General features: G+C 43.0%; 9 protein-coding genes across 10 annotated transcripts in view; 4 read left to right on the top strand and 5 right to left on the bottom strand.

Annotated features, from left to right (window-relative positions):
• The window catches only part of brsk2a (BR serine/threonine kinase 2a), a 168,780-nt gene extending 151,949 nt beyond the window's left edge, over positions 1-16,831 (bottom strand). Inside the window, exon 1 of the mRNA XM_070830140.1 lies at positions 16,738-16,831. Coding sequence (XP_070686241.1) covers positions 16,738-16,831 — 94 coding nt within the window. The remainder of the gene's footprint in view (positions 1-16,737) is intronic.
• Positions 16,832-37,308: 20,477 nt separating this feature from the next.
• ldha (lactate dehydrogenase A4) lies at positions 37,309-44,387 on the top strand. The gene is made up of 8 exons (XM_070830084.1): positions 37,309-37,415; positions 39,436-39,561; positions 40,435-40,552; positions 40,688-40,861; positions 41,071-41,244; positions 41,418-41,535; positions 42,852-42,975; positions 43,129-44,387. Exons 2-8 carry the CDS (start codon positions 39,436-39,438, stop codon positions 43,291-43,293), a joined length of 999 nt encoding a protein of 332 aa, XP_070686185.1. The 5' UTR covers positions 37,309-37,415; the 3' UTR covers positions 43,294-44,387.
• Positions 44,388-44,808: 421 nt separating this feature from the next.
• Positions 44,809-52,111, bottom strand: tsg101a (tumor susceptibility 101a). Its single transcript, XM_070831137.1, has 10 exons — positions 51,755-52,111; positions 50,691-50,778; positions 50,499-50,564; positions 49,861-50,024; positions 49,419-49,545; positions 48,990-49,047; positions 48,647-48,741; positions 47,014-47,216; positions 46,674-46,913; positions 44,809-46,289 (listed from the first exon to the last, which is right to left on the bottom strand). The coding sequence occupies exons 1-10, from the start codon at positions 51,794-51,796 to the stop codon at positions 46,200-46,202; spliced, it is 1,173 nt and encodes a 390-aa protein (XP_070687238.1). The 5' UTR covers positions 51,797-52,111; the 3' UTR covers positions 44,809-46,199.
• A 1,687-nt stretch (positions 52,112-53,798) lies between these two features.
• Positions 53,799-55,201, bottom strand: LOC139201738 (tumor susceptibility gene 101 protein). Its single transcript, XM_070831138.1, has 6 exons — positions 55,066-55,201; positions 54,874-54,958; positions 54,697-54,762; positions 54,390-54,553; positions 54,172-54,274; positions 53,799-53,919 (listed from the first exon to the last, which is right to left on the bottom strand). The coding sequence occupies exons 1-6, from the start codon at positions 55,105-55,107 to the stop codon at positions 53,801-53,803; spliced, it is 579 nt and encodes a 192-aa protein (XP_070687239.1). The 5' UTR covers positions 55,108-55,201; the 3' UTR covers positions 53,799-53,800.
• A 929-nt stretch (positions 55,202-56,130) lies between these two features.
• LOC139200989 (GTPase HRas) lies at positions 56,131-63,032 on the bottom strand. The gene is made up of 5 exons (XM_070830186.1): positions 62,908-63,032; positions 61,823-62,001; positions 60,113-60,272; positions 59,329-59,453; positions 56,131-59,100 (listed from the first exon to the last, which is right to left on the bottom strand). Exons 1-4 carry the CDS (start codon positions 63,016-63,018, stop codon positions 59,334-59,336), a joined length of 570 nt encoding a protein of 189 aa, XP_070686287.1. The 5' UTR covers positions 63,019-63,032; the 3' UTR covers positions 56,131-59,100; positions 59,329-59,333.
• A 9,253-nt stretch (positions 63,033-72,285) lies between these two features.
• On the top strand, positions 72,286-81,083 carry lrrc56 (leucine rich repeat containing 56). The gene is made up of 12 exons (XM_070831470.1): positions 72,286-72,450; positions 72,974-73,061; positions 73,586-73,646; positions 74,883-74,979; positions 75,422-75,619; positions 78,068-78,245; positions 78,339-78,551; positions 78,860-78,927; positions 79,487-79,629; positions 79,789-79,970; positions 80,159-80,468; positions 80,829-81,083. The coding sequence occupies exons 1-12, from the start codon at positions 72,286-72,288 to the stop codon at positions 81,004-81,006; spliced, it is 1,881 nt and encodes a 626-aa protein (XP_070687571.1). The 3' UTR covers positions 81,007-81,083.
• A 16,426-nt stretch (positions 81,084-97,509) lies between these two features.
• Positions 97,510-118,585, top strand: rassf7a (Ras association domain family member 7a). Its single transcript, XM_070831104.1, has 6 exons — positions 97,510-97,850; positions 112,179-112,378; positions 113,176-114,104; positions 116,342-116,516; positions 116,623-116,730; positions 118,274-118,585. Exons 2-6 carry the CDS (start codon positions 112,276-112,278, stop codon positions 118,303-118,305), a joined length of 1,347 nt encoding a protein of 448 aa, XP_070687205.1. The 5' UTR covers positions 97,510-97,850; positions 112,179-112,275; the 3' UTR covers positions 118,306-118,585.
• A 4,905-nt stretch (positions 118,586-123,490) lies between these two features.
• phrf1 (PHD and ring finger domains 1) lies at positions 123,491-136,098 on the top strand. The gene is made up of 20 exons (XM_070830139.1): positions 123,491-123,564; positions 124,124-124,230; positions 124,404-124,537; positions 124,701-124,841; positions 125,193-125,395; positions 125,534-125,617; positions 125,729-125,862; positions 125,969-126,060; positions 126,424-126,602; positions 127,514-127,646; positions 127,813-127,937; positions 128,064-128,251; positions 128,625-128,747; positions 129,169-129,323; positions 129,686-131,558; positions 131,728-132,983; positions 133,121-133,197; positions 133,574-133,723; positions 133,873-134,001; positions 134,126-136,098. The coding sequence occupies exons 3-20, from the start codon at positions 124,450-124,452 to the stop codon at positions 134,288-134,290; spliced, it is 5,295 nt and encodes a 1,764-aa protein (XP_070686240.1). The 5' UTR covers positions 123,491-123,564; positions 124,124-124,230; positions 124,404-124,449; the 3' UTR covers positions 134,291-136,098.
• A 447-nt stretch (positions 136,099-136,545) lies between these two features.
• On the bottom strand, positions 136,546-140,555 carry irf7 (interferon regulatory factor 7). Of its 2 annotated transcripts, XM_070830211.1 has the most exons (10): positions 140,518-140,555; positions 139,900-140,053; positions 138,985-139,156; positions 138,790-138,887; positions 138,616-138,667; positions 138,380-138,496; positions 138,068-138,270; positions 137,666-137,867; positions 137,436-137,551; positions 136,546-137,316 (listed from the first exon to the last, which is right to left on the bottom strand). In XM_070830211.1, the coding sequence occupies exons 1-10, from the start codon at positions 140,523-140,525 to the stop codon at positions 137,131-137,133; spliced, it is 1,308 nt and encodes a 435-aa protein (XP_070686312.1). In that variant the 5' UTR covers positions 140,526-140,555; the 3' UTR covers positions 136,546-137,130. The 2 variants fall into 2 exon arrangements, with proteins under 2 accessions (XP_070686312.1, XP_070686311.1); XM_070830210.1 differs by lacking the exon at positions 140,518-140,555 and having other exon boundaries at positions 139,900-140,067.
• Between the last annotated feature and the right edge of the window lie 2,387 nt (positions 140,556-142,942).

Below are 142,942 nucleotides of genomic sequence, written 5' to 3'. Positions count from 1 at the left end.
GAACCCTGCAGCCATTATTGGTATGAAATGAGAAATGCAGGATGGGAATATCAACAACATTTAGAGACAGAGAAAATCTTTTGAGTAGAAAGATTGTTAGCAAGCTTCTATTCAATTACCAGTGGAGTCATCTGCCCTTACAGATATTCAGTATGTTAGTTACCATGGTGACCATACATGGCTATAATGGTGTCCACCAATGAGGGCAACAAGGTACTGAAGCAAGCAGGTGCAGTAATACACACACAGGGTATATAAATAACTGACACTCCCACTCTCCTACCAGTATGTGCGAATCAAGAAGAGCATCTTCTTGTACTTAAGTATGATTCGAATATACTTTATGATAATGTGCATGCGTGTGTTTGAGTGTGGCGCGTTGCATGGACGGGTGGGGTTACGGGGGAGTGACTGAATACAAGCAGAGGGGGGTCTGACTTCAGCATCACTGTCTAGATTGGAACCACTCGCTGTGAGATGCTGACATGCTGTCTGAACTCACCGGGTGTGCCACCACGTGGTGTGCTTGCATGTGCTTGGTGTGTGTGCATGTGTGTGTGTGAAAGTGACTATATTAAGCATCAGTAAAGTGGCTTTGTGACAGATCATTTCTACAGAGCAAAGATGTATTTCCCCCTTATTGACTAACCTATGAGCCAGGCTACAGGCAGCATTTGTGCATTACAGTGAGAGACCAGCCAGACAGTGCAAACTCACACACACACACACACACACACACGCACAATGACAGCATCATACAAAGCCCACCAACAAAGCCATCTGTGTGGGCAACATCAGGTGTGACATTTCTGACAGGTAAAGAGGTTTGAGACGATAAGTGCTGGTGCATACGCAACAAACACCAACACACACACACACACACACACCTCCTCTCACTCTGTACATTGCAACCTATACAAAAAGACTTTAGGCCACTGATAAAAGCCTAGTATTGCATGTGAGAGAAAAGAAAGCATTAAAAGAAGGCCGGGGGAGTAGGCAGTCAGGTGGCGTTTGTGCTTACTGAGCACACAACATTATGTGCACCCAGGCCTTTCCACTTCAGTATTAGGTAAGGCTGCAGAACACAGAGATAACAATACCGGTGAAAGGGAAGAATTACATTTACAGCTTTATTGATTGCATGCAAAGAATAGGATTGAGAATCAAAGACATGAGAGAGGGGAGTACGATAATCTTGCAAACAGCCATTTGAGGTGTGAAGAACAAAAAAAAATGTCAGCTGGGAGGAACAACAAGGACATGAAAACAAAGATATCTAGAAAGAGAGGGGGTTTGGATGAAGATACTGTAGGTAAGGAAGAGATGGAAGGACGGGGTCATTCTTGTGCTCCATTTCATTAACTGCACAGCGATAAGTGAGGATATCATGGAGAGCAAAGAAAGGGAGAGATGTTCACCGGGGATCCCATTAGGCAGAGAAAGGGTAATACAGAGAGATGGGGGAGGAGAAAAATAGCAGGGTGACGCTGAAAGGCACAGAGAGAGTGGTGAGGGAGGTTGAGGACAGGAGGGAAGAGTTGGACAGGCAGAAAGAAAAAAAAAAAAGGAGAATGAAAATTGGGGAGGGGTGAGGAGAGCGAGGAAGAAGCTGATGGAAAAAGGAAAGTGAGTGGAGCAGAAAAAAGCACCTTTGAAAAAGAATGAGGTTGGTAAAAGCCATTAAAAAGACCTCAGCTCTTAGTTCGGTCTCGTTCCTGCGCTGGACGGAGGATGTGGATTTAACTCATACCACCACAGGCTTGGGGAATTTGGGGAACCCCAATTACAGCAAGGCGACTAGTGTTTTTAATATGATGGGGATCATTTGCAATTTTTGATTAGAAATATGTAAGCAGTCAGGCATTTAAAAGCTATTACACATCCAAATAAAATAATATCTCGTAGGCTAATGTGGCTTGGCTTAATTAACTTGTTTTTACTAACTGGCTGAACTAATATAAACGCAGACCATTATTTGTATTATTATAATTGGGCTAATCATTCATCCAAATGATTAACATTTAAGGAGCTTTGGAAGTTAAATATTGATTTTGTCAAATAATGCTAACACATGACTTTCCTTTCCTATCACGGATGAGTCGTCCATTGTCCTGTGTCTCTAGAGACTATTTTAGTAATTTAATAACAGCCTTGCAAAATGATAAAGGCTTATATATCATAAGAGAAAGATATAAAAGCAAACATGGCTGTTTGAAATGATATGGTGAATAGCCAACAGAGGCTTTAAGGCACATTTAAATTTGCCCTGCAACGCACTGCAGATAAATTAGGCGATCCATCACCTAATGCTTTTGCTAATAGCCGCATATTTGACTGTTTAAATAACTAGCTGTGCAGGTTTAAAATGAGTAAGAGCTGTCCTTTGGGAGAGCGCTACTGTATTATAGAATACACTCCAAGACTCACTAAAAACCTGCAAAACCTCTATTTTAAGACAGAGCATGGTTCTGTGGTCCTGTGAAAGACAATGAAATCAAGGATACTCAGATCCGATGAAGCCATTAAGCTGGAGAAAGAGATTCCCGGACAGAGAAGAGGGGAAGAAAGGCGGTTCCTTCTCTATCTCCAGTTATTATGGCATCCATCTCAGATGGAACATGTCTGCTGGGTTCTTCTCGGCAGTGCTCTGCTCATCTCCTCATCACTGACAAAGTTTCTGGCGTCCTCAGTGGGACAGCATGTTGAGGAGGAGGAGAACCTGATGAAGGTTAAGCCCAATAAAAAAAAACCCTTTCGTAATCACTGTCATTAGCTCCACAGGCACTTCTGAGTCCATCACCTCTGGCCCTCAGAGATTAAATCACACACAAACTAATATGTACACACGTGCATATATGCACTTGCAAATATGTAAAAAAAATATATATTAATTATATTATATTCACATAGGATATACTCTCTCTGCTCCACTCAAGTCATTATGGAGTGTTCTGCATGTTTGGCTGATGGTGATTAGGAAACAGCATTACAGCCAAAGCAGCTTCATCCAGTTTATCAGATCCCTAGCACTGAATAATCTGGCCCTAATTAACCCTTGTTGGGAACATCTGCATGCATGTGCACATGTGCGCAAGTGGGGATATATGAATGCTTGTGCTGTAAGTTAAGTGTGAATTTTCAATGGGCTGCAAAGCAACTAAAGTAACTAACAACCCCTGTGTTTGAGGTTGGAACGAACGGCCACTATACACACACTGAGGGCCACGAAACTGCACACACACACTCACATCCAATCAAGTAGAAAGCCCTCCTTTTCAATGGTTGAAATACTTTAAAAACAAATTCAAATAACACTAAAAACACGAGCTGCCTAGAAGCTGTTTTTTGAAATGAGTACCATTCGCTTGCTTTAGCCATTAAGCTGTAAAAGCGCCCGAAGGGAGATCGGAATCACTTTACGGAGGACTACTTATGTACAGCCAATAGATAAAAAAGACCCAATGACCGACCCTCTCCACCAACCTCTCTTTGTCCCTCTGTAGGTAATCAGAGACCACGGTGTGTGAGGTGCATCTAAAGGCAAGGGCCACGTCAGGCAGAGAGCCTGCGTGTGAAGCAGAGGGGGCCTGAGCTGAGCCCTGGGACCCGCTTAATGAATCACTCCGTAGTCTGGACACACATCCTCAGCCCCAGGAGACGGCCTCTGTGAGCTTTCAGTACTCATCTCTCATCTCTACATGGGACTTCTCATACGCGACATAGAAACAGCTACAGTATAATTCACAGGGAACAAGAGCACTTCATTAAAGAGCTCTTCAAAGGGGACAGGGGCAGGAGGGAGGGTCTCTTCCTAAAGTCAAACAAGATGAGGGCGGTATATTAACTACCTCTCCTGGACAAGTGGGAGAATTAAGGACACAAGCTATCACCTGGGGTTTTTTTTTTTTTTCAAAGTTTAGCTCTCCTTTCATTGCGCTAGTTTGATATACGGTCTGCAGTATATGTTTCAGAAAAAAAGACAGGTGCTGTGTATGCATTTTGGTTCGTGTCCACTGGCGCTCAGCCTATAGTGCGTTTAGGGCAGAGAGAATGTGTCTTTTAATTAAAAGGTCTGCTTGATTTAGAGTTGCGCTCGGGGAGAGGCGAACATAGAAAGAAAGAGGGAGAGCAGGGATGAAATAAGAAGAGAGGAGGCCCCGAGCAAGGCTTTTACACACACACACACACACACACACACAGACAACAAGTGCATCTCCCTCTGGCTTAATGAGCCTCATCTAGCCTGGACTCTTCATCAGCTGGGATGGAAAATTCTGAAATAACAAATCATTATGTCGGCTCAAATCACGTCTGTCTGCAGGTGTGTGTAAATGTATTCCTCTGCGTGTCTGTGTCTTGTCTGGCTGTATTTGTCAGTGCTAAGAGAGAGATCAAAAACTGCTGATACACAATCGAGGATATGCAAGAATATAGAGCTGGGCGCACACACACACAAACACACACACACACACACACACGGGAAGACAAACACGCACACTGAGCTCCTCCAGGTAAAGGTTTGAATATTTCATAAAGTCTCATTAAGGAGTGAATATAAGAGGTTGAAGTATAATGACACTGGCAAAGACAGAGTAATAAATTCAGGTCCCATGCAAGCCTAATCAGCCCAAGTCGTACAGACACAATCACAAGCTTAAGGGCATTAGAAACAACATAAAATGTTCCCCACGTCCACCTCCGAACACAAGGCTTCTCCTCAGCCTGACTAAATTTTTAAAGTGTTGTTTTTTCTCTTGTAAAACACAAGCATGTCTCTACATTGCCCATTAGGAGGAATGGCGTAGTGGGCTGTACTTATCTATTCAATTTATTTCTGTGTACCTTATTTCAGACCAAGGAATATAGAGGGAAAAACATTTGGTACTAGTCTTTGTATCATATCATTGTAACCTGAATATCTTTGTGTTTTGAGCTCTTAGTCACACAAAACAATATATTCAAAGACAGCACACCTTGGTCTCTATGAAAATGATTAGCATTTTTCACATTTTCTTACTTAGCAGTTAATCTAAAAACTAATACATTAAATAATCATCAATTGCAGCACTAGTAGACATACAGACAGAGAGACAGACACATTGACACATATATACACACTTACATATTCTACAATAAAACTCATTACTCATTTTTGACATATCCTTCCGTACCAACGTCTGTATATCCCATTTTCCAAGGGATCGATTATGTTATTCTCTCCCAGATCTGCAGACATTTATATAATCTTAAAAACAACAAAAACAATTTGATGGAGTTCTTCAGTACTGAATTATGCTAACAAACAAACAAACAAGCTACAAGCCTTGTGTTATAAGTCTTAAAAAAGTATAATGGAAAAAAGTGAAAAGCGCATGAAAATGACATACTTGTATCAATGCCCAGTCACGATTGCCATCTTATCCCCTGTGGTTTGGCTACGTGAAGTATAATGATAACACTGTCAAGTCTTCAGCTTCAGCCCATAAACACATGATACGCTTCTTCCATTAGACATACACTTTAGCCCATTTACACACACAGTTTGTGTGTGTGATTTGCTATTTTTAATGCAACAAAAATGTTTTCTATGGCTCATTATCACTATTGTATTTAAACAAAAAGCCATAGCCATTATATGTGACATGTCATGTGTGTATGAAGGTAATGCTTCGTGAATGTGTTTTCTTTTTACATTGATATTTGTTCGTGTATGTGTGTGAAACTGAATGAATATACGTGCATACTGTATGTGTCATGACCTTGCGTGTCCACAGATTGGCAGGTATATAATGCAAGGGAGTGTATATATATATATATATAAAGATTTAAATGAATTCCTTCTGCTGTTGTGCCGGCCAACAACGGACTGGCTTACCCAGCCCGATTTGCTGCCTGTGAGATATAATCATCCTGCATGAAATGAGCCCTACCTTAGCAGAATAGTAGTACGAGGCCTGGAGGCTGCAGGGGAATACCTCCATTAGGTATGAGACGAGGAAACTTGGGAGCAGGAGGAAGAGGGGTCAAGAAGGAAGGGGGTGGCAAGACAAGTAGGAATAGAGGGTGCTAATGGATACAGAAATAGAAAAGAAGGAGTGGGCTGAGCTCCATCTATTACAGTAACCACAATAAACAACCTCTGAGATTGGATGTATAGAAAGGAAAGCAGTTTGGCTGATATTTTTTTACACGAGGAATAATCGCCAACATATTATATGTTATTTTCAGTCATTCTGACAGGGCAAACAGCAACATTTTCTACTGACATGTTCTGTACTGAATTTAAATAAATAAATAAATTTAAAGGCAGGATGTCAGTTTCATCAAATATTTAATGAGTGAGGTAAAGTGCTATCCTAAACTCATAAGCCTAAAACAATGTCAATACTATTTGTTTGAGTGACATGGTCTACATGCTGTGATGTAAATGTCTGCCAGAGGCACCATGACGATGTTCTCTGTACTCTCTGCTGTGATGTACTGAAACAAAGCAAAAACAAAAAAAAGATGCAGTGAGCAGATACAAAATAAACCCAGAGGAAGCTGCTGCTGCAGGTCCAACAAAGCAAACAGGTGGAGAGTGCACTACACAGAAGAGAGAAGTAACTGTCATAATGATTACAATAATACGCTCGCATGAGTCATGAGGTGCCACACGCTGGGCTGCATATGTCGTCAGTTTTTCTAAAACCCACATAGGCTTGTTGTCGCAGAGACACTGACACAGACAAATGGACATGGACATTGTTGGCTCACATTCATGCTCTCATTATACAAAGCATAATACATCAAAAAAGCACTGAGGACAGCTGCTGACCAGCCAAAATAACTTCCACTAACAGAGCCACACTCTGCCCTCAGCATGTGAAATGGCACATGAAAATGTGTTGGAGTGTTGCTATGGCTACTGACTCTTCATATCAAAGCAGTGAGACCGCCAGTCTATAAAAACATGTATAAGAGAGCAAGTCACTACATCAGCTACATCAATACGGTTGTGTGGATACTGACTGCATGAAATAGTTTGCAAAGTGCCTGCACTGACAAGTAAACTCTTGAGAGGTTAAACAGAGGACGGGATTGAAGAGTAGAGGAACAAGCTTCCTAAATGTCCTAAAGGCATGTGGATGTGTATATGTGTGCATCCTCAGGCACAGTACTGTGAGCAGTTCTTCCTTCTGTGGATGCATTTCCTCCAGTGATGACGTCAGAGCTCTGCTGCAGTCAGAGGGAGAGCTGGGATTCCTGCAGAAACTAAAAAAAACATTCACTCTACTGCTGCACATTCCCGTGTCTATGTGTGTATGTGTGCTTTTGCATCATGTGAGGGTGCGACTGTGGTTGTGTGAGCTGGATTTGAATGATAATAGAGGCACTGACCCTGAGAGATGCTTTACCGCTGTGACTCTTTTTCTCACTCAGAAACCATCTCCTTTCGCGAGCCTGCCCCCGCCCCCCTTCTCTCTGTCTCTCTCATGTTCATCCGTGTCCCATGAGTTACATCTCTCAGACACTGTTATGTATCGGCAGAGAGCCCGTAAAACAGGCGCGCACTGTGCACACTAAAACACTAGCATTCAGTCAAGTACACACACACACACACGCACACACACACAAACACACTCACACCCAACATCAGCAGCCACCTCAGAAATAAGCAGCTTTTAGCGATGAATAAAAAAAAAAAAAAGTCAACCATCTGGGATAAAGAGATGAAACCTTCGCCTACTTCATCGCTCTTTCCCTTAATCACTCCATCAACTGTTCCATTAGTCAGGAAAGAGCGCAAAAAAGGGAGAAGGACATAAGAAAAGGTACCAAGACAGAAAAAAACTAGGTTAAAAAAAAAAAAAGAGCAAAATGAAGACTGAAAAAGAGAAGGAAAAAAAGAGATCAAATACGTTTTTGACACCTGAAAAGACATTTGTTTTGCAGTAAGTGCAGAGTGCACTCACTGGGTTGTAAAAGGCCAAAAGGTCATTTAACTGATGGATTATCCTTCTGCGCAAAGGCCTTCATTACAGCTCCTGACCTCACAGGAGTGTGGATTTGGATTTACTGACTCAGGTGTTTAGCGCACTGAATGGAAAAGCACACTTATCATTATTCATTACAAAACAAGTATGAGTTTTGGATTGTCTGGCCTGTTTCTATAAACCTGCCAATGACAGAGGAATGGATGAAGATGTAATATAGAACTTGCAAAGTGTGAATAGTTCAATGATGCGTGAAAGATTATGAACACAACACCTGATCTCTATACAGAGTGATTCTGCATACACTGCAGCCTCCCATTCAAAGACGTTACATCACAATACAGAGCTGAAAGCTTGTTGGTGAGCTGCCAGCCAATAGAAATAGGGCAACATCCAAATGGGAGAGCGTGCTGGCCGTATTAAAAGATTTATGCTGAAATACTTTCACAAACCAGTACAGCACTACAAGGCCAGAGATTTGGAGGAAAGTAGCACAGGCTGAACCAACAATTCAGGCCAGATGGGTAAAACCACAAGTATGATATCTCCCTGTGATCTCATTTCATCCTTATACATAGTCATGATAGAAAATTTGACCTGGCAGCAGACTCAAAGCACTGACCCATTCTCTGATGAAGTGGCAACGCAGGAAAAGCAAACAGAAGAAACAGTTTGTCTTGGCCGGACCACTGATGCAGTAACACCTGTGATCCAGGTGGTTTTCCTGTAAACTGGCAACAACACTTCCAACCGTCATCAGAACAGCAAACTGAACCTGCCCTCCTTTCTCTCTTCATGAATAAAAGACTCCTTGATGTTCCCAGATGAAATAAAATAAGTCGAGCTGGCAATCATATTGCTGATTCTCTTTAGCATGGCCAAGTGTCAGAAGTCGGTGCCACAAACACAAGCAGCCAGCGCAGGTTACTGGTTTGTGACCAGTCATGCTCATCTAACCTAATCTCACTGAGGGCTGTCTGCTTCACTTCACATGCCAAGCCACATCTCAGGTGTTTCAGGCACGGGCGACACAGCTTGCTTCATAGCCTAAAGTGCTGACAACAGAGCGAGTGGCAGTGAAAACTCTGAATGCATCACAGTTACCCTGCCCCTGCCATCTGGGATGCGCTGCACACAGTAAATGAGCGCACATTTTCATTCATGTACTTTTCCTTGGAAAACAGTCCAAGGGGAGTTGCCAGCAGGTCTGCTGAAGCAAAGGCAGCGTTTCATGTAATTTAAAAGTCATTCATTCACTGTATTCACACTGGAGAGGCAACAATACTTCAGTAAGTAAAACTGATATTTCCTTAATAGCAAGGCATCCCAAGTGAAACGGCCAATTTAGCCAAATATGTAAATTTAAGTAAGTTCTGTACTTCAGTAGAAAATTGCTTCTGTGTGCATTTTCTTAACATGTTCAATCTCTATTAGTGAATGAATATTCAATTTTAAAAAATGTAAACAATGAACAAATATATCCATTAAAGGTTGAAGCATGAACATCTTAGAATGCAATCCATTACCAAGAAAAAGTGTTAAATAAACCATATTAGGCAGATTTTACAGGAAATATTAGCCAACATGACAGAAAATCTATTATATATAGAGATAACTTAATTGTTTAAATCTATATCCTGTAACGCAGGCCTGTGACAAAAACAGCTGTCTGAACAGCATAAGTGGGCTGCAGCAGTCAGAAAACTGTACCAAAGTCAAGGTCACTGGCCCACCCATCTATTTGATAATGGATAAGGTACAGCAGGGCAGACAGCAATGGGGGGATGAGCACAGAGCTTCCCCCCTGATCTGAGGACAGCCTGCCAAGGCTAGCTGAGCTGACAGCAACTAAAGCCGAGGCTCCCCACATGTGCTAATCTCCCAGATTTAAATGGGAACATAGCACACAGCGCAGAGCACAGAGCAGGGCAAGCCTGTCTGATCCATGACCGTATGTCTGAGCACACGCACACGCACACAGCAGGCGCACACATACACATGCAGAGCACATGTGAAAACACAGTTATACATTCATTCACATACTCATTACCACAGTCACATGTACACAGAAATAAGTCAGATAAAGACCAACTCGCACCGACAGAGGATGATGTTCACTTCAGATTGCAACGACTTAAAGAGCGAGAGGGAGAGAAATTAAAGCACCAGAGGGAGAGAGAGAACAATCATCAGTGTAAACAAGAGAAGAGAAGAGAAGAGAGTATTCCCTTTCTCTCTTCATGAAGGCAGACTGGGAACCAGCAAGAAGCAGGGAAACCATGACAACCAGACAACCAACCTTGGCAACCAACCCAGCGTTCTCACAGTCAGAGCCAGACAGGCGGCTCAGTAAGGGTTAATCTGAGCTGGGTGAGCGAGGGGAGAGAGAGAGAGAAACAGGCTGATTAAGCCTACTGCTGTGTGCGCAGACGTTTAATATACCGTTTGTCTTAAATGGCCCACATTGACAAAAAAGACAACTGACTTAGAGACCAGCTGACTGGGGCTGGTACAGGGGATGTCTGGAAGCAAATCACCGCTCATATTTTATTGAAGCAAACAGTGTGAAGTCATATAGACATGTAGCAATTTGGATCGCTGGTGAAAAGCGAAATGGTGTGGTCCTGCTTCCGTTCTCTGTGCTGCGCTGGAAAACTAATACAGTGAAATTCTAAATAGCATGAGGCGATAACACATTACACAAAACACAGCAGCCGAGCAGGGCCAGGGACCTCAGTGGTAGAGAGACAGAGACAGGCAGGGAAAGATTGTGTTTGTATGAGTATGGAAGTGTGTGTGTGTGTGTGTGTGTGTGTGTGTGTGTGTATGTGTGTGTGTGTGTGTGAATGAGGGAAAATGAACCCTGGAACCATGTAGTCCTAACCTGATTCTCCACGCTATATGACATGGCAGAGAGACACTGACAGTGGATGCGTACAGTTTGGATGAAACCCAAATAGGATGCGATGGGGCCTGTCCAAAAAAATACACACATAAATACACACACTCATTCACGATCGCCTGCAGAGACCGCTCCAGTAATCCTTCACTTATTCACTGACCTCCCATCTAAAGATCGAGCCCTTTTCTCCTCTGGGGGTCAGCAATAGAGAGATGAAAATCAGGGAGGAGGGAAGAATAATGAAGAGGATGATCGATACTTTGCCTTAATTAATAACCTCCAGTGCAGTCAGAACATTCAAGATCGCTTCATGCTCTCAGTTCAAGGTTTTTTTTCTTCTTTTCTTCTTCTGCTACCCCTCTTTCTCCTTGCCCTCCTCCTCGCCCCCACTTCTCCACCTCTTTCCTCATCATTAATCTCTGAAAATCGTTGGCTACATACATTCCTCCCAATCGATGCAATTCCACCGAGGTCTTGTCTGATTTACCACATGGCTGAATCCCTGTATGAATCTTGACCGGCCAGTGGAAGAGGGAGAGAGAGGGAGGGAGGTGGATGAGAGGAGCACTAAATGACAGAGACCATCATCATTATATAACCTCAGTCAAAGTCAGAGATGGTGAAGAGACAGCAGGGTGAGTCCTGGTTTGATTGACTTAAGGCATAGTTTGTGTGCGTGCATGTATTGGCCAAAAAATGGTCCTGCCACACTGATGCAACAGTGCTCCTACACAGATGCATGCACATCAGAAGGTATATACCAGTATTATTGAACGTTTTTTGATATGTGGGATTAAAGTATTTTTAATATTTTGAAGTATGGCTTTTTATATTAATGTTTTTTTTCCTCAGTGTACCTGTTTTGTTCTGTACTTTTTATTAAACTGCTAATTGTTCATCACCCTAGGTGTTTTGGTTGGTTAACTACACTTACCATTATAGAGCTTGTCAGGCTATTGTTTTCCATGATGTGTGAATATGTGTGGGTTTTCATTTCTCAAACACGTTCACCAGACGAAGATCCAAGCAGGATCAAAAATGTTGTTAGTATTAAACTTTTGTGGCATGGAGCAAGCTTCTGCCCCTTCTTTCATTGCACCAACAAGATGTGCATATAATTGCTCTCCTTCAATCGTATATCCATGAAAGCTGGCAAATAGACAGCATATGTCTCAGCTGAGGCACAGACACACTTACACATACACTCCCACCATTTAGGCGACATTTCGGGGCTGAGGGCTCACGGCTTTGGCTTTAGCCAGACAGTCAAACAGCTGAGACTATGCAGGCTTGGCTTCCTGCTCCACAGCTCTGATCCAGCTTGCTAACACAGGGTGCAACCCAGCTGGGAGTAATATGGCACAGCCATTGGGTCAAGGCTTCTCTGACATGAATCTCCAAAAAAGCCCACTGAAACATGAACCTCTCATTGCAGCCTTTTATTTATTTCCCTCACTAGCCAATTTTAGGTCAAAGCTGCCAACTTTTTCTGGGTAATCTTGTGAACGCAGGAGAGACAGACACCTGTGTTTAAGTTCAACATGGATATCAAGATTATCTTAATGGCACAGAGGCTACAGGTCGCTGAGAATTTGAGCACATGCACCACTTACAAGCGACATACACGTATTTGCTCACAGATGCATTTAGTTTCTGTGGATTCGCCAAGTGGCTTTTCATTGACAGCATCGACTGAGCATTCCCTCCTCACTTGTCATCATCAGGAATATCATGTGCTGTGAAACAGTATGGATATCTTCCACCAGACAGGAAATCTTTAGGAGTGCCCATTGATCTGAATCAACCACTCCGGCTCACCAGCTATCAATCAACGTCGAATTAACGGTTTTACGTTACCGTGCAATGTACCAGACTCCCAGAACGTCAAGTTAAATTGTGCACGTGTGTGCATGAGTAAATAAATGAAAAGAAAGACAAACGCGAGCTCTTCTTTCACTCTCTCATACACAGACGCACAACCACGGCCAAACAGGCAGTGAAACTCACAGTAAGAGTTCAAACCGGCAAACCCTTCGCTGACACGGAGACAACAAAAACAGCTGGATGTTGGATTAAATGCCTTGTAAACCCGGTGAACTCAGAACAAGAACTCTCCAGCAGATAGACAGAAACAGAGAGTGCTAAACAGGGAAAGGGAGGAAGACACAGCATCACAGGCAGCTTTTTGTCAGATAAACAGTCAATATGAAAGCCCCTGAAGCACAGATGATTTCATTCTCTAAACGTCAATCAAAGAATCAAGGAGCCTACATATCAACCTCCAACTCTCAGCCTTTCAATATCCAAGTCTCGCAAAAAAACAGGGACTTACTCTGGATTAACAGGCAGTGTTTTCCAGACAATAGGCCTCTATGCCACTAATCAACAGCCTTCAGGAACAAAGTCAAGGCAGAGCAAGGCAGTGTTTTCCGACGCATTAGTGGAACAGAGCGGTGATTCAGCCCATCTTAAGTCACTGCACTGGCAAAAACACAAATCCACAATCTCCAGCTTTGTCAAACAAAGCTTCAAGATTGTGGATACAAGAAGGCTGTTACTCCAAACCCTACTGTGATGGAGACGTTCAGGGGGAGTTATGAATTTGAATAAATGTTGCCTCAGTTGTCAAGCTGCCGTAGCAAAATATACATTATGTAGAACATTATGCAACCTAACAGATGACACATGGAGTTAATTCAGGGTTTGACAGAAAAAAAACCTGCATGTTGTAGGCAGACTATTTTGACTCAGCAGTAGACGCTTTCAAACAAATCTTAGACAGTACGGGACCTATGCAAACCATCTCACGGACACAATGCTCCGGCCAGTTTCCAACAGTTAAGCACTATAACTCTGTCTTTGGCTTGAAAATGGCCTCCATGCTTCTGTGGCTTCAGCCCCAATCAGTGGCCAGCCATGCAGACACTCCACATCTACAGACCCCCATCAAGCTCCGATGCACACCTGGCAAAGAAGGAATCACACAAAGATCTGCAGAATCCAGAGAGAGAGCAATAAAACTGAACGGAAACAAGCAGAGAGAGATATGAGGCATATCAAAGACTGACAGTCTGACAAAGTCTGTTGTACACTGAGCACACACTTATCAATCTGCTCCGACTAGAATAAAAGATATAAAAAGATGCATCCTACTGTTAATACTGTGCTTGTGACATTGTGGCAGAACTGCACGTGTACGTGGATTTGAATTTCTACAGAAACATGCTAAGTTGCTAAGCTAGAGTGGGCAAGCCCGTGATACCTTTGGGCCACGTGAGTGCGTGAGTGGGAGCCGAGGAGACTTTGGTTGTGTGGGGATTAGATCAGGAAGCCAAACCAGAACCACGGTGGAGGCCATGTGTGTGTGTGTGTATGTGTGTGTGTGTCAGGACAAGGCCTAATCACTTAATGAACACGGAACAGCATTGCTCCTCTGAGCAGGACAGCCAGATCAACCAGAGGCCTTCCGCTTTCTCCTTTCTAATAATACCAGCCAACCGTAGCCTGGGAAAGCTCACAGGGGATTTAGCCCACTGGACGGTCCCAGCTGCCACTCATGATCGAGCATGGCCCATTGGGCGCTCACATTTGCCAGGCCAACCCTTTCCGTGGGGCCTGGGAAAGAGATCTGACAGATTAACGAATGGTTAATGGGCGAATGGGATATTATGCACTGTCATTAATCTAAAATAGGCTTGGCATGGACTAGCTACACAGACGCCAGTAGCCAAATGATTTTTCGAACACAGAACACACACACACACACTCACATAACGCTGGTCCCTGTTATTGCTGCACATTTCAAACATGGAAATGTAATTGGAAAAACCAGGCCAAAAGCTTTCAAACGGAATACATATAATTTATTTAGACATTTCTTCCTCTGTGAAACATCGTTGAAATTCTCCAAATTGAAAGTCAAAACAATTTGAAGCGTGAGGCTCAAGTTGCTTGACACAAGTCATGATCCAAGCTGACCTGTCGCTTGCTGCGTTTCCATGGGTCTGACATCTGAGGCTCGCAAGAAAAATACACTCTAAATCCGCCTCAGCGCTCACGTAAATACATCCTGAGCCATAGATGATCTCAGATACACTATATCATTAAACGTCTGTGCCCAGCAGACCGTAGTGCCAGCTCTCTACCGCCATAAACAGCCATTAGACTCTCCTGAGCGCTTTTTGAAATAAAGTGTCTGGCTGTGAGTGAGAGATCCTCCCTATAAACACAAATTAGAAAATATGAGTAACAAGAAAAAGGGAGACTAGCCAAGGTGTTTTAATACTGCATTTGTTATTAATCTGTTATGAAAGAACCAACTGGAACATAGCCTGCAAGATTAATACCCCATTGTTAGATCATACTACAGCCATCACACTGCAGACATGGCGGATATCTTGCATTGCAAGTGGAACTACAGCAACTGTGGACGCAACATGTTTTGGAACGGAGATTTGATGAGGGATGATTTGTGTATGTATTCAAAGTGTCCTGCGCTGCCCCACAGTCAGAGAGGGGCATCAGGTATGAAGGAGCACATCTCACCGACACCGCGGGAAGGCAAAGAGGCAAACTCCATTAATGAACACTGGGGGCTCGCCAGGTGACTGAAGTGACCTGGAGAATATTTCAAGAAAGCATACTGTCTGAGAGAACACACAAACATTTACACGCACACACGGCTGCTCAGCATGACCAGCTGGACCGCGTAGGGGAAGTAACGCCTATTGTAGCCGTTTTAGACAACAGATGGGAGGAAAATCTTTCGGCGGAGGAGAGGAGAGGAGAGGAGAGGAGAGAAAAACTCTGTGACTCTCTCTCCCTCTCGCTCTTTAAGGGTGGTGAGCTTACAGAGCATGCTACATCACCCCTGCCATCTCTGCCTACACTGGGCTGTGCCTGCCTCTCCTTTCACATGGCTACACTGTCTGGATGGAGTTGACTCTCACTGCTCCAGCCACCAGTGGTGATGAACTACTGTATAGTACTCATACACAAACAATCCATGCCAACATCCAAGCATCGCCTTACATGGCATCAAATATTAGAGAATTTAGTCAGTTTTTACCATCAACAGCACATGTGCCGTGCAACTGTAACAAACTGCAGTGTCATTGCTGTCTGTGCAGAAATAAAGCATGTGCTCATTACTCAGGAAGCCCAGTTACATCCCCTGGAGTATATGAATATAGATCAGTGTCGCTCTTATTTCCAAGCTCTGTGAGCAGCTCATGGTGTAATCTGTCAAGGTGGGACCCTCCACTCCACTCCATAACGGAGGAAACCCACGTATTGCAGTCAGCCTATAGGAGAAACGCCTGCCTTTCTGCCTGCCTGCCTGCAGACTAAGAATAGATCAATGTATCAGGCAAATCGGGATTAACGGCGTTGTGATCCAATCACTGGACACACACACACACACACACACACACACACACAGGGCAGTCAGGACACAAAAAGTTCATTTTCATAGCCCGTCTCCCTGTCATCGCTGCTGGCGTTGGATGGTTTCCACGTTGTTCTGCTCTCTCTCTCTCTCACACACACACACACACACACACCCAGTTGAACGCCAACGCACAACCACCAACAAACCTATGTAAAGCAACATCACCTAAATCCTCCTCCCGCTGTGTGAGCAATGATTATGTCAGCTCACCGGAGAAATAACAAGCCCCCTAAAAAATAAATAAATAAATAAATTCCCCACCAGGCTTGGCAGGTGTTTGTAACTAACCGCTTAGTTATTTATCACCTGCAGACACCCAGCCAGCCAAATTTCAACTCGCTGCGGAGCGCTCCGAAAATAAATCGTGCAATTACAGAGGATGCGGTGAGCAAGCTGTCCCAACTAACCTGTCTGTCCTTTCCCGAGCGTCTTCTCCAAACGGTAAGGTCCCACGTAATTGGCATGTTGGGCACCGCTGTTGTCTTTACCGGACGATGACATGTCGAATCTGTGTGAAAATTAGACACTTTACAATAAAGCGCAGACAATTAAACACTCCTCGCTGGAGGTCCAAGCCGCTGCTTTCTTTGCTTTTACTCCACAGCCTCCTCTCGCTCTTTCTCTGGCGCTCTCTGTCTCTTTTCCCCTACCTCACTCGCTGTTTGAGGAGGTGAGCTTCGCTCTTTCTCTCCTCTTTTCCTCCTATCGCTGCAGACGAGCCGCAAGTGCCTTGAATATCATTGTCGGTGGAAGCTGCGCTGCCGCTGTGCGTCTCTGGGAGGTGCTGCGGAGCCGTCGGGGATGATTGACAGCGGAGCCAGCCAACCAGGGAGCCCATTACACCCTACGTCGCCTCCCCGTTTCTTGTTGCTGGAGCATGTTTGCTTTTCCAGAAAAAAAAAAAGTTGTAGGTTGTGATCGAGATAGTTAAACTCCACATAAACTCAATTTACTTTTAACCCATAAGAACCCACGGAGACACAGGTGTCACACGCCTTTTAAATGTTCTGCAAAGTTCCCCCACGCAGCTTTATCCTTGAATGTAACTCAAGAAGTCCCTCAGCGGCAGCTACTTAACATCTGGTGCTGTCATGTGACCCAGTGTCAATTTGTGCTCCCAGGACACCATTTTCCAAAATGTTGGGCTGCCTGATCAAAACCTGTGACTCAACGAGTTGATTTTAATCAGCTTGTTTTTCTTATTCAAAGGTAAGTTCCAAACAATTTAACAATTCTAATACTGTCCTGGATTACAAGTGACCCGTCCTGACCATATTTTATGAAAAAGTTTATATGAAACAACTGCGAAAAGTAATGCTGTCACATATATTTAACATTTAACAACAGATCTTGGACAGTAGGGATAGTATCTCAAAAATAAGTTCAGAAATGTGTTCCTTGTGGTCCATTTAGTTTTTTATCCCCCATAATTTGACTTAATGGAGAAATGGGTCAGGGGTTCTTATGGGTTAATGTAATTATTTTAGAGCAAAATGCAAAAATGCACAAAATGTTCAAGAGTGCAAAATGATAGGAAGCGATTTCTTGAAATCGCTGATATGTTTTGTTTTTTATGGTTTGTTTGTTTGTTTTTGCACAATAAAGTAATCTGCTTCTGTTCCCTCATTAGAATCAATGAGATAAATGCTAATTTAAAGATCTTAACCATTGAACAAAAGATGTCTCCTATTCACTGGAAAGCCCATTTGTAGCATAAGTGATCTGGAGGTTTTCAAGTTTTAAGTTCAAGTTTTTCAGTTTTTGAACCACGTTTGGCTTCCAAACTTGTTCGCTAAATCGAGCACAGAGCATCTTCATCAGATGCTCGTGACAACAGTCTTCTAGTGCTGAAGTCTGCATACACATCATTCTGCACAATGAAGGTCAAATAAGGTGAAGTAACAGTAAGTAAAACACATAATCATGAAATCAACCAGTACTCCTATGCTGGAGTAACATTTAGTTCGTAGAGTTCATTTGCGGTAATTTAAACACAGCTTTATTTATGAATTTACATCACATGAGCACATTATGAATTAAAATCATAAATCTCTGCCCATCTGCTAATCCAGCCTTGGGGACAATAAAGCCTGAACTAAACTGAACTGTTGAAGCTGAACCACAATTGTTCCGAACACCATCTCTCACCAGGAAGTGTTACAGCATTCATAAATATTTATTCTGCCTTTATTTACTGAGGTGCTTTTATTATTGCAGCAAAGAATTGCACAACAGTGCAAGAGAGTTTCATGTCTCAGTCCCCTCATCTTTCTTCTTCTGTGTGCTTTCCCACTGCTCCTCTTTCTGTTTCTCATCTTGTGTGTGTGTGTGTGTGTGTGTGTGTGTGTGTGTGTGTGTACATGTACAGCAGAAGGAGAGTGTGTTGGCCCTCTGATTCATTTCACACCCCACTGGTCTGAGACCTGTGACTGTGGCTCTGGCCTCTGTCTGTTCCTCACACCCTGAGAGAGTACAGGTGTCAGGGGACACATGCAGGAGAAACACACACAGTTATCCAATGCACGCACACAAACACACAGTGTGACCTCTAAATATTCTTTAGCAGAGTACAAGTTTGAGGGGGCTGCTGAAATATTAAGCAGAAAGAATTGCATCAACATCACACCATGGGCTACTTCAAAGCCAAAGACATTCCAGAAAGATTTCCAGGCTTTCCTCTTATTATTACAACAATACAGACTCCACTGAATTATCATCACTGCATTTCTATAAATTACTGGATAGGAAATGATATTGTTAAAGTGCATCATCTACTTCCCATCTATTTTCACAGTGCATGCAAGATAAAGCACAGTATTGCTTAAACATTATACAGCTGTCCTGTGTTGTAAACTTAAACAGACAGTTAAAAGCCAAGTGAGGAAATAAGACTCCATTTAAGGGATTATTCCTGTAGGTGGGAGAGGAAATGAATCTCACTGCTTTTTCCTGCCTCCTGTCTTTTCATTCATGAAGCTAAGTTTACAAACAGCACATGCCCCAGTTTAGTGCCTTTGAGGTCTGTGTTGAGCATGTGTGCCGTTTCCCCCGGTGCCCTTCATCACACCGAGAGCTGGGCTTGTGCTGGGAGGTGTGACCCCAAGTGTCGCCCACGTGACTGCATGGTGCCAGGTGGACCGAGCATGTGATGTCAGCGGCAGGTGCCAGGTGGGCATCACCTCAATAATGCATCATGCCCAGCGCTGGCACTGGCAGGCGCACCACTTTGAAGTGTTCCAGAAACATCTGTAGCTTGAGTTTTTAATCACCTTGCCTGTACCTCCCTGCTTCCCATCAATCCTTCTCCACTCCTTCACAGCCTCCATCCCTCTCTCCCTCTTCCCTGCAAAGAAATTAATGAGAAGTCATCTTAGCTTGTATTGGAGCTTGTTTGTTACTGCGCACATGTGAATATGCGTTTATGTGCAAATTTACTTGTTAACCCAAGCTGCAAAATTCAAATACAGCTCGTTTTCTTCTCGATGTTTGTGGAACATTCAGCAAGGCAAGAATTATCAAAGAGTCCTGTTGGATAACGCATATTAACCGCTGACCAAATAGCAATTGCCTGCAACTGCAGGTTCCAATACTCCACAGGATGTTCATACTAATAGTCTCTTCCTGAACAACTGATCAAGCTAAACAATGCTGTAATGAAAGGCTAGAAATCATGGAATGCTCTGTGCAGTGCGAGACCTCTTCGATAGAAATCATCAAGTTTATTTTTCTTGCTAGAGAGAGATGTGATAAAAGATGAGGTGTGAGGAAGATACAAGCAAAGAGGGATAAATGGAGAGGGAGAGGTTTACCAAAAAGTGGAACATATTTGATGTGTGGCAAGAGTCCAATAACCTCCAGACGTGAGAGGGAGCCCAGGCTGCATAATATCTCCAGCATACTACCACACAATGAATAAATAGCTTGTCTGACCGATTCAACAGGGGGCCGTAAACACATTATTTTAAACTAAATGTATTCACATACATACGCAACCCCAGGCCTACGCACAAATTCACAAACTGGTAGTATTACTATGTTTCTCTCCAGGAACAACTGCTGCACACACAAACACATTCATGTGAACTCACAGCCCTTCAGGGTTGTACAAACTGGTTATTGCCAGCTAGCTGCGTGATGGAAGCTGTTGGCCGTTACTGGATTGGCCAGCATGGTGTGTTTGATTAATTAGCGTGTCATCCACATACAGAGGAGACGATTAGTGCTCATCTGCAAACATTTAATAAACTGGAAAGGAGAGAAATGAATGAAAGGGCAAAGAATTTTGGGATGACCGGACCTCTGCCTGACAAACATAAGAGTCCACCTGTTGGCTTTTTGAGCTGGAGGGCAGCATGCAAACTAATGAAAGGAAATGGGACTTACAAATTCAAAGAAAGGTAAAAGGCATCATTGACAGGAAAGGGAACAGCAAAGGACAGAAAGTGAATGAATCTTCTTACTTCTACCTAGATCACTGTTTCTCTTGATCCAGATAGTTTACCCTCCCACTGCAGACACAAAGGGGGGGGGGGTTGGTCAGGAAGGGCACACCCAGGGGAAACAATAGTTAAGTTACTCTTCCATTGTCTCATATAGATTTCTGAGGCTCTTAACAGACAGCAAGGCTTTCACTGGGATCCCTCACGTTCAGGTTTGTGTGCATGTGAGTGTGTGAATGCAAGTTTTTTTTTTTTCTGCAAAGCTATTCTCAAGGATATAACAGGTGCATGCTATATGAAAACCGTAACCAAATCCATGCACTCAACAAAGATGCAGCTTTTAGGTTAGCACAAGAAGAATGGTTCCATGTGCAAAGAAGAAATGTGACTTGTGGTCACATGTATGTGGGAATAAAATCTCATAATTATCCAGACACTGGAGGACACTTGTGCACGTCTCCGAGACTGCATGAGGACTTTGGAGTGTGGGACACTTGAGCTCTGGCCACTTCTGCATGCAAATGAATGAGATGACACACACACACACACACACATCCACGTGCATATGTTCCACCATACAGCATGTTCATGTACCATGATCAGTGGTCGGCTGGTGTTCATTTCAAATGTCATGACAGTACGCTGGCTGTACACTGACATGCCCATGAGTAAGGCTGTAAAGGGAATACTCGCCAGAGGGAATAGGCCTCCCTCTCACTCACACGCGCACACACACACACACACACACACGCACACACACAAGATACACAGGAGCACAGCTGCAGCTCCACTGCCCCCTGCTGGTTAGAAAAATGCACCTTTTTTTTCTCTCCATCCCCACTCCCAAAACCCCCAACCTCCCCCACAAGGACATCCATATGCTCTGATAATAGGATGCGGAAACACCGGTTGTTAGTTGCAATAATGACAATGTACACTTTTGACCAAATTTTGCCCTACAAAATCTCAGCAGAGCAACAGAGACTGTCTCAGATTTTCTCACATTGCACACTGTCTGGCACATCTCACCTCTCTCTATTGACATCATGAAATCACAAACCACAGTCATCTGACCCAGTTTGTGTCTGTTTCTTCTCTGCGGTGCTGCAGCCTTCAAGCCCCCGAACAGCTCTCCTAACAGCAGAATATGCCTCTAGAATAAAGGTGGATTTCTCGGTCCCGTTGTGAGTGTTAAGACAGAAAATTGGATCCCTGTACCGCACAGCAAAGAACCACTTCAACAGGCCCTGAAAACGATTTTTATTTTTCGCAATTAAGCACTTAGCAGAGAAAGAGGTGGACTGAGAAGCTGCAATTAATGCTTTGAAAGAACACAGCAAAAGCACATTTGTTAGTTGCATGTAGATACCTGAACACGTACAAAAACAAACAAACGCGCAGATGCATACACAAAGCAAGCATTTCCCTTTTAATCATAGCTTTTTGCAATTGCAAAGAACATAATTGCAGTATAAGGAGCAAACTGTTAGTGATCGTGTAGAGGGTTTGGCTGTGGCATTGGATAATTAGGTTGGCTGTACGTGCCTCAGTAATCACAGGGACATTTAATGGCAGTGTGGGGCGAGGGACTAAAACAACTACATTTAGTTGTAATGAATTCACTGATCACTCATTCAGCATGCACAATGCCTGTTGTCTCTGTGGCTCATTATCAGCTTGAGTTTAGAGAAACACAACACATACAGTATACAAGAGTATCCTCTTCTGTGAGGTGAGTGAGGTGCAAGCTTCATTAGAATATAGGAGCGGCATCCTCATCATGTATTTTAAACACTAAACAGCATCAGTCACCAGGTGTTTATTGCTTATTTCAGGCTTAGTGTCCTGTATATTTGTTGGAGTTGTTATCGTATCCATATGAACTGCAGGCTCTATTCGTTTTATTCATGTATTTAATGAAAAAGTATTTATATATTCACTTTTCCCATTGAGCCTCTCCACCGGTGCTACTTTAGACCCTATTATGTATATTTTGTAGATACCTGACCTGACAAAAGAAAACACAGCCCTGACTATTTGCCAATACCTATTTAGTCACTATTAAGAGCAGTTGCTTGTGGGGCTGGATACAGGTGACCTTTCCCTGTTGTACACTGGCAGAGTACCCTTGAAAATGACTCACATACACAAATACACACATACTAAAGCAATCCCTCCTCTCTAGCCAATTTTAAATCTGCTTCTGGCAATGTCATCACATCTAGCTTTAAGAACATCAGTATGTGTGCTAGCTACATGTTCTAATGGGCTGAACTGAAAGAAAAACATATGGCACATCATGTGTCATATACATCGTGGGACATGAAGCCGGATTTTTCAGTTCCACCAAATGATTCCACCAAATCTCGGTCCCACTGGAGAGGAATGCTTGGCAGCTCACGCGTGTCAAAGACACAGAGAATGGTCCGAAAAGACGCATGCATGTATTTTATGTTAACGGTGTTCTTGTACGATTTCCTGTTGATGTAACGCTGTCATGGCCAAGGTCACATCAGCTCTTTGTGGCTGCAGCAGTAAAAGTTATTAGAAAATGATTCCGTGGTCTTCACTGGCTTTAATAGCCTGCAGGTCAGCCTGCAGAGTTCAAGTGGCCCACAGCTCTACCGAGAGCACTAAAACCCCATTAATCATCTGATAAACAGAGGTACCCTTTTATCAAATGACTGATGGCTTGTGGATGTCTGCTATTGTGCTGCTGAACAAAATGAGGATTTGTTGACGTGTTGACCGTCAGAGAGCAGAACGCAATTTGAACACCATTGTGTGTCAGAGGGTATGGTAGGCCCTTTTATTTTATTTGTGTCCTCACAAACTATGAGGTATCCAATTTACAGTTCACAAAGGAGTAGTTTAAATGAACGTCCAATGTACAGAATGTACATCCAAACACAAATCTCAGCTAAATGACTTACGTACTGCCTACATCTTCTGCTTTAAATAACTGCATTACAGGACTAAAATGATGATAACAGTGTTGCTACTTCTTGTAATGTGGTCAACATGCACATGCCGCCCTCTTGATAGCTGTACTTTACTGTAACTATGCGCGCAGGGACATTAAAGGAGCCTCCGGACGTACGGCAGTTTAGGGTGAAGACTGCTCAGATGGCACAACCAGCAATACAGCATCATATTGTTTGAACAACAGCTTCAAAGTCACACTGTAGTAACTTGCAGTGGCTTTTGTCTTTGTCTCAGCAGGAGGGATGGAGGGAGGCTGAGGGTGGAGAATGGAGGTGGGGTGAGGAGAGGGAGATGGATGGAGAACAGGAAGGAGGCGACAGACGTGGGCGATGCAGGGGTGGTTCAGGCTGTCGGGGACGAGCGACAGTGGCAGATGCATTACCAGCGACATCTCCATCCCTGCTGACGCCGGACTCTCTCTCTCTCTCTGCCGCACACACGCACACGCAGGCACAAACACATGCGTCTAAGTTGATTGAAGCCAGCGGTTTGGCCCCACACCAGGCACAGGGGGTAATGACTGTCACCCTTTTTTTCCCATCAGCCCCCTGCCTTAATCAAGACACACACATAGTCGCACATGTACACACATATACACATGTATATGTTCTATTTTCTCTCCCACTCTCTCCTGCACTCTGAAATGTCAGGCTGGCAGGGGGCTGTGTGGGGTTCCTCCGGAGAGCAATAATAGCTGATTGGAGTTAAAACAGTTGGTCAGGCCTCCCCGCCCCAGCATCTGTTGGATTACAGTCAGCCAACCTGTCATCTGTGAAATGAAGGCTAGTACGGGCGGAGAGGGGAAAGGCCACAGGAGGGGACAGACCGGCAGAACGGGAGATAGAGAGGCATGTGTGAGACAGGGAGAAGAGGGCAGTGCCACACTGATTGGTTTAGTAAAGGTTATTGTGTAAATTAATAGGACATACTGTGAAAAAAAAAGAGTTACTTTATGCACATTAAGAAGAAAGACAAGCAGAGAAAGGGGATCAGCAAGAGCAGTGACGGGTGAGGGGTCAGATGGAGGGAAGGACAGACATGCCTGACCTTTAGATGAATCATTTCATCTCTCCATGCTCGTGTATCACTGCCTCTGAGCACTGGGAGTGAGGAGCAATCCCTTTGACCCCTATCCACCCCAACCCCCTTCCCTTTACCTCTCCATCTCACCCCCCTCTCCTAGTCTCCCTCCGTCACCCACTGCTGAATCCACACACCACCTCCACCTGCTATGTCCTCCCCTGAGGGAATCATTTTCACTCTAACAACTTCAATTAACCTTACCCCCTCATGCACGCAAACACACACGCATCCGTGCCTGCACGCGCACAGCCTCCCTCCTATATCAATCACAAGTGTTAAGGTCACTGGACTGGGAGACAGACCCTCTTCAGTGACATGTAAGAGAATGTGGGGCTACCTGCTGCACTGTACAATACAGTGTATTGTACACTGTCCTTAAACAAATAACAGTGACACTCATAAATCCTGTGAAATAATTAGAGCTGGGATAGCCAAAGGAAATGATAAAAATAAATAATTTCATGCTCGAAGAAATGGTAAATGTCTGCTTCATGTTGTGCTCCAGGATTAACTTTTGGAGGTCATGGGCTGAGTCACCTCAAGGTTGGAGGACACATACATGCTTAGAGGAACTTAAGTGTGCAGAGGTTTCTCTGTGCCAATTTCCAGAATTACACAATGGGATTTTGACATTGAAATTGCAAGAATTAATCAGCATCTGCTGCAGAATGCTTGAATCTCAAAAGAGCCAAAGCAAAGTAAGCAAAGTATAATTAGAGGTTCCCTTTGATACGAGAGTTGGATTGTTGTTTCTGAAGCCAGTCGCGGAGGCTAATCTGATGAATCTGCGTGCACAGTCTAACATGTTCGCCGGTATAAAGCAAAGCTGGAATTGAAAGATTGGTAGGCTTCCCAGTTGCACAGCAGTGCACAGTTTCCAGGGTCTTTGGTGTCTATGTGCATGGAAGCACGTACACCTGTGCTTGCATGAGTGTGAATGTGTGTGCAAAAACCTAAAAGAGGGGGGGGGGGGGTTAAATCCGCACAGCTGTTCTTGAAATCAAACTTGGCTGGTGCGTGAATGCCCGCAGGCACGAAACTGATATCTACCCTTCCACTCATTTTCATCATCATTAAGCTGCTCTATAACAATGCCAGGCTGCTGTTCAGGCAGTGATGTCCAAAAACTAACAAGCGCCAATATTGTAACTGAAGTGTTTTAATATGCCGTAATGATGGGAGTAGGCATGTCTTCAACCATAACAGTACACTCAGAGAGCAATGATGAACCATATTGATTCAAAACCTTATTTATTCAGCTGGTTTGCTGCACTCGCACACATATACCTTCAATAATAACTCTGAGACTCCACAGATGAGGATTCAGCCTGCCTGATCATGGCTTCAATTAACACCTGATAAGAGCCAGGAGACCAGGACTGATTTCACATCTGATTACAATAATATGCCCTATGAAGGGATTAAGACTGCAGGCAAAAAACAAAGTACACTCAATTAAATATACTTGTATAACACGGGTAAATGTATGCAGGCACACAACCTTTAATTCTGCACTAAAACACACCCAATCACTCTACAACTGCTACATCCTTTCGCGCACCCAGCAGAGCTCTCCCTGGGCTTATCACTGCATAATTGCTGTTGATTGGTGTATTATTGTTCTGGTTAATCTGCCTGTGGGTGGCTAATAAAGGAGCTCCATCAGGGATGTTATCAATCGTAGACAGAAGGTGCGCATGGAGCGAAACTGGAAGCCAGGAAAAGGGAGGAGAGGGAGGGCTGGGAGCTGGGGAGAAGAGGGAAGAGATATGAGGAAGAGGAAGGTGACAAGTGACTGTGTGATGAAAGTGGAAGAAGAATAAGAGCGTCATGCTGAAAGACAGGGAAGGACAAATAAGTGGGTTTAAAATGTTTGTGGTTCAGGATGTGTCCATTCTGACGTAAAGTAAGGTAGAGTCAGCGGGCTGGATGTTGTTCTGACAGAGTTGTGAGAGTGATCTCGATCCCTGTGGAATCCTTTTGTGATTGATGTGGCCTTGTTCCTCAGCTTCAGTGCTATTTCTAAGCATAGGCCGGAGGAGGAGGGGGCTATGGCGAGGTGATTAGATTCCCTTCTATTGCGCGGCAAGCTGAGACAGGTGGGATATCACCCACAGCAGGCACACCTCGGTCCCAATGCCCTGTGCAATAACAGCATGTTGGCAACTGACCCTGTGGTGTGAGAGGGGAAGCTAACACGAAAAACTACTGTTTCTTTATTCCACTGGGTGGCCGGGAGTGATTGAATTGGCACACGCTCCAGAGACCATTGAAAGAAATGGTGAGAGATGGAGACAAAGACAAGTAATTCGGTAGCAAGGGCAAGAAGAAGTTGCTTGGAGTGGGAAGCTTTGGAGTACATTGCTGCAGGCAAACTGATGACATTAAACAACGGAGAGATGAAGTATGATTTCACACACATCTAATGAAACTTCATCTGCCTCCAGGAGTGTTTTATACTGCTGTCACCTAAACACATTTTAGTGAAGTTTTCATTGTTTTTCAACCTTGTGATAGATGTTGGTTAAATTAAAGAGACCGCCATTTTAGGAGAATTGGCCTTGGGATGTGAGTGGATAACTTTGCTGCCTTTGATTCAACGCAGTATTGTCCAGTTTGTTAGGTAAGTACAGAAATAGACAAAGTAGAGATTTTGTAGTAAACTGTGGGGTAAGTCTTCAACTTCAATCCACTTAGATAACCTAAAAGACTCCTGGGGAACCACAACAGCAACTACTACTGTGAGGTGTCAGTCAGTAGTCAGTCATGCTGTGACCAATGGTGTAGCTGGATGGAAAGACTTTGTGAGACAGATTCATCATTGTGATTTCAGTGTGCACTGTGGGATGAGAAATTCACTCACTGCAGAATGCAGGTAACGCTTCATATTATCCAAGTTAGACTTTCGGTCCGTGTGGAGATGTTATCAGCGTAGAAAAGAGCCTGGAGGTTGTCCTACTGCCTTTGTGATAGCTCCTCCTGCTGGTGAGCTGTTTGTATTGTGACAATACCAAAACATATAAAAGGAAATTCATATCAATAAATAATTTTTTTTAAATGAACTATACGAACCAAATAAAAATGAGGTGCAACACAAAAAAAATGTTGTATACATGTTGAAATGTTTGTAATGTTGGTAAAACTACCCATCCCCTTCAGCAAAAGAGTCAGAGAAGAACAAAAGTTGCAAAGATGGGAGCTATCCCATGGCTTTCACTTTAATAACCACTCACATCATTTTTCCTCCCTTAGGTTCCAGGGCATAGAGCTGATCACTCTTTACAGAGGGGGTGGTGTTGACAGGTGGTTATGCCAGAGAGAGCTTTTTGAATCCATTTCCCAGAAGCACTGTCAAATAAGGATTTTGACATGAGTGTTATATTATGAATAAATTAAAATAGATTCAGTATGTACTGTGTTACACAATGGTTGCTGCCTGATGTTTGCATTGCATTTATCTTTATCTTTATCATTGTATTTTGTTGTGTATATTGTTTACTTATATTGTAAATCTGATGTGTTAAGTGTTTTCTTGACCATTTCTAACTTAACGTCCATTATATCCAGGACTACAAATCCCTTAATGTTTTAGTCGCACAAGCTCAACTAGCTGACAGAAGCGCTCTGCATTAGGGCTTTATACTGCTGCATCCACTTGTTATCTGAACATGCCTAGAAGGTCCTTGATTGCACATCAAATAAGACTCTTGCACAGATTTGAGTGTGTGGAGGCTTTTTTCATTCAGTTTGATATTTTTTAGCTCCTGTACTTCAGCTAAGTCTGATACTGGATGAATGGTGTATTTTTCACTATTATAAAAACAACCAGCAACAGGCTGGAGCAGTAAAAAATATAGATATAAGAAGAAAACAACACAGCAAATTCAGGGTCATGACTCCGATGAAGGCCACAAGCTGAAACGCACTGGTCTAACAATATAGTTACTCAGTATACCACAAGTGTTTTTGGAGTTTTGACCTCATTAATATCAATTCTCTGACTGTGGACTCATCCAGAGCCCACAGGTGGATGCTGTGGTGGAGGTCGAGCCGTTGAAATGCTGTATGAACAGCAGCAGTGGCTGCGACTGGAGCAGCTGCAGCATAGCAGGCAGAGAAAAAGAGCTGTTGGAGAATCATCAAACTGCACTGTTTATTTTATGAGATTAGGTTAGATAAGCGCTTAGATGTAAAACTAGTTTCTCAAAATGTTGGCAGATCTATCTATTAATTAAAGCTGCAAGCAGCATTGGAGGGCCCTCGCACCTCCGTGCACGTCGTGGCGTGCGGCGGCTCCATCCTGTTGCTGGACTCCGACCCTTCCACGCGATAAAACAGGGATTTTACCGAACAGAACATCAGTGCTTCTCTTCTACAGCTGACTCAATCAGAGTTTGTTTATGTCATTGTGTTACTTCGATGCTTTTAATGGTTAGTTTGGATCCAAAGAAATATTTATGTAGCACACAACAACACAAACATACTAACTGAATGAGGCAGCAGCAGAGCAGCAGCTTCCTGTGTTCTGTGTGGTAAAATCCCTGTTTTAGTGAATGTAGTCTGGTGTGCGTGCAGAGAGCGATATAACGGCTGTTTGTGGTTAAACCAAAAGGATCTTCCAGGTCTCTCTCTGTAGGGATCCTTTCCATGATGCTGTCACACACTTAGAATAACACTCTGAGCCTGTCAGTGGATCAAACAAGCTCTTTTAGTGGACCTACTGTGATCAGGTGCAGTTGGCAGTCGACTGAGGCAAACTGGACCAATTTTTTTTTTTAAAGTTCCACTTTAATGTCTGACTGAGCTGCAGTGAAACGAGGAAAGCTTCAGTGTGACTGCAGGATTAGTTGGTTCTGTCATGAGGAAACCAGCTGGAGGTTCCTGCAGGGAGACTCTGACCCATGTGACGACGTGACACCTCATCGCCTCACACCGTCGCATACTAAGAGCAGAAGATGGGCCGCATGTGTCGTACATCCAGATCACACACCTGAACACAACACAAGCTGATTTGTAACGCTGCAGTAGGAAATATTACATTATAATTCTGGTTGAAATAACCCATTTTGTCACTACAATATTTATTTGAAGGTTTCCTTTAAAAACAAATGTGTCTGAGTGCTGTTCCCTTTGTGTTTAGATTTTTTTTGGCCTGTAAATGCACCAGTGATAATATCTAATTATATGAAAACACACTTTGTCCGTGACTCCTCAATTTAAAAGAAGAGCTGGAGCTGGAGGCAGGACGTGGTTAGCCTAGCTTAGCATAAAGAGTGGAAGCAGGGGGAAACAGCCATCCTGGATCTGTCCAGAGTTCAAAAACACACCTGTGAACACCTCTAAAACTCATAGACGAAAACACGTTGTGTCTGGGTTGAGTGTGAACACAAACAGAAATGTAAAAATAATGCAGTGGTTTCAGGGTGAGTTACGTGCTGGAGTGACCTCATCTCACTCTTGGAGAGAAAGCTAAATAGCACATTTCTGAAAATGTTGAACTGTTTCTTCATGCTACAATTAGACAATTAAATTAAAATGACATGTCATTTTATTATATGATACATATTATAATATTATTTTTATGTGCAACATTAAATCAAATCAGATCAGCTGATACTCAGTAAACAGTCCTTGATTGTATCCCAGTATGATCAGATCCTGACAGACGGATCGCTCCCGTCTGTCAGGACATGAAACTGAACCTCCGTGTCTTGTTTCACGCCTCCTTATTTTTCTGCTTCTTGTTCTTGTACTGGCGGCGGTGTTTCGGTGTTAGAACTTTCTTGAAGCGCCTCCACAAAGACGGCTGGCCGGTGACTTGGGCCTCCCCCAGTGGGGCGACCTCATCAGTGACTTGGCCCTCCCCCAGTGGGGCGACCTCGTCAGTGACTTGGCCCTCCCCCCGTGGGGCGACCTCATCAGGGACCTGGGCCTCTTCAAGTGGGAAAACCTCCTTGTTGACTTGGGCCTCCTCCTTTGGGGCGACCTCTTCGGTGACTTGGGCCTCCTCCTTTGGGGCGACCTCCTTGTTGACTTGGGTCACCTCCAGTGGGGCGACCTCCTCAGTGACTTGGGCCTCCTCCTTTGGGGCGACCTCTTCGGTGACTTGGGTCTCCTCCAGTGGGATGACCTCTTCGGTGACTTGGGCCTCCTCAAGTGGGACGACCTCTTCGGTGACTTGGGCCTCCTCAAGTGGGACGACCTCCTCGGTGACTTGGGCCTCCTCAAGTGGAGTGACCTCTTCGGTGTCTTGGGCCTCCTCCAGTGGGGCGACCTCCTTGGTAACTTGGGCCTCCTCCTTTGGGGCGACCTCTTTGGTGACTTGGGCCTCCTCCAGTGGAGCGACCTGGGACTCCTCCGGAAGGGCAACCTCCTCTGCGACAGAAGTGTTCTGTGGTGCATGGAGGTCAGTTGTGATCAAGTTGTTTACCTTTGAAATGGGGGTTTTTCCAATCTGCTCACACACCTGGAGCATCATTTGCTTTTTGTAGGTATCAACTTGTTTCTGCAGTTCATGCGTCTTTAGTTTGAAGACCAACAGAGAGTCTCTTTCGCCTTTCAGCCTTTCTTCCAGGGTCAGGACTTTGGTGACTCTCTCATTAAACTCAAGCCTGAGTTCCTTCAGTTCTTTTTTTAGGAGGTCAGCTCTCTGCCTTTCAGCTTGGACTTGATCTGTGAGATCTTTGATCAGGTCGTCTTTGTTGTTGTTCGACCCGTCCAGGGGCTCGGCTGCGAGGGCTGTGGAGGAGAGACTCTTGATTTCCTGTTTGAGCCTCACCACTTCCTTGTCTAGATCGAACCTCAAGCTCTGCTGCTGCTTCAGTTTCCACTCTGCTTCTTCACGCATGTACTTCTCATTGTAAGAAGTTTGCTGCTCCCTACGTCTCAAACCTCTTTCATTGTGAAGGTCGGTTAGGGCTTTCTGCAGACGCTGGTGCAGAGGTGGATTCCTCCCCCAGTAGTATGGAGATGACTGGCCACCATGGTGGTTCTGAGATAACTGGCCACCCTGGTGGTTCTGAGATGACTGGCCACCCTGGTGGTTTTGAAATGACTGGCCACCCTGGTGGTTTTGAGATGACTGGCCACCCTGGTGGTTTTGAGATGACTGGCCACCCTTGTGGCTTTGAGGTGGCTGGCCACCCTGGTGGTTTTGAGATGACTGGCCACCTTGGTGGTTTTGAGATGACCGGGAATCCCAGTAGTATTGAGATGACTGGCCACCATGGTGGTTCTGAGATGACTGGCCACCCTGGTGGTTCTGAGATGACTGGCCACCCTGGTGGTTTTGAGATGACTGGCCACCCTGGTGGTTTTGAGATGACTGGCCACCCTGGTGGTTTTGAGATGACTGGCCACCCTTGTGGCTTTGAGGTGGCTGGCCACCCTGGTGGTTTTGAGGTGGCTGGCCACCCTGGTGGTTTTGAGATGACTGGCCACCTTGGTGGTTTTGAGATGACCGGGAATCCCAGTAGTATTGAGATGACTGGCCACCCCGGTGGTTTCGAGATGACTGGGAATCCCAGTAGTACTGAGATGACTGGCCACCCCGGTGGTTTTGAGGTCGGCCGCCACCCTGGTGGTTTTGAGGTGGCTGGCCATCCCCGTTGATTTGAGGTTGCTGGCCATCCCTGTTGTTTTGAGGTGGATGCTCCCTCTGGGTGTTTTCATGAGGCTCTCTTGCATCCATCGGAGCAGGAGAGACCTCATTGGACTCCCAATCCATATTTTCGACAGCGCTGCTGCCATCAACAGGTAGTGTAGCTAGTAACTCCTGTTTTTCGTCCTCCAACTCCATGATCTCTCCCCAGGTGAGACCCGCAGGCAGCATTGCCTCGACTGGACTGCTGTTGGCTTTCATTGATCTTCTTAATGGAACCGATCGCAGTTGTAACGGGTTTTCAGTGGTTGTTGAAGTGTTCTTCGAACGATGGTGTGTCTCGGATGTGTGGTGAACGTGTATCTCTCTCTGTCTATCTCTCTCTGTCTATCTCCCTCGGCTCAGTTTGGGTTCCGTCTCTATTTATATCAATTCAACATTCTGGAAGCCTCTGAGGTCATCAGTGACACCCTCAGCCAACATTCTGGTTACTTACAAACTTGTTTTTGTTTGAAAAATAGTTTTTCCAGTATTGTTCATCACATAGACATATCTCAAGACAAGATATCTCAAGATATCTTGTGTATATGTCAATGGTTGCAGGAGTCCTTTAGGAGTTTCTGAGAGCTCTGGAAGTGGCTCTGCTATGACTTTTCATATCCGAAACTTTAAAAATGTCCGATTTATTTATTTCCTCATAGAAATGAATGTGAAAAATTTTCAACATTCCCATTTCTTCACCCGACTTCTAGCCCTCACAGCTCCTTCATGCTTTCAGCTAGAAACTCCATTGAAGCTTTAAAACGTTCATCATCTCTCCCTCTTTCAGCACACCTCTACCTCTACCTCCTTTGTGCCATTCACCACTTCATCACAGTCGTCTTTTAAAACATTTTTAAACTTTTTCTCATTTTACATGAGTGTGTATGTGGCCGTGCTAGAGTGGGTGACGTCATTGCTAGAGTGTGGAGGAGCGGAAAAATCACATGAAACTTTTGTCTTTAACTCGCTGGTTTGGCCGAACCGTTTCACCCACAGTCACAGTTTATCACTCAAAATGTAGCTTAAGTCTTTGGACACGCAGTCATGTGACTCACAACACACAGAAACGCACGCAGCACGTCCCACGAGCCTCGGAGCGACGGGAGCACCGACCAAACGCCTCATTGACTGCCATGTTAAAATAACAGAGGAGGGAGAGAGAAACACTACTCTTGCGCTCATTTCACCAGATAGACCTTAGATTACATCTACGTGTTCAGGAGACTCTCTTATGTCCACCGGTCTGCACTTTATGGCTGTGACATGGACCGTTTTCAGTAAAACCTGCATTTTCAGGGCAATGCAATAAAAAGAAAATCAGGGCATTACAGAATTTTTCACCACGACTGAATTTTCTGCAAACTTTCATGAGTTTTCGTGCATGTTTAGGCCCCCAAAATGCAATTCATTGGGGAAAAGGAGGAGGAGGAGAAGAAGAAGAATAATAAGAAGAAAAATTCCTTGCATTTCAACTATGTTTTTGGCCCCCTGGTTGCTTGCATTTCATATGTTTTTTCAGCCCCTTCGTGCTCAGGGCCTATGGGGTCCGTACACCTCTTGGTTCTTGGGTACTGGCACGTTTCCTCCCTTGCACGTTTTTCCTACTCGCATTTCTATAGGGTCCTCGCACCGCTTGGTGCTTGGGCCCTAATTAAATCTGCAAGCAGCGTTGGAGGGCCCTCGCACCTCCGTGCACGTCGGGGCGTGCGGCGGCTCCGTCCTGTGCCGGACTCCGACCCTTCCACGTGGCTCAAAATGTTCATGTATGTCGGACAGTGCGTGAAGGAGTTACACGTCACTTCCTGTTCCCATGTGGCGCTAGAGAACAGCTACTAATCACGTCCTATATTCCAGTGTATGAAGTGTTGACTACACTGTGAAAATGTTGTGCAAATCAAATGATCGTTGCCATAGATGTGTTACTTCCTGTTGCCACCAGGTGACACAATGACTGTGGTCACTAATTGGCATCTAGATGTCTTCAGGTTGGGACTCTTATTAAGCATGACAAGTTTGAAAGAGATTGGATAATGTACGCTGAAGTTATAGCAGAGCCGGACAGTCATCAAATGGTATAAATTTGGTGAAGATAGGACCTTGTACAGTGGAGTTACAGCACTTTTAATGCTCATGGCGAAGGAAAATGTATTATCGAAATCGCCTGGTCGTCACGGCAACAGCTTTTGACGGAGACTCACGGTGTTCACTCCAGACCAGACCATCTTGAGGCTTCCCTGACCAAATTTGAAGTGGATCTGATCAACTGGCTGGTCTTGAGCCATCATAATGTAAAACATAGCATTTCCTGTCACCACCAGGTGGCGCTGTGACTGTGAATGAATATTGACATGTAGACGTCTTCAGGGCGGGACTCTCATCAGACATGTCAAGTTTGGTGCTGATTGGATCATGTACAGTCAAGTTATTAACAACTTCCTGTTTCATGGCGAGTCATGGTGAGACACTGAACTCTGACAGCTCGCCACGCCCAAACCGTTCCAAATCTGTAGAGACCATTAATAACTTTTCGTTGTTGATGCCTTCTCTACCAGCTGACCAAGTTTGAAGTCGATTGCTGGAACCCCCTCGGACTAGTTCGTTCATTTACGTCCCCTGTAAATCGCCAAAAATGCGTGAAAAATCCAATATGGCCGACTTCCTGTTGGGTTTAGATCATTGCTCCAAGACTTTTTTGTTCGTCTTGAAGAGATACACGAACCCTCAGAATTTCATACATGTACATAAAACGCAGTTCCGGGGCTGAGTTTAGGTGGCGCTACAGAGCCATTTTGTCACACCCATTTGCGAAACCTATGAAATACGTCATTTTTCACCACGACTGAATTTTCTGCAAACTTTCATGACTTTTCGTGCATGTTCAGGCCCCCAAAAATGCAATTCATTTGCCTAAAAAAGAAGAAGAAGAAGAATTCCTTGCATTTCAACTATGTTTTTGGCCCCCTGGTCTCCTGGTTTTTTTCATTTCACGTATGTTTTCGAGGCCTACCTGCTCGGGGCCTATGAGGTCCTTACACCTCTTGGTTCTTGGGTACTGGCCCGTTTCCTCCCTTGCACATTTTTCCCCCACGCAGTTTCAATAGGGTCCTCGCACCGCTTGGTGCTCGGGCCCTAATTAAGGCTTGCAGTATCTGGGGAAACCACAACGTCATCTTCTTTATGCGGCCCATACACCACCCAATCATTCACTTTTTACAGTGTTGCATTTCATGTCATTTTTGTGTTATATGACTGCAGAGACTCCAGATTATCAGTATAAAGCTGTAATGGGAGACAGTTCAGGCTGCCACCATTGAACCCTTATGTTGTACTCATTTCAGACCTACATTGAATCTGAGGGCTGTTTTCTGCTCCACACCTGTAGTTTGCTCTGAACACATCTATTTCCATGATTGATATGCTAATCTGCCTGGATTGGCTTCTCAGAGGATTTACAACACAAAACCGACAAGTAGTAAGCTCAAAGCTTGCGTTTCTCACCAACATCTGACTGTTAAAGCTGACTAGAATGTAATGTTATCTTACACTTCTCACATGTTGCTAAAATGGTTACTGGCAAAAGTAAATTGATTAAAATATCATAGATATTAAACTGACCAGACAGCTGTTTTAGCGGTTGTGGATTTGCTTTGACCTTTTTTGTTGTTGCTTCGTCACATACAACATATTGTCCCATACAAGTACCAGATGTAAAAGGCTTTTAGCAAACTTAATAGGAACATTTAAAAAATCACATAACTTCATGTACTTCTGACCAGAATTGATCAAAGAATATCAGATATAAATGGCAGCCTACGCTATATCTGGAACTGGATGGTCTAAAAGCACGAATTTCTGTTCCCATGTAGGCCAAATAATTGTCTCGGAGCGATAAGAGACAAATAAGGGCAAATAAAGAAATGTTGTAACTAATATGTAACTCCTATGTGTTTTGTCCGTTTAATCAGCCAAAGAAAATTCCTCAGATAGGTGGGACAGATGCTTACTGTATTGAGCAATAAGGCTTCTTATGTAGTTACTTAAACCAGACAGGAGGGGGCGCTAAAATGCTGTAGCCCTGCCCGGCTGTCATTAAATACGTGCTCAATGCTGTGTACATCACATCACATGGACCTTACAGCTTAAACACAGTTTTATCTTACCCCTACAGCCGTCTTAATAAACCTCATATTACCGTCCCACTAGGCTCCGACTTAAACTTGATATCAGATACTTAACATTAGTCAATCCACAGTTCAAGTTGAGGCGACATCCTCCTGAGCTTCATGAGTCATGTCGTGTAAGGAAAACCCCGCAACACGTGGATTATTTCGCTACTATATGATATATTATCCATTATCTGCTAATTAAATTATATAAAGTGTTCTTCAGTTCCGTTATTTAAAAGCCGGGCCATTAAAGTTGATAGTAGACGGAAGAGACAAGCCTCTTCTATGTTCTCCACCATCATTGTTAGAGGAAGTAACACACAGACTGCCCGATAAGTTGTAGGCAGTTCATCCCTCGATGCCATTTTTTAATGAAACTGTGAGTTTATGGAGCACAAACTATGAGGTGTTATAAGGAGGTGTCGCACTCAGTTTTTAGAATGTATTCTTTCATCTTTATTTATTTATTTTACAATTACGACACGGTCTCCCTCCTAGAAGAAGAAGAAGAAGAAGTGGCGACACACCGGATACGCAGGGTCTCGCTGCCGCATCCTGTCTCGGACGTGACATGCAGCACGCGGGACGAGCTCGCATCTCATTAGCCGACGCACACGTAACGCGTGCGGAGTGGGGGGGGCCGTCTTTAAATACCGCCACACACCCCCGTCCGCAGCACCACTTCTGCGGGAGAAGCTACGCCGAGGAGGAACACGCACACACACACACACTCCGGCTTACGTGTCCACCTGTCTTACTGAAGCCTCGAGGTAAGACCGACTGACACTTTACCTGTTCACCTGCTGTGCGGGACGTTTTCCCCGCTCGTCCGTTAAAGCGGAAAGCGGAGACTTTACACAACCTGATGCGCGTTTTAGCGGCTGTACGTAAGAGGGGCGTGACGCCGGCCAGTGTCTGTACTGTTAGGTGGTCGTGAATGAGGCCTGCACCAGCTTCAGTTTTTCACAGGTTTCTCTTTACATGCCTTCCTATTGTGCTTTGTGTGTGTGTGTGTGTGTAACAGCAGCAGAAGCAACAGGGTGTCGGCCTGCGAGTTCAGTTTCCTACTTGTTGTAACGCTCCTATCAGTGAAATGAATGGATTTTAAGTAGCGGTGTGATGTTATAAATTCCTGTTAAATTCCATATACCTGGAAGAGGTTGCTTGTATAATGGGGCCCACGCGAATAAAATGTAAAATATGGAGAATATCCCATTATGGTTGGGTTGATTAAAGTACCCTAAATTGCTGCTGGTTCGAGTCTATTTCTATCATTTCATCGTGGCTTGTGTTTATATAATATACGCAGTGTTACACAAGCAGCCCTCTGCTGCCTGTGGCGACCCTCATCCAGACAGCAGCCTTGGCCGTAACTTAACCTGCTACAGGAAATTCACTGCATTCACATGATGGCCCGGGTGGGGGGGGGCAGATCTCAGTGAGAGTGGTGCTGGTGCTGCGGATATGTCATCACTAGTGTTTCATGTCCCCTTCTTCATGATCACTCAAGTGCTCCTTTTACTTAGTGTAGCTTACATTTTCTGAGGCATTAAACTATTGCCATTCTTGGCACAGTGTTGTTGTTGGCAGCAACAGTGGACTGTCTTTACTTCATTCAATGAATGCGCAGTAGAAATAAAAAAATCTAGTTTTGCCTGCTGGTGAAGATCCTTCAGAGTCTGATCACATACACATCTGAAACAAAAATGCAGAAACAAGATGTATTCACTGTTTCCTTGGAAAAGTAGTTGCTCAGTAAAACCCCGCTGACCTGCTGGTGATCAAATGAAGTAAATGTCATACTGTACTGGGAAATATGATGATCCAAGCACGGGCAAAGCAGGTTTAGTCGTCCAGTTGTGTGCAGCAGCTACTTAATTTAAGTCTCAGGAATTCCTATAATCCAGAGCTTGACACAAAACATCCATCTCCCTTTCTCTTTCTAACTATATCGCATTAAGTTCTTTCAGCTAATAATAATCCTCCTTGTAATCCTCATTGAGTCATGCTACAGTAGTAGTTTTGCTGCTTTTGTACAGCATATTTCACCTGTGAAGAAAGGAACCTGGCCACTACTGAACATGCACAGTAATCCATTACTGTAACCTAACAAAAATCCTCTTGTGAAGAGCAAACAAACCTCTGGGTCAGGTCCTGGTATGTCTTAAGCTTTTAGCTCACAGCAGAGTGAGAGATAATTGGATAAAAGGATATTAGGTATGACTGTCCCACTTACAATATCCTACCATTGTGTGCAAACTCACCATGGAGAGGTCTTGAATATCCTCTCATGGAAGGAATTACAGTGTATTAATCCTCCGCTACGTGCTTGTCTCCACATCACAGAGAACCAGCCTAGTCATACAGCTGACGTAAACTCCTGCAAGCACGAGCACTCAGCCATGTCTGTCCAACCAGGAAACATAAATACTAATGAGTGACGTCAGCTGGGGATGGCCTGAGCTGCAAGGAGGCAGGCTGCAGTACTTTCCCAGACGGCAGTTGCCATGGAGACCCAGAGTGGCGCTGTGAAGCAAGAATACACTTTCCATAGACCATTTATGGAAGTACTCATGATGTGGTAGACTCAGAAGTGGAACTTGCGGGTGTTAGAGGTCATGTTTTTAGGGTTATGAAAAGGGCACAGTTTCAGTTCTGTAGATGAGATGAATAGAAAAATCCAAGTTTGACTCAGTCTCAGTCACATACACCCTTTCATGGACCACGTGTTCGCGTTCAGACTGACGCATATATTGTGCAGCCCCACTCTCACCCTCACTCTTTCCACAGATGTCCACCAAGGAGAAGCTGATCGGCCATGTGATGAAGGAGGAGCCTGTTGGCAGCAGGAACAAGGTGACGGTGGTGGGTGTCGGCATGGTGGGCATGGCCTCTGCCATCAGCATACTGCTCAAGGTGAGATGGTGTGAAGTGAAGGAGCTGAGTGAGGTGTGTGTGTGTGTGTGTGTGTATCTTTTTAAAGAGCATTGAAATCGGCAAAGAGAAAGTAGGTGAAAGTAAGTGGCAGCACTAAGTACAAGAAAGAAAAGTGAACTTATGAATGGGTATGTGAGGCTTTAGATAATCCCCCCCCCCCCGACCACTGCAAACTTTTAAAAGACTGGGTTTCCTTTATTCATTCATGTATGTCAAAATTGGAGCACCAAAACTACTACTTCATAAGGGATTAACTATTAAGGATTTGGCAAATAATCTCTTAACTGAGAATCCTCCAAAGGCTGCAGTCAAACAGACCTTTAGTGGTCCGGCTGGTGAAATCAACTTCTATAATGGTTGGTAAGGCGAGGCAAATTTATTTACATAGCAGCATGTAGACACAAGGCAATTCAAAGTGCTTTACAGAGGCTCATAAAACGCAATAAAAAGACACAGAAAATGTCAAAATTGCTTGTACAAGTACATAAATGGTTAAAGCTTAAACATTAAAACCTGCTTCCCAGCGTATTATGTAAGCCTGGGCAGGAAGCATTGCATTTCCCTGTTTATTGTCCCGCTCCATTCACCACAATTTAGCTGGATCTGCACCAGCTGAGGAACAACAGAGGCTAAGGGAGACCAGGTCACAGGTCTAACGACCAGCTCAGTGGCAAAGGCAGAGATGGATAGTGTTGTTTTCCTTTTTATACCCACATTATTTACTAGAAGTAGCACAAAGGTCTGCCACCTTGAGTAAGCCCCTCTGTAGCTTTATCTATGTAAAAGGTCTCCTGTAAAGTGCACTGCATATGGAGTAGTTGAATGACTTATTCTATGTATGTATATAATCAGGACTTGTGTGATGAGCTGGCACTTGTTGATGTGATGGAGGACAAGCTGAAGGGTGAGGCCATGGACCTGCAGCATGGATCCCTCTTTCTCAAGACGCACAAGATTGTGGCCGACAAAGGTGAGAAGGCACAAAAATAACTACAACCTCTGACTCTTGAGGTATTCGCTTTCTTTCTGGCACGTCACTTGACCCTTACTGAAACCGTTATCCTGTGGCTCCATCAGAACATCTCCTCTTTTGTTAATATGTCAGACTACAGTGTGACGGCCAATTCCAAAGTGGTGGTCGTGACCGCCGGCGCCCGCCAGCAGGAGGGCGAGAGCCGCCTTAACCTGGTGCAGCGCAACGTCAACATCTTCAAGTTCATCATCCCAAACATCGTCAAGTACAGCCCCAACTGCATCTTGATGGTGGTCTCTAACCCAGGTTAGACGGACGGGGGGTGTGAATGAGTGGGGGAGGAGGGGAAATGTGAGAAGAGATGGCACGGTGTGGCTTGAAATAGTATAGAGGGGTACTGGAGAAAACGGAGTGATCTATATAATATTAATAACTGTAGCTCAGCACAGATCAAAGGATCTTTTTTTTTTTTTTTTTTTTAAAGAATTGTCCCCTCTCGTCTTGTACCCTTCCAGTCGACATCCTGACCTACGTGGCCTGGAAGCTGAGTGGCTTCCCCCGTCACCGCGTCATTGGCTCTGGCACCAACCTGGACTCTGCCCGTTTCCGCCACCTCATGGGAGAGAAACTCCACCTCCACCCTTCCAGCTGCCACGCCTGGATCATCGGAGAGCACGGAGACTCCAGTGGTATGCAGCTCTGACTAAAAATAAACGATCCACCAGCCCTCCACTGTGCCAGTTTGCTCGTCTGTGGCAAATCTTTTAACATGGCTACACCATTTGCATGTTTTGTGCCTTTGTGCACCGTTTGTATCCAAGACTAACTAAATTATCACAATTGTATATCTGTTTTCTCATAGTGCCCGTGTGGAGCGGTGTGAATGTTGCTGGAGTTTCTCTGCAGGCCCTCAACCCACAGATGGGGGCTGATGGTGACAGTGAGAACTGGAAGGATGTTCACAAGATGGTGGTTGATGGGTGAGCACATTATTTTCCAGCAATCCACCAATGAGCTGAAAGAACTTCCTGGAACTACCCTGCAAGCCTCGTTTTCTCTCCCACACTCATCAATTTAATCTGCAAAGCAAACAGCCACGTGCATACAGGCCATCTGTCCAGCACTGAGGTGGAAGCCATAAATATGATGTTTTATTGAAACAGATCTTTAGGGCTTAGTGGTCTACAGTCACAGTTTCCGATTAACAGAAAAACTAGTACTCCCTGCAGGCACAATTGAATCCAGTGGAGCTGACAAACCCTGGTATGGAATTTGACCAGGACTAAGAGCCAAAAGCCAAGCAGGGGCACAGCTCACCAGAGCCTGACAGCCAGTACAAACACAATAGCCATGCTACTCCCTGTAACATAGTACTGTACAGTAGTCTGCATTAATGAAATACCAGACAATATGAAATCCTAATCAAAGGCAGGGATGACTTCAAATAACTTATCCATGTCACATACCCAGCATTGCTGTATTTTTTACTTGTGCCTTTTGCTGGATTTTGTATTATGAAGCTGTGTCATCCCGTTTGAAAGTTATGTGATGCAACAGTTTGCCCTGTAAACTTTGATACACTGTGGTTTCATTGCCAGCCCAGTCAACCTGACTTATCTTGCACTTGCAGGGTGATGGGGGGGGGGGGGGTCAAACAAGCACAACACAATATTTGATTTATCAAAGATGTTTGCACAGCTTTCAGGAATGAAGTAAAAGATTTCAAAAGGGGGACAAAGACGAGGTGTAAATGTACACACTGGATGTTTCAACAGAGGAGAAAGAACATCAGCAAGGCCTTATTTTAAATGTTTGATATTTTTAAATGTATGAAATGGAAAGACGTCCTTGTCTTGTCACATTTCTCTTCAGAGTTTCTTTGAAGATGTGCTCACAAAACCACACTACGCATATTCAGATTTAGTAACTGATTTGAGTCTGTGCTGTACAGAATGAAACAGCATGAAACCGATTTAGTTTTTTGTCACTCTGGGTACATGCATACATCAAACTCGGCATAGATGTGGCAATTATGAACTCTACTGAAACAAAAAAAAGGGCATTAGACACTGTACAATCAATTTTGCACTTCCCTCATGGTGATAAACGGCTGAATTCTTGACATGAAAACATCTGGAAAGGAGATGGAAGAGGGATATTGGAGGAAAATGACAAAGTGGGAGCAAACGCAGTCCCAAATGCCAAAGCAGACTGACGGCTTGATTCTCTCTCCAGTGCAGTTGACCTGATGTTCTCACTTTTAATTTTTGATCATATTTATGTGTGTGCACTGCAGAGCCTATGAGGTTATTAAGCTGAAGGGCTACACTTCCTGGGCCATCGGTATGTCTGTGGCTGACCTGGTGGAAAGCATCATGAAGAACCTGCACAAAGTGCACCCCGTGTCCACACTGGTCCAGGTGAGGAGATCAGGAGCAAGCCAAACATTCTGCTGTCTGGCAAATCTTGCATGATGAAAATTCATCGTATCCATTGGTTTATACAAACAAACCATACGTTCAGATATTCTGAAATGACCCACTAAAGCTGACCATGCTGTGCTCCCTTGGTAGGGCATGCACGGAGTGAAGGATGAGGTCTTCCTGAGCATCCCTTGCGTCCTGGGCAACAGCGGCCTGACAGATGTGATTCACATGACTCTGAAGCCAGAAGAGGAGAAGCAGGTGGTGAAGAGCGCCGAGACCCTGTGGGGCGTACAGAAGGAGCTCACCCTGTGAAGAGCGTTCCTCTGACTCCTCCAATCCACTCTCAACACTGAGAGGTGGAATTCCTCCTACTGTACCCGTGTGTCCATCACTGCCACAGCCAAATGAAACCCCTGAATATCTTTTAAAAAGGCCAAGTGTTTGTAGCAAAACCAGCAGAAGCTAGGTTTTACTTTCAGATGTTCATACATGGGTGTCATTTTCCTGTGCTGCCTCCCACCCGTCCTCTTCCCTCCATGACTGAATTCTCGGAAACCCAACTCATACCTTTTTTAGCCTTTGAGCTCAGCCTGTGTTTGACAGAGGATGTATCTGTTTGTTGTTCTGTCTACACAAGACAAATAGGGCCTTTGCATATTGAGCATATATACTCCATGTACTGTATGTTACTGTGTACTGTTGCTGCTCCTACTGTACACTCCCTGTTCGTCGTTGGTATTTCGTCTGTGTATTCTGTGATTGTTGTCAGTTGTTTTTTTTTCCACTTGGTAATCTCTGTTTATTTTTTTTTTATTTGGAGTAAAATGGAGACATTCCATTCTCTATGAGGAGGGCTTCCTATCCACTCACAGTTTAAACAACACTGCTGCATATATCACTGGGCCAAAATCCTGTGATACCAAAGTACCTTATCATCGGAGAAAAGCAATGCTACATCTGCTGGTTGGCATTGAAGCCTTTGTAAACACACCTACCTACAAGTGCACTCACAGAAAAGGTTGCAAGAAGTAACAAAGGTTTCATCCAAGAGAATTAAAAGGGTTGCCAACCAGGCGATATGCCATGATTTCACTCTGCAAAGAGATAACAGAGAGCCAATGGGAAAGAGTCAGCTACAGTCTTCTTCTACGGTCAAGTTATGAATCATAACAATCATGATGGGTTTGTATTTATGTTACTCTACCTGACTCTGGGAAAAAAAAGATGTCAAGAGAAAAATGATGGTATTATTTATAACTGTTAATACTGTTAAGATCTATTTATGTATTAATGTTACAATACATGTGGTCTATTTATCACCTGACTCACCAAGGACTGTACCTGCAGTTGGATATCTATTTTTATTTGCTGTAACACCAAATAAATCTGCCAGGATAATGATACAAGTCTGTCCTTTGTGCTTTCCTGTGTTTGTCGTCCAACCTAGCAAAAGGCAGTTTGTATGTGTTTACAGGGCAGCTGACTCAGCTGCTCTTAGTGCACAGCTATGGGTTAACACAAGGCAGGAGATCAAACTGTGGTCACTAGCTTCATATGATTCTGTGGCAAAGTGACAATGTACACCTAAGTAAATACTGCAGTACCTGCTGACAAATATAAATATCTTAAAATGGATAATTATGTGTAAGTGAGATCTAACCACTGGACTCTTGTTGAATACTTTGTGGGCTTTATAATTAATCCAACAGGTGTGTGGCAGAGAAAACACTATTAGATGTTACTTTTCTGTGATTAATAAGCCGTCAAACAATTATGAAAACTATACTGTGAAATAGAATTAATGAAATTACCACAAAGAGATGAACCTTTAAATCAGATTTCTTTTTATTTTTTTTTTTACTGATATACAATAAATCTACAGATATAAAAGAACAGGTGGTCTATGGTTGAATTGGAAACAAGAAAAAAAAAAAAAAAGTAGATATTCTATCATACAATTGAAAGTGCATTTAGTAAAAAGCTAAATTTAAATGAGACCTGTTTGCAAACTTTACATAAGTTAACTTTTTGATTAGTAATAGTTATTTTTTGTACCCTCCAACGCTACGGCTTTATTCACAACTTTTTCTTTATGTTTACTGAAAATCTAAACCTCTCAGCAGGACTGAGAACGAGTCGACAGCACAAAGAAAGCAGAAGAGTAGAGAACACATTCCAGACTTTCCTTCGTTAATACCTCAGAATAAAGTATGTCAAGACTGTCATCCACCACTAAGAGATACACTGTTCTGAGGAAAACAACCAATGGACATGGTAGACTGGTGTGTGCCGTCAGACTGGAGGGTAGACCTGAGCAGCTGACATACAATGAAAAACCCCACTCGCATCATTGCAAAGAGACACACATAGAGGGACAAATAGTGGGGAGGACAAGTGGCATGGGACCTCAAAGTTTAGCCCATTAGCAGACTAAAACCCGACAGCAAGAGTGAGGTCAATTCCATGTTCATCATCACCTCCTCTGTATAAAAAGTGATCACCTGTGCCTCCATGGCTACATGACCGAGACCTCACACAGCATTACATCCTGAGGTTGACCCCTGTCCTTCCTAAAAGGTCGCCCTGGGTATTTATATCAGAGCGTAACCTTTTCATTATGAGGAGCGTGCACCGACACAGCTCTCTACAAAGCCCCTCCATACCAGCCCCCCGAAAAATTTGTGCTTACTAGCCAAATGACTTGGGATGACAAAGGGATCGCCAACAGAACCTGTGTGCAACCCTGCAGTGCAACATTTACAGGTTGACACACTAACTCACAGTACGCCAACCCTGTTACATCAGAAACACTCAGGGTGTACATGAGTTAAGCATGTTTTTGTGTCAGACGTAGTACCTGGTGTGTTTTGTTTCATTAGATTTAAAATTAGGGCACAAAAGTAATGGTGTTATGTCTGGCCAATGGGTCATGGCTGTTAATGCATAATGAACTCTTAAGAAGTTTTTGGTCAGATCAAAACACAAAATGATGTAGTAATAGAACTTAGGCCACAGTTTGAAATGTCACTGTGCTTAACAAGACAGTCCAATTCTTCATAAATGTTGTATTTTTAATAATTCTTCGTTGTTGCTGATCAAGATTTCTGAAAAGAGAGCAGCTGTTTGAACTACAAACAATAAAAAAGGGAATAAAACAGAGGAAGAGGAGAGAGTAAGAGAGCGTGAAGATATGAATGTTTCCAGATGGTCAGCGGGGGTCAGTAGAGGTCACTAAGACCTGCAGTCTTGCGGGCTTTCTGCATGAGGGCACGAAGCTGGAACTGTTTCCTGGACAGAAGACGGACATGCTGCAACAAAAGAGAATAAGAGTCAATAAGGCTAAAACCACAGAGAACTCAAGTGTGTGTGTGTGTGTGTGTGTGTGTCTTAAAAGGTGTGTTTACACAGGAAAGCTTTCAGCCATGTTTTTCAGTTGTCCTTCTAATGAACCACATGCACGTCTACAATACGTTTTACACTCACGCTACACAAGCATAAAACTGTGACCCAAAGCATTTTCTTTACGCTTCTATTTTCTTCCGTTTTAAACATATGATGACTTTGTGTGATCTACACTCAAAACTGTGTCTGAACATATCTTGCGTAGTCACATATGGAGGACTGAAGCTGCTGCTCTACGACAGAGTTGACATTATGTTATGCAGTAGTAACAGCTGAGTTGAAATGGGCACCTTGAGAAACACCTCCAGGTCTATGACGCCCCTGCGGAGGGCCTCTCCCAGGTAGAAGATAGTGTCCTCAATAGCATTTTCTTCAGCATACAGGTTCAGGATTTGTTTGTACAGTGGAGCTGTGGGCACAATGACGTCATCGATGTCATTGTTCTCTGACTGGTTCTCCATCTTCTCCAAGGCCTCACTGAGCTCCTCGTCCTTTCTCTTCAGCAGCTCGATATTCCTGTCAACCTCAGTCTAGTGGAAACATAATGATTGCAACCATATCATTTTTGATATGAAAATAACAGTATAAGAGAAGAAAACAGCAGACAGGACAGAAAGGAGGATCCCTCACCACTTCCTGGTCCAGTCTTGAGACCATCTCCTCCAGTTTCTGGTGGCCTTTCTTCAGGTCCTCCTCTGTTCGCTTCAAGGCGTCCAGCTCTGCCTGAGCTCTGTCCATCTCCTCCTTCATCCTCCAGCGAAGCTTGTCACTCACAGCCGAAATCAGTGATGCACGGATGGTGTCCTCGCCGATTGTGCCATCCCTGCTCGGGCCTTGAGATGGAGAGGTTAAGAGATGATGTGGCACAGTGAACAGAAAATAACAGCTGAGATCAAAAAAATATCCTACTCTGAGCAAGGTATAAGGTTTCTATGTGTACGATTTATTGACATAAAGGATTCAGTCACCATCTTTAGATTGGTAAAACGACCAAATGTAGAATTAATGTACATTCATATAGTTTTGTTTTATCCAGACAGATGTAATTCTGTGTAATTGAAATAAATGGATCACAGCTGTGCTTGGTTTCCATCTCACACAGGAAAAAGGGAGGTAATTAACATGTCAAAGTTGTTCCTCCAGAGCCACTGAATATATGATGTATTGGGCAATATTGAACTAGATAACAGTTACTAATGTCACAGAGCCAACACAAAGAAACACCACAGAGACATCACCAGGATCAAGGCCAGATGAGCTTAATGTGTACAGATGGGTGATGAATTAAAGGAAAAACCAACACAAGACGCACAGACAACATAGGATCTATCAGGATAAAAAAAAAAAAACTATATGAATGTATGGTCATTCTAAATTGGGGTCATTTTACCAATGTGAGGTATCCAGGATGACAACTGTATGCTTCAGGTTTCTCTAATAATTTGCTCAATTGTATATGTACACAGAAATGACTTATAAAATATCAGACACATCGGTCAATAAAATACCATTGCCTGAAGCCTCAGAGCTGATAAATACTTGATTATGTAAGTGAAGGCACTGATAGATATCTAGGGAGATAAGACCACCTCGTGCAGTCTGAAGTCAGCACTACAAATGTCAGAGTTGATTCAGCCTTTAGACATGAGTGGTCCACGGCCAAACCCGTTTCTACTCCTTTACTAAATATAGGAGACGGCTAAAGCTCCTCCTACATTTCACTGGAGCAAACTGATGTTGGGGCAGCAGTGGGGTCCCCTGATGGTGGTCTCTCTTTGTGTGGAGTTACTGTTCCCAACCTAAATATAGCGCTGTGTGCCTCTGAGGTACAGGGTGTGAGGGCTGGAGGGGGGGCCTGCTCATTTTCCTTCAGGTCCATCCTACCCTTTGGCCTTTAATGCTCCCCACTCTAGTTACACGAACGACCTTTCACTAGCGTCTCAGCGCGCCACCGAAGTCACGCAGAGGGTGAAGGAGTTTAAGTCAAAAGGTCAGGTGTCTTAATTCAGGGTTAACTAAAGACCATAGAAATGCATTGTCTTTTTTCAGGGGTGAATTAAGCTTTGGCTAAATATGGATAACTGTATTATAACATTTTTAGGAGAAGAAAATATGCAGACAATAACAATCTGAGTTTCAGTTTCAGTGTCTTGCTGTGCTGTTGCCATTTGGAACATTTTCCAACCTGTGCTAATTTTGAACTTTCAAATGAACCCATGAGAAAGAGAAATAAAGCATCACTGAGTCTAAATATGATACATACCCACTGTGGAAACTGGAGTCTGGGTGGGGTAGTGTGCAGGTCCAGCAGTGGCTGGATAAGAGTTGCCTCCTGGGTACTGGTATCCTGGGTAGCCTCTGCAAAAAGTTCAATGATGAAAGAAGATCCAATGCTTTATATTTTCCAGTTTCAAAAATTGCAGCATCTGGATATTTTAGCTGCAAATGTAACTGTGACAGTTGTGCAGTGCCAATAAATGTGTTTCTGTATGAATGTCACTGGGGAACCTACATAACACATGCCAGGACAGGTTTGTCTGGAAATACAGTATGGTGTATATGTTAACTGCTGGAGACAGTTGTGAATTGCTTGGCAAAAATCTTACCCTGGGTTAGGATTAGGGCCGTAGGATGACACCGCAGGCATGCCAGGCATGTAGGAAGCTGTGGCACAGATAGATGAAACAATCAGAACTGAGAGCATATAGAGCTAAATATTCTTTATCTTTTTTGTTCTCTCAAAGTCACGTTTCACTTTCATTTTTCCACCGTGTGCTATGATGGTATCTGAGCTCCACCTGGTGCTTAAGGAAATAAATGCATCCTTAAAAATGTGGTTAGCACATAATCTATGGCCACAACTTTGGAAAGCATCACTGAAGATCGATTAGAAGAAAAATTCCTGACATAATAAAAATATTCTATTTAGGTACACTGAGCTTAATCTAAAGCAGTTTAAGATAACTTTGATCATTTAAAACAATGCCGCATCTACTTAGATTATCTTATGTACAACAAAAATGTCTGTCACTCACGGTTAGGGGGCCCGGCTGCTTGGAAGGCTTGGTAGGGGGCTTGTGTGGTGGGGCGAGAAAACACAGGAGGCTCCTCTCCAAACACCACAATCATCACCTGAATCAGACCATACAGGTCTGACTGAGGCTGTAAAACATATAGCATGGAGTCAGTTTGATCAACTAAGACAATAAATGCAGAATACCATTTTAAATGATTAACAGGCAAGCCACTTTTATTATGTAGAACCACTTTTGCATTTATAACCTTATGATGTTGCCATTTCATGCTGACTGACTGGCAGTCATAAACATTTCCAGAGAGTTACACTTCAACTTACTGAGAATGCAAATTGTGTTGAATGTTCATTTACAATCTGAGTTTTTACACATTCCACATATCGTCACTGACTAAACAACACAGTCCATCATTAACAATACTGACTGAAGACCTCATACTTACATGCTTCCACTCGTGTAGATAAGGCAGGTAGATCTTGCCGTTAGCATCGATGTGCTTGCCAGTTTTAATCATCATGGCACTGGTAGGTTTGACAAAACATATGGGAGGGTTGTAGGGATATGTATCCAGTAACCACAGACACACTGGGATGTTGTAGACATTGCCTACAGGAAAGATACACACACACACACACTATGTTAGAATATGGCTATTTTTAAGTTGCAATATTTTCATCGTTTCACCCTTTACACTTGACAAACTTTGTTATTTTGAGGCACACTTTTGAATTATATTTTCAGGAGCACAGGAGACCTCTACGTGAAGTAAACAACTACTATGACATGCTGTATATGAAACAAATATACATTTTATGGTCTAAAAGTTTCCTGCAACCTTGATATCAAGCATGATAGCAACTTATATTAGTAATCCTAATGACGGGTTTGACTCAAAGCACACTGTAAGGTGTTCCATTAGTTGGCAAGCTAGAGTGAGCACACAAGAAAGAATGAGAAGTTGAGCAAGTGAGCAAAACTACAGAGAAACTGAAACTTTCTACGCTCCAGTCTTTCAGATTCTACGTGTAATATGTTTTATAGAAAAACTGTTTTTTAGAAAGCAAGAAAAGCATTCTTTACCTCTGTAGCTCACGGGGACAGTTCCTGTCAAGCTCATCAAGTCTCTTGTAGAGCCATCATTAAACACTGGAATACAAGACAATCCATTGTCAATGTCAAAACAAGTTAGATATATGCCATAATATAAGCAACACAATATATATATCTGAGACCAGACAGTGAAAAACAAGAGATCAGTATAATTCAACTTACCATAAGCATCCATAACTGGCTTCAAGTCTTTGTACTGAGAGATGACATTGGTTATCTCCCGAACAGTCAGATCTCTGTATTTGTATTGCTGGACAAGGACAACAAAATAAGAGAGGAGAAAAAGGTCACGTATGTTAGTATATCAAAATGATAGACACCAAAGATGACACAATTAATCAGTTAGTTTCATTGCTTAGGAAATAATTTTGGAATAGCCCACAGTTTATGTGCTTGTATACAATAATGATTTAGAGCAGGTCCCAAATGACATCATTTGTATGTTAAATGTGGAAGCAGCATTAATGAAGGAAGCAGGCTTGCCCCATGCCACAAAAGTTGGATCTTGGATCTTTGACTGGTTGACAAGACAAGTAAGATCAAGATATTGTTCGTACTAAACTTTTGTGGCATGGAGCAAGTGTGCAGACATTAACTCTTCTTTCAGTGACACTTGCGGCCAGGTCTGGGTTACTAATTTTCATTTTGATCCCGTACAAACACATAAATACGTACTTATGTTCCATCTATTAAAAAAAATAAATGAAGAAGTCTGTAATTTGCATAGTGGAAACGGCTAATTGAGCCCTACAGAAATTCTGCATCCTAGCATAAACCAGTGGTCGGCTTTTAACTTCAAGAAACATAAGCAGATACAAATACAAATATAAATACTCAACGACGTGGTATTCTATTTCTTAAGATCTTAAGCTTTGTAGCATTAGGCTGTACATATGTGGGACTTAAAAGTGGCTATACGAAAACAGGACCAGTGGTTTAGTAGCATGTTTGTAGTTCACGTATGAACGTTAGAGATGTTAGCTTGGTGGCTATGCTAGATTATACAACGCAACACAAACATGTTTACGGTGGATCTTAGCTAAATGCGGCCAATCCCTTGTAACACCACCAAATGTTTAATGTGCTAACCATGAAGGGGAAATGGGCTATTTATTACGCTACACCTTGCACAGGAAATGTTAACTATATCTGGTTAATAGTGTCGTATTAGGTAACGCTAACTTGCTAGTGCTGGCCAGCAAGCGTCAGTTAGGCAGTAGGCTTACCTTTAGCATTTTCTTCAGGGCACCTTCGTTGATAACTGCCATGGTTGTTCACAGTTTGTTTTAACCGTTCTCGAGTTAAGTGAGTGACAGCTAACACTAACTAAAGCTAGGTAGCAGGACTTCAGTAAATGCTAGGCTAAAGGTAGCCCAACGTCGGGCTCGACCTGTATTAGGACAATGACTCGATGACTATATGAAACACTCCAGTATGATACCAGTAATGCCTCTTTTGTTCACGTGCCAATATTCAATAAACTAAATAAGAATAGAAAGTAGGTCCAAACAGTAAACTAATTGTTGTAATAAGAGGCCGAAAAACAAGCATCCGAGGATCAACACAAGGAACTTCCGGCATTCCTCCTGACTGCTTCCGGTCCGTGCGTGACGTACGCAGTAGACGAGTGATTCCCATGGAGATAAAGATCAGATCGGCAATACGTCATTCTGAGGAGCTCTCATGACCACGCCCCCTTCGGGGAGAAAACAATCCCTTGTTTACATGGATGAAAACAGGGTCCAGGGCCTCGATAAACAGGGGTTTCTACTGTGAATGTAACAATTAATTGAACTGGTAGATGTGTGATTTGGTTGAAAAAATGGAACAAGGCTGGTTAGTATATTCTGAAATTACAAAACTATTGCTTAAACTTGCCTCAGCTGTCTCAGGAAGACTTCCTATTCTCAGGTTGTCTGTGTAATATCTGTGTGTAATATCAGTGCTCATAGCAAAAAGTACTTGGCGCCAGATAAAGATGTCTTGCTAAGTACAGCATTTAATTATATATTTTATATAACACAAGATAACAGCACTGAGTGCAAAGTTTATCTGAAGACTAATCTCTTGTCTTGTCTTTGTGTATATGTTGATGTGCATGATAAGTAGAATGTGAGCTCTAGAATAATGTTTAAGCATCGCATACTGTCAGAATAAAACATTACAGACAATATTGCCTTTTTTTAGCTTTGGCGTGCAGGGGAAATTGTTGATACTGTATGTTTCCTTGCTCCAAGGCTGTATGTTTTTAAAAACTTCCCCTTCTTTCTTGCAGCCAATCAGAGTGCTTCTCTCCTTTGACCAGTTAGATTGCTTCTTTCTTTCAGCCAATTAAAGAGTCCCTCACTTTCAATCAATCAGAGAGTCCCATACTTTTAGCCAATCAGAGTGCTTCTCTTTTGGTCAGTCAGATTGGGTCTTTCATTCTGCCAATCAAAGAGTCCCTCTCTTTCGACCAATCAGAGAGCCCTTTATTTTTAGCCAGTCAGAGTGCTTCCCTCTTTTGATCAATCAGACTGGTGTTTTCATTTGTCCAATCAGATTGGTTCTTTCATTCAGCCAATCAGAGAGCCCCATTCTACCAGCCAATCTGAGTTGTTCTTTCATTTGGCCAATCCGAGAGCCACAACAATTTTAAACACACTAAGTGAGAATTATATCAGTAAGCAAAACAAGTTGGCTAACACTAATTAACAATGTTGCAAAAGACAGATGTGTAAACACGAGTTTTCATCTTACCTGAAGAAAATGTATTAAGATTCAATAAACCACACCTCCATAATTTGTCATACTTTATTGGGCTGTGCCCAGCTCTTCTCTTTAACGGTCAAAAGGCCAAAACATTTATGCAAAAGTTCAGGCCCAGTTTTATGAGCTGCTTGCGAAACAATTAGAGTCTATTCTATCTTCTAATGCAAAAAACTTTGTAATGTTCACATGAAACATGTTTTTTTCAAAAGAATGCACACACTAAACAAAAATTGTACAGAATAGCACTACAAGTGGTTCTTTGGCTTGTAATCTTTGAGGAACCATTTTTGGTACTATATAATGTATATCTTTAAAGGTGCCAAATGGCAGCTTTGTCAATTGAAAACCTTTCCTCAACTAAATTGAACTAAGCTGAAGAACCAGTAGAGAACCTCTACATGTAGGAGCTTAACAGGTTTTTGTATGACAGGGGTGCTATACAGCACCTCAACTATCCAAAAAACCACTGAAGAACTGCACAAACACACTATTCATACAAATTATTGTCAAATAACCAAAGGCTAACAGTTGGTTTCATTTTCCTGCTGGAAAGGTTGACCATCTTCTCTGGCTAAATACACATACAAACTTCCATCTGTCCTTGAAAGCACCTCTGCTTGTTTTTGGAACTGCAGCCAACCTAAAAAAACAAAATATACATATATATATACATATATATATATATACATATATGTATATATATATTCTTATCAGTCACAACAAATTCATAAACATGTTGAAGGGAAAGATTTATGAGGAATGATGTGGACGTGGCCTAGATATGAATCTTGAATCTGTCTTATCAGCATCAACTTGTATCTAGGGCAGAGCTGCTGCTATTGTTTTCATACCACATGGAGTCTTGCTTTCTGCCTGTGCGAGTTTTACTTACAAGCCGCTTGTTCTGGCTCTGGGTGAGGCTTCATACACACAGGAGGGAAGTCTTCAAACACGACAGCCATCACCTGCAGTAGGCTCACTAGGTCACATTTGCCCTGATTGGGGAAGGAAGAAGTTACACCGGAGGGACATGGCTGTAGACCACACCCTACTGTACATGCCATTGTCTGTTTCTTTCTGCATTCAGCAATACAAAATAAAGTTTCTCACATTGTTCCACTCCTCCAAATAAGGCAGCATGACTTCACCATTGCTGGAGATGTGTTTTCCACTGAGGATCATCATCTCCCATGTGGGTCTGACATAGCAGATGGGAGCAGTCTGGGGGTAGCTTTCCTCAAGCCACAGGCATACTGGGATGTTGAAGGTCTTGTCTTGTACAAGAACAGGAGTAAGCGGTATTTTGCCCAGCATTTTCTGAGATATTATGAGCTTTATCTTCCTTATTTTGGATTTCTGTAACAACCAACTTCCAGTTATATTCGAGTTGGGTCATAAAATGCTAAGTCACTGTTACCTTTATACATGACACGAATGGTCCCGGTTAGACTCATCAATTCCCTTGTGGTTCCATCGTTGTACACTGTAACGTTAAATAAATAAATGACTCATTGCATTACTTAGTGCTTGTTGAACTTTTCTACCTGTTGAATAAGTTCGGCAAAAGGTTGTTAGCTGTTATTTTGCTTCTTACCATATGTATCCATCATGGGCTGAAGGTTTTTGAAGTGAGTCAATGCAGTGTAGATTTCATGGGCCACATGTTTGCGCAGATATGTCTTCAAAGGAAAAGGATTTAGAAAACAAACAAAAGGTGGAAACGTGTACATATAATTTAAGTTTGATTTCGAGAGAATGAATTCTGAATTCTGATGATTATCCTTACCTTAGGAAGCATTTTCTTTATTGTATCCTCATAAGAAGACATGGTTACGGTTTATCCAAAAGGAAAATATAACTTTTTCTGAGAATATTTTCGAATGGCCGCCAGTCAGAGCCCTTGGCATTCTATCTGTCTTGGGTTTATGGATAACCTGCTGTCTTTTATGATCCTTGATAGCCAATACCAGAGCAGCCTCGCAGTTATGCAAATCACCTTGAACAAACAAGAAAGGAGAATAAGGTGACCCAAAACACATGTACACTTTGGTTGTTATTTGGTTGGTGAAACTGTCTAATCTGGAGTAGAATTAATAATAATATCATAATAAATCATACTCATTTTGCCCTCTGCTACTGTATTGGTACATGTGCTTTGCATTTTTCTTTCTCTTTTAAATGTAGTCAGGACTTCTAATGATTTTCATATTATAATGATTATTATCATATCATATTGACCCAAACCTGTTATCAAACCATTCATTCCAGTGGTACCATATGGTTTCCCAAACATGTTAACATTAATCACATCAATACTAGCAGCAATGAAATGCAAAGACCATCCATATGGTCTGATTTAAAATTACTGCTACAATGTGTAGAGATTGGCTGCAACATCTTTATCATTTATTTGTATCCAATTACAAAATATGTAAAATTACAGAAAAGTAATATTCTTATGCCATATCTTGTTGAGCTGCTCTTTTTCACTCCACTATACACACACACTCATAAATGGTGCTGCTGATGGTAAAACTCCTGAGTAAACAACATTTACGACCGTCCTTTGAGCTTTCATCACAGCCATTCTTGCAAACATTGTGTAAACTAGTCTACATGATATGGTACATTATGATCCTCCTATACAATCTGGCAAAATATTTGGCAAGAGCATTTTCACAGTTCGGCTTTGTTTAAACAGGCCGAATAAATGTTAGTTATTTAATATTTACTTACAAATATCTGTCCCCTTCATGCTAGTCATACTCTCAAACGCGATACACAAAGAAGCCTGTAGGTGGCAGCAAATCACAAATTTGCTCAAAGGAACATGAGAAGAGTGGAGACAAGGTTTCATCTTGACATCTTTATTCCTGTCCTGCAATACATTTGCCACATTTTCAAAGAGTAAATACATCTTAAATAGCTAAACAGTTGACATTTTTCACAAATTCCTTCCACTCCTCCATTCCACAGTTCGCAAGGGAGAAACAAGCCCTTGAGCCCACTGTATCCTTGTGCAAAACTCCCAATGGTCCGTACAGTCTTTGTCATGCTCGCCAGGTATTCTGACATGTATACTTGTGGTTTGCTGGCTGGAGTATCCCTGCTGCAACATGACGCGGATATTCTAATGCAATGGGAATTTAAATATATAGATTTGTGGAATTGTATGGTATTATTATCATGGTTGTTCTGCTTAAAGATTGACAGGAAAAGGACAAGCATACTATGGGGACTGTCGCTACGAGCTACAAACGCCGCACTCTTTTTTTTTTTTTCTTTTTCTTTTTCCCACTGAAAGATTTGAGTACAATGGGTGAAAAATCAAAGTTGGGAACAACACAGCCAAAAGTGGGGCCCGAGGATCAACTCCTGCATTATTTCAATATTGTACGTTTCAAACACGAAGCTTCTTTCAAACGACATCTAAAGACTTAAACACATTCACAGCTCATATCCCTCCTCCAAGCAGGAGAATGAACAGTTAAACTGATAAAAAAAAAAAAAAAAAAAAAACTTGACCACTACCATCCACACAGTAACTAGACTGGTCATATTTCTTTAAGCCATGTTATGAAGGAAAAAAAGAGTCACTTTAACTGTACAAAATCAGTTAGGTCAGAAATAAAACATGTTTCCCTTGAGAGGAGTCAATGGCAAAATACCATTTGACGTCTTTCGTGGAAGACGTCGGAGATGTCTTTGAGGTTTGCATCTGAAGTTTGTTGCCAAAACCTGCCTGTAGTGTCTGGAACTCCACACGAGAATGTTAAAGGATGATCTGGGCTAAAACTAACAACTTCTAGTAACCATCATCGGACGTTCCAATGTAATGGGAATGACACTTCATATAAACATAGGAGAAAGACAACGTGTCTCTTTCTCTAAAGGATTCTCTTAAGTGTTTTTTCAAACTTGTTAAAGAGAATCACATTCAGATGTGCATGCTGTTAAAGAACCCCACCCACCTTCTTCTTTTTTTTTTTTTTTCTTTTTAAAAATCAGTGTAGTGTTTTTAGGGACTTTGCTTTCAAATTCTATACAGCCCATGTCCAAACTCGACACACTTCTATTCTTTTTAGTTGCACACATAAACATAAACAAACAATGCAGCAGAACAGAACACACAGTCGTCAGGTAGAACTTGCTGCATACATGAGGTACAAACTAGCAACCAGATAAGGCAAAGTAAACACAGAGCAGTCCTTTTCATTTAGGCAGCAAATTGATGCAGTTTTGGAGAGCACAAGCAAGTCAGCATTAACAAACAAGCATTGCACTTCTGTAACTCCATCACCTATTACACGCAATCGTCCCACATATACAGTAAATATGGATGTGACATAATTAGCACCTGATCTTTTATTATTTCCATTATAGAGCTGAGGTGGCAGATAAAGAGGAGCAGTTTGAGGATAGTATGGTGTGTGGAAAAACTGAAGTTTGACTCCGAGGCAGGACTTGTGCGTTACACTCTGCAAAAGCTGACTGGTGACATCCTTGACCCTGGTTTCCAGGACTGTTCGGCGAGACCTTCCTGGACCCCGATTCCTGAGCCTTGTTATCCACAAGGTGCAATTCTTGCAATCTAAGAGTAGCTGTTATCACCATGTAGTAAATAAGAGTTGGACACCTAACAGCTACTGAAATCAAATGCAAGAAAAATCAACTGGTTGTCATTTTTGTCTAAAAGCATAACCTGTCATTGTATAACTGTACATGTGTAGGGTTTTCCTCCTACTCTATAAGCAACCTCTCCAGCTTTAGCAACGGGAAAAATGACAACTACATTTTCATGCATGGTACCTCTCCTTTCAAAATCAAAGTAAAGCAGGAAAATAGGTAGACGTGAGGGAGGTGGTTTATTCCCAATACTTGTGTAAATTGGACAATAAGGAATCCTATTGCACCAGGACCTACGTACACTAGCCATTACTATTATTATTCCACAAAGACAACTCTTAGCAAAGAAATTTCTGTAAGGAAAGAAGGCAGCTGCATTCTGCAAATTCATCCATCTTTGTATCCCAAAAGGAATTCCAACTACGCCAGGCAGGTCATGAAAAATGTCAAACCCGGGGCCATCTGAAATAAACACCCTCGCTCGCATATTGCTCTGTGACTTTCAAATTCTGCAATCACAAAACAATGTTCCATATCAAAAACAAAATCAAGAGATTTTATACAGCTAGGCTAACTGTTAAACAACAACAACAAATTATAGTCATTCCCATGTCAGCCTCCACCAGTATAATGAACAGACTTCTCAGCCATTCGAGGGAGACCAAAGGCAGGTAGAGTGGGATGAGGGGGTGGGTTATTTATGTGAGAGGGTGTTTGGGTAAGTAAAAGTCCATTCCAGTCCTTTCCATTTAAGTCGGTCAGTCCTTCCAGTGGGCAGGTGGTGGGAATGGAATCAGGCTTTCAAGGTGAGAGGAGGTCAGAGACACCCCCTTTAAGACCAGTGTTGAGACTGAAAACAATAAGTTAGCAGGAAACTTGTGGAGCTACCCAGCGAGACCACACTGGAGTTGACAAAGAGTCATTAGTGGTGTTGCTCACAGGTCGACGTGTGGACCAAAACAAGGGGCCGGACCAGGCTAGTTCAGGTAGCCACTTAGGCAACAGTCCAATTCCTCCTTTCCATAAAAGGTCTATGGTTCAGTCAGCTCTGGTGGTTTCCTTGAGAGCTTTTGCTTCAATCATCCTCTTTTTGAAAAAAGTTTATATTTCATCATTGAGTTGTTTTATCTTTCTATCTTTGAGTCCATGCTGCCACTATGCGCTGTAGCGTTTCTCCACAACGTGCAACAGCCAGCTGGGGAATGAAATGACACAGGAGGGGGATGTTAGCACCATTTCGCTGTTTCTAGGAAAACTGAGACATAGTGAAAGTGAGGGAGATATGACTTCACATTTGTTTTTACTTTCAATAGGCAGTCATATACATAAAAAGACATAAAGAGTCCCAGTACAACAGACCATTATGTAGATCAATATATAGATAACTGTGTAGCTGTCTAAGAAAAATACTTTTCCGTCTCACCTGCATCACGATACCACACAGCGGCAGCTCATACAGTCCTGACCGCTCTCATCAGGTGGGTTCAGCTTCCTCAGCTTATGCTGTCTGATCTCCCTAACCAGTGTGTAGAAAGCGTCCTCTACTCCCTACAGAAACACACGCAAACACACAGAAAGGTCACAGAAAAATCCAGACTCTTAGAATCATCAATTTTAACTGGAGTACACTGCATGCACCCCTTATAACTATTCAGAGGCTTGGCAGCATCACCTGGCAACCCTGATCATTTCAGACACCATTAATCAAGAAATCATAATGACTAAACAGAAGCGATGGCTTAGTTCGTTGCCTGCCCCTCTGCATGAATGACAGATTATGTGCAGGTTCAATGATGAATGTGAGAGTCTGTATGTATCTACATAATGTGTGACAGTGAGTCAGAGACAGTGGGAGCTGTGTGGCAACTTGTCCTTATGGAGGCCTTTCAAATACTGTAGCTCTGTTCTCCAGCCAAGGTAACCTGGCTATGAGTCATTGCCTGCGGCATAATAAAATGTACCCAGCAGCACAAATCACATCATACCGTGGGCCATTCTCTGCTATTCATGTGCATGAACACACATGCAAAATGTAAAATTACAGAGCCCATACTGGAACGCTGTCATCACTTGTTGACTACAGAGCGATGCAGCACAGGGAGACTTGAAATTTACAGCAAATCTGAGCTTTGCTGCTTGCAAAGATGGGCTCTCCCATCAAAGTGCATGTATGGTATGTGGGTGCGTGCTTCTTGCTCACTGCCTACCTGTCGTGTTTTGGCAGAGGTCTCGATGTAAGGGATGCCGTAGGAGCGGGCAAGTTCCTGGGCTTGCCTTGTGTCCACCGTGCGTGCCGGGAGGTCACATTTGTTTCCAACAAGCACCATGGGAACATCGTCGGAGTCCTTTACACGTTTAATCTGTTCTCTGTGAATTGTAAAACAAGAAAATTGTAATGGTTGACATTTAATTTGCGAAACTTTGGCTGCCTCCTTAACCTACCCCTGCACTTCATTTAGTCACAGTGACATATCTCTTGTCTGGGGTCCTCCCTGCCTAATAAACAACAGCAGCTCCACCACTGGAGAGCCAACCACCCAGGGAGCTCTAGGACCCTGAGGAAGAGCCAGGGCCCGCCGGTGCTGGGCTGTGCTGCACTGCTGAAGGAGGGAGGTGGAGAGGAAGGGGGGGAGGGGGAGGGATGGACAACAGGCAGGCGGCGAACAGCATTACCTCATCACTACAGCAGCCAGCGCCAACGCCAGGCAGCCAGGGGGAACTGAGGGAGAGGAGTGGGTCAGATCAATCCATCAGCTCAGCCCCTTCTCCCTGAGTCACATTACAGCAGGATGCTTCCACTACAGTCAGCCCTACCCATCTACAGTCAACACTGCTAATGGTGTTTATGACCACAGTTACACTGAGTCTTGATGTCACAGCAGGCACATTACCCTGTTTAGACCATTGTCATATGATGGTGAGGCAGGTATGTCAAGTCTAAGCTGCATATTAGGAAAAATGCCAGCAAACACCAAAAGCAAATATAATGCCACTAACCTGGTGCATTCTCGAGTATGGAACATTATTGCTGGGCATTTAAATTTAAGAAAAAGAGAAATCAAAATGCACTGCCTAGTTGTAAGCAGGTGCCTTGCCAGTATGTACCAACAATGGAGACTTTTTGCAAAAATGCCTCTATTTTTTTAAATAACTCAACAACTCTAACCGGGCCACCACCTATTATCGCATCCGGAGAAAGATTCATGCGTGCTTTTACAAGTTGCACAACGGTTTTACAGTGATACCGGCAGTTGTGTAAAAGCCAGGCCCAAAAAAGGCTGGGCTGCAATGGCAGCGAGCCAAACAAATGTCTGCGTAATGAACTCAAAAACCCTGCATATCTGTAGAGAGGGTGGCAAAGCTGATATGCAGCCTCTTTCCCTGGCCACGTGCAAGACTGGCAAGTGGGCATCTAATGTGATGAGAAAGACAAAATGTGGGAAAGAGAGAGAACACTGTCATCTCCAGCTGAATCTCTCCTCCCTCCCTCCCTTTCTCCTTCCCTGTCCTTGAAAGTGCTACCTCTCCCCGCTCCTCTAATTGAGTCAGGATCGATTTCATTGGCATCGTGCTGTAATCCTCCAGTTGGGGGCTAAGCTTTCTTTAGCCGTGTTAAACGCTACAGCATGACATCACCCAACTACTGCAGAGAGCTGGCACACAAACGTATACACACCCCTCTCCATTCAGACCCCTTGGGAGTCCCTGTAACAGACACTGCGTATACAAATACACACACGTACGCTGGGAGAGAACTACCAGAAATTATTGTGTCTGAGCTCCACCCCGATTGATGTGTGATGAGGTTCACATCTGCAACAACAGATCCCATAATGCTCCACATCAATGTCATGATTTGTGATTCACCTGCATCCCTTAACCCTAACCCCCTTTCTTTGCCTCACTCTTACACACACCTGTACTGGTGAATGTCCTCAAAAGACTTGGTGTTGTTGATGGCGAAGACACAGAGGAAACCCTCCCCTGTCCTCATGTACTGATCCCTCATGGCGCTGTACTCCTCCTGACCTGCAGTGTCCAGGATGTCCAGCAGGCATGTCTCCCCGTCAATCACAACTTGTTTCCTGTACGAGTCCTACAGAAAAAGAAAAAAAAAGGGGAGAAACTTCTGCATTTAGAGACATGAATCAAACATGTGAGTGAAGAAACTGTAAAAAGAAATTTAGACACAAAACAGATGGTTCGGGTGGAATTTGAGGCAACAATTTGGGCCCCTCACTCAGGCTGTCACATCCTTGGCCTTGGTCACTCAGTGCTAGGAGAAAGTACATATACGGTGTTTTAACTGGTATCTGTTATTAATTCCCTGTCCACTTCCAGGTCAAATGAACATCAAGAGATCACAGGAACAGGGTATCGGAGCCAATGTTTAGCCTTCCAACACGCAGCCACAAAAACATGGAGTGCCGTCCCTTTGTTTGTTAGAGCATAGGGGCCAGGAATGCAAACACACAAAAAGGACATTGTCTGGCCAGAGGCAGGCGTGGTGAGAAAGAGAGGGAGATGGTGGAGACAGAGAGGGAAAAGAGGGAGAAAAGAGGAGAAAACATTCTCACTGGCTTCCCTCTCCTCTCTGCAATATCTGTCAGCGCATTTTCATGAAAATATAAGAATTACAGACGGGTGGAGTAAATATTTCTTTGTAGAAGTACATCAGGCCTGACCGTTTGGAGAGTTGCCACAGCATTTAATTATTAGATTAAAATGAACTTGATTTAGACCGAGCTGTCGTCTCAGTAGGGTCTAGAAAATATTGTTCAGCAGTGACTGTGGGATCGGACATTTGTATAAAACATGTAGATTAATGCATGCACATCTACCATATAGGTGTACAAGCACACAACAATTCAAGGAGGAGCTGGAAAGAATTTGTTTTTTTAGCCACAGGATCTCTCTCCCTCTGTCTCTCTACTTTCCCATCCCAACACCCGAGGTGCCTGCCATAAGAAAAACATGCAGAACATGCAGAAGAGAGTCATACCTCTATGGTGGGGTCATATTCATCCACAAAGTGGTTCTGGATGAGTTGGATGGTGAGTGCACTCTTGCCCACGCCTCCAGCTCCCACCACCACCAGCTTGTATTCCGTCATCTTTGCCGCTGCTGCTCACCACACACACACACACCGCTGCTGGGAGAAGAAAGGTGCAGGTTAGCGCTCTGACTACACACATACACATCACCAGGTATGGACTAAACAACAGACATACACAGGGCTTTGACAAGCTATTGTCTGCCACTGCGCTGCCATGATGCGGCGCACAACCAGTGGCACAGACAAAGCATACGGCTGTTAGCATTACTGCCCGGTGGTTAGAAACATTAGTGGTTTGTATGTGTGTCGAAGAGTGTGTTTGTGTGTGTAGTGGGGGCTGAGGTTGAGACCCTCAAAGGGGAATGTGAAAAATGTGCTGAAGGTACTCAATGTTCCAATCCTCACCCGCTCAGTGTGAGCAGCAGAGAGTGTGTATGAGAGGGAGAGCTGGGGAGGCAGCGAGGGAGAATAAGAAGGGGCATGACACTGGCAGACTGACCCTCATCACTCCGGCTTCACATTACTGATGCCTGCTGATGATCACAATGTGACAAACGCCAGAGCCAAAATGATCAAAAACATAAAAATACAACTGTGACAGAAACACAATGCAAAATATAAAAATATTTATTCAAACAAGTATTTTAAAAACGTAAAGATCTGCACTCATTTTTCCTCTCTACAATGAGCTAAACCAACATCCACTATTGCTATGAACTGTTTCTTGTTGATGTTTCTTGCCTCCTCCATAGGGATCAATCCATAGCAACAGAATAAGAGGCCTAAAAGAGGCTTTTATGACTCGAGGTGTGCCTTCAGCTGTCCCCTATGGACCCACTGAACCCACTTAATAGGTCTACTTGATGTAACAGGGCCATGACTATAAATCAAGCCATGTTATTAAAGAAACATGTCAGTCTCTTGAGGAAACATAAGTGATATCCATTTTCTCTGGGCTAAAACTACTCAACACAGGTGAACATCACCTTTACAAGAATTTATGGACCTAGAGGGTATTTGAAAACAGAACAGGAAAAGTAAAGCAGTTCCAGCATAAACAGTTAAAGAACAATTCTGACCGGAAAGACATGAACAATTGTGCTTAAACATTAAAAAAAAATAATGACATGTAGCTTGAAATTCACAGAGCTTAACAGTTAAGAAACCACTTATTAAAAAACATGTTTTTAAATCATTTAGTTGTAACTCGAAATTGGTTCAGTTCCAACCTTAATCAACAAGTGAGTGGCAGCAACAGATAGTAGCAGAGATGATGGATAGATGGAGATAGGTGGAGGTTAGTGGACTTTACCAGAAAGACACCCCCCACCCCACCCAAAAATGCTCAAAAAAAGGGTAGGGAATTTGCAGAAATTGCTGACTTACTGCTATCACAGCGTTAACTATCGAGTCAGCTGCAATCACACATGAATATCCATGCGTAGACACAGGGCATTACAAAGACAAATACACACACACACACACACACACACACACACAGATCGCCTGACATCACCACCAGGCTCACAACACTGCTGGCCAGTGAAATTCCAGGCGTGTTGAGTCAACGGGTAGAAAAAGTAGTCATATGGGCGTTTCCACTACATACAGTGGCAACATGTGACTCAGCTTATTTCAATTTTACCAAAAAGTTACCAAATCTATGACCTGGTGATGACCTGATACCAGCGCTGTGGTAGACATGATGGTACATAATGAGTCACAGTAAGAAAGTCATGAAGATTTGCTTATCATGACGATTTTGCAAGATTAAATCAAATAAAAGGCTGGGGCTGGTGTGGCCAAACCTGACCACAAGTTAAAGTCTGCTGGAGGCCCATAGCAACCGCAGGGTCCTCCCGTGGTTACAGCTTCAGTTTGACACAATACAGGCAACAATGCGTCAGGTCAGGTGATGTCATTACAGCGATGTCAGAGCTCAGGGGAAAATCACTGGTTATTTCAGCACCTCCCAGAATGCAATGGCCTTGGGTGGCAGTTTGGTTTCACTTTCTGTTTCACAGCAGTGACCAAAAACTCTAGTCCAGATGTCGCTAAGCTTTAATACTTTGAATATGGTCATCTGATTTAATCATCAGAATCATACTATGACCTGTTAGAAGCAAAGCAGCCATGAGTTTCTCTTTCCTAAAACTAGTCTATCTCACGGCTCATAGCTCAGAGTAAAATAAGGTCACATGGGGTTAAACATCTCGGCCTGTTCATGGACAGTGTCTCACTTTGCTGGGTGTTCCTTAAGTGACCCGAAGAAGAAAACCACCAACCTGCACCACCTGTTGGAGTGTGAAATCAACCCGTCAGCATTTCACGAGCACCACAGGTCACGTGCTGCTTTACCTTCTCCACGGCATCAACTGTCACCCCCGAACATAAAATGCACTCCATGTAGCTCTGTTAGGCAAATGTCTTGCTCACTACAGAGCAAGCTTGAGCAGAAGACACACACACCCTCTCTCTTGTGTTTTAACTCCCAAAGGAGCACACACACACAGCCAGAGTGACTCTTAAACTCTACTTGTGGAAAAAGAGGAGTAACAGGTGACATGAACATAGTTCCGCTGGATAGTTAAATGGAAGGACAACGTGCAAATCATCCACAGAAATCTGTAGTTATAAAGCCAATTCAGTCATTGGGAGTCAAAGGTAAGAGACATGCTCTATATTTGTCTCTGGGTGTGGTGTTGTATTAATAGTGTCTGCATGCACCGCTTTAAAAAAAACTGTGTTATTTGTGTCTGAGATGTGTGAGTGACTGTGCTGATTTGGGTGCAGAGTAAGATTAGCCAGGACTAAGACTGGCTCACTGATGTTAATGATTGACAGAAAAGCAGACTTGCTAACGGACGACACAGCCATTTAGCTGCTCTCATTCGATCACACAGACACACACACACACACACACACACACACACATCCTTGATCTCGTAAGCCATTGCTTGCCTTAACGGAACAGGTAGCTCTGAACGCCATCACCAATATCAACAACGGCCTCCTTGTAAAAACACACTCACTGCTATAATTCTCAAGCACAACAGGAAGGGAATTATCCTGACCCCTCAATCGTGCAGCCAAACATTTAGCTTCCTCTTCCCTCACTGTATATAAATTAACCTGGTACACAGTGCAGCCCGCCCTGGCTGGAGTACAGAGACCACGGCAGAGCGGCAGAGCCAGCCTCGCTCCTCACAGCCTCCTTTAACCAAACAAACAGCAGCTGTGAAGAGGAGAGACTTGTGCAGGGCAGACAGATGCTGGAACACCTTTGGTCACTGTAGGTTTACAAGCTCAAGACGAGGCAAGGGTTCACATAAGGGCTGGTGGCAAACTGGTCTAGTTTAATGTGATCGAAACACACAGAAAATATAGATTGACCTCATGCACATTTTTTGATTAACTGATTAAATATTTAATTATAAAATGGTGCAGAAATGTGGACAAATCTGTACAATGCCATTCCCATTCCAGTGTGGTAGATTAAGTTGACAGGACAATGACCACAGGTGCTGGCCAATCAGGCGGGATGCCGAAGAACAGTCAGTGATTTTCCCTGAGATATATTTGTATTCTCCCTCCAATATCCCTCTTCTGTCACCTTCTGTGTTGATTCACTCTACTATGACCGACCACACCAATACCAAAACCCAATTCTTCACCTTACCCTTGGTCAGGTGACCTTGAACTCCCCACACACTCTGCTTTGTCTAAAAACAACGGCTCTGTTATATCATATTAGTAATGGTTAATGAAATGGTTACTTATACCTTCCCTATCTTTCCAGGTTTAGTCCCTGCTTCACTGCTATGGCCAGGCAAGGATAAAGGCTCACCATGACATACTCATGCAAACAAACACATGCACAGAAAAGCCTTTTAACAATCAACATGGGTCAATATGAATCAAAACTTGCACAAAATACAAGCCTTTTCTAAACTGTTGATGAACTTGAGTGTCAATAATTGCACTGAACCGATCTGATAAGTGGCAAAGATGAAAAATGTAGGAACACAAACACATGGGCAAAAACATAAAGAGATTGACTCCTGTGCACGCTCACACACCCGCAGCCCACCAGATTCTGACACGGTTGGTTGCAATTTCTTCTACATAACCAGATCTCAAGCGTACACCTGCCAAACGATTAAAATTTACAGCCCAAAATGCAAATGCAACACACCCGCGCCCGCCACTGAAAGACTGGAGGAAGGAAGACAGACAGCCTCTCAAACTAGGCCATGACAGTGGCTGATTAATAATCCACACATACATATGGAGATGAATAGCAAAATTAATCATTGATAGAGATGCTGTCGCTGTCTCAGAGCCACTCGTTGGCAGCAGGGGCTCATACAGAGCTGGTCTTTGTGCAGATAGAGAGGAGGGATGAGGACACAGCCACTGGAGATTACAATAATCAGTGCATGCGTGCATCAATATTTTTACATATTTCATCCACACATAGGCATGAAGCATAGAAGTTTTTTGTTCCATACATAACATACTGTAACTACTGTCAGTGCATTGGTTAACCTGTACAGTCCATATTTGCCCCAGATATGCAACAGTTTGCACATGCACAGCACACCTCTAAAAACACACATACAACCAAGATGAGCTAACGTCCCAATTTCTCTTTCGTACAATGTACACATATGACAAAAGTAATCCTCCTACAGCAATGTGACTTGAACCAAGAAGTCAGCTCATCAAAGGTGAATAGAGTAAATCTCCTGCTCCCGCTGTTCACATGCATGACTACGAGACAGGCTAGTGCTGCAGTGTCATCTACAAGATTGTGACCAATGCCATTCCAAAGTCCCTAAAATCTTAGCATAGCGGTTCCCTTTTTGTACAAGGAGCACTACATTGTGTGTGTTTAGGGGTTATTTATAGCTCACCACCTCCAGCCTGGGAAATTAACAGTTCGTTTTGAAACCCTAGAGCCCCGTCTGGACCAAGAGGATAATCTTACATGACAGCTTACGGAGGGTGCGAGTACAGAGCAGTGAGAGGGGTGATGGGAGGAGAGTATATGCCAAGGGCATTAAAAAAAAACACCACAGGAAGGAGTGGTCAACCTGGAAACTGAAAAATGTATAAAGAAATCAATAATGAAATGAAAATGTTCAACATTCTCTAGTTTTTTCCCTGCTAATTCAGCTGTATGGCTCTGATAACTACAGGCAATAAAAATCTTTATCTATGATTCCACCAAACCTGGAAAAACATGAGGGAGGGCACACGAATGGCCATCTTCCTCAACATGCATTCTGCTCTCCATTAAAATGCTTAATTGGTTAAAGAATCTATACTGGCAGAGCCACAAGCCCACTGCAGAGATAATAGATTTTTAATGGGGAGATGATGGTAAGGAGACCCTCTCTAGGGAGGTATCATGGTCGAATACTGAGACTCCAAGACCCATCCTAGAGCTTCAATGGCCCACCGCACCCTCCCTCTGCTCTCCAATGACATCATCCTCCCAAACTGGATCCAAACATAAGAGTTGACCGGCAGCTTAGGAGTCACTGTTCTACTCTCTCAGGCCGATGCAACAGAAGCAGGTGAGGACTTCGAGCTATTCTTGTGAAGTCTATCAACTGGGAGATAAATCTAGTTGTAAAACACTTTAAAATATAACTATCCATTCAATTCCTCCTCCAGAGAAATACCAGAGACAATACAAAAACATGAATGAAAACATAATTCTGTTCAAAAAGAGAAAATGCTTTGATAAACAACTCCTCCTCACAACGTTTTCTCTCTTACAAACATTTATATAAAGAGTTTCTGCACGCATCTGTGTGTATGTGTGCGTGCTTAAACAAGCTGCTCTTGAAGGCACGGGAGTACGAGTGACCTTTTCCCCACTGGGTCATCCTTTCAGCTTGTCGGTTAGGGTGAGACGGTGGAGGCAGCAGAGGAGATGAAAAGGCCAGCTGACCTCCGCACAAAGGCCTGCCAGTTAGAGGAGCCATGAAGCTGATCATCAGACACCAAACACCCCGAAACTCATCAGCAATCAGAGGAATGAGTCAATCTCATGCAGTTGTGAGCACATGTGAAAACCCTCACTGGCAGCTTAGTTTCTGTGGTCCACTATGTGCTCTACGTGCAGTCAACTTGGAGAAGGTCCAACACAGTGTTTAGTCATTCAGGGACAGCAACAATATCAAGTCAGGAGTATGACAGTAGTGCTTAACTAGAATCTGCTTAGAGGTATAGACACGAGCATACCCTGAGTCATCTTCGAGTCTCACGCCGACTCATTGAACAAAGTAAATCCCTACAGGTGAAAGCAGTGCGAGAAGTTGTTTAATTTCTAAGATCCTGGTCTCCAGAAGAGTCACTTATTCTGGCACGAAGCTGGGCACCACCCTGCCTACAGCTGTTCAGAGAAAGGGACAAGAGATTAACATCGCACCTCCATCACTGGCAGGACTATCTCCAGCTGTTTTCCAGCTGCCGAAATTCTTGCCTTCACTCTGAACGCCACAGATGCTGATGTCAAGTTCGCATGACAGACACCGGACCTTCTTCATGGAACCCATGAAAGTCCAATGTGCCCCGGCCTATACGATCACTGGAAAACTATGTGGTTGACTTGCTTCATATTACTCATGCATGATGGTTTGGTAGGCAGCAGTGATGCTGTGGTGGACGGGTACATACATGAGATGTGAACAGCTGTCAGTCAGTTTCAATCACATGCCAAAAACTCACTCAATGATTTGTTGTTTTTTTTTTTTTTGTAAAGGGGCGCCAACTTCAATGCTTGATGCTACTTAGCATGATGAATATGAATTAATCAGCTGACTGGGAAGGGTGCGTTTAACATAAGAGCTGTGTTTGGCATCTTTGTCCCCCTTCAGACTTACTAAACAGTTTTAATAGACAGCTTCCAGAGGAGAAATAATCCTAAATCAGCTCTCTAAAAGCCTTGTAATGGAATCTAACTTCCGCAGTGATACATCCAGTTTTTACTCAGTGTGACGGGGCGTCACCCTACTCTACCCTGTCTGTGTGGCCACTATCGGCAGCAGCAACCTCATACTCACATTGTCTTTACATTACACAAAAAGACAAACCACAGAAAGTAAAATCCCCACTATGTTCATTCAAGTGCCTTCGGTTTCTTTTTCAAAGTGAGAAGAAGGGGAAATCCACGGCGGTCTGGTGTTATTCCACCATAACCAAGTTACACCACCCGAACTCAAGGGAGACTGTTTATCAGAATAGGTTTTTTTTTTAATAAAAGAAATTAGGGTGAAGGCAAACCCGTGATCTATGTGATTCCCCATGCCTGTAGCCAGGGCTAAAAAAAAAAAAAACCAAGCATGAGTTGTTGAGCCCGACAGATAACATTAAAGCTCGCCGGGCGTGAATTCAAATGTTATGATAGCTAGCTAACATGTTTGAACTGTGGACTACAATCTCCAGCGGTGCCCTGAGCACTGAGAGCGGTATCATTAGACAAAAACAGACACTGCCGACATATTTCGGACACAGGAATGTGCACTGCATACTTACAACAAGCAGAGGTCTAATTAGCGACAAGAGCGACGTTTCGTCCACCGGAGAAGAAGAAGAAGAAGGAAAAAAATCTTTCAACTCTGTTGCCTCTCAGCTGAAATCAGGAGGAAACAAAATGTTCTTGGTCTGCTTCCCGCCGTCTTCGGATATCTGCACCTTGTTCTCTCCGAGAAAGGGTTTAATTTTCAGTAGCTAAAATGCACCAAGGCATTCATTGGTTGTGGGTAAAATGAGCCCGCGTTGAACAATGTGCTTCCACAGAGAGAGAGGGAGAGAGAGCAGAGAGGATGAGGAGTGAGGAGCCCACGCCCAGCTCTATCAAACATAGAACCGCCCCGGTTACCATGCATGTTACTGCTGCATTCAGGGACTGCCGGAAAGATGGCTGCTCTGTCGCGTAGGCCAGCTGACCCCCACTATATACTACTTCAAACAAGTTAACAAGTGTCTCTTTGAACAGCTGGCGATGATGCACCTGAAGTTGAGTACAGACCTCAGACAAAAAGTAGATTAGTAGACATTTTATCATCAGGCCTTTCATTTTTCATAGCTTTAGTGAGGTAAAGTTTACACCTGAGCAGTGGTCCTCAGTTACACTTCAGAATCAGAATCAGAATCAGAAACAGAATCAGAATCAGAATCAGAATCAGAATTCCTTTAATAATCCCCAGGGGGAAATTGCTGTTACACACACACACACACATATATACATATATATATATATATATATATATACGCACAATATAATATATATAAATATATATACACAGTTGCTAAATGTTTAAGAGTAACTTTAAAAACAACACCCTAAGCCTATACTAGACTAAAAATTAAACTAATTAGTAACTTTAAGAAGAAACTAAAATTGTAAATCAGAGGGTTCCTTATTTTTGGCCAATCAGGGTACTTCTTTCTTTTCGCCAACCAGAGAGTCCCATCGTTTCAGCCAATCAGAGTGGTTCTTTCATTCAGCCAATCAGGGCTAACATAAGTTAACTTATGGGCTATAATGTAACGTTAGCTAGGTCAGCTGTCAGAGCTCAGTGCTGTTGCTAGCTAGCATTAGTAGTTAGAGCAGGACTGAAAAGACAAAATATCACTGGTAATTTACTAACCTGGAGACTCAATAAAGTAAACACAGGTGTCCCTGTGGGACCTTGCCCTTTCTAGGTCAAGCAGAGTGGGTGCATATTTGAATAACATGATGTCTTCAGGCCATTTAAAGTAATTTCATTCAGGTGGTTTTCTATTGGCGTTGTCTTGTGTCGCTATTTTACATTTATGTCTGCGACGAGTGTCTTTTGTTTTCCCAGAAAGTGGCGGTGACGTGTGGCAAGCTGAAGTTCCCGGATGTGCCAATGTAATGCGCTGTTACATGTGCACTACATATCCCAGCGTGCTACGGGTCTCTCAGTGCCGTATCCAGGAAGTCGACTGTGGTTGTCAAGCAAACTTTTGCTTGTAAGCAAAGTGCTCTCAGCCTGTAAAATGTACTGGCTTGAATCTTTTTATTCTGGTGTTCCCTGCAACAGGTGATTTATGCTTTAAGTAAATCTACTATAGAATATTCCGGAATTAGTTTAGAGTTGGATATTATTATTCGTTATGCCAACATTTAACCATAGCAGGTAACGCTAGTTTGTGTGCCCGTTTAACGCTACTTAGATACGCTAGATATAGATGGATTACTGCTTAGTATTTCAAATTGTCAGAAAACAGTTTAAGCATGTTGTCAGTGCGTCTAATATTGTTCATTCCAGGTGTCCCTGAAAGATGAGTTTGTGTCAGGGGTCTGAGCCCCAGGAGGTCCGGCCCGGTACAGCACGGGTCCTGGTGACTGAGCTGAGTGGATCAGGCCACATCAACCCAACTCCTGCGACAAAACTCTGTGAGGACTTTGACACGGCAGTGGAGCTTTACCTCTCTCCAGAGAAACTGGTAATAAGTGCCTATGGATTCAGTCAGTACTGACACACCCCGATCTCCCTCTCTTTGCCATGTGGTTACTCCTTGTGCCTTAAGTCCACCTCTACTGTCTGAGATATCATAGTTGTTTCATTTACGGCAGTGATGAAGGGATTTGTGTGGCTTAATTCCAAGTTGTTTGTGGAGACTGAGCTCGGTTAATTGCACATCTACTGTATGTATCCTGCCTGTATTATTGTGTATGTATTATGATGAAATTATTCTGTCATTGCCCTCTCCTATGCCCAATGAACTGCTCTATGAACAGTGACTAGAGAAAAGGCAGTGCATGCTGTGTACATTGCCGTTTCAAGGTCAGGTGGGCAGACAGAATTATTTCACATCACAGGCTTCACATGGTTTGTTATAAAAAAGAAGTGATAGATGCGGCTATGTCGAGTAAAGACAACATACCAGATCAGTATGCCAGTACAGGTCAGTGTATATATTGTTAATTTCCTCAGTTAATTTCCTGTATTGTTAATTTCCTTCGCAGGAATCTCTGTGCGGTACTCGGGATCTGTCTCACGTGACCTCACTGGAGATCTGCGTCAGCACACAAGAAAACACTCTGGGTGACTTTGGTAAGATGTACAGTCCATCAAGGAATTTACAAATCTAGATCATGTTAGATTATGTAATTCATAATATGATGATTCATAACAGATGCTTATAGTGACCACATAGACAATCACGATTTAAAGATGTTGTTATGACGCACACAACGTATCACCACTAGATTTCCTGTTAGGTGTGCCAACCTCAGTGCATGATGAATGAGCTGATAATAGTGGAAGAACATCTTCATTATGTTCACCTCTGTACTGAGAAAATCCTAGATTGCACAATGTGTGCAGGCATGACAGAGCTTTGTCTGTACATGTGTGATGTACATGTGTGAGTCATGCCGTCCCTCTGCCTTTAAGCTAAGGCTGAGGTTGAAACAATTGATGAGGTGACTTTGGAATTGAACCAGGAAGAAAGTTTAAGACCCAACCCGAAACTAATTCCAACGACAGGACGGGATATTCTACAGTAGTTTAAAATGTATAATCACTCACCTGCCCAAAGTGAGATAAATGGCTTTGTTTATCTGATCATCTTGTAGGTGCCTACCTGCCCAAGCTGGTGCAGCTCAAAATGAACAACAGCATGATTATGTCAGTAAGGTAAGCGTAATGTTGCATAACACAAATGCCATCTTCTTGTTTTCTTCCTGGTTTGGGAGAACACAGACAATCACGCTCATGCTGAAACTACCTCAGGGAATACTACAGAAGCCGCAAATGCCGGAAACCAAAAATGAACTTATTTTTAAATAAAACCGAAAGTGTGCTTCTTCTTGTCACTGTATGACCCATTTCATGTTTAGTTTATGTTTAGAAACAAAGCATGCAGGTCCAGGTCCTTCTGTGAAGCTGTAATTTGACCTAGAGCAGTGATGGACCCATGGGGATTACTGTCATGCTTCACACTGGTCACATGTGTGCTAGAAGACTCTTTAAAGCGAGAGGGCTTGGAAGCCATAAAAAGACGGCGCTTTGAAGCAGAATAGCAGGTCAGAAGTCATGGGGTCATGTGTACCTGATGGGGAAAAAAGTGTACCATAGTTGTAGTGCAGGTGAAAGGCTCTGCTCTTCCACTGTCAAGGTTTTACGACAGAGACTTGTAATACAGTGTTTCTGTATGGAAGAAACATGTTGCTGCTTGTAAACCAGACACCAACAGATGTGGCGTTCAGTACAGTCTTAGAGATAGATGCACATGGAGAACAGGTTCACCCACCTTTCTCACAATAGGAGACGACTGAGGGGTTTGTGGCATATCAGCTTTCAGATTTGTTCACTTGGACACTTGCGGAAAAAAGATATAGGAAATATGCACAGTTTCTCTTTGATTGTCCTACCAGTTTGATTGCAGCCACTGCTGTGTCAACAAAATCGGATAGAAATAAAGCCATAAACCTCTATGCTTAGACACACACACAGTAAACTGTCCATATAACAGGACAGGTGGAGAATTGTTACCCGAGAGACTGCTGAAGGCTAAGAGAGTACAAACAGAAAGATAGGGAGCTGTCTGCTCCACCCTGAGAGGAGCAGAGCCGAGCCAGCCGGACGTGCGCTGCCTCTGATAGCATTTCCTGCTCTGGGCTGTGGGAGCTGTAGTGGAGAGGGTGTTACGTGGTTGTAGATACACTGACTGAGACTCTGCTGGAAGGGTCAGAGCAGGGGTGTGCTGTTGAGACAAGTGGGCTGCAGAGGAGAGGCCTACATTTTGGGGAAGAGGAAAAGAGCTCCTAGCTTCAGTGGCCAAGGGACTGGATAGCTTCTCCCATTATTCACAGTGTTGTGTAACGCCCTTCCCTGCCTCTAAATCAAGTTTGTGCTATTTTGTCTCCTTAGAGACCTGGGAACCACCCTCTCCCATCTGCAGGTGCTGTGGATGTCTCGGTGCTCCCTACAAGACCTTGATGGCATTTCTACTTTCTCCTCCCTCAAGGTAGAGCTTAGAGGTCAGAGACGGCTCTGTGAAGAGTTCAGCAGCTCAGCGTTTAAAGTGTTCACATAAATCAAAAGAAAAAAAAAAATTGAGGCAAGCTTCGACAAATTTCTCAAATTGGTTTTAAGTGTGTTTCTCAACTCCAAACATAATTTCCATTTGTCATATTGCATTGGTGATAAAGTCTAACAGTACTGCAGATCATTGCCATATACTATATATACAGCAAATATTGAACATTCCTAAGTAATGGTATAATAGATGCTGACATCATATCTCCCTTCATGTCTAACATGTTGCCTTTCTCTATCCACAGCATTTTTTTTTCTTTGACTTTCTGTCTGTTAGTTTTTCCATTTGTCTAATCACAGTCTTCCTCTGTTTTAATCTTCCTCTGTTCTAATCTCTACCACGCTGTATGCACACCCTCTCTCTGTTTCAGGAGTTGTACGTGGCCTATAACAATGTGTCAGACTTGGGTCAGATCGGCATGCTAGAGAACCTGCAGCTGTTAGATCTAGAGGGGAATGATGTGGATGACCTTGTCCAGGTTCAGTATCTGGGATTGTGTGGCAAACTCCAAACACTCACCCTGGAGGGAAACCCTGTGTGTGTGCGCCCAAACCCCACTGCCATCCAGGTAGGGTAATGTCCTCAAAACTAAATAACATACATTAGTCACCAGCTACGAAAAGAGACTGCGCTTGAATGCGGTAGCATACATCAGGTGTAACTTCAAATTCTAGCTTTTCCTTCACCAGACCTGTCTGCCTGTCCTTGTCAGGCTCTTTGTTTGTCCTTTGTGACTCAGCAGACACAGATATTCGACAAATAAGCATTTTTCCAAAGGGAGTGTAGTGGAATTGGAGACATCAAGGGGAGCCAAAATTAGCTACAAAAGTCATGTATCTGCCTGTACTGTACTTAAGACCAACAATTATTACTGATCAGCATTTGTGTCACTATCCAGACATAATAATTCACTGATGATAATACAAGGAGAACTTTTGAGGGAGGTCTGTGTGTATCAGCATGCTTGGTAGACTTTTAGCTGATGTTCATATACAGATTATATTCATATTCATATCCAGATACTTAAATCTTGGATAATTGTCACCCAAAGTAGCCAGTGCCAAGAGATGCAAGAGTCACAGTGACAGAAATCATGCAAAAGGTTTCAAAAATAGAGGACAGGTGGAGCAGACCAGCAGCTTGAGCAAGGAGCTGGGCAGAGTTCCTGAAATGTTTTTTTTTCAGTTGATGTTGTAAAAGCCAACTTGAGGATCTGATGTAGGTACCATTCAGTTAGTTGTTTTCCTGTGCCAGCCCTCGTGGCTTTGGCAAATAATGACTGAAATGTAATTAGCATGTGCTGAGACACGAAAGTATCTGTGCGCCCTCACCGCTCTGTGTCTGGGTCTTCAACACAGCAGACAGGACGCTGGGAGAGCATGAGGCATCAAAACAATCAAACCTAACAGCCACATGACAGACACATTGGTCTGTGGAGACATCGTGGCACAGATATCATGTTTTATATTACATTACAGTGCTGTTTGATCTCTTTGAAAACTGGCCCAATACATTTTTATTTGGATGGAGATGACTGGTGCATGAGGCTGCTCCTGCTCATTGATAACGAGTGTATCTGGGTATAAAGGGTAGAGGCAGCATTTCCATCTTCTGCTGATTCGAGACACAGTGTGCTGTGAGTTTTTTGGGCCACTGTGAATGTGTTTATTTACACCCACCAGCAGAGCATTAATTAGGAAACTAGGGCAATGAGGGGAGATGCTGAGCTGAATATGCATTAGGCCTGCGCTTTGTAGTGACTGAGGGGTTCTTGGGTTTGCTCACTTGCCAAACTATCACTCTTCTTGCTCTCTCTTTTCCCATCACACACACACATACATACATACACACACACACACACACACACACACACACACACACATCCGCTCACTTCCTCTCACCCAGCCCTCATTCTCCTCCTCTTTTTTCTTTCGTTTCCTCTCTGCCAGCCCTTCCCTTTCTTTTTCATTCACTGCATCTGTGTGGTTTGGTGAAGGGCAGGAGTGCCGAGCTCTAATTTGATCGTCCAGTAGCTCAGTAATTCATTGGACTCTCTCTGCTCCCTCTCCCTCTCTTTCGCTACATGCTGAGAAAAGACCAGAGCTCAGTGCAATGTGCCCATTATACACTTTAGCAGCACTAGTTATTAACCGGCATTACTTTATGTCAGTAGATTAGGTAGATTAGATTCATTAAAACGTGACATCATGGTCAAAGTGCAAAAAGATGTCATGAAAGTTAGCTAATTTGCATTATCTTAGTGTGATGTGAGTAACTATTGACACATTTAGAACTGTCCTACATTTGAACTGCTAGTGCATCTCTGATTTGTTTGACTGTATAAACCAATACTTTGTTTTTTAAATGTGGCTCAAAATGATGACCTCTGAGCCATCTGATATCTCCTTAACAACATATCCTGGGTCTTTATCATCTGCAACGCATCCTGCAGCCCATAATATGAAGTTATGCATTATTTAGTATAGTCAGTATACTGTAGCTACAATGGGACATAAGATTAGATTAGTGTAACAATTTCATTTTTTGGAGCCAACTGGAGTACCAAGCATCATTAAGTGGATCAGTCGATGTCAAGCACAGATCTGAGTGTTCTGTTCATTAGATTAGTCTTTTATGTCACTGGCATTTAAACTGAAACTACTGCCAGGGCACAGCAGGAGTATGTGCATCAGTGATGTTTTTTTTTACAGATAGAAATCCTAAAAACGCAGTTATACAATGAGCTCATGGCTTGTAGTATGCAAAAGGCTACATGCCATTAATCTAAATATAATTCCATCTGTGTAAAACTATGGATTAGCTCATTTGAGTTCATTCAAGTGAAATAAAGCAGTACGTACAACATGTCACTCCTTAGACAGAGTGGTTCTAACTGATATCATGCCCCATCCATCTTGTTATACCCTCTTATTGTGCTCTTACTTCCTCAAACACCTGTCTGTCCCCTACATTCACTCTGCCTCTCTCTTTCCTGTGCTTCTTCCCTTCTACCCAGACGGCAGATTATAGTTATCGGGCTGCAGTGAAGGAGTTGGTCCCTCAGCTGCGTTACCTAGACGATTTAAGGGTGGAGGAGGGTGGGCGTAGCTGCAGCAGCACCATGGGAGAGGACTGGGCCATTCTCAAGAACTCCATCAGAGACTTCAACTCCTCTCAGGCTGCTACTGAGGATGGTGTGTGTATGTATATGCTGTTTTGAGTCATTCAGTGCGGAGTAGTTAATTACAGCTGTGTATTTAATGAGCCACTCACGTCTGTCTCCATAGAGGAAACAGCAGACAGTGCATGCCCTCACACCAGACCTGGCTCAGCTAGGCGCCCTGCTTCCAGTCGCTCCTGTGTCTGGCCCCTCTCTTCAGTAGGCTCCAGGCCCATGTCAGCGACCAGGCCTGGAGTTTTCTCCCCTCCTGGATCCAGACCTGGTTCTGCAGACTCAGATCTAGCAACAGTAGAAGCAGAGACCAGCATCCTGACGCATGGTTAGGCACTCCAGAGGCTGTTTTCCACACTGATGTTTCCACTGTGACTTGTTGTTGGCTTGTTTCTGTTGCTGCTTTAGTGGCTTGATTAACCCTATCTGTTGTGGTAAAATGAATGGCCCATGAGAAACCATTCCCATCATTACATTTTATTTAGTTTTGGTACCAGCTCCCCTTTCTTCTCATTAGCGCCACACTGTCCAGATGAACATTGTCAACAGCAATCTTTACTCAACACTGCCACCAAGAGGACATTGTTATGTCAGAAAGCTAATTTGCTGAAATCCTTCTGTCGTCTGTTTTTGAAGGAGCTGGTAAGATCCTCTTCCGTGGAAACCCAGTCAAGGCCATTCGAGCAAGGCGAGAAAAGTTGAGGGTAGGTGGTGTGTGTGGGAGAGGAAAAGCCAAAAGTCCTTCAATTCAAAAAAAAAAAAAAAAGCATCTCATTCTTGGAAATTACAGATTAAAATTGATCAGGTAGCCAAATAATCCACACTAATCTGTAATTTATTACGTTCTATTTCCCAGACAGTAGAGTATTTAGTGTCGACTGAGAGGGCCCGAGCCATTATGGCTGTCTGACACCAACAGCTCAGCTTGTTAATGTCATGTCAGTATAAACAGTAGGAGCTAATTATTAGCAGGAGTCACTGCAACAGTGACAGAGGGACTTGACAGATGGGGCTCTCACCTCCAACGTCATGCGATCTGTCATACAGACATGTACACAACGCTGCTGTCTCTCTGCGTCTTCCTCTTACCTTCCCCTCCTGTTCTGTCTGCCCCTCCTGTGTCGGCTCTCCCCCACTCTGTCTGACCATTACTCTACTGTCTATCCATAATTAATGTACTCAGCCCTTAGGCTCTTTTCTGTTATGTTTCCTTGATTCCTCTCCTGCCCCCTAATGCTTTTCTCCTCCTCTTCTGACTCATAGACAGCACCCACCAGGTCTGCTTTCACCCCCCGCGACCTGCCCATCCATGTACCAGAACACACGTATGACCTTGAGGAGCCTGATGTTAGAGAACGCGTTGATGTGTTTGCTGAGCTTAGAGCTTGGAGGGAGCAGCACAGCAAGTACTAACTACGTACACACTTACACACTTACAGTATTTTTTTCTCAAGCTGGAAACTCACTAAATTACATAAAGACTATTTTTCAGCATCTGGCCACGTGCATGAAAACTCAGATTTCAGGAGGATGAAAGCTAAACATCTTTCGACATTGTTTCCCAGGCGTCTCCAGGCCATAGAGACAGAAAGACTACCACAGGTCCTGGCTATTCGGCATAGTGATGAAGAAGAGGAGGAAGATGATGACGAAGAAGGCGGCTTTGGTGGCATAAGGAACGACAGCACTGATGAAGAACGTGGAGATACTGCCTCACCAGATTCTTCTTTCCAGTCTCTTTCCCCTGGTGAATACTCACTGAAGGAACATATTTGCTTTTGACTTCAAAACACCAGAGAAACAGAGAGAATTTAAAACGATCATCTGTCTACAATAACGTTGTTGAAAGCAAAGATACAACAAATGATAAACTAGTAGTTACAAACAGGAATGGCAGCTACTGATCATTTTCTAATGAGTTTGTTTTGTTTGCAGACTTACATCACATCACTTTACCCCCTGACGTGGATCGACTGTCCCTGTCCCCAGACACCATGCTGTCCCCCTCTCCCCCTCTCAGTGCCACAGCACCTGCTAGTAATCGCAAGCCACCGGGGATCCGTGCACGTAGGCTTCAACTCAGCCAGACCCATTCAAAACATTTACCTGATTTCAGCAGAGTGGAGCGCTCCTGTACGTCCGCAGGAGACACAGAGCACCAGAGGGTCTCGCAGCTGTCTCTGCCTGCACACATACCCCACCCACCTCCAAAGAGTGACCTGGGAAAAGGTCTCAAGGATTCATGGTATGGCATTATTAAATGTTACTTTATCTCTCTCTCTATATATATATATCTATATATATATATGTATATATATAGATATATAACAATATACAGTATTAAAAACTATAGATTTTACTGTTTTTGCTGTTTAACACCCCTGTACGACTGATTAAGAAAAAAAATACTGAGTAGAACTTTTAATTCAATTAGTGAAATAGATACTGTTCATCAGTTAATGCTTAAAAACAAGACGTGTTTTTCCAAAGGCATGATATGATCATTTTTAGAATTAAATTGTTCAATTTCTTGTGACTAGTCATTGATTGTTAAACTTAATTGCTCATATAGGGTGGTACTCAAAAAACCCTCTCTGTGTTTCAGTGCAGAGAAGAGTTTATCCGGTGCACAGTCCGGCAACAAACATCTTCAGACTCCTGAGACGTCCAAACTCCAGGGCAGACCAGCGATCACTCGTCCTCACACAGCTAGGGCAGCCATGCAGAAACATCACCAGCACCACACACTCCTGCCCTGCAGAGGGAGCTCACACCCAAACTGACACGTGAAGGGGCAGATGTTTGGCTGCCTGGCCGCTGATCAGCAGGACTGTGGGCCATTGAGAGGGATCATTCCCTTTATTTGCCTTGAACATCACTCACGTCATGTTTTGTGGTATATTGGGATGACCTGTTTTTTTTGTATTTGTTTTTTTAATGAAGATCCAGATGGTATTAAAAGCGGTCCCACGCCAACATGCAGTGAATTCATAACTCATAGTGCTCTAAGAGGGCTAACAGTGTTGTAGGAGGACTTGTTATAGTCAGATAATCCTTCTAATTCTGCTTACTTGCTGGTTTTCTGATGGCTGTTTTAGCTGGATGAAAATTAAAGGGAATGTGAATAATACCTCACATTTGCATTTCTCAGGTTGAAATATTGAATTACTGTAACTCAGATGCTACCTTGTGTTTTAACCCTAATCCTACCCAATTAAAAAAAGAACTTCAATCAATTTTAGATTCTCTTTTGTTCAAACTAAGCCATTAAGATAATAAATTATAAAGGCTCTTTTCAAGCAAAGATTTCCTGCTTTGACAGTGACTGTTTAGATATTCACAGTGTAACAGTCATTTTCTGCCACCTGAGGGCGCCAGTTGTAAATCAAAAACTCCATCCACTACTTCCATCAGCTTGAGCAAACAATCCTTTAAGTCTACCACCTTGAAACCTTAAAAGATTCACTTCTTTTGTTGCCTGCTTGCCCACATATAAGGCAGCATTTACATCAAACAAAGTGAGATTCAAAAATTTCACAAACAACCATTAAACATGCAACTTTTGGCCCTGCACACAGCTTATATGGGACAAGATGTTTCCTGATGCATCACCTAATAGACAACATGAGTAATGGAGTCGAACAAATCAAGTCAATTTAGAGTTTATATGCTCTAACTGTGCCAAATCCTTTTGTTTTCCGCAAGCTATGGAAAACTACCCATCCATCATGCTGTGAAGGACAATCGCAGACAGATTTTATTGTTAGCTACATTTATTACTATTTTGGTGAGTGAGGACTGGAGAGGCAGCCGCATCTAATACCTAGTAGTCCTTAAGGACATATACTGTTGACAGTAGGGGTTTTTAAAGCTGCCACACCAATCTTAACATGGAATTTCATTCCAGGGCAACCACCGCAACCAGCATGCTGACATTTCCAAACTTGCCCGGGCTTTTGTGTGAATACCTGACATGAGCACACACACAGGCCAAGACACACGCATTACAAAGCACTTCAAATATTTCTGTCATCCATGTCTCAGTTCTGTCCACAGAAACAGGATGTAAAGAAGTTAGTCAGAGTAACAAAGTAACACAGGCAGAACTGCCAATACCTCTCACTACAGTGTTGGCTTTATAGGTGTACACATGTCAGACACAGGAATGTATGGTGTGTGTATAGTCACTCAACCATGAGACAGCTCTTATGGAACATGTTAGTCCATCTTCTACCAACTCTTTCCATCAAGAAACTGTATCACCTTCGATCATCTTCTCACACGGCTGCTTGGTTTGGGCGAATCGTCTGGCCCCCTCCCTCCCTGTCAGGTGTTTTCTGCCTCGCTCCCATCTCGCTTGTGCTATTATGTCTCGAGACACAGATGGAGCAGAATGAAAGGAGAAGGCCTTTTACAGTGGGAACGTGAGGCCAAATACTCTCTCTGAATAATCTTGTAATTTCATTGTGAGATCGTCCTAACAGCTAGACAGGACTGCTGACCTAATCTGGCCTGTGAAAAGCTTTCTTTCACTCCCCACTTATTACCAGATGATGTGACACACCAGAAGGGCCTGATTTTTTTTTTATCTATGGCCTCGGGATGGTAGATACTGTGAGAAAAGCTGCACATCCGACTGTAAAGCGAAACCATTTCCTCTATCATGTCTGGTGTGTGTTGAAAAACCAGCCTTAGAACAGTAATGATTTATCAGTAATGATTTATTTTCTTTAAAGAGCTTTCTGTTGCAACTATTGTGAAAGGGGGAATGGTTTCTTCTAAAGAAGCATGCCCCAACGTCTCTTTTATCTAATAAAACACCAGTGTGGTTAGAAAAGCCTGGGTCGATGGAGATAGTCTTTTTAACCAAAAATTAAATTAAAAAGATAATTACAGCACTGGAGCGCCACCGTGCCACATATTTGCTTTGTGAAAGGTTCTCCCCAGAGATGATTATTAAAAACAGGAGGAGAAAAATGTCATTAAAGCAAATGTAATGGATAAGAGAGTATACGCAACAGCAAAATAAGTCCCTCTATGTCACAAGTACACATACACAAACAAGTATAAACCGATGACATACATTTCTCTCACACTGAAGTGGAGGAAACTGTGTCAACACATGCTGTGAAAGCAAATAAAACAAACAACAGATGTGGTTGAGATGAATCAATTAAATTTATGATCATATCAGGTAGGCTGTAGATACATTCCCCAAAAGACTCCATCAAAGCTATCAGAGGCAGGAGGTTCATATAATAATCTATCCGCATGCACCTTCGTGCTGTAACTTCAGCTAACAAGATGGATGTGAATAAATTACAGAGAAACAGTAACACAAAACACCCAACATACCAACATAAGGGAATGCACATTTTCTTTAATTATCAGCAGAAACTGCTTGTTCTTCTTGCATGCTAAGGGTCACTTTTCCTACTAGGCATTGTAACTGGAAATACCTAAAGTATGAGTTCAGGCAGGCCTGATAGAAGTTGTTTGTACAGGACCTGTAAGACCACAGGATCCTACAGGAAGGAAGATTCCACTCATTGCGAGATATTCAGGCTGCATGCCTCATTTTCTGCTGAAGCCTTTACAACCAAATGCCAGCATACATTCCATAGAAAAAAGGCACAAAGTTAAACACTCTTTGATATTTAATGCTTTCGGAATTGAATCTAATCTTCTTTGTGACACAGTAGTTGTCACAAATCTGTATGCCAAGACAATACCTTTAATGTATACAGGTTGAGTAATTGTCTTGGTGTTAATATACATTACCTGTTTGAGTTTTGCTACCAATGTTGGCTTACTTTTAACATTGTTGAGCCCCTCAGCAGTTCCAAGTACATTGGAGAGCCATTTTTGACGTATGTAACTAAAAACACCAAAAATTGAATGGAATTTGGTGCTTTTGTGATTTGCTTTAAGCAATCAGAAATGATGCAGGGTTTTTTTTTTTTAAAAAGCAACACTGTCAAAGTGTTATTGCTGATATAACACTGAGGTTATATCAGCAGTAACACTGTAAGGCAGTCCTCTGACTCATTGTTTTGCAAGGCTGAATTGATATGCCACAGCTAATACAGCATTTTCTGTTTCAAGGTCATGTGTTCAGTAACTATGAGCAGCAAGACGCTCCGGGGATTACCTGTTGTTCAATAGGAAGAGAAGAAATGCTGTGGGACTAGGATAGAAACCTGTTTTCTGCCCTACTAATATTGCATACATCAATTTTATATTACAGTATCTTGGCATGCTTTTAGAAAAAGATTAATAATCTATTCCAACAGAAGAAAGCAGCCAACAGCTGTTGTTGTTTTCTGCTTTGTGATTCCTTTTCAGTTGTATTATCTTCAGAAAGTCTTGTTTCAGGGCAGTGATTGTATTTTGTGGGATGAATACAAAATTTATTTTAGTTTTGCGTATGTTGGCAAAGCCACGTCACTCAATAAATAAAGTTCAGTAGCTTAGGAAATGTTTGACACAGAAAAATAAGTTAAACATTTCTTTGTTTTGGCCAGCACATTTTCAATTTGACAACAAAAACTGGTCTGTTGAAGGTTTTTATTGCAGTCCAGTACACATCTAATTGAGGTCACTGGTATTTAACACATGGATGGTTTCTCTTCTTTTTGCTTGTGAAAATGAAAAAATATATAACAAACAATCCTATGTTGTGAAAAGTTAATTACAGGAGCAATTACTGCCTTCCTCTCCACTTACACGTCCTCCTCACAAAAGCTGAAACATGCTGTAACCAGTTGGATGTTTGGAAGAGAGCATTTTCTGCATCAGTGCCACATTTTGTCAGACCACATATCCTCATGGCCTCTATGAATGATGTCAAGCGCCCCAATCTCAGATGATATCAGATTTAGTCTCGAAACTGCAACGATGGTAATCTGTAAGGAGTGTAATCTCTTGTAATTAGTTACATATCCAATAAGATAATCCAGGAATGTAGCCGAGCGTAATCTATCTGCTGCCACGCAGTCACCTGCAATATAAAATCTTCTCTGTTCTCATATTTTAGAATAAGATTACAGATTAATTTGTGTGTCTGGGACTTTCCCAAACCATGTGCTGACACAGGTTCAGCATTTTTCCAACACAATAGGTCTAATTCCTCTAAAACGCTACTGTTACAGCCAGTTGCAATTACTGGCTGTCTGTGATCAGGTGTGGTTAGTTTTTTTTATATAGCATTTTGTTTAATTACACAGCGGTATTCTTCAAACATTTTTAGTTTTCCTGCTCCCACAGGTCTATTCACCAATAACGCTTTTAATTTGAAACTGCTGACCGGAAACAGTGTTATTTCTATTTCCGGGATGGCTCGACACCGGCAGACTTTAAACGCCATGGACAGGAGGATGAAGCACTCGGCTGTCCGTCATACCAACATCGACCAGTTGTTTTCACCTCGTGTTTGACAGAATAATGTCAGAGTTAAATGTTTGTGAACACGAACCAGCGGATGCAACAAGTGCGGGAAAGCGAGGCTGCACCTGATGACATGCTAACGATGAACTGGGAGACAAAACTTTGTCGTGTAACTTTGATAAGTTTAAGTTTAACGAACTCGCTTTTAGCACGTTTAATTTGCTTCCTTACTATCTCATGTTAACACCAATAGTGGTTGTTAGTCAGTGGTTGGCTTATTTAACTAACTTAGTCAATTTAACACCAAACTCTGTCATAAAATTAGTTCCCATCGTGCTAACGTAACCTGTTAACTCTGTTGAATTGATAACTCTTACTGTGGTAGGTCGGGTTGATGTTTAAAAACACTAATAACAAACTGAAAAATTAAATTAAAAACTTAATCACAGCAAGACTTCAACAACAACAGCACGACAAATCCTCATGATCTCCATCATCTGTTTGCCACATTGTGAAGTTGTCTAAACTTTGCTTTGAACTCTGTATTGCTGAATATGATGAGTATTTTTTCCTCTTTAACCATTCTGAGGTTGACCAGTGGATTTTTTTAATCCACAATCATTTTTGTACTGCAAGTGTTATTTCCAATAATTTTAAGAGTATTACTGCACATTTTGAGTGATTTATTTTAATGTGGTAGTAAATACTTTTCCCTTCATTTCACCTACAGCGTAAACTAAACCTGACAAACCTAAAGATTTAAAGCTCTACCTAAGAAACACCCCAAACACTTCCTTTTTATTTTTATTTGTTTATCCCATATCTAATTTATAAAATCTGCCTGTTTAACTGTTTTGTCGTTCAATTTTTGGTCTGACAGTAGATAAGGTACGGTAAGATGATGGAACATCCCGAGGGAAATTGTTGTGCAGCAGTTGCAGCGCAAAGTGGGAAATGGTGCAAATACAATATATTAATCTCTTCTCTTTTCTTGTTTGTTGATGTGGATCTATTGTCCGTGTGTTGTTTCTACTTTCTACACTTCTCCTCTGTTGTTTGCCTCTTCGCTCTTAGTTCCGTGTTTTGTTTTTTTCATGCTGTTTTCTTCCCTTTTCCACTTCGTCGATTGACCACATACCTCAGCTCTGTAAATGGTTGTTGTGGCCTCTTCATGTCATAGCTAGAGGCATTTAATACATGTTTTATTTATGTCTTTGGACGCCATAATGTTGTTTCCATTAGTATGTGGTCTCCCCTGTCTAATTTCCCTGATGGATTTTTATCAGATAATGCACGTTTTTGTTTTGGTCAGCTTCTACAGAATCTCCTTTACTCCATTCAAATTGATCATTAATGCAATGATGATATCGAGGGGAAAATGAGATTTAAACAGCCAAATATTTCTGATCCTGGGAATGGATTTAGGCTTAGTGCGGCAGTCGAAATGTATTTAGTATTTCCTCTTGTGTTTTCCCGTATTAGATTTGCAGCTCACTCTGGTCATGATGCAGGAATAAAATGAGAAGTTTGACAGTAAAGTTGACAGTAAAGTGTTTAGCTGCTTGACCCCTTTGTGCCCTCCACATTATGAAGTCCCTCCATGGTGACCCTTCTGTCCAGCTGCTCAGTACTGGAGGGCATAAGGACTTGTCTACCACTACACACACACACACACACACACACACACTAAATCATTTCACCCTTTATGCTAATTTATGACTTTCAAGAATACTGGGATAGTTTAGATCCACTATAGATCAAACTGGCATGAATGACATACTTCAGTTTAATATCATCCCATAGATAATCTCCAACAGAAATGGACAGGCAAGTGCAGTTTAGCGAACCACACCAAGCAGTTTACACAACTGTGAGTTATTGTTGTCAAACTTGTCAAGCTCGCCGCTTTTTGTTTCATGATTACGTCTAATCTCCAGATGTTCCATTCGCAATAATACCCCAAGAATCTGTGGTAAACCCAGAGCCAGAAGGTGCATCTATTGACAAGCTGATACAGGATTGTTAATTCTCAAGTAGTCCTCTCCATTACCTTTTTTTTTTAAATCAATGGTGGAGGCTTAGACTTGTCATTGCTTTGCAAGCGCTGGATACTGTCTGCTCTGTCACCTTCTCTAGCTGTGGCTCATCAGCTATCCTGTCACATTTGCACCGGAGGGAGGTAATTGGGGCCCCTTTTCGCTTGGTAAATGCTGTTCTGAGGACGAGACCTGTCTGCTACAGCCGAAGGAGGGTAATTTACTGGTGCTGAGGCGATGTATTACAAGGCAGATGATTGTGTTCAAGTGCACAGCACATTGCTGAGAAAGCGATCGGCCTAGATGTGTGATTTCAGTCTGAGTAATAAACAAGGCTGCCTCGCATTCGTAGACTATATCGCCTCACTGCTCTGTGGGGAAAGTTCGCTGTAGAGCCTCACTAATTTAGTTAACTACTGTGGGCAGATGCCAGAGTGCATTGTAAAAACATGATTCACTGCACATTCACAGGGATTCTTATTTTGAAGTCTATACTTAGTGCAGTAGACTAGACAGAAGTGGTAATAACACTACTGTAAACAGATAAAAGAAAATTTTAGACTAATAAATGGATAAGTGGGAAAATAAGGGGATAAGTGACGTCTTCGTATGCAACAACAATAAAATACTCCAGTTTTTGTCATTTTGTTGCAGATGTTCTGTAAATCAGCTGAATAAATGTACGAAGAACTGTTGTCCATTGATGCTTTCAGATAACACTTACCTGCAAACTAGTGGTTCTCAAACTGAGTAGGACCGGCCCGTGGGTCGTAGGATTTTCAGGAAGGGCAAAATGAATAGGGGACAGGATGAGAAAATACCCCCCCCCACACACACACACACAAATGCATTTCCAGGTCTCCTCTCAGCCATCTGCTAATATTGAATCAAATTATTCAACCTGAAAAGGGATTTCTGCATCGCTGCGTTTTGTAGAAGATGCAGCTCTGCTGGCCTCATTGGGCTCTGACCTCCGCTGTGCAGAGGGATTTGTTGGAAGGCTGGTGTAAAGCACCGAGAGATGAGGGTCTGCACCTTTTTAAATCTAAAGCGTGGTACTGTTTTGTAAATAAGTGGATTGCTCTCTTTTGGTTGTGAGCAAGATGCTAGTATCTCTGGGTCCTCTCATGGGCGATGGACAGATGGGGCGTTTAATTGACAAATGGATGTGTGCACCATTGTGCACCAGTGATGCAGACAGGGTCTAATGTTTGAGGTTATAGAGTGCAGTACATATTTTAGAATTGAGGAACATTTCTGATTTAGGGCTATATAGCTGACTTGACTTGACCACATAATAATATTATTTTGCATACATGATCTGCTCTGTACTTCCCTTTAGCCATTTTCATCATGCAGTTGTTTGAAAGGTTTTCTCTCCCTTCCGATGTATGCTCTATTTCAACCATTTTGCGATTTGCTGTGCAGGAGTGTCCACAAAGTGAATGGCAGCAGGGTTTTGATAAGAGTGGATACTGTATTCCACTGAGTAAGGAATAGAGGAGAACAGGTTAGACGGTAAGCAAAGCTTGCTCGCACATTTCAAAAGTAAATGTGGTGACTCATTGGGTCTTACTGTTGTCCCACACCTGACCTAACTGGCGCAATGTTCAGCACGGAGGATCCAATTATAGTACAAATGCCATTTTTACGTTTCTTTGCCTCACCTGTCTCACTGTCGTTGTTTTGACTGTTGAATTTAAAGACTACTGATTCAATGTTTCTAATCGGTGCCATCTGCTTTTGATCAGTTGAAAGAAGCCTGCTCTTTGTAATTACTTGCAGCATCAAACTTGTTAGACCACATGAGCCAGCATTGCCAGAGCCATCAGTCGTCATAGAGTTGTGATAAGGCTTGAAATAAAATGCCTAATTTTGGGGATTTTTAGAATGCAAATGGTGTTAATTCAGATTCACGTTGTTAGTGTTCCCCTCCAGACTGTCAGTGGGCCTGCACCTCATTCACCAAAATGGTCCCGGCATTGAGGTGGTTTAGAGTGTTTATGAATTTATCAGTCAAAAAATGTGAACCATCCAAGCTAATAGTTCCTAACCCCTACTGAAAATGAACTAAAATCAGGAAGATAACGGGGAGGAATAAGAAGGGGAAATAGTTTGTTCCTTCATGCACTCAGTTATGGGATGTAGACAGGCCCTGTGACCTGTTCCCTGCCTCTGCAACTCTGTTGTTCTTTTTCTTTCTGTCGTCGCCTCTTTATTTTTCTCCTCTTTCTCACCATCCAACCCCCAACTTCTTTTTTTTTTTCCTCCCCTTCTCACCCAGTGCATAGGGAGTGGTGTTTTGGCAGTCATGTGACTTTTTGTCTGAACACAATTGCCGGTGTTTGCCATTGGCCGTTTTTCTTTGAAAGAGCGTTGGTTTCCCGGGCGACGGGGAATGGCGGCACCACTTCACTTTTCTCTGCAGCTGCCCCCCTCCCCTCTGCGGTGCTCTGAGCCGGCCTCTCTCTGTCGCTCTGTCTCATCCACAGACTGTGGCAGATCAGGTAGCCCATGAGCACGACACACACACAGACAGTGACCGGGTTGTGTAGCTCGTCCTCCTCTCCCTCTTCTCCTTTTTCATCGGGTAGGCAGTCACAGAGACCATCAGACTGCAGGAGGTGAGTGAGACATAGAGCCTTGTTTTTTCAGATTTAAGTGTTTGTCTTTTTCTTTTTCTGTTTCTTTTCTAGTCTAACACAAGGCTGAACTTGTTTTCAATACAGCAGAAATTTTACAAAGTAAACTGATGCCAGGACAGATTAGTCACTGATTAGATAACTACTAGCTACTTATCGTTTTAAAGACAAATATAAGTTAGCCTTTGTTTGTGTGACACATGTTCTTATCAGATGTTTTAGTCACCAGAGTGACATTTGACGTGTAAGAAAATTCACTGTGGCACTGTGCGATAATGTGAAGTGATATTAACTGATGATGAATAATTCAGAAATCTTTTTAAGCAGAAGCATGATGACTATACTGTACTACTATTTTTAGGGGTGTGTGTCTGGTTATGTTATGATACTTAACATAGTTAAGTTGGCTTTGCATGCATTTTTAAATGACCAACAAGATAAACTATGACTAAAGCCCCATCACAGTCAGAGTAATTTCTCTGCTGTAATGGGAACTGTGCAGTAGGCTTAGTTCCTTTTTTATGTTCCGTGAAAGATTCAACAGCTGTGTGCGCTCTCCCCTCCACTCCGCTCCGCTCTGCTCGGCTCGGCTCGTCATGGCACAAACACAACTTGGGTTGGGAATCTGGCCACTTTGTGAGGATTTCCTGGCATGGTTATCGTCCTGAAGTGGCGCACTCTCTGCCCCCTCTTGTTGGGCTGCACCAACCAGGTGGTTGTGTCTGTGTTCGGTCACCGTGGCAACGCTGAAAACAGGCTCCCTGCCTCTCCCTCAGGTGCACTTTATCTGATGACCTGAAGGATCCTTTGCTCATAAACACTCCCGCTCCCATACACAAACACACACTAGCATCTGTTTGTTGACACTTGACCCCTCAGATAGACGGGGGACCCACGAAAGAGTCTGCTAGTGGCAGAGGTGACTGATTTAGGAAGAGCACAGGTTTGCTGATTTTTGCTGTTTATATAACCATGGAATGTAAATAATGAGAAAACAGCGTGGACTTCAGTAATCTCACTGTATACTTGTCTTCACCAAGTTAGTCCCCCCCTCGGGCTATACTCTTGTCTCCTTGTAAACAATCAAGCCATTTATGTCTGGAAATTGACCTTAGACCACCTCAAGCTTGCGAGTCTCGAGTCTCATTAGCCCAGCTCTTATTTAAGGTCATTCTTCAGGGCTTCTTAAAATAATAGAGCCAACTTAAGTTTGAGGCCACGCATTGGACTGTTTACCATTTCAAGTCTATTGTAACCTGAAGGCAAATACGTTTGATTTACAGCTGCGTGGTCAGATGAAAATCAAACAATCTTTATGAATGTGATGATTTAGACCCACTGATTGCTTGTCTGCGCTGAATATTTGAGGACTCATAAAGCAAGCAGGAAGCGGGGCTAGAGTGGGTGTCATTGATCCACAGCCTGGTATCGCGTAGCTGATGCAACCGGGAGGAAACTGGCGCTGAGGCCTTGCCGCTGTTTCTGACGGGCTGCCATGATGTCACCACTGCTGACCCGACAATCCTAACATTCCTGCTGGTAGGGTTTTAAGCAGACGTGGAGGGGAATATGTGGGAGATACGTGGGAGAGATGCACAGACTTTACACACATATGGCCTTTGTTCTAAGCACTGATTAGTAATCTGGCATATCCACCGACACACACACACATACGTCATTAATTCAGTCTCATGCACATGCCCACTCCAGCACACACTCAGACCCTCTACCACCCTGATAAAGATGGTGATGGCAGTCTCACCGGCCTCGTTAAAATTCAACAGGTCTTCAAGTGTCTCTACTTGAAGTTCTGGTGAATTCATTTTGCATATATCCTCTGCATCAAACTAAAATATCTGTTTTTAAAATGGTTTGATTAGAGAGATCCAACTCCATTATGTCCCAGTGTCATCTTGTCCTTTGTGTGTGCGCATGCATGCATACATTTGTCTGTTTGTGTGTGCTTTTTAGCGCATGATTGTAGCTACAAAAGACTTTCTCACTATTACACAGCTACAGCTTCCCTTTGATCCAGTAAAGCCACAGAAGGAAAGAGATGACAGGCCGGGTGCAGAGAAAGCTTTTAAACGCTGTTATTCCTGCAGGTGTTTGGATAGTCCTTTTCCCCAGACACCGTATTGTAAACAATGTTTTGAATCAATGGACAGAAAAGTGAGGGTGACATCTTAGTCTATATGGAGGGCAAACAGAGAAACGTTTAGGCTCGACAAACAGTTGCAAGAAAACATTGTCAGACAAGCAAATTACGGGCAGAGGCCTGTAGAGAAAGGTGCAGACAGACGGGCTTGGTGTCGGCGAGTGCGTCCGGGGGCCCCTCCCTCGCTCTGTGTGGGGTTTTACAAAGCTTTTGTTCACCTGTGACCGCTGACCTGTTCCCACCTGATGCCTCCCCTGTCACTAACTTGCATTTCCTGTGCGTCCAGTGCCCCTCTCCACTGGCTTTTGTCATTACCAAATTATTAAATCAGCACTTCCACCCGCACCCTGCATGCCAATACCTCGTTTTTCCCACCCTTTGTCTTTGTTTCCTTGCTCTCTCAGTGCACATAGTGTGCACTGACCAGCCTGTGGGTTGGGTCCTCCTGCTGTCCTGAGAAATCCTCAGCTTAGCCAGGACCTAAGGCTGGCAGCAGCGTCTTGTTGACTTTGACTTGTTTCTTTTTTTTTTTTGTTCCCTGGCTCACTTGCACTTCTTGAATGGGAGAGACAGAGAGAAAAGGGAAAAGGTGATAGTGGCTACTAGGCTCACTGTCAACATCCCATCCAACTTCCATTTTTCCATTAGTGAAAAGTTTGGAAATCTTTCACGGCTCTCTCCCAGTGCCAATCAGGCCTATTTTATTTGCTGATAGGAAGAGCAGCGAGCAGCACAGCGTGACACTAATGGTACAGCTTTATCTCAAGAGTCAGAGAGTGACTATACATCTATAAGTGAGATGAAAACACAGGCTTTGCTGCAGGGAATGAAGGAAGGAGCTCAGACATTTTGAGGCATTACTTGGATACATCCAACATGACCACCTGAAAGTACTGAAGGTCAGTGCTGCAGCTTATGATTTAGGTCCAAATTTATTTCACCTCTAAAAATAGGCCTGTCATACAGCCCATCAAAAATGGAACATGAGGCCATGTGTGAGGTAGCAGTGTTTTCTCAATGGTGGTAACTTAGTCCTGAGCCAGTCTGGACTGGTTCTGAATAACAAGGGAGGAAAAGAGACGATGGAGAAAGGGTGTCGGAGTGCAGCCAAAGTTCTGACAACTTGGAAGCTGCTAAAAGCCAACAGAGACTCTCTTATGTGCTTCATTAGTGCGATCTGAAAAGCGTTCAGGGAGAAGGAATATAAGGCTGTATGTTTTTTTTTTTTTTTTTTTTTTTTTTTACCTTCTTTTCTATCCCCTGTTTAGAGGAATGCAAAGTTTGTTTACCAGCGATGTACGTGTTGATCCAACTGACCCTCTCTTCCTGTCATTTTCACTTTGTACTCCCCCGTCATCAGGTTCACCTTGGCAATGTATTTTCAATACAGCCGCTGCTATTTGTTAAAGAGATGATATAGTGACATGCATTCGCTTCCAAAACATGAATCATCCTCCGAGCCAGGTTTCTGGGAAGAAAACAAAAGTCTTTTGTCCGCTTTTTGGTGTGTGATGTGCTATATTTACGTCGCAACAGTGCAATTACCTTGGTTAGTGAAAGCCATCTTGCCTGTCATAATGATACACAAGACATAGCTACACTACTGGAGCAACAGCATTGGTCTGACCATAATGAGACAGCAAAGTTATACTTAGGCTGTTTGTCACAAACAGAGCATTACTACCTTGCGTTGCTTGCCACGGGTATGAAAACCGATGTCAACAAAAGTTCAGGATTTTGTAACTTGTTTGGGCTTCTGAAAATAGAGCTGTCGTAGTCTTCTCTCATTACACTCACTGTGCAGGCTTTAGTCTTGACCGACCTGTTGTCCACCTGTTGAAGGCTGTTTTTAGTGAAAGGCTGAATAAATGGAGAGAGAAGAAGGGGTGGGGGTTTGTTTCAACAGGGAAGACGGGAATGGGTGAACCGTAGCAGCAACTTAATGCTATTCATTCTCAGTGAATAATGGCCAACAAAGACACTATCAGCATGTATTCCCCTCACTTTTCTCCCCTCTGCAGAACCTATTGAACTGCTGCCAGACCCAACCAGTTTATTTCTCAGCCTGAGAGCCATCTTCCTGTCTCCTTTGAGTTGAGTTATTGCTGGCTCGCCGCCCTTTTGATAGATTTATACCTACTATCACTTGTTGAGGTATTAAATGAGTAGTAGGTGGTGATTGAAAGCAGTTAAATAGTAATGTCAAGCTTTTTGTGCATTGGGGATAAACGGTAAAGAATTACAAAACCGAGATTGATTTCTTCTTTAAGTACAGGTTCCGAAGGCTTTTTTTTTTTTAGGCCTCATCTTTGTTTTCTGTAGTGTCTTTGCTGAATGCAGAGGGAGGGCTGAGGGAGGAGGAGGAAAGGGGGTTGCAAGAATGCTTGAGTCACTCAGAAAAAGAGGGATGATATGTGGGGTTTGACAGGGGAGGGTGGGATGAGGGAGGCACAGCAGTGGGAGGTGCCTTGAGGAATGCCTGGAAGGTGTCAGAGAATTCTGGGAGGCTTTGGACTGATAATCCCCCACATCACATCACATTACAATACCCTCACCCACTCTGATTTCAGTCCTGTTGTCTTTCTGTGTTTGGACTGTCAAACCAGGAGGGAGGACTCGCCGCTTGTTAACCTTTGCTTAGTCATGTCCTACAAAAAAAAGCCCTTATATGAACTTGGTGTCGGTCTGAGGATGGGCAAGCACATGATCCACTGAAGGGTAATAGCCTGTCAAGATCCATAAAGTGTACTTACTTCTCTGCTGCTTTTAAAATGTCACTCCTCCTTGGCACCTCAGCCTTTTCTCACTGTGGCCTTTAGTACCTAAGCAATGCCTCAGGAGGCTCTCCCCCCACTTTTATTCTATTCGAGTGTGGTTTAAGTGATTTGTCCGACAACACAGCTCTTAGATGTGCCAAAAGCTTTGCTTTATAGACAGAACAGTGAAACAGTTCACATAGATGTGAACTGACTCTCTGCGGGCCTCTGTGACTCAGCCTGGCTAAAAGCCACAGCATTCCTCACTGTGGTCTTTTGTTTGCATGGTTTAATTCATCAAATTAATGCAATTAATCCAAGACATCTATTTTTGGAGCATCTGCTTTATACAATGTGCACACTGGTTATTAGGCGCTGTGACTTCATGTCCTCATTAGCCTGTTCAGATAATCATGTGACGTCAGATAAAGGCAAAGTAAACACAAGGATGAAGTAGGTATTGTCGCTGGCCTGCTGCTGCTGATGAATCATATCAACTGGGTTCCATAACTACAATGGTTTTGTGCAGTGGGAAGTAAACTGTTCTTTTTTTAAATAATATTCAATATTTTATGTGTGTTTTCAATCTGGCATCATGTTTTCTTTTGTCTGACTGTTTTTTAAACTTAAATTTCCTTCCTGGACCCATTTCCCACAGCATTCTAACACATTTATGCATTTGTTTCAGTATTTATTATCCAGTGTTGGTGGCAGATATAGATCTAATTTAATAAGAAAAATCACAACTTTAGAAACATTTAGTAGCACTAGTTGCAGAATAAGAACCTGCCTGATATATCAGCAGATGTTAGTGCATCAGATATATTGGTTGACGTTTATGTTGATCACTAGGTAACAAGAAAAAGCAGAACAGGAATGCAAAGATATTTTTGATATAGTTTAGACGTGATGCTCCTACTTTATCCACCACAGAGCACAGACAAGTTTATTTGTCAGAACACTTTCTTTATCACTTTGTTCTTTAAAAAAAAACGATCGAGGCCACCTTATCAAAAACGTTTGTTTATGTTAATGTAAAAAAATACATATCCACGGATGTATTTCTCATCAGATTTTCAAGCTCCCAAATACTGACATCTGCATTACCTTTAAAAAAAAAAATCCAGCATTCGTTGGGCTCCAGTTAACAATCAAGTCCTGAAATTACTTTATTAATCATGCCATTACCTTCTAAAAGCTTTATCACAGAAAGTTTTATCTGTGAGATGTTCATTTTGCACTCCAACAGTCTGGCGGATACATTGTAATCTTATAGCAATAGCTGATAACTGCAGGCATTTACTGAACTCTATGCTTGTTCTCTAGGTCTAAAGTATTCTTTTTGTTAGGATGCCATGAGGAACTTCTTTTACATTTACGCCTGCTTGGTATCAGGTCAGTGTTCAGAGGCCAGTCTTTAGTTTTAGGTTTTGGTGGGGCGGGGATGGTGAGGGAGAAAAGAAAAAAGAGACTAGTAATGGTTCAGTTTTGAGGTTTCAGGAGATGTGATGATAGAGAGAGGTGTAAGTAGCAAAGGTGGTCTGCTCATGCTGAGTGGCTCCCACACATTCTGCCCAACCCATTGGTCACGCATATCTTAGCTGTGTGTGTGTGTGTGTGTGGTGGGGGGGTGGGGTGTGTGTGGGTGGGGCGGGGCTGTGGAGATAGAGGCACAGTTCAGGATGAAGGCACTGTTTCTTAAACGAATGCCAAATAGTTTCTGTTGTTGATTAGGCTTTTGTTTTGTACATGTGTTGCTCTCTGGACCAGAGTGGTCCGTTTTTAGGTTACTTCATTCTCTCATTTTCCCACAGGGCGTTGTCCACGCCAAACGCTCTCCAGTTACACCTGGTCTGCTGGACTATGACCTCATTCCAGGAAAAGGAAGGGAAAATCACCTGACAGACTCATTTGTGTAATCAGCTGTTCATGTGACCGGAGGCCAGGGGGTGGATGTCTAATACCTCAGGTTGTAGGTCTCACAGACAGCACAGACTGTTGTGTAAATACACATGCATGTAAAGAGTTTTTCTTATCTCTTAGTTTTCTTACATGCAGCCCTTTGTGCCATTTTGGATTATAGAATGCGATGAAAACAACTACCAAAATTGACAGAGAAAGAGAGCAACAAAGCCGAAAAACGCGCTTTCAACTACCTGAAGAGGGGGAGGTACCTAATCTGTCAGCACAGCAAGAAAGGGTGGGGAGAGAGAGAGAGAGAGCGAGCGAGAGAGAGGGAGAGAGAAGTGACTGGGAGGGTGTGTTTCTGTGTGGGTGAGAGAGACAGAGAGAAGGAGGAGGGGTGTAGACAGAAAGAGAGAGAGAGAGAGAGCTCTAGCATTCAGAGCTTGGCTGTGGTGAGGACACCCATCAGAAGTGCATTCCTGGGGCAGCGAGCGAGCGAGGAGAAGGCAGAAAGACAGAGCGGAGAAGTCACGACATCCTTTAAATCTCTCCGTGACCACGTCTGACTCTGACCTCCGCGGGACTCGCACGCTCCTCACACACACACACTCGCACACCAGCCGCACACCCGGCTCTGCTGCTCAGTCAGAAGTAAAGGATTTCCCCATGTGAGGTAAAGAGGCGGAGGGGATAAAAACCGAGGATATAAAGACACTGAAGAGAAGGATACGATCCTCTCGCTGGGTGAGTGTAGGAGATTGTTTCGAATGTGTCCTTGCCTGTTTGGATGTCAGTGTTGGGAAGTTTCTCTGAAGTAAGCTGATCTGGCTGTGGTTTGGCTGTATGTTCCAGCATACATGTAAAGAGGGTTATTATTATTAAACAAGTGTGAGCTTCTGAGCGTATCATTGTTGTGAGTGGCAGACAAACAAAGACAATCTTGTGTTATGTCTCTGGGGAGCTGAGCTGTGTCTTCACATGTACCTGTTGACACTAGACCCGCCACCCAAGTATTCCTGTATGAAACAAAAGGACTCAAACCTGTTTGGGTGAAACTTCCCTTCGTCTTTTTTCACTTTTTTGTTGTGTTTCTTTTTTTTTTTTTTGCGTGTGTGCTTTACTCCTAATGTGAGCCAGTGTCTATGTGCATGTTTTTGTGTGCAAGTATTTAAGGTGTTGAAACTATGAGACCGGCAGGCTATCTCTTACACAGGTTTCCCGTCACACAGCCTGCTGCTTTTGCCACTGTAGGATTAAAGATTAATTTATGGAGGGCATGGGCAGAGTTCAGCTCACTCACTGCATGTTCCTACTGCATTTAACTGTTAACGTGCTGCACATCTCAAATGCCAAAGTCAAATGCACCCAGCCACTCTAAGCCTATTTAAACATTGACTCATTATTATGCATAGGTAGCATCTTATTTAACATTTCCCAGCATGGTCCGTGTCAGATAGTGGAACTTGGAGCTCATTAGCAGGCTGTATTTGTTATCCAATCAGGGCCATCGATTGGAAATCCCCCCGCCCCAACACTCACACACCCCTGGGAGGTGATTATTTTCTTTCCTGACTGACTGTGGGAGTTACAGTTTTACCTCATGTGTTATCTCTGTTGTGTGTTTCACACGGTGAACTTGGTTCTTGAGAGATAATGTCATTATAATAGATGGTTTATAGAGGGAAAGAACCAAATTGTCTACTTTGACTCAGCTGTTTATCATATCTTTAACTTGGCTCCCATTCATTTGTTTTAGTTCTAGTTATCCCATGTTATTGTTACTTTCTCTGCTGTGTGTACCTGCACTTGTTAACCCTTGTTCAAAAGTTTTACTCCCAGTTGACCTTTGCTCATTTAACTGTGCCAGTTTCACATACTGACTCTGCATACCACAAAGATCCTTGACAAACCAGCTGTCTTTAAGTATATTTATTTTTTATTTATTACCTTGAACCAGTAAAATGTTTAAATTTGAACATGTTTGCTTCAGTTACTGGACTGAGCAGAGAAGTGATTATATAATGTACCATTAAATGTCACCTCTTTAAAACACTGAAGATACACTATTATACCTAAAGCAACTATCAGATGGCAGGATAATGATGTAGTTGCCAGCAGCCTCAGCGCATTATAAAACTTTCCTCTCAGCCTTGGTTAGTTAGCACTTATTTTCTCTCTCTCTCCCATTGTATCTCCCTCACTGCCTCTGTTTCGTATTTTCTATCACATGAATGAGCCTGTTCAGCATGGAGAGAGCAGAGTGTCCTCTGAGAGTCGTCGTGCCTTGTTCTCCGCAATGTTATTTTTACTGCTCTTTCACTGCTCGAATACACATATGGACTCCCCTCTTCTTCTAGAATAGTCTGTCTGTCTGTCTGTCTGTCTGTGTCTCTGTCAATGTGTCTGTCTGTCACTCAGCTCACATGGCAGGGAGAGCTAGTCCACCCATATGCGCCGAGATATCTCATGATGGGAATTTTCAAAGTCATTCTTCACACTGTGAAGTGACTTAATTTCTCACCGTCCTTATCAGGAGTGTTTCCCAACTCCTGCAGATGCACTCAGGGCCAGAGGTAATTGAAAAGGCTATGACAGCATGACGGCAAAGTAATATGTTTGCATGTTTGGGGTTGTGATTATTTTTGAAAAGGTGGTGAGAACCAACCAACCCCCCCCCTTTATCTATCTTTCTCATGTGTTGCTCTGTCTACCTCTCTTGCTCCCCCTTGTTCTTTCGTGCGTCCTTCTCCTGCCTGTGCAATGTGACGGAAGGTAGTGCTGTGCTCTGCTCATGTCGGGTCCATTAGGGATGAAAGCACACTGCAGTGATAAAAGATTGATCCAGTCCTCCTTGCATCACATTCACATCTCTCACACCCTGCTCCCTCATCTTGCCTCACACCCCTGTTTCCAATCCAGAGTCAACCCACTTTTCAATATATCAAATCATCTGTACTCCACTAAATAAATCATCATCACCAAGTTTACTATGGCAAACTTCCCCCACAGGATTTCATAAAATGGGAACATTCTGTTTCTCATGTGCAGGGTGCTGTATTCAGTCTGTTGAACAAGGTTACAAGTTCTCAGTGATGCATAGAGGATATCTTCCTTCTTCTGAAATGTTCTGAGCAGTACATTCTTTTTGAATGGGTGAAGTTTCTCTTTCACCTCCCAGGTGTTATTGTTGTATCAGGAAGGGTAATATGCACTTGGCTAACAGAACCAGTAAGAGACTGGCATCCAGCCCAGCATACACAGGCTTTACTTCACCTGTTGTATCCGAGGAAGCAAAGACAAACACAACAGACCTGTAGTTTGTCAGCTGGGAGGCTATAATTACTGGGAGGAAGGAGGGGATTTGGAGAAGAAATTTCACTGCGGTTCTGCTTTTAGATCTTAGGACATGAACCTTTTTTAAGAGCACCTGAAAGCATATTTTTCTGTTTCTGGACTGAGCAGAAACATGCATGTGCCTTTTGATCCCAGCTGGAGGTTTGAGAAACGCTTCCCTAAAGGGATGGTTTGTTTACAACTTCAAGCCATTGTACTTGTTTTTGTCTTCAGTCAACCCTTTTAGGGAACGTGGCTGAAATAGTTTTCAGTCACTGAGTGACACACACGTCCTTAGCCTGGATCTCATCCAACATGTGCAGGTCAGAGGTTAGATTAAACCACCTTCTCTCAGAATGTCCTCACAGAGCTTAGTCCACCTGAGGACATGTACCCATGTGAGTCCAGATGACTGTAAAGTTCACCTGAGTGAATGCTGTCATGTCCTGTCAGGGTGAACTTCCCGTAGCCTTCATGGGTGTTTACTCTGTCACGTCATCAAACCCATAGCTTCACGTTTCTTGTTCTATTGTAACGACTTGAAAGCAGTGGCAGGTTATAGTTGCTGGGGTTATGGATGTCCATGTCTGTTTGTCTCTCTGTCCATGGCTCTCACTTCTACCGTATGTAGTGATTATAGCGCGGTAAACATCTTTGCCATCCCCCTGGGACGGTCATGTGACTGTGTGTGTGTGTGTTTAGTGCGCATCTGTGAATATGTGTGTGTGTGAGAGAGTGAGCAGCAGGTTGCTCCCTTGCTCAACCAGCCATGCCGTGTTGACTCTCTGCACACAGAGCTCTCTGGGCAGTAAATAACATGGTGCTTCAGCCAAGTGCCCCGGACAGGGCTGGGAGGGGGGTCAAGACGCCAGCAAGAAAGAGAAATGTCTGCCTCATGGGCCAGGACTCGGAGATACTAAATCAGCAGACGGGAGAGGAGAGAGGCAGGTGGATTTGACAGACTCGTCCCTCACACCGAGAGGCTTGACGTTAGATCTGTCATTGAATATAGACGTGTTTGATCAAGCACATTAGAAGCAAAACAAGCAAATGTTGCTTATGGGAAGTTAGTTAGTTAGTTAATTGTGCACAATCATATTGGTGAGCAGAAGCACAAGTAGCAGTAGGACTGGGCAAAAAGCAGAATTGCAATAATTAAACATTTTGATGATTATATGTTGATGATAAGAATATAATTAGCAATTATCATGTTACACACGGCTTTGTTTTGACTGCAGATGTACAGTAGAACCGAGGCATGACAAGGTGGAGGCATGTGACTGCATAAAATATGGGTGTTTTAGTTATTTTAGGATACCGGTCTCAAAAGCACGTGGGAAAAGCTCTTACCAAATAATCCAAGAAGAACAAAATGATGTGAGCCTCTTCATCAGTAGTCAGTACTCTGTATTTTCACCAAGCCATTGTAAACCGTTACGTACACATACATCTTCATTGTGTCAGTTATTTAGTATGTACAAGGAATGTACTCAAAGCACAATCTCTCCCAGGGTAATCTGTGCCCAAGCATCAAAAACAAGGCCTTTTTTCATCCATAGAGAACAGATAAGCCATCCTCTAAGTTTCAGTTTGCCCTCTTCTCTATGGTTTAAGGCACAGTGTTTGACTTAGACCTGGGCCCTGCGCCAACATGCAGGTTTACTGAGATGCCTGGGTACCATGGCAGACTAAATCCTCGATCCCCCTCAAATGTAGAACATGCACTGCTCCAGGTTTTACACAGCAAACTACAGATTCAGATAATGTGGTAAACCTGCTTCATGAAACGGGTCCTTTTATGAAAGGCCTCAGTTATCAGTTGTTTTTGTGTCTCTCTGCCTGCTGTTGAATAGTCCCCCTTTTAACAAACTCTCATCTTTGTGCCGTCACGTCCAGCCCCCCTTCAACACTCCACCTCCTCCAACCTTTCTTTGTCGTTCCCAAGGGGTATCCGACTTATCTCTCATGTAAACTCAACAACAGCAGTCTCGTCAGTATTAAGCTGCGCGCATGTGCATGTGTATCCATGCCAAAGATCACCCCGGTGATCCGGAGCGAGATGGGTGAAAGCCAACTTTCTGGAAGTGGAGGGGCACCTCAGGCAGATATACTGTCTTAGTCCCAAAGGTGCTCCTAGGATACTGGGAATCAGCCATAAATCTGCACACTGCCCCCCCCCCTACCTTTTCCTCACTCATCTTGACTGCCCACACATCTTCCCCCCACTGCTCTGACAGGCGTGATCGCTGCTCCTCCTCGGAGTAATGACAGGGAGAGAGAGTCGCCTGTGACAGCTCCCCATCAAACTATAAATCAGGCTTATTGAGGGGCCCACCCTAAGCCTTGTGATCCACATGCAAAACAAACAGATTACACCCTTTACTTTTTGTCTATTTTTAGTGAGTACATTTAGGGCTGGCTATCAACCCTCAATACTTTAAGTTTTAGTCTAGTTTTATAGTATAGTTTATTTAGGCAGTCAGGAGTCCTTATATGGCTGCTTATGACAAAATGAATATTGTTGGTGTTTGGCATCTTTTGAAATTAGAAAAAAAAACACGTTTAGATAATGGAAAAGAGTTTTGTTATCTTTGTCATTGGCATTAATGTGGAAAAATACAAGTAACACCTAGCCATAGCTGCATTAACACCATCCTAAACATAATTTTATCCTCTTTCCAATATGCTCATTCAACCAACACCACAAGATTCAGTTCTCGGCATTGTGATCCTATAATTATTATATATAATTATATATATATTATAACAGTGAACCTCTGCACCTTCATGCCTCTGTAAGTAGTCTAAAATGTGTAATTGATACCTGTGGGGAAAAGATGCACTCTGCATGACCACTTTTTGGTAGTAGTCCCTTTGTTCTTTTTTTGTGGCACATTTTTTACTTTTGATTTCTTTTTTTTTTTTTTTCCTTTTTTCTCCTTGTGCCTGAGAGTTATTTCTATTTTTGCATTAAGTAGCCCGTTAGCTCAGCTCCGCTCTCTGTTTTAATGACATGTTTCACTTTTAAGAAGATGTTTATTCGAAATATGACTAAACAAACCTTACCTTCAGGTGAGCAGTGTGGTCGCAAAGGCTTGGAAGTGTGCTCATAATACAAAAAGCTTTATTATGAACTGAAGTCAAAACGTTATTCTTAGATTGATGACTTATTGTACATTCCACTGTGCTTGTCTGTTCAACCTCCCTCCAACTACGGACCTTATCTCAGCTCATACAACAGCATTTTTGTGGAATGAGTCGTGATGGCCACGGAAAGACAACATCCTATCTGTCTGGAGTTGAATTTTACACGGTCCTGCTGCATTAGGTTACCTGAAGGTCTGAACGCACACCCATGCTGTCTCTCTTGCTCCATGGCTGTGTTTACCTGTATCCCTCTCTCCAAGGGCCAGGTATGTTCGAACTCCCTAGGTAAATATTGGCAGCGTGTGAGAAGAGATGTTTTGCATAGCAGACTGACTTCAGCAGTAGAATAGCATGTTAATCTGTACAGCCTGTGGCTTTCTCCCAACCTTCCTGGCAGTTGTTCAAATAATGTCACAGTCAGGAACTCTGGCTTTCAGTTTCAAAGTTGAACCTAATCAAAACCAGCAGTGAATGGAGTCCATTAGCCACAGTAGTAGTTTGTGAACTGCCCATGTAATGTCCGTGACCTCAGATTGATGTCTCGGGAGGATACTGGGTGGAATTCTTCCCTTTCATCTGTGTAAACATTCATTCTGAGGACAGAATCTTGTTTTCTTTTTGTTGGAGTCATATATTTTTGTTCCATCCCTGCAAAAGAATGTGCACCTGCTCTGACCTGTATAGATAACTGCTTTACCCAAGACTGAACTGAAATCTTGTATATCACTGTTGCACATGGTGTGACAGACTGAACTGTGAGAAGTTGATCTAGGTTTGTGGCTTTAAGCACTCTTGTATGCCATTTTCCTTGAAGCAACACATTGATATTTGTTTCCTTGGGCATGCTAATGGAAATATTCCCCTCGGCTCAGATAAGGACTGGCAAGTGTGTTGTTGCATTACATGGAATTTAAGTATGATGAAAGACCAACACTAGTCCCAGTCACTGACAAAAGAGCCTCCCCTTAGTACCTCTACAGTCGAAGGAGATTCAAGTATATGAATTAAATGATGTTTATTTGCTTCGATTGAAGCGTTGACGTTTTCTGGTGTATGATGTGAGGCCTTACTTTGGATTATGCTTCAACACTTTAAGATGGCAAAAAAAAGAAAACAAAAAAAAGCTGGCGTGAATAATTGATATGTGCAGACATGGAAGCGACCTTTAAATTACTAATGAGTTCAGCTTCAAACCTGTGACACTGAAGTCCGTGGCATTCCTGACTCCTCAATGACACACACACGCAGCACGCACGCACACAGGAAGTGAGAGTGGAGCAGCCTTCCACGCATGCACCTGCAAAAAACTCAACTAGAAATAGCATGTGTTGGTAAATTTAAGGCTGCCAATTGCATCCTTTTAAATTAGTGGGTTCGCTTTTACAGTTACATGTTGCTTTAGTCCCACACTAAGTATCATTATTTAGTTAGAGTCAGCCTGTCTGCAGTCCGTCTTTCAGCTATATGTAACATATTATTTTGGCTATGGGATAACTGCATGTCTATCTAACAGTATGTATGTACGTATGCATGAGCTGCACAGCCTGTGTGTATGTATGTTATATCTAGGGTGTGTGCTGTGTGTGGCTGGGAACAGTGCAAAGTCCTCCTTCCCTGGCACATATTGCTGAGTCAGGTCGTGAGTATATAATTACACATGGGTGCCCATCAGCAGTCAGAGGGCCTTCTTCCCTGGCTCAGCCAACAATACAAACTCCTGTGCTCGCAGGGCTCAAACCACTCATCCTGAGCCGAGCTCTCACTGGAGGCCAGCTCTGTCGGGCCGTCCACAGGCCATGTGCAATCCTGCATTATCATTCTCACCATTAGCTGCTGGCTCGGTGGGCGGATCCATGAGTCAGCGCAAACAAATTCCTGGTCTCTAATGTACTCGCCTCCGCTTGGTTACCGGGGTTTCAGCGAACAAGTGAATGACTACTGCCAAAACAGGTATGAGTAAGTCTTTCACTTGGCGAGATGAATAATGGAGTAGTGTTTTATTGTGGCCTGGGCCGTGTAAACTATTGTGGCCACATGCTCAGGGGAGTGTACTTTATTGCCTTTCAATGAAATTCAAAAGTGTGCCAGGGTTTCTTTCTATTTCCAAAGTTATAATAACAAAAACTAATCCTACTTTCAAAGCATTTTCAGGATTTGAAATTAAATAAAGATTCTCTTCATCACACCTTTTCCTTTTTTCTTCCGTCTTGTGGTCAGGGCCTGGTTAGAATCTGTCTCGGTGAGTGCTGCTGGTGATTCATTATGACTGGGATTTCACACAAAGTGCTGTTTTACACAGTGTGACTGTAGTGGTAGTGACAGCCACAGGTGATAACCAGATGGCTTCAACTGGAGTAATCGACCTCGACCTTTGAACCCTCCTCCATCATCTATTACATGCTCGGTGATTACACAGCTTGTATGTTTAGTGACTGTACATGAGATGTAGAAGTTCAGAGTTGTCTAGCTGATCTGGGATTTGTGCGTGCAACAGTGAGTATGCTCTTGTAAATATTAGGTACCGCGGCCCATATTTGCCCTTGATTTGGAGGCAAAGGTGTCCCCCGTATTAATGAACCGCTGATCCACTCTCATTGGTATTTCACACTCGGACGAGCCAATCATTATAATGGAGAAGGCTGAAGGCTGCAGCGACAGATCCCTGTATGCAAGTATGACGACTAAAGCTTATTAGTGCTGTTTTTGATTCCTTCGCACCGAGTCATTAGCATGTCAATAGAGGCGAGACACGGGCGAATGGGGGACATTTTCAAAGAGTTGGTCGGTCACAAGCATTTGGAGTTTGTTCAGAGAAATATTTGCTAAATTAATGTGCTGTGAAAAAATGCATTATTCATCAGGTGTGTTGAAGCTTCAGCGAAGCTCCGTTAGCGGGGAGCCAAGCAACCGTTCAGTCTAATTAAGAAGCATGTGTCTGGAGAGTCTGTGAGGCTGTCTGGCCCTCTGCTGTGAGGAAGAAGCAGCAACACTTTCACCGTCATAGTATAAGACACAATTTTAAACTACGTATACACTAATGCCTGCATGCAAATTAAACGTTGTTTTGGGAGCACGAACAAAAACACACATAACCCAGTTTTCTTTTCAAAAACTGAGCAAAAGAAGTCGTGCAAGTACCGCAAAGTGAATAGACTGCTTTCTGATGTTTTGTTAACACCTCCCAAACTATACTATCAAACTGCGACTTATTATTTTTTGTTACATTTTACTGCTTTGCCACCTACTATCAAAGCTCATTATCTCCTACGTGAGAGGTGTGTCTGCATTGGAATGTTATTAAGGTTTAATGACGCTCCAATAGAAACCCTCAGATCTTAGATCTTGTTTCTTGACATACTCAGTGAACCCCTACCTGCGCCCTGACCGCAGGCACCGGAGCCCTGCTGATAATGGCTTCTAAATGGGAGTTCTAGTGTTTTGGAAGCTACTGATGACTCTTTGAGATTGTAGAAAGTATTGCGTCCTTCATGGCAGATATGGAAGAAGATCTATCCCTCAGAGATGAAGCAGATGAAGTCATGAGGCTAGGCCAGGCCTGTCAGTATTGTTATGTAATGTGCACATGCTAGGGCAAATCCCTAGCCTGAGCATATGTTTTATACCGGTGTTAGTACAGTTCAATCCTGATCTAAAATGAGATGTTTGAGAGTCAAAGAGTGAATTTATAATAAAGAATAATGCAAATTGCAAAGAAAAAAATAATATATATATAAAGGTAGCAGAGTGACGCTTTCAGAAAGCCTTGTTCATTAAAGTGCTATGAAGGGAAGGTTTCCAAAGCCCAAGGCTTTGACTGCAAAACCTCGCTCATCATTAACAACGATAATGATATTTTTTTCGCCCAGTTGCTTCCAGCACCACCTGGATACTTCTGTCCAGACTTGAGCAGTTTCATAGGCAGTGAAAGAACCCTGAGCCAGAGAAATTGTTTGTATGCATTTTGAAATTATTAAAGCCAGTTGAAACTCTTGCAATGCACAGTATTCCAATCATTTTGTGTGTGTGTGTGTGTGTGTTTGTAGTACTGCACATTTTTAGCAAGTGAATAGGTGGCCATTAGACAATTTTCTCTTGCTGTGTAATGAAGAAGTGACTGAAAATACCCATGTGATTCATCACAGCATTTCCACAGGGAACCAGTTTTAATTGCTGAAGCAAAAGGCTCATTTCCACCATGTAAATAACTATTGTGCCACTCTAAACTACGGGCATGTTGTGGTCTTTTTTGTTTGTTTTTGGTCTCATTGGTCTTTAAGCACATACGCTGGATATTGAAGAAGAAGAAGGAGGTATAGGGAATAGGAGGAATGAAGAATGCAAAACAGGTGGCGAGGGAGGACAAAAGACAGTTTCTGTTCTCCCCTTTATTACTTCTATCAGTGGTAACATGTGGACACAGCAGAATGGCACTAAAAGCTGGCGAGGCGCAGCAGACGACCCAGCGATGCCAGGGGCCACAAAAGAGGCAACACTGTCTGCTGAGTGTGGAACCAGAACAACAATAGTGTCTCTTCAGTACAGATGAGACCAGGCTGCTCGGTGCCAGCGTGTTACTGGCTCTTTGAGTGTTTCTGTGTGTCTCTGCCAACCTGGACCAGAGTGGCACAGAGCACTGTTCATTGTCCTCCAACATTGTCTAACCTATTATGTACACTTTAACCAGTCAGAGACAGGGTCTTATTTTCTCTGTTGATGCAGATAGGGATAACTGGTTGTCCACACTTGTTGTATTTGTGCATGCTCGTGTATCTGTCTGTGGTTCACATCTGCGGCAGAGAGTGAGGTACACTCTGCCCTTTACTCCTGCCATTGTTCCTTGGACTTCTGTTGCTGCAGAGATAGCAGAGTAATCACTTTGAGCTGCAGCAAACCCCTTGTAAAGATATGCCTGAATGGCATGTGTGCTCGCAAACACACTCACACATACAAGCTTGGACATGTATTTGACCATTGCACGAGGATGACACAGTTTTCTGTACTTTGTGCGCGCGCACACACACACACACACACACACACTCATGCATTACACACCCAGTATGCATACCCCTTCTTGTAGCCTAAGGGCTCAGGTGTTGAGAAGCTACAGCACATTAATAACCTTGCTTGGACTTTTTCCCCATGTTTCCTAATACCGTTTGTGACTAATAGAAATAATTTTTTCAAACCTTTGCACCGGAAAACCAAGGGTTATGGGTGTGTCTGTCCAGCCGCACAAATACTTGTGCCTTTGTGCTTGTGTGTGTATTCGTTTTTTGTGTGGTGTGCATTTTTGGAATCTGGATTTGTGTTTATAACATAGAAATAAATGGATAGTTGGTGTCTCCCACAAGATTCTTGTCCAAGCCTGATCCAAATACACAGACGCTCATCTCAAGCCTCATGTGCCGTAAATTATTTCAAGCAAACAGCTGTAATTTTGGCTCATGGACACTCTGTGCCCAGCTTGTCCAAAAAGGCCCATCAATTCACAGCCTGACACCGCACACAGGCGAGCCGAATCTTGCCCAGTGCGTCTGCGGGGCTGTGACACTAACCACTTCTGCCCTGAGTTGAATTCAACGAGGAGCTCGGAGGCTGTTATTGAAGAGAGACAGAGAGAGGCACAGACAGGGTGATGAAAGACGCAAAGCTGGTTAGCTGGATGGGTGAGTGATGATGAGAGGGGAGAGAGAGGGAATGGCACATGGCTCCCATCACTGCTCTTTCCTCTACGACTCCTTCTCCCTCTTTCCTTCTCCCTGTCAGACTTTTTTTTCCTCATTTATTCTCTCCCTTTCTCATTGTCTGTCTTCCCCCTCACGTCTCTCTTTCTTTCCCTTTCATCATACAGTATGACTCGTCTGTTTTCTTTATTCAAGTTAAGATCCTCACGTGCCTTTTTTTTTTGTGTAGATGTGCTTGTGTCTGCAGTGGGAGATTTTTAATTGCTTCAGTTTGCTGATTACCTCCAAAATGACAGTGCTTTTCTTGATTTCTCCCTTTGAGAAAACACGTGACAGGCCAGTGTTGAGAGTTTCAGCTGAAACGGTGTTGTTTGGGTGGTTGGGTGGGGCTAAGGCGAGAGTAAAGGTATGTGCTGGAATGTGCGTTTTTCCTTTTTTAGAGGGGTTGGGGTGTGTAGTGACTCTGAACATGTTCAAAGCAGCCTGGAGCCCCATTCGCCCGATGGCTCTGACACCAAACAATCTACAGTAGGTAGGTTTAGTGTTAGCCCACTTTTTAGATAGCAAATGTGTTGATTGACAGACTGTTTGTCTTCTGCAATATTTTGAACATCAATTCAGCCCCTGTCATTGTTGTCGGGAGCCTACGTTGATGGCATGCTTCATGATTCGGAGACATTTCACAAACAGCGTAAAGGTGCCTCTCCTCCATCTCCGTTTCAGCAAGATCTGACACAGGACTCGGGAGCTGTGCTGTGAAAAGCAGCTGGGTCAGGCGGATGTCTGGTTCTCAGTGTTGTTGTGCCTCTGACAAAGAGAATAGACAGCAACCTGAGACTCACAGGCCTGTTTGTTTCCTGTTAGAGCAGATTATCACATTTCACCAGCCAGGAGGGACAAGAACTAAGCATCATGGGAGAGTGACATTCTTAGCTGGGAGATGTTTGTGTGTTTGTGTTCCCATTTAATGAGATTGTTACGGTACATAGAAATGCTGGACAGATATAGAAACCTGTCAGTTAGATACTGCAAGTTTGTATGCATGTAAATTAAATCATCTCTGTCAGGTAGGACCTAATTTCCCTATACTTGCAGGCGTATATTTGACAGAATTATATAACCTCTGTTTCAACTTTGCAAATTGTTTTCTTACCAGTTACTCCGAGGTATGAAGGCTTTTACATAGAGGAAAGTTTAGTTCACGCCTGTAAGGTAGCATTCCACTGCACAAGGCTTGAAGATTTTAAAGTGTGTTTTCCAGTTCACCTCTGCATGATTTAAAATAAAAAAAAAAAAAAAAGCCTCGTAGCTTCAGTAAATGATTGTCTACTCACTCTATGACTCAGACAGTTAGGCTTAATTATGTATTGCAACACAGCACACTCTGCACCCTCTCAAAGAAAAATATTGACATCTCCGCTGTGTTGAAATGTGTGGCGTTTGATTTTGATAGCACTCCCTTTTCATATCAAGTTTCTTTCCAGATGAAATCACCTCCCTTGCCTATCTCAAAAGAATTTCTTCCACATGTGATCATCCATCTCTATCTCCTGCTTGTTTCCTGTGATCTCGGTCCGCGAGTTCAATCTCCAAGCTGTGCCGTCAGTCCCTCTGTATGTGGTGTCATGTTGAGCTGTTCTGTGTGATGTTGTTGCCACATCAGATAGGCTGTTGCTCCCCAGCAGAGTTTGTGTTTGGCATCCAAACAGCGGAGAAGTAATGGTGGTGCGGGGCAGCCAGGTCAGCGGCAGAGGGGTGGCGGGGCGGGTGGGGGTGGGCGGTGGGGGGCTTTGTTAAGAAAAGCAGGAATTCTTCCGGCTGGCAGATGAAGTCAGTGCATTCCTCCAAAGCAGCTCCCTATAGGCAGCCAGTGGAGCAGAGCCAGGCACTGAATGAGGGGCAAGATAATGGTGGGGCTCAGTATTAAACACCTCCCATCGAGAGCCAGAGAGACGGACAGAAAGAGAATACCATCTGTCTGACTGTGGGTAAAGAGTTGTCTTTTACTCACCTAGGCTACAAAGTTTCATTTACTGTGCCAGGTTCTACAGATAATCCCACCACTGCCTGAGGCATTTCACTTTTTATGAGCACTGCAGTATTTTATTACCTTGTTTTGAAGCTTAGCTGTAAAAGTACAGACAGACAGAGGGAGGACTGAACACAACGATATTCATTTAGGTTAAACCTGCTGCCCAGACGTGTGTTGTGCTACCTGCTGATCTGCTTTCTGAAGTCTGATGAGACCCACTTCTGGTCCTGCTGAGGGGGGATCAAACTAAGGGACACACACACACACACACACACACACACACACACTTGTTCTATTTCCCTTGCCATGTTTCTATGTATTTCTCCCCGCACAAACACCCTCTCCCAAACATAGACACACTTGAGTTGCTCCACTTTCCCTGTCCGTTCCCCTCGGCAGTAAGCTATCATAACGGCTTTGAAGGAGGGCAGCGGAGCGTTTAATTGGGTTACAGATTGGCATTTATGCTCCCAGGTCCACCAGATACTGCCGGGGCTCTTAACTAACCACCGGGAACTTAACAAAATGCTACACTGCTCTACCCCTCGGCTGGTCTTGAAAGTTGATGATGCTCTCACTCAGCGCAGCACAGTTCTGACGTCAGTAATGTTTGGTGTGGAAACTGGTATTTTAACAAAATGAGTAAAAAGTGAGGGTGGTACGTCTGTTTTTGTTTAGGTTAGCAACAAATTGTGTCTCATGTTGGGGTAAGATAACGTCATGATCTACAACTCAGGGAAGCCTTTAAAAAAAAGCTGGTGTGCATTGTTTCATTCATCAAGGTCTGTTCTTAGAACTGGAAAATCATAGATGTCTGGATTGATCATCAGTCGTATCAACACACCTCTAACACATCTTTCTGTTTTTGTCTTTCAGAACCAGTGCCATGCAGTGCTGACTTGAGTAAGCCCAAGCTGAAGTGATCTCTTTTGAAGACCCTCTTGCCCTTCACCCACGTCCTGCCCGGTCCCAGATGGAGCTCAAAGTGTGGGTGGATGGAGTGGTGCGGGTTGTGTGCGGCCTGTCTGAGGAGACGTCCTGCCAGGACGTGGTCATTGCTCTCGCCCAGGCCATTGGTGAGCAACTGCTGTGAAATCATTGTGTGATCGTGTCTTGATACCAGCTCCCAGGCTGTAGTTACTTGGCACCTTGTTTGTCTGCTTGACAGTTTATCTAAAGGCCTTAAGTGATTAGATATCAGCCCTACTGTGAGAATTTGATGGAGACAAAACAAGAGTACTTTTACATGGCAAAGTTGCAACAATCCAATTCTGGACTCACCTTTTCATTCTCCGCTAACCCAAATCGAATAGTCTGCAGGATTGTCAGGGGGTCAATTTGGATTTGAGCTGGCTCTCTGTCCCTGTATCCTCCGGCTTTATTCAAGCAATACACTGCAGCGGCGTTGAACAACATAACTCCAGATTTAGCACTCTCCTCCTTCCATGAGTGAGCTGCCTGCCAAGTCATTAGGGAGGGTTTGTCCTAATTTCAAGGTCCTTGTGGAAACTTCAGTTTATTTGAACATTTTTACATGTTGTGTGAGTCTTACGCAGCAGCCTTTTATTCCAATCCTCCGAGGCAGAGATTTAGAGGTATCAGCTTCATCATAATGTGTCTGATGTCATTTGTTCACTTCGCATTACTTGCGTAGAAGCAGTGGGAGGAGTCACATCAACTGCTTTAATTACACTGAAAGAGATTAAAGGTCTTCCATAAGTTACTCATAAACAGTCTTGACTGACTCGTGAAATTATTTTATAAAAGCCGAGCGTCATGCAGCTTCTTCATTTTGATATGGGTGGTTTGTGTTGTTTTTTGCATTTGTATGTGTGTTTCATTGTACTCACCCTGTGTCTCCCTGTGTCCTCAGGTCAGACAGGCCGTTATGTTCTGATCCAGCGTCTCAGGGACACAGAGAGGCAGCTGTTGGCCACAGAGAAGCCTCTGGAGTCTCTGGCTAAGTTAGGACAACATGGCAGTGAAGTGCAGTTCTTCCTGCGCCGTACAGGCCCTAGCAGCAGTGATGGACCCAGCTCAAAACAAGACAGGACAACTCCTCTCCCACTGCCCAAGCATACTGAGCCAGAACCTTCGAAACGCAGCCAGCCCAAGAAAGCGCTCACGTTTAACTTGGGGCCATCCACCTCTCCTAGATCCAAAGCCAAACAAATTAAGCGGTCTCCTCGGGACTCCCCAGAGCAAAGAGCTTCCCCCTCCCCCTCCCCCAGCCCAGTATCCCCTCATGTGCCATCCCCGTCTCCCTCACCACCCATCGGCCCTTCCAAAGAGGAGGTCTTTAGGAAGGTTCTTCAGCAACAGGATAGACTGAGGGCTTTCGAGGCCCAGGTAGAAGCTCTAGAGAGGGAGTCGCATACCTGGGAGCGTGCCTACCCCTCTCCGTGTCCTTCACCAGTCTCTGACGCTCGCTTGCAAGAAGAGATGGACGCTCTGGAGCTAGCGTTGCGGAGGAACCAGGCCGAGCTTGCCCACGAGCAGTACTGGGAGGAGGAGCTTCAGGCAGAGATGGAGAGGGAGCGAGGAATGAGGAGGAAGCTGGGGGAGCTCCATGCCAAGCTGGACGACTGTGGACGGCGGCTGCACGAGTTCTCTGTTCGCTCTGCTCAGCTGGAGCAAGAGATCCAGCGGGAAAGCCAGGCGGAAGGGAAAGCCAACAGACCCGAGGAGTCTCTCGACGCCGTGAAGGCAGAGATACAGAGCCAGGAGAATCACGGGAAAGAGCTGGAGGAGCATCTATCTGAGACTGACATGGCTCTGGGAAAGGCAGAGTCTCTGCTGCAGGTAAGGAGAGAGGTCACGGTTCTGGAGAAAGGGCTGTAAATCCACATCAGCCCACGTGTGGTCATATGACGGGTGTAGCACAGACCCTCTTCTAGATGTACTTAGAAACTGTATCCCTCTCCTACCTGCATACTGCAGCAGACAAACAATAGTGCAGAGACACTCGTAAAAAGAAAAAAAAATAATGGGTTGAAAGGAGACATGATTTATTGTGCCATTTTGATATATTAATTATTATTCAAGAAATCCCAATGGCATGAACACTGTATACTCATATCCTACCTTGTTGAAAATGTTTTATTATCCGAAGAGCTATTTACAGTGTAGCTGAACTGGTTTGGCAGGTGTCATCTAGTATGCATGCTCTGAACATGTGTTTACTAATGGTGTTCATACTTCATTGCCAGTATCTACACATTCTTGTACCCTGTGTATGGAAAAAGAGATTAAAGAGGATTGATTTGTAGAATGAACGCCCCTTTTATTGGATCTACACAGCCTTAACGTATTTTAGTTTGTGGTGTCATTGTTTGTTTACTTTTGGTCGTTGTCATAGATGCGGCCATATCAATAAAAGCCTAACCCAGTTTGAAGTGAAACTGGAATTTCCTCATAATCCTCATGAAACCCAAGACTCAGGTATCCACTTCATGGAGCTCATTCATACAAGCTCCTGCCAGGGAAGAGAAGAAAATTAAATTCCTCTTTTATTGTAGTGTGCTAGATGGTGTTTTAAATGCTCTGATACAAGGAAATAGTAGTAATAGTAATAGTAATAGTAGTAGAGTATGCTGAAAACATTTGGAGTCTTGCATTTTCGTGTTTTCATTAGCAGAGACCATCAAAACTAAAAGACTGCCGTATCCCATTCCCAATCCACTGGGCTCCAAGTAATAAATAGCAAACTGGCGGCAAAATTGATTAAAAAATAATGATAGGCTCATTTGAGTCATCAGTCAGTCTTCCTTGTGTCTGACTCAGGGGGGTGAACTCAACATATTTAGCGCCAAATTGATGGAACAGAGAGGGACTGTGTCATGATCAATTTGCCAATTATATAGAGAGCATCCTGCTGCAGAACAGAAGTATTAGGCTTTTGTTTTTTCATACTTAGTGGTATATATATATATATATATATATAGATATAGATAGAGATATATATATTATAATCCAAGTGTAACCATGGAGACATTTTGTCACCCTGGCAGGTATTGTCTGACAGGAACAAGATGTTTTTATTTACTTTAAATAACATCTTAACAGAATGGGAATGGAAAGGTGTGTGTGTGTGTGTGTGTGTCTGGCCGTGTCAGTCATCAGTCAGCTGACTGGTCGAAGCTGCCAGCCGAGTGTTTAAGTGTTGGTGGTGATGAGCACAGCGTTCCTGTCATTAGACTAATGGAGGCGGACCTGCAGATGTGAACTGTCTCAGCAGGCTGCCTCAGTCTAGCATCAATTACACGTACACACACACACGCACACACACACACAGATGTTGGGGTTGGGAGCTATAGTATACTGCTGCTGCTTCTTGTACTGCACACACATTGATTAAACTTTAATGGGTAGTCGATTAAGACTGATCAACTGGCCTGTTTGTGTGCATCACTGTTTAATCTGTGGGTGCGGAGGTGATGCCACAGTCACGATGGAGGATCTCTGAACTCCATATTTTTAAGGAGTTGATGAATATCTTTCCCCCTGGCATGTGGCCAGTTAAGACAACTTTGAAATGTATCCGACAAATGAGCATTGTTATGTATCCATCTACAGCTCAGGCTGCTGGAATCAGAAAAATGCTCTTGGTTGTTGTGGGACTGGTGATTCATTGTAGCTGAATGGTCTGATGATAACTGATGGATCTCCACCACTGACTTGAGTTGGGACTTGTAGCTTCTGCTGCCCCCTTATGGTGAAAGGATGTTTGGCATTTACAGTAGTAATAATGTGACCTAAAGGCAAAATGCAGTAGTCCTGCATTGTAGAGTCATCAATAAGTTCTGCTGTGGGTGTGTTATTATAAAAGTTGTGATCAAAATCATGTAGAAGAGAATTATATCTGTAGATGAACGGGTGTTTTTTTTTTTTTCTTTTTAGCTCATTTCATTTGCAAATGCTACACCTACTGCTGATTACAGGCAAACAAGGTGTCAGTGCTCAGTGAGTCAGCACCGACTGATGTGATCTCTCAATCGCCCTTTGTTTTCCTCACTGATCCACGTTCTTTTCCGTCTCAGGCCAAACAGGAGGAGCTTGAGGAGTTGAATAAGGAGCTGAGACAGTGTAACCTGCAGCAGTTTATCCAACAGACGGGTGTCCTGCCTGCGCACACCCACTCACGCACAGAGCTTCAGGAGCAACTGGAGCAGTTAGAACTGGCACATCTTCTGCAGGATGGATACATTAACGGAGGTATGGAAACAAAAACAAGTATAAACACTCAAACTCAACATTGCATACTTGGCTATTGAAGTCAAATGATGTGCTGTCTTAACATATTTTTCTGCCTCACCGTCAGGGCACAGTTTAACCCAAGTGGAATCACCGCCTCGCCCCACTGCCAAACAGTTCCTGGGACATCCACGCAACCTGCAAAACCCTCTAGTGTCCAGTCTCAACCCCGAGGGTGTGTATGTGTGAGACCCTGCCGCTTCCCAAGTCCATCCTGCTCTGCTCCTCTCCTGCCCTGCCCATCCCCTCGTCCCCAGAGCCCCTTGCCCCCAAACTTTCTACCCCAGCTTGATTGGGTTTAAGGCTACAGCTGCTGTCTCTGGTGTTGGGTAGTGGACGCATCTGTATAGTGGAGGTCTTTGCTACTTCTAGCTTCCCTCTGCTCTACCTTTTGAAAGGCCAAAAGACTTCTCTCTGCACCTGCTACTTTCCTGTGTCTAACATTTTACAGTTGGTCTAATCGTCCACATTGCTCCTTTTTAATTTTCTCACCTATGCCTGTATGCTTTAATTCTCTTGGTCTATCTACCTTTTCGTGTTGCCTCTCCTTCCCTCCCTCCTCCTCTTTCACTGTTTGCTACTGGACTAACGGTAGCTACTTTCGTTATACTTCAATGCATCTGGGAACTTGCTCCTAATTTCCCCCTCCGAGTGGCCCTTTCACCCTCAAGTCAACAGTCGTCTACCGACAGCTGCTTTTCACAGTATCTCCATGTAACACGTCGATCGCACTGGGAATGACTGTAGCAGACATTCTGGTTGTAGTGCTGTTTTTACACTGTTACATGGAAAGATATGAGACCAATGTCTTTTCAGTTTGCCTTTTATGTATGGATACTATTTATATGTGAGGGGGGGGGTGTATCTGTACAATGCCTTGTAATTTGGTAACACTTGACTTCCAAAGAGCAAGAGCCTTTCACGGAGGGCTCTGCAAAATGTATTGCACTGTCCCATTCTCTTCCTGTGTGAAGCCATGGCCCTTGTTTGCCTACAGAGAAATGTATCTTTCAGTTCTCTCTCTGCTCTGCTTGAAGTCGGCGCAAATTATTTCAGGAGCTTATAGCTTTTGCCCGTCTATTTTTGTCGAGCTCCGCGCTAAAAGAAGGGATACATTTCAGAAGTGGTGCCACAGGGCCATGGTTTCTTTAAGATGGTTTTCTTTTCCTCTGTTGGGATGGATGCGCCTGGTTCTTTTGCTGTCATCACACCTAACATTTGACCTGTCATAACTTGCAACGTGCCTCAGTGTTACTGTAGATTTAGGATGATCTTGCTTACCTAAATCCTAACAACAAACATCAAGCGAGCAAGGGAAGCGGCTGTTTTCAGTGCTTTGGTCATAGTTGTTATTGTCATCCACAAATGACCATCCAAGCCACCTAAACCAATATGTGCTTCATCATAGCACTCAGCATTTTATTATATGCCTCTGCATTACGCTGACAGGTCAAAGTGACGTGTGTGTGCTGAGTGTGCACTCTCTCCTCGCCGCCTCCAGTGCGGTGTTTCCTTTGTGGGATTAAACAACCACTTTTTGCTTTGGAAACTACGGACATCTCAGTGGTCGTTATAGAAACATGCTTGAAACCAATTCTGTCCCGAAATGCTACTGTAAATATCTTGATCGACCCAGGTCTCTCCTGCTGTGTCTTAGCTGAGAAATGTTTTCCAAACAAAGGGATCATCATCCCCACTTATTTTTGTGTGTCTTGCAGTCCTGACATCCCGAGAGTCGTCATGGAGATAAAACATGGACCGCAGGGCCAAGGGAAACTTGTTCACTGTTCTGTCACCGTCGCATCTTATTTAACCCCTCGTCTTTGTAACCCTTGTTATTATTTAATCTACCATGATATACATTCTGTATATACATAAGACAAATATATTTACAGAGTTTTGCTACTGTAAACACTGCAAAGTATCTGTATGAAATGTAAAATAATTTAGAAACCTTTTACCTAGAGCAATTATTACTATGTATTTAAATATAATAAAAATGTGCATTGTGTTTTAGATAATCTGTTGTTGAGTGATTGTATTTCTTAATACCATGAATCCTACACTGTATTTTATTTATATTCATCCATGTAACTACAGTAACTAAGTGTGCAGGTGCTGAGCATCTGGAATACCTTGCAGTAAATAATTAACACACCACTGTACCCTTTCTGGAAATGACAGTGGCACGAGGCTCCTATGTGAAATGCATTATGAATATATTATAGGTACTGAAATATGGATGCCCTCCTCATTGCTTGTGGTACAATGGGTCCCGGAGTGCACCATCATTTCTGGGCATTTTCAAGCTGGTATTCACAGGTGGCTGATCGAAAGTTCACAGAGTGCGTCCTTGGGAGCAGAGGGATGTATGGCAAACATCCTGGCATCACCGCAGCTGCTGTTATGGATGATGTAACACGGTATATCTACAAGACATGTGACCCTAAAGGCACAAGGGCGCTGCAGACTTGTGAGCATTTGAGAAGCCCGAGTCCACTACTCCACTTCCTTGTACGCTCAAGCTATCAGTGTAATGAATTTCTTTTGCTTACCATTCTGCTTACAGAAAACTGTGGACATGACCCCACTGAGTCCACGTGCGCTCTACCTCTCTTTAAATGACAGAGAACAAAACAAGTCATTACTTTGTTATATTCTGTCTTTTGTGATAAAAATCTGTGGCATGACGGGATAAACACGCAGTTGCACAAGTATGAGCCTCGGCACAACACTTTTGTCCTCCACCCCTTTCCTGTTTGTTTACCCTGGAGAGCAAATACACTAGCTGTCACACACTGTGCCTTGAGCTTCTCTAGCTCTCTGGCTAACCCCTGACTGAAACCCTGTGGATTTCTAAAAATACTCATTTGCTGACACTCGCCAGGTAAAATCCCAAACGTGCCCATATTTTCTTACCATTTCAACATAGAGATGAGTGGATATCAGAAACTTGTCTCAAGGCGTTAAAAAATCTCAATCTTTTCCACTTTGCAGGCAGTGTTGTCAACTCTTGACCATGTGTTTACATGTGAGGAGAGGTAAATGACCCGACCAGTTTAGATATTATGATTAATTATGTGGAATTGGATTTTACTGAGAAGCTTTAGAGCTGTCTGGCTTGGCAGGGGTTATTAGATAAGCTCCAAATCCTTGTTTAGTTCCCACTGTCTGGACAAGCCCACAACGTGGTGCTACACTCGTGCCTACCTGTGGACGTGAAGGGTACCGCACATGCACCTAAAGTCAAACTATAAAGTCTTCCTCTTTGTATGTCCCACCCTCTGTATTCAACGTGGATCACATGATCACAGGTCATGTATTTTTTTTTCTTTTATCCCACATACAAAGTGAAATCCATTCAACCTCACCCACTTCATATCTAAGCCCAGAGGACTCCAATCTCATAAACAGGACATTAACAGATTATAATGATGTTTCAGGACACTTCACCGAGGGAATTATTTTTCGCTCATACAATAGGTCTCCCTGTGAGCCCCCATCCAAATCTACTCTCGGGTTAATGTATATGCTGAGTGTCCGACCACTTTAGGATGAAAAGTGATTGATGCGTATTTATAACAGGCAGAGGGTGTCTGGGCAAGAACACCGTTGATGTGGGCGAGAGTGAGCATCTGCACTTCCGCGTTATGATGATGAATGGGGCCATAAGTTAATGAGTCTGACATGCTGCACTTATCTATTCCTCTGTGTCACACTTGAGTCATTCACACTGATGGGTATGAAACATCCTCACTGATACCAGGAAATGCAAGACAAGGCACAAAAAAAGATGCATGATACCACAATTGATTTGAATAGAAACTTTACTTTTCACTTGAGAGATACTGTCTTACAAACATACATGGTACATCATGTACGGATACAATTAGTTCCGATTTTCTTCCTCGGACTTTGTGCTGCTTCGTGATTTAGTAAATAACTGGAGAGCTGCTTCCATTAGTGCAAAGGGTTGGATACATTATTATTATCTTTATGCATTTTGTCCTAAAACCAAGTTCAGTGTCTATTATAGTAAAGCTCATTTTTGCTAGACGGCCCCCCGGAGAACCTCTACAAGAACCCCCGGAGGGCCTCTGACCTCAAATTTGAAACCAATGAGCATGGCGATGATGATTATCATGTCTAAACCACACAGATGAAACAGAAATTGGAAGAGAGCACTCACCCATAGTCTTGACAGTAGGTGGCATTAGAGAGGTCTCCTCCATAAGAGGCAATGAAAGCCACTGCCCCTAAATAAGGGGACGGATAGCGTGTGTGAACATGGGAGGAAGTAGGCTACAGTACACATGGAGACCGCTGGGAGAGCAGCCAGTCATCCTGAGCAGGCCTGTCCCAGCTATGTGCATGGGACATGATCAGCTCTACTTGTGGAGAGGTGTCTGTCTGGTCCGGCTGTGGCTGGTCTGGGACGAGCCCAAACTGAGAGGTATTCCCAAAACCAGGTTAGCCGCTGTCACACGCACAGTGGAACTGGCAACTGGCACAATGTGCGTTAGTCAGTGGCTTACCTGCTTTTAGATCTGAGACCTTACACTGACAACCCCGGGCACACACAATCTGTGGAGTAACACAGACAAAGGCTGAGCATTAAAACAGTAATAAATCAGTCAGCATGAGGGGTGGAGATTAGTACGACATCTTCCATTCACATCACTTTTACTAAATTAATCCACACAACACAAAATTATATAACATTTCAAATAAATCGAAAAAAATATCTCAAATCTTCTGTTGTCCAAACACTGTGGCAAACTGTTTTACAGAAAATAGAAATTGCAGCTGGCTTCCAGTCCGCGACGTATTCATTTGGATACCGAATTATATTAATATGCTTTCCATTAAAATTGCTATGAAAAAAAAAGTTCAATAATAATGAATAATTACATCCGACAACTGCATGGAAATTCACAGAAATGTGACATTTAAAGACGTATTAGATTTGGCCTATCCATCCACACCATATAGACAGAATTAAGAATAGTGGCAGATAAAGGGAGCTACTTACCAGTCTCAAGTTTTCTTTTGGATTAATTTAAAAAGAAAATAAGCTTTCGTTTTGGCCCATAGGACCCTGTGTACAATCTACCCAAGCATCCAAATTGTTTTTTCTCTAAAGGAAATCACAGTGCATGGTTAAAGTTAGGTGCATTTTTAGATTATAGTGTAGCCTACACCGACGCAGAAGTTCAGTTCACTTGCACTACCCCTACCCTGCCCACTCCCCTGCATCTGCAACCCGACCTGGTTATGCAAATCAGATGGGAACTGGCACCGTGCACAGCCAATGGGCTGCCGCGTTGGAGTGGCACGGCCCACCCACCATAGAAAATAGACAAATAGAGACGTACAGGAGGCGGGTTCAGTGAGGGCAGCAGGTTAAGCTGACTTTTGGAGTTATAGTTGGGGTGCGGCGCGTTCAGTTTTGCACGTCGTACATTAGGAATGAACCATTATCGCGTTAACAGTTTCCTGCCCTGAGCGATTATTTATTGCAAACATCAACGCCACACAGGTGTCTTTATCCTTAAATAGTCGCCGCGTGATGCCACAGCTGCCTTTGGAGGTGGGATACGTGTTTTAAGCGGGTGTGACAAAGGACGCCCCTACCCCTACAGTGTGAAGTGGTTGAACTCGGCTTACTTGTGTACAGTGTTGCCATGAGCAGAGTGTGGCTGTGCACGTACCAAGGATGCAGCATGACAGTCTGATCTGATGATGACGACGAGGAGGAGGAGGAGGAGGAGGAGGAGGAGGGCGATGATGATGATGATGATGATGAACACTCAATTATTTACGGACTGAGAGTTTAGGACTCCCTGGCTTCAATAACAGATTGTATAACATATTAATTTGAAAACTACAACTAATTTGAATTTGATTCCGTGTAAATGTAAGCAACACGTGGAAAAAGTTGCATTTGAAATGCCAGCACTGATCGTTCATTGTACTCAATAAAGAATGGTAATCATATCATAGCATGTAGAAATAATCTAGATATGAAAAAAATCATCGTCCGCATAATAGATTTGACTCGAGGTTTATCATGGGAGGACACCATTCCCTTCTACATATACACAAATCACTTTTAATTGCGCCTCTTTCAGCTTGTCAACTGGAACATGATGTTCTCTCTTTCTTTCCAGCTATTATCAAACGACTGCTGTTGTTGTCTTTTTAAAATCCCTGACCAGTTTTTGACTGTGAAAGCCATACATCTACGGTCAAAGTCCTCTGGGATTATTCACAGCCAGGATACACATAACCCTATGACATAAAGTAGCAAATCAGGATTACATTATATTATGTAACAGCTGATTTTGCCAAGTTAAAGTTACCACTTGGGGGCGACAGTGAGACTTGTTTTGACTGCTTGTGATTGCTTGACAGGTCAGGGAATAATTGTTATAATCACTGTTAATATTCTGTGATAATATTTTGATAAGATAAAATGTTTTGAGCATGCTGGAATACATGGTGTTGACAGTGTGGACATTTCATTCAGTGTTTTTTTTTTCCCGATCTCTATAATTCAAAGTATATTCAAAATATAACTGGGATGAGAAGAAGAAGTGTTTTATAATTGAGAATATAGGCTTATTCTACTACTCTAAAGTGGTATCTCCGAAACATTTGATTTATCTGTCACCACGTGTTAGTCCCTGTGTTAAAATACCAAACTGCACTAGGGGGTGATGGCAGAGTCAGCCTTGGGGCTACCGTGTGGTTTATATTTTATGTGAGTGGACACACTCCAGGTGACATAAACACACACACACACACACACACACACACACCTGTAGTCACACGGTACTGCTGTAATCACGTGTCTATTACTGATCTTAAATAAATGGACACTGTCCCTTTAAGAGCCACCTTCGACTGAGTGCACTCGGCCATTTCCGTCTCCAGCCAGCCGGTGGTGTCACTCAACAACCGTGGAGACTTCAAAATCACTCTAACATGCCCAGCACTACTCAATAGGGTAGGTTTCAAATTACTATTGAATGCTGGAATAGAATAAGATAGTGCATTAATAAAGGTTGAATGGGGAGTTTGTGTAAATTCCCCCACGCACGGAGTGTTTTTAGTTCAGTCCGAAGGAGCCTGTAGTTAACGTTCGCTAAATTTAGTTATTCTGAGGCTAGCTAGCACGCTTCACTGAAGCTAATGGTACTAGCTAGCATCATTTGTTGAGTAAGGACAGCGTTATCGGCCAATGCCATGCTCTTGTCAGTGCCCGTGTGTTCAGTGTGTAACTGCCCCTATGCGGTGCGTGTGTGTTTTGTGTGATGCACTAAGAAAGCACTCTGTTTGGTGCCGAGTTTTCTTCTTTGTTTACAAATGTAGCTTTAGCCCAGTCTGCAGGGCTAGCTAGCAAGTGTTAGTTAACCCTTTGGGTTTGTCAGCAAATAATAAAACCACGTTACCAAATTCCGTTAATTAAAACGGCTCTTTTATATGTAGTTGAAAATGTAACTCGTGGTTTGTAAAAATATCTTTCGTGACTTAATGGTCACTGTAGGTATCACTGCTTCCCACAGGCACATGCTGGAGGATCATTTCACTTTCTGCTCAAGGACTCTGACAAGGAAACAACTTGTCATTCCAGAAAGTTGGGTGGAAATCTTTCCCTCCATTTAAACTGTGAGTTTAGATTGACACACGTGTAACAAATGCACTTGTTTCTTAATGAGATTCAGCCTGACCTTATTGTGTCATCGTTCATATGTGTACACAAGAAAAACCAAGATGTGTGATCTGTTGTGTCTGTGTGAACACTTATATGCGATTGTGGTCTTTCTTGTAACGATTATTTCAGAGAAAAGCTGTCAGGAAAATTGTTCAGCTGCTCCTCTGATGGTCAGCCATGGATGAAGATGACAGCCAAGATGAGCTGATCAACCGCAGTACGTCCCACAGCAAAGGGAAAAGGGCTGCGCTGTGGGCCATCTCAGGTAGCTCTTCACGTTTGTTATGAATCATGACTTGATGAATGGATGAGGAAATTCTTCTGACAAATTGTATTTACCTTTTATTAAAGTGTAGTATCAAACATGCCTTAAAGGTTTTAAAACCTCATGCATTTTGTGTGTAATTTAATTTGCATTTACCTCCAAGATGACTCAGACGATGCTGAAGAGGAGTCTGAGGAGGGAGAATCTGACAGTGGTGAAGAGGAAGAGGGGGGTCACTTAGATGGAGAGGATGATGAGGAGGAGGAGGATGAAGAAGAAGAAGAAGGGAATGAAGAAGAAGATGGTAGGAATGGCTGGATGTGCAATTTATGTCACTGTCAAAGATGGCAGTGGTGGTGGTCTACTTTTTTTTGAAAAACTAGAGTATGATATAATTAGCCTTTGCTTAACTAGTTTCTCTGGATTCCCTAAGATTTATGTAATTACAAAATACACTGAAGTCTCTCATTTGTAGCTGCTCTGATTCAACCTACACAATGTTGGATTTATTTTACGTAACAAATCTTAGTGGCTACAGCAATACACTGCATTCTTAAGGTGTGAAATCAATATATTATTTGCCCACTTCTTTATGTTATGCTGCAATATCCTCTATAAATATGGAATATAAATAGATTTCTACTTTCTTTATCAGATGATGAAGAAGAAGAAGAAGAAGATGCTAAGGCTGAGGATGGAGCTTTTGGGGGAACCTCTGCTGACTTGGCGGGGATGAGCTCGGATGAGGACGCAGAAAAGTGTCCCATCTGCCTTAACTCATTCAGCAGCCAGCCTGTTGCAACACCAGAGGACTGTGAGCACTACTTCTGTCTTGACTGCATCCTTGAATGGGCCAAGGTAGGTTTGACTCAATGTTGTATGTGACACTTTGTCACAGAGCACTTTATAGTCTTTCATTGTTGGTATACGTGTTTAAAAGCATGTGTGGTAGAGAAAGCTGAATGGTTCCTGGTGTTTTGGTTCTCCACTATTTAGAACGCAAACTCCTGTCCTGTAGACCGCATTGCCTTCAACAGCATATACCTAAGGAAATGTTATGGAGGCAAAGTGAAGAAAATGGTGAGTGCTTTCAGTCTTCTCTAATATAACTCCTGGCACACTTACTACTCTATATTTATATACTAATTGCTTGCGTGTGATTTTTATTTCTGTGATGACTGTTTCATTCAGATCACAGTACAAAAGCCTGTGAAGGAAGTTCAAGAGGACAGAGTAGATTTGGATCTGGAGCAGACCAACTGTGAGGTGTGTGGGGGCAGTGACCGTGAGGACCGCCTCTTGCTCTGCGATGGCTGTGATGCTGGGTGAGATAGATACGATAATACAAAATAACCCTTTCTTAGTGTCTTGAAAGTTGGTCTTTTGCCTTTGTTACAACCTTAAAACCTGTTGTCTCATCATGTTCTATAGTTATCACATGGAGTGTCTCACACCACCGATTGACTCTGTTCCTGTAGAGGAATGGTTCTGCCCTGAGTGTCAAGCCAACAACCGTAACTCAAGTAAGCCTTTATGTTAATATGTTGAATTCATACTTGTTGAAATTATATTTCGGACTTGGTAGTACTTCAAAGACTAGAAGAAAACTAAATCTAAAATCTACATGTTGTAATATTTTAGTGAACTGATGTTCTTTGTAAAATGCTGCCGTAGTGCATTTCATGTACTTGTTTTAATTAATTTTCTCTCTATGTATGCAAGTCATTGTGAACAGTAATGTATTGCAAAAAAAACAAATATAAAAACACTATATTTATCCAAAGCTTCATTCATTATATTACAGGTGACCATGATTAAAAAAGTCATTGAAATATTTGCGCTCATTAGCATGCTTTCACTAGTCAAACATTTAAATCTTGACACAGGGGGTTCAGCTGAAGAACTTAGTGACACAGAGAGCCTACCTTCGACTGCTCGGCCTGCCACCAGTCGCTCCCAGTCCCATGCTGCAGGTCCCACCAGAGCAATCGCTCGGACTCAGCAGAGTGAGAGGGTTCGAGCTAATGTCAACCGCCATCGCATCACACAGGCACGCACATCACAGGTTTGGCATGAGGCGTGATGCTTCTGTTTTGGCTTATTTTCTCACTTCCACTGACATATGCAGACTGGAACTTGCAGCAGTGTCTTGACGTTCCTCAAAATTTGTTGTTGTGCAGATTAGATTTACTAATTGTTTTTAAAACTTGTTAAATCATGTATTTGGTTAATGCTCTTGATGGGATAGTACAGATTTTTTGAAGTGATGTTGTGTAAGGTTCTTATTCATAGTCGGTGTATTACCTGCTGTAGATGGCCGTCGGCATGTCCTCAGTTTGGAGAAGCAGGCAGGAGTCCTAGCACAGAGGCTAAGCAATGTACTGCTGGGGAGGAGGGTTGCAGAAAAACACATCATTAGCCACCAAAAAAAGGCCCACCTACAAAAATCAGTCTAAGTGTATGCTATATTTAGAATATTTTCATTGCCTTACATTGCCATCAGAAAGCCCTTTCTGACAGGGAGTTGAAGCCATTATCTCTTTCTCGATGGTCTCTTCAAAGCTACCAGACTCCATTGACAAAAACCTTGTCGTTTTACCTTACAGAACACAGGAGCTTGAACTGATATAAATTTTTTTTGGTGGTACCGTTTTTAGGAGGCTAAAATACTTTTTTCTGCTGCAGTACATTGCTTAGAGTCCGTACTGGGGCTCCTGCCTGCTTGGGTCATGCCAACCGCCATCTACTTGGAAATTTGCTGATTATGTATAAATGTTATGCAACTCCTCTTCAAAAAATCCGAACTATCCCTTTAAGCGCTGCTAAAAGCAGACATTCTGGCACATGTGTTTGTCATTTGTTGTGATTGATTGTTGATTGCTTGTGCTCCGGAGTGGTGCATGTATGTGGGACTTGTGAGACAACAGTGGTTTGTAGAATTGAACCAGTGGAGTAATGCAAACCATGTCTCACCAGTTGGCTCCCACATATCTGATTCAGTCCACTTGGCTGGATGAGACCATTAATGCTGTGGTGGCTGGGCTCAACACGTCTGTCTACATACGGGATTTTACATCTCGTGTCCCACCTAGCCATAGGCGCAGGATGGGTAAGTAAGAAAACACACACACATACACAGTTCAACAGTTTTCAGATAGGGTTAGCACAATCACAAAAACACACATGAACAGGTGTAGTGGAAGGACAAGCAATTGGTAGCTATGAAATAGTGATGTGTTTCTGATGAGGGAAAACTTCTATGATTGACTGAGCAGGAAAGCGCAGGAAGGTCAGAAGGAAGAAGACCTCTTCTGCTAAGGGTAAAAATGTTAAAGGAGCGAGCACAGGAGTAAAGAAGAGGAAACGAAAAGTGAGGAGGACTAAATCTAGAAAAAAGCTGGTGAGTGTGCATCAACATCAGTCTTAGATTATTTTGAATGTTAAACTAGATGTATTTACTTCTGAATGTGAACAGTTTCTCTTCTAGTCTAGTCTATAGTTATCTCTATATCGGTTTTCCCTATAGGTCTCCAAAAAGACTTCTCGAAGCCGTATTGCTAGTAATCTTGGATTTGTAAAGGACAAGAAGAACTCTTCACTTCCCACAGTATACCGGCCATCAGAGCACACGTTAAGTGGCATGCGTGCTGACATAGGTGCTGCATCCCTCTCTATCTATGGAGATCCATTTGACCTGGATCCATTTGTGGACCGGTAAGAAGACTTGTTTATATTTTAGGGATGATCCCAATGCCATTTTGGTGGTCAAAGTCACTGTGACCTCATGCCTGTCCCATTCTTGTGAACTTGACAGACAATGTAAACTGAATGAATATAAACTGCAACTTTTTAATTCTAGTTTGTAAACAAACAATAAGTACCAACTTACAATTATAAATTCAGTTTACTATCAAATGTTTGAATTGTTAAGTCAGCCTTATCATAATCGTGATTATATAGTTATTACTATTATCTGTTTAAGTAGATAGAAGTGTTTATGTCTGCGTTTCATTGTATTTGTATGTAGCTGAGAATATACAGTCCTCATTATTAAGCAAACTCTATATTACGATACTGATTTGACCAGGGAGGAGACTGAGCAGAACGTCCATGTTACATCACTGTTGGAGGCCAAGAGACGAGGGATCTCTCGCTCTGCTCTTCGCTCTCACCAGCCTGTTGCTCGACCAGTCACTGCGAGCCTTTCCAGGTAACATCCCCTTTTTGCCATTGTGTGTAAGGTTGGTTATTGACAGGTTTGGATTTCAGACTTCTCCATGTTCTTACAGCATGCTGTAAGAATGCAGGCTTTTTTTTTTTTTAATGTTGTCAGTTCCCATCATGATGACCCAGAATTGGGTATTGCTGGTATGTTGCAAGTAACAATTGTAAATGGTAATCAGTTTTGATGATGAGAAGATTGAAATTTCAAAGTGAATGAATTACACTTCCAATTCCAAACACTACTAAAGTGCATCATGTTACACATCTTATTTGCTAATACAGGTAATGTCTCATAATTGTGAGGTGGCATAATTATGAGATTTTTTTTGTGATCAAGATGGTATCTAGCTTGATGAAACCCTAAGAAATATGGTTGGTCTAATTAAATGTTCGCTTTGCTTTACCAGGAGGGGTATGGATGTTCCCCAAGCAGGGGGTGTTGTGGAGGCGGCTCCTGTGCCCGACTTGCTGGGGAGCATCCTATCAGGACAAAGCATGCTCTTGATGGACAGCTCTGATGTTGTTATTAATCGAGATGGTTCCCTTAAAGCTACAAAGCCAGGTTAGTGTGTGTTGCACATTTAAATACAATGTCTAAACAGTGACAATTAAATGTGTTGTAGCTGTTTGATTAGAGATTTTAGCCACTTGTACTCTAAGCCAAAGGCAGGCAGACAGATTGACTTTTTCTTGCCTCTTATGAAGATAAGTGATGCTATTGACTTAGAGCCATTTATATTAAATCCAGCTGTTGAATATCAAACAACTCCAAATTAACTTAAGACTGACTAATTCATCTAAAATGTCTAGTTGATGATCAAACCTTAAACTATCTTCAAACTGGTGTGTTCCTATGAGCAGCAAAATAACTCAATTATTTGACTCTTTATATGCGTTTACCATTTGTACATTTATGTGTTACAGTGATGCCATCTGCATTAAAGCCAAGTTGCAGCAAAAGCAGTAGCTCAGGAGATGCCAGCACCTGCATCAACCCAGTGATGTCACCCAACCAAGGAGACAGTTCTTCGTCTCCCCACCACAGTGGAGACCTGCCAGGATCCTCCTGTAGCTCCACGAACAGATCTCTCTCCTCCACCCACGTGCCACCCTCAGCCAGCCACATCCAACCACCTCCACATATACCACACACACCACCCCGACGTCATCCGAGTTTGCAGTCACCTTGTCCAGTCAGAGCCAGCCACCCTCCTGGTCACCGGGGAGGCGATGGAGTACGAGCCCCCACCCCTTCCTCTTCCAGCTCCAAAATCAAAGGAATGGCCCCATCACATTCCCAATCTAAAAAAGCGCCTCCAAAGCCCATGTGGGTAGATGTGTCAGTGCTTCCTAGGATACCAAAAATAAAAAGGGAGAGCAGCACAAGTGATTGCATGAGTCAAGGTGGTAGCAGTGGCAGTAGTAGAAGCAGCAGCAGTAGTAGTTCTACCACCACGAGTAATGGTTATGCCATGCTAGAAACAGGCATGAACAGCCTTGCTGGAGACAAGGGCCGGCAGCAGAGTGTAGACCAGCAAAAGGGAAGGGCTGACAGTCAGGGCCAGAGGCAGAGGCCAGACGGAGCAGGCTCGTCAGCAGCCTTCTCAAACTCATTCTCCTCTTCTTCCTCCTTCACTGGCTCTCCTGCCAGCCAGTCACGCTATTCCTCATCTTCATCAGCAGTGAGCTTCCGCATTAACTCTAGCGGGAACTCGTGGCATTCAAGGCGGCTAAGTATCCCGTCATCCTCTGCTAGTGGAAACGACATGCAGGAACCCCGGAGAACAAAGCAAGATGAAGCAAAAAAGAGACAGCTGCGCAGAGACAAACAGATGCTCCTGGCATCACATACGCTGAGCAATAAGGAACAAGACAATAACATCTACGATCCCTTTAATCCCACTCTGTCGGACTCAAGCATCTCAGACTATGAAGATGAGACCACAAGCCTGGATGGCAGCTCCCGACACACCTCACACGACGATGAGGCTACTAGTTTAGGAAACGAGGGTTTAGTGCAAAGCACGCAGGGCCTGGTTCAGGTGAAAACTGAGACGGAGGAGACTGAGATCTCAGCGGAACAGCCAAGACATAGTGCTCAGGAAACCGTATCACAAAGGGTCAGATGGTCAGAGGAATATATCAAGGTTGAAAAAGAATCAAGATTAGTCGACACTGAGACTGAGAAACAAACAGCACTGCTTGACACTAAAGTTAAAGTTAAGAGGGAGCCAGGGTTAGATGATGCAGGGGAAGTTGAAAGGTTTGGTGACAGCATTAAACGTTTAAATTCAGAGACAGCAGAGACCACATCAACTGTTCATCACAGCCTGGACCTTATAAAGACTGAGAGAGAAACTCCAGAAGAGCAGAGTGCACGGAGTGTTGGAACTTCCAATAGTGCTCCTGGTAACTGTAAGAATGATTCATCCGCATCCAGCTCCCCTCCCACCAAGAAACAACAAAAGACAGAAACTAAGCCAGATATCAAACCCTGTTCCAAGTCCCCGCCAAGAGATCTTGGCCATAACAAGAAGACCCTCCATGCCTCGAAGGAGCGACGTTCTAGCAGTCCAGAGACAGACAGAGGCAGGAGAGGTGAACATCATGCCTCAGGCCAGGGAGGCCGGCAGAAAGAAAAGGAGAAGGACAGAGTAAGGAGTTCCAGACGGTCAAGGTCCAGAGAGAGGAGAAGGGCCTGCTCAACCTCAGAAAGCTCTCGGTCCATTTCTCCTGAAAGGGCTCGCAGAAAGAGACAGCGGTCGCGGTCGCGATCCAAAGACAGGAGGCAATCTAGGTAAATGTGTAATTTTTTTGTCCATTAAGTCTGATATAAAATATTGAATAATTTTGATTACTAAATTACTACTAATAATGGTATCAACTACTTACTAATGTTAAGAAATCTACTGGGGACTAAATTGTTTCCTTCGGTTAAATTTTTTTCTTTTTTTTAATGATTGTAGATCCAGTTCCAGCTCTAGCAGCAGAGACCGTTCAAGGAGGAAGAGGAACAAACAAAGGAGCAAGGAGAGAAATGATGGCAGAGAGAGAGACTCCGAGAGACGACTGGTGTCAAAGGACAAGAGACATGGTCGGTCTCGCTCAAAATCACGTTCCAGATCTAGGTCCAGATCCAGATCTAGATCAACGGACCAAAAACGTGGTAGTCCTTGCTCAGTATCACGGAAAAAATCACAGTCCAGATCCAGATCCAGATCCAGGGACAGGGACAGGAGGAGAGACCACACACGGCCGCAGCAATCGTCTCTCTCCTCAAAAGGCACGGCGGAGTCACGATCAAAAGACAAGAGGAGACGCAGGTCTAGATCCAGCTCAAGAGAGAGAAGGAAAGAAGGATCGTCAGCCAAGAGTTCACATAAAACGTCAGCCTCCTGTGTTTCATCCTCTAAAGATGCAAAACAGTTACAGGACAAGAAAAGAGAAAAGGGTGTCCCTCAAAGCTCCATAAAAGAGGAAAATGTTGCTACGGTGTATAAACCTAAACCAGAAACTCTTTCCTGTACTACCACCTCTAAAGTTAAAAAGGAAGACAGAGACCTCAGGACAGACAGCCAGGCCACAACGGCAGAAATGGCGAAAGAGATGAAGGCTGGAAAAGAAATTAAGAAAGAAAAACAACCATCACTAGATATGTTTGAAGACTCTCCTATTACTAAACCAATAAAGACAGAAGACACTGACATTCATAATCTAATGGCCATCAAAGGCGTCGATGATGCGGGAAACAATGAAGACCACATCAAGACTGAGACTTGTGAAATCCCCATAATTAAATCTGAGCCAAGATCCTTAGAATTATGCCACTTATCCCCCGTCACATCATCTTCTACCCTGACCACACCTGCAGCTGTCACCCTCCAGAATACAGACCCACAGTCTGACCCAGTGTTGATGGCCTCCGCCGGACAACCAAACACTGGTGACCTCACCGTCCCTGTGAAGCAGGAAGTTCAGCAACCGTCAGACTCTGACGATGACTTCAATGTTGACGTAATGCTAGACAACCTGGACTGTATGAAATCTGAGCGCTCAGAGGGGAGTGGTACATCTGTCAAACAAGAGAAGGAAGTAGAAGAGGGGAAGAACGAAGGAGAGCAGGTATTGACTCCAGCGGGAGTGAAATCTAAGACTCAGGTGAAGAGGGTTACCTGGAATATACAAGAGCCTGAGGGGCCACAACCAGAGAAAACGGCAAGCAGTGAGTGTTGTGTTTTGTTTTGTTTTGTCTTACCGCCATGAACACATTAAACATGTATGTAACTTTATTTTAATGAGATAAAGCACGTTTTCGATCTGGCTGTCAGCGAAATGTGTTCTGAATTCTTCCCTACATAGAGCTGGCTCTGTATAAATTGAAGCTGAAGCAGGAAGGAGCTCGCAGACCCACTTTGACAGTCCAGACATCGAGTCAGGTAGGACTGAGTCAGAACTTGCCGAATATTTCAAGCAGGTTACTTACTACAGCCAGTTACAGTTAAATGACCAGAGGGTGGCAGTGTTTAGCTAACATGAGATCATTCATTGTTCAGACAAAGTCATGTGACAGAAACTAAAACTGACACTGAAGTACTTTCAGACCAATCGAAAGTGAAAGCCACACTAAACCAAAACTGTTGTCTACACAATAATTCCAAACTCATTCTATAAATCTATGTAAGATGCATAACAGCCCCAAAATTACTTTTTATTTATTGTCTTTTATCCTATCCTCCTGTAATCTATTAGTCGAGACATTTTCCATATATCATATACATATGTCATCTATATAATGTCCCTTAAATTTTACAGGACATCACTGGTGCTGTCAGTGACCCCTCTAAGAGGGGTGCTGTAGGTCCGCTTAGCAGCTCCTCCAGACATGATGGTGTACATCCTGAGAGGTTATCAACCACTGGACAAAGAGAGGCAGAGGAAGGGGATTTGTCGAGGAAAGACATGGTGAATCTGGCTTTTGAGTGGTTAAGCTTTAAACTGAATATCTCAAGTATCATCTCTGGTTTTGAATAAACATTTAACCTCCTTCCTACTCTGAGAGTATTTGTGGATACCATATCACAACGTTTGTGATGTTTTGCTCCTGCCAACAGTACTTGAAGAAGCTGCACATGCAGGAGAGAGCTATAGAGGAGGTGAAGCTAGCCATCAAGCCTTTCTACCAGAGGAGAGACATCAACAAGGATGAATACAAAGAGATCCTCCGCAAAGCCGTTGAGAAGGTGGGTTGAACGGTTTCACCAACCAATAATTTGAAGCCCTAAGAGGTTCTGAGTAATAAACTCTTTTCTCAGTGTCACGGGTCACCACTGTTTTATATAGTTATCTTGTGTTTTTGGTCGTCAGGTGTGCCACAGCAAAAGCGGGGAGATCAACCCGGTGAAGGTGGGCAACCTGGTTAAGGCATATGTGGACAAATACAAACATGCTAGGAAACACAAGAAAGGAGAGGACTCAGGGAAGGCACAGGAGGTTCACACTGAGACCATGAAAACCTCTGACAGCCCATGAGGAGGCGTGAACTACAGGCAAGGACAGCCACTCCCCCACCGTATGTTGTATTATATTACATTACTTTTTTCTTTGTATCCTACCACTGGGTGTGCTCTCAAAACTCTCTGACATCAAATGGTGAACTAAGATTTGCTCAAAGCTTCAAAATGGAACATTTTCTCTAATACTCTAACGCTCTCTATCTTAACTGAATTTTGAGGAGACCTTTTTTTTTTGTCGATCACTTGAACAGCACCTACTGGTGTCTTGAGCTTGGACTGTCGCGGCCAAGAACTGGTGTTTTTGTGTAGTACAGCTCAGAAACTTAACAGGAGACCTCGAGGTTGTGCCTTAAGGAGGCAAATCTCAGAGACCCTTCCGTGGAGTGATAAATCAGGTAGCTTTCTCTACAGGCATATCACTGGGAGGTTGCAGTGCAGGCTTTGAGTTTTTTGTTTTGTGGGAGGGAGGGGGTATTTATCAGTGGCAAAACTAATTTTGTGGTTACTAAGTCCTATAAAGGTATGCAGATACTTAAGACGTTTGTCACATTAAGGAAAGACACTGTTATGCAATTTTTGTAGAAGATTTAATAGAGTAATTTTAGATTTGGTTGTAAATAATATAGATTTGATATATCCACTTATATGTTCCTTTCTTACTTGTTGCCTGTTGTGAATGACTGACATAAATGGTTCTAGTTTGTAGAGTTGATTGCTTTGTTCTGTATTTGAAAGCCTCTGTTATTTGTCTTCCACCCCTCTAATATCCTTGTTTACTGAGCTAAATCTAGTCCAGCGTACTACAGGTTAACTCTGGCTCAGTACTTTGAAATGAATAATGGAGTCTCCCTGCTCTAATAACACTCTCCTCTTCACTTGTTTTCTTATGTTCTCAGCACTATCTGTTTTTCAACCCATAACTGAAATGTAGAGAACCAGGGAATATTTTGTCTTTGTGCCAAACAAGTAAAACTACTAATAATAAAAAAAGAATGCACAATTTCCTTGAATAAGTGAGATTTACTACATTTTGTTAAACAGTGGAGACTACGTCCCCAAAGTACAGTAGGTAATACAGATTTTATGTCGGACTGTACAGGATTATAGTACAGACTTCATGTCTGTATAGTACAGACGTTGTCTTGCAAAAATGTTAATGTCTGAATCTGTCCAGTCTGGTGCTCTCATGTACACAAATGTTTCAACTAAAGTCTTTTTTTTGTTTTCTTTTTGTATTTCACGTTTATTAATAATAATAATTAAGCTAATTTTACTGGTATAATGTTGTGGTTTTGTGAGATCAGTTTATAGTCCATACATTGGAAAAATACTGGAGCATCTCACAAGTCATGGCATTTTCAAGGTAGAATATGATAGGAGTGAACACAGGCCTTTATTTGGGAACATTAACAGCATCCTTTCAGCGTTAACCTTGAGGTGTCTGCTGTATTTAAGTACGGCCTCATTATGGCTGCTTTGCCCTGGTGTTTTTAACCTAAATTTTCCTCTTGGTGATGTCCTTTACTACTCTGCATTGGTTTCTAGAACAAAAAAATGTTCATGAGTTCTGCTTGTTAACCATTTTGTTGTCTATACTAGTTAGTTTGCCTGCTGTAAAGACCGATTAGGTGGCTGGTTGGACTTGCCTTGTACTTAAACACGTTTAATATGGTTTTGTAAAGCCAACAACTAGAGGTGGAAGAATCTCAAAAATCAGGTGCTCATGTTTATCTGAATGTATTTTATCTTTTTTTTTTTGTTTCTCCTGCATTACTTGTTCAAACAGGCCAGGTGTTTCTGAGAGGGAACACAAATGTTAATAAATCACTGATGATAAATAGGGTTTTGTCTCAATTTAATTCAAGTCATATTTTGGTTTTGAGGATTTTGAGGATTCACCTTATATGTCTTGGTGTTACATTTCAAACTGAGCCACCACAGACTGAAACCAGCATTCATTTCTCTCATCTTTTCAGGAACAATGTTTTAATGAAAAATTATGTCTGTCTATTGTCATAGACAAACCTAAAGCTACAGTAGAAGGGCTCTGCATTGTGAGCTACTAGACTGGAGGAACTCAAGTTTTCCAAGCCTTCTGTGTTTTTTGGAAAAATGCCTGGTCTGGCTGTAAGGAAGCAGCAGATGAATTGTTTTCTTAATCTGTTTTAAGATCCCATTGCAGTGCAACATACACTGCTGCACAATTCTAATGAACTGAGACCTCATTCAAAGTTTTACAGTTTATTTAAAATGTAAATAATGCCAGTTAGGTTTATTCAGTATGAAAAGTGCAAGAACAAAAATATATATTGCCATCACTGGCTATATGACACAAACAATCACATACATTATTAAACATAACTTTCATTTGCATTTTACAAGCTCATATACAATATGTGATCAAAATCAAAAGGCAAAATCTTTACATTTTAGAAAGGATTTACCATCGTGTAAAGCCTCATTTGGTTACTAGACACATAATATCAGTTGAACTATACATTTCATAAAAAGATAATTTGATACTTACAGTAATCATAAGTTTATTCTAAGGAAAAGGGTACTGGCCTTTTAGTTAGGTAATGTAACAGTACAATAGTGATGGAGTCAATTTCTACTTATGTAGTGATTAAAAATGTCAGTTTTCTTTGCCAGCTTATGACTAATGTGAACACAATGTGAACAGCAGGAGGGTGTAATGATCAATAATAATAATCAGTAATGACACATGATGTAATACCCAATTCAGTTTTGTTCATTCCCGTTTCAGCTACTGTGACACCCTGAACATGTCACCGGTTTTAGGGCTTTTAGTGAAGCTTTAGGTAATAGCAGGACGTGTTGCGTCATGTGGACCAATCAGGGGTGCAGAAAAGGCGCCGCAGCGTGTGCCGGCTCCTCAGCTGTCGGCAGACCAAAGACGGAGTTAATGAGATCATACAGGCTGTTGTGTGAGATTTGTAGACTGACGTTGGCGCTGTGAAGAGATGAAGCCCCTTCCATCTGGGCCATCTCATGAAAGTGTCGACAGATCAGAGGGACCACCTGCAGGGGCAGAGGCACACGGACGTTTACAACACTGAGCTGATCTCAAATACTGTGTGTGCGTCTATGAGGTGAAGCTCAGGGGAAAAAAGCTCAGGGGAAAAAAAGGAGAGTGTCACCTTGACTACGATGAGCTTCTTCTCCAAAGGTTTTCCGTCAGGAAACTTCTCTCCAAAGCACATGTTGATGGTGTAGTCGGGAGAGCCACCATTGTTCTCTCTAAACTGTCTCAGTTCTAAACACAGATGCAGGTGGAGCCACTTATTTCACAGCACAAACTTTAACAGCAACAGCAATAACACTGGCTACAAGCTTTGTTCACGTAAATGAGCAAGAGATCCACACTTACCATTCACATACTTCTCAAAGCTGAGGAGCTCCACCGTGGTGTTCTGGGGCAGCTTCCTTGGGTCCGGGTGAGCCACGCTGGGATCACTGGTGCTGGCAAACACATGGCACCTGTCCTGCCTCCAGGCGTAGATGCCCGTCTCTCGGACCTCCAGGAGTAGACCTTTCTGGATGCTCTTAAGGATGCGGTCGGTGTAATCAATCTGGTGTAGAAAAAGGTTATGATTAGAAAAGTGGCCCCAGCACAACAGCCCTCTTTCAAAGTGCTTTATATGTTTAGATATCACCTGCACACAAGTTTTAAGATAGCTCCTGGAACATATACACTTAAAGGCCCCCTGTTCATTTTTCAGTTGTTTGATTTCTCTTTAAGTCAAGATGACCAGCTGATGTAATCGTGCACCTGTTTGTGGTCCAGCAGACCATCAGTGGAGGGGAAGCAGAGATGATGGGCATTGAACTCAGGGGCCTCGTGGTGGTAGTGGAGCTGCAGACGGGCAGTGGACAGCATGGTCTTTAGCACTTCCCTTTTCCTGTAGTGGATGGAGATCTCCAAGTCGTATATACTTGGCCGCAGAGGTGCGCTGAGGACTGGCGGAGGATTTACTGCAAAGAAAACAAGGAAACCCCATAAAGGTAAAAATAACATATAGTATCCTTTTTTCCAGTATGTCATTTAAATAAAGGATATCTGGCTGTATTTGGCAAAATATACCCTCGTAGTAAGCCGTCTGATCTGGTAACAGCTGTGGGTGGCTCTCAGCTGCAACAGGATAGCTTTCAAGTACAGCTGGATTCTGCTGACCATAGTTCTCTACCCACTGTGTCTCCTCTGCAAATGACAATAAAAAGCACATGAAGCTATATTTAACCATCATATACCATGTACAATCATTACTGTATTAGCTTATATGACCTCTACAGTAATCTTCGGTGCATTAGGCTCTGTACCTGATTGATGGCTCCCAAGATCCAAGGCCATGAGATTGTTAAGCAGGTTGTGCTGTTTGGAGGAAAAAGGGATAGCGTTGTTTAATATGTATTGAAGGGCAACAAACATCACAAAGAAAATCCTCGTGATATTACAGCAGTTAACAGAGAGAAGTGAAAGTGTGCTCCGAGCACCTCATTTCCTGAGGGGAAATACTTGGGAGAGCTGTAGATATCTGGAGTCATGTCAGAATCCTCCTGTGAGTCTTGCGCTGGCAGACCTTCATAGTTGTCTGAAGGCAAAGAAAACACACCCACATTTATTTGCATTCGCCCTTTTGCTAATCGTTCCACAGTGGCGGGCTTGGATGAAGTGACTTATCCTCTTACACTCGGTGTTGATGATCTCATAGATTTTATGAGGGTCGTCAGAATTCTTGGAATTATCCTTTATCATCTGGAAGCGCACGGCGAGGTTGTTGAGAGCGCATCGGAAGTTGGTTTTCCACCTGGCCTTGTCAGTGGGGAACTCATTGATTTTACCACTTGCTACAGCCCATGCCTGTCAACAACACACACAGAGAGGTTTGAATATTTAAGAGAGTTAGTGTATTAGCCAGAGGTGGAGAATAAACACAATACATTTATGTACCAGAAACATTTTTCCTCTTAATGCGCTACATTTACCTAACAGCTGAAGTTACTGGTTACTTTACAGGTAAGGATTTTACAAAATGAAGTCGTCAGATTCAGCTACAACAACACATCCCATCCTTTCCACACACAATCAGAGAAAACAAAAATGAAGACAGGAATTAGCAATCATCTCAAACCATATTTCAACACACACACACACATATATATATATATACACACTTGAGAACCACTGATAATGGATCATTAATTATTAATGTCATTGTTTTCTTAAAGGAAAAGCGTGACTGCTGGATTTTCACTTGTAACCAGTTACACTGTGACAGCACTTATGCTGCCTCTGCTTTCACTTAGAAAAAGTGGAAGTGCCACCATTGGTGCTATAATTGCTCCTGGCAACACCTGCGACGCATCAGCACCCTGACAGCAATGGAGTGAAGGAATCTAAATTGAACTATCCCTGTCACTTGTGTGTGTTTGCGGCACAATCTTAAACTTAACAGTCCTAACTCCATCCTTTAAGTCCGGGCATTGATACAGTATTATTGCAGCTGTGTCAGTCGACAAAGCCGTCAAGAGGTTATCTAAACATGTTGGTCCTATAAACACTAAAATATGGTTTAGTGGTTTTATAATGGCTGTTGAACCTACCCGGAAAATTTTACTGTCCTCGTCATTGCAGTCCTTTCTGGAGTTGTGTTTCCAGGGGACTCTGAACTTGTTTTGGCCCACGTAACACAGCCCAGTGTACTGGCCCGTCTCCACCTGCTCTATCAGCCAGCTGGCAAACTGGGGCTTGGGAGGGCTGAGAGGAAACATGATAGATCAGTGTCATTTGTCAAAGAAACATGCAACAAGAGGGCAGACAGAGGAAGTAGAGATAAGCACTTTAAACCGCACACATACACTAGACACTGTGTTGAAAGCTACAGTCAGCATACAGTCATTTTTTTTTTCTGGTCTTATAAAGACGTTCAAACAGAGGAAATACACATGTAGCACAAAATAGTCAGATCAAGTAATATTCAGAAACATGCACACTTTACTAGACTTATTCAGTGTGTTACTTTAAAGGATTTACTCCGATCCTTCAGTATGATAGACTGAATCTACATACTCAGCAAGTTTTACAAGGAAGTAAGTCCTGCAAAAAATGTCAGGTAATCCACTCACAAAACAAACAAACAAACAAACAAACGAGGAAACATGAGGGGCGAAAACAACAATTGGAGAAGGGAAGGCAAGGGATGAGGAAGTGTTTATCCTTACCTTTGCATTTTTGCAGTCGACGTGTTTCTCTCTCTGCCGGTCTGGAGGCTCGGAGCTCCTCGGCTGTGTTTATACACACACACTACCTGTGACATCACGCGGGGCTCTGACGTCTCCTCCCCCGGCGGGAGGGAGGGTTTTTGTGCAGCTTTTGGCTTTTCACACAAATCTGTGTGTCTGTGTGTTTGTGTGTTTGTGTGTGTGTGTGTGTGAGACCATCGAGGCTTTACTTCCGCACACAGAGCCTGCTAGAAGACACCCTCTGCCGGCCGGATGCAGGGTTGGGCCTGCTGCATGTTGAAGGGGAAATTTGTCCCTGCGGCACATTAGGCAAAGAAAATGAAAGTAGTGTCGCCTGTTGTGTTCACTGCCTTGACTTGCGTCACCACGTCACCCGCGTTTCATCATCCATTTACCGAGTTTCATCAGTACGGTTGTTGTAGATTGAAGAACTGGTTCTACAGGTATACGTGATGCTGGATTATCAGGCATTTAGAACATTATGCATCCTGAAAAATATGGGGACTTTTTTCCCCCCACAAATATAGGCCCAGTTATAGTACTGTAATATTAAAACAAGTTATTTGAGTTTATACTACATGTTATGTGATGTAAGTGACCCAAAAGACACTCAATTAAACAAGTGATTATAAACAGGAAAATATATGCACATTGGCACAGTAAGGAGACTTTGATTTAGACAAACTCTGATTTTATATATATATATATATATATATATATATACTACGCAGATCTGTCTGTTAACTGTGCTTTTCGAGAGCTGTTGCTTACTGAAATAAAGTCCCATGAAATCACCCAGTTCCATTGAATCTAGACATGTGAACCCATCAGAGAATGTAGATTGTGATAAGTGTGCGGTGTGTTCAAGTGTTCTGGGGGACTTTCAGAGTCTGTGTCCTGCAGGTGTGCGGTTATGTCATGTGTTTGAATGAGACAGAATATTTATAGGCAATGGGGGTGCCCTCATCTCAGCGACATAGACTTTAGTCAATTCTATTTAAAAAAGGGTTGCTCTGATTGCTCCAAACAAGGCTTCACTTCCTCTTTCTCACCATCATTGTTTTCTAATCCAACTGCACAGGAGAACACAACTGAATTAAATATAATTTTTTTATATATTATGAAATATTATTTGAAATATCTTTTTACCCACAATCACAGTACAAAAGGTCAGGTGCTGTGTGTTGCATGAGAGTGCAAGCTGAAGTTCGCTTGCGTCTATTGGGAAATATGTTTTTAACTTTAACTATGTTTTAAACTCGTTTGTCTAAAGTGGAACCTGGGAAATCAGCAAAACTGTTTAATTTACACCTGATTCAGAGATGACATTAGGGAGCAGCAAGGGAAAAAAAGTGGTGGTATTTGGAGATTTAATTATTCTCTCATTTTAGAAAACAAGTTTAAAAGAAAGCTAGGAAGTGCTACAAGAGTACATAATGTATAATGATATGGAAGATATAAATCCAGAAATATTATGGGAAGGGGTAAAGGTTACTCTAAGGGGTGAAATGATAGCCTACACCTCTTATAGGAAAAGATGCAAGAAAATCACTCAAAAGGGAAAATTGAGGGAATATTATATAAAACTTAGTATTGAAGAACCTTAAAGAGAGTAAAGCAGTAAAGCAGCATATGATGGAGGGTCTAGAGCAGCTAAGGTGTTGGCCTACAAACATAAAAAAGCAAAATAAGGCATCAGTTATGCAGTTAAACAAAAAAAAAAGCAAAGTAATTAGTAAGGGTTCAGTATAATAGTAAACCAATTTGCAAAGTATCACCAGGATCTCTGTGACGCTGTCCAAAGTCAAAGATAAATTAATGCAGTTTTTCCAAAAGTTAGTTACCTAAAGCTACAAAGGAACATGATATCACTGTCACAAAGACAATGTCAGAGGAGTAGATCTATAATCATATTAATAGACTTAAAATAGATACATTGATGAGGATATGGCTGAGTTTTTACGAAGAATTCCAGTATGAATTATTTCGGCTTGTGTGTAAAGCCCATAGTTGGCCAATGGATATCACCCTGTGATGAGGTCTGTGGCCCTATCTATCTGAAACCTTAAGGAACTTTGGTTTACACACCACTTTTATAAATTCATTGTTATGTATAAACATCCAAACGGCAGAGAGAGAGAGAGAGAGAGAGAGAGAGAACATCTTCAAGACATCGAAAAGCACCAGGCAGGGGGATCAATTTATCTTCATTGATTTTTGTATGTATTGAACCGCTGGCACAGCATATTAGTTTAGAACAGAAAATAAATATGTACAACAGGAGAAAATCATTAATTGTCCACATACGCAGATGATTTATTCATTTATTTATCCAAGCCTGGAAGTTAATTGAAGTGTGATTGAATGTATGCATTGACTGTAAATAAATGGGAAGAAATTGGTT

This window comes from Pempheris klunzingeri, chromosome 5, assembly GCF_042242105.1.
Source record: "Pempheris klunzingeri isolate RE-2024b chromosome 5, fPemKlu1.hap1, whole genome shotgun sequence".
In the NCBI taxonomy this organism is placed as follows: domain Eukaryota; kingdom Metazoa; phylum Chordata; class Actinopteri; order Acropomatiformes; family Pempheridae; genus Pempheris; species Pempheris klunzingeri.
This window is presented reverse-complemented; position numbering and strand designations above follow the sequence as displayed.

Coding starts and splice junctions, on each gene's coding strand:
- ldha (XM_070830084.1), top strand. CDS start 39,436: ATGTCCACCAAGGAGAAGCTGATCGGCCATGTGATGAAGGAGGAGCCT. Junction 41,245..41,417: donor AGAGCACGGAGACTCCAGTG/GTATGCAGCTCT, acceptor GTTTTCTCATAG/TGCCCGTGTGGAGCGGTGTG. Junction 41,536..42,851: donor CACAAGATGGTGGTTGATGG/GTGAGCACATTA, acceptor TGTGCACTGCAG/AGCCTATGAGGTTATTAAGC.
- tsg101a (XM_070831137.1), bottom strand. CDS start 51,796: ATGGCAGTTATCAACGAAGGTGCCCTGAAGAAAATGCTAAAG. Junction 50,779..51,754: donor CCCTGAAGAAAATGCTAAAG/GTAAGCCTACTG, acceptor GTCCTTGTCCAG/CAATACAAATACAGAGATCT. Junction 49,048..49,418: donor AGCAGCCGGGCCCCCTAACC/GTGAGTGACAGA, acceptor TCTGTGCCACAG/CTTCCTACATGCCTGGCATG.
- LOC139201738 (XM_070831138.1), bottom strand. CDS start 55,107: ATGTCTTCTTATGAGGATACAATAAAGAAAATGCTTCCTAAG. Junction 54,959..55,065: donor TAAAGAAAATGCTTCCTAAG/GTAAGGATAATC, acceptor TTTCCTTTGAAG/ACATATCTGCGCAAACATGT. Junction 54,275..54,389: donor ATTTGGAGGAGTGGAACAAT/GTGAGAAACTTT, acceptor TTCCCCAATCAG/GGCAAATGTGACCTAGTGAG.
- LOC139200989 (XM_070830186.1), bottom strand. CDS start 63,018: ATGACGGAATACAAGCTGGTGGTGGTGGGAGCTGGAGGCGTGGGCAAG. Junction 62,002..62,907: donor AATATGACCCCACCATAGAG/GTATGACTCTCT, acceptor CTTTTTCTGTAG/GACTCGTACAGGAAACAAGT. Junction 59,454..60,112: donor CCTCTGCCAAAACACGACAG/GTAGGCAGTGAG, acceptor GTGTTTCTGTAG/GGAGTAGAGGACGCTTTCTA.
- lrrc56 (XM_070831470.1), top strand. CDS start 72,286: ATGAGTTTGTGTCAGGGGTCTGAGCCCCAGGAGGTCCGGCCCGGTACA. Junction 78,246..78,338: donor TCAGGCTGCTACTGAGGATG/GTGTGTGTATGT, acceptor CTGTCTCCATAG/AGGAAACAGCAGACAGTGCA. Junction 78,552..78,859: donor GACCAGCATCCTGACGCATG/GTTAGGCACTCC, acceptor CTGTTTTTGAAG/GAGCTGGTAAGATCCTCTTC.
- rassf7a (XM_070831104.1), top strand. CDS start 112,276: ATGGAGCTCAAAGTGTGGGTGGATGGAGTGGTGCGGGTTGTGTGCGGC. Junction 116,517..116,622: donor GGATGGATACATTAACGGAG/GTATGGAAACAA, acceptor CCTCACCGTCAG/GGCACAGTTTAACCCAAGTG. Junction 116,731..118,273: donor GTCCAGTCTCAACCCCGAGG/GTGTGTATGTGT, acceptor TGTGTCTTGCAG/TCCTGACATCCCGAGAGTCG.
- phrf1 (XM_070830139.1), top strand. CDS start 124,450: ATGGATGAAGATGACAGCCAAGATGAGCTGATCAACCGCAGTACGTCC. Junction 127,938..128,063: donor CTAAATCTAGAAAAAAGCTG/GTGAGTGTGCAT, acceptor TTTTCCCTATAG/GTCTCCAAAAAGACTTCTCG. Junction 131,559..131,727: donor AAAGACAGGAGGCAATCTAG/GTAAATGTGTAA, acceptor TAATGATTGTAG/ATCCAGTTCCAGCTCTAGCA.
- irf7 (XM_070830210.1), bottom strand. CDS start 140,067: ATGTTTCCTCTCAGCCCTCCCAAGCCCCAGTTTGCCAGCTGGCTGATA. Junction 138,668..138,789: donor ATTTCCCCTCAGGAAATGAG/GTGCTCGGAGCA, acceptor TCCTCCAAACAG/CACAACCTGCTTAACAATCT. Junction 138,497..138,615: donor TCTTGGGAGCCATCAATCAG/GTACAGAGCCTA, acceptor TGTCATTTGCAG/AGGAGACACAGTGGGTAGAG.